The sequence below is a fragment of the Carassius carassius genome, chromosome 9, assembly GCF_963082965.1.
Source record: "Carassius carassius chromosome 9, fCarCar2.1, whole genome shotgun sequence".
Lineage (NCBI taxonomy): Eukaryota > Metazoa > Chordata > Actinopteri > Cypriniformes > Cyprinidae > Carassius > Carassius carassius.
This window is the reverse complement of record NC_081763.1, coordinates 33,744,548-33,888,726: the sequence shown is the minus strand read 5'-3', so window position 1 is coordinate 33,888,726 and position 144,179 is coordinate 33,744,548. Positions and strand designations below refer to the sequence as shown.

Below are 144,179 nucleotides of genomic sequence, written 5' to 3'. Positions count from 1 at the left end.
GGGGAGGACCGCCCGGTGCTGTACATTAATCAAAAGCTCTCAAAAAGGGAGACTAAGTACAGCACCATAGAGAAGGAGTGTTTGGCCATCAGGTGGGCGGTTCTCACCCTTCGTTCCCGTCCTATCTCCTGGGACGGGAGTTCACCCTCTGCTCGGACCACGCGCCCCTCCAGTGGCTCCACCGCATGAAGGATACCAACGCATGAATCACCCGTTGGTATCTAGCTTTACAGCCGTTTAAGTTCAAGGTGATTCACAGGCTGGGGGCGCAGATGGCTGTGGCCGACTTCCTCTCCAGGAATGGGGGGGGGGGGGCTGCAGGCCGGATGGCTCCCCGGCCTGAGTCGGGCGGTGGGGGTATGTGGCGGGGGAGGCGTGGTTTAGCGAAGTCTGTAACGGGAGAGCGAGTGAAGAGACGAGCGGTGGTAAGTGGTTCAGGTGAGAAACAAGTAACAGCTGGATGTCGTTGCAGTGATTGGTGTGGGGAACCATTTAAGGAGCGCGACAGCTGGCGAAGGAGGAGAGAGACGGGGACTCGTGCTGGACCGAGAAGGCTACAAAGGGATACTGTAGATTGAAGACTGCGAAGTGCGCGCACCTGCCGTGATTGTTTCTTTTGTTTGATTTTTACTTTCTAAATAAAGCATCTCACGAGCCCCGTACGCCGACCCTAGTCTCCTTCCTTTACCTCAATCTGTCAATTCATTACACTTGCTCTCATCTGAAAGAGGACTTTGGACCACTGGGCAACAGTCCAGTTCTTCTTCTCCTTAACCCAGGTAAGACACCTCTGCCATTGCCTGTGGTTCAGGAGTGGTTTAACAAGAGGAATACGACAACTGTAGCCAAATTCCTTGACACGTCTGTGTGTGGTGGCTCTTGATGTCTTGATCCCAGCCTCAGTCCATTCCTTGTTAAGTTCACTAGAATTCTTGAATCGATTTTGCTTGACAATCCTCATAAGGCTGCGGTTCTCTCGGTTGGTTGTGCATTTTTTTCTTCCACACTTCTTTCTTTCACTAAACACTAAACCAAGGCCAGTCATGTTTCACTTCCGGTGCTTGATCGTGCCTCGTCTGTGTTTCCTCTGGGCCAACGGCCAGGGTTTTCTGGCCAGACGAAAACCTTGCGCCAAAGCGGGTCAGCTGGGGCTAGAGGAGTGGTTATGAAAAAAGGCAGAGTATCTCTGCGTCTGGAGAGCATCAGCGCCGCGGATCATTTCATTAAAAACTTTTTAAAATAAGTTGAGCTCAAATCTCACTTTTACTCAGCAGCGAGTGTTTGAAATAACATGATTCAATGTGGATTATAATCAACAAACACGGCAGAAATATTTATAAGCAATGCAAAAGACTATGCACGCTATCCATTAACGTTACCATATTAAACATGGTAAATGTGACCACTTGAAGAGATCAGACTTCAGCTTCTTATTCTCTATCACAATCATGTATTTATTTAGTAAAATATTTGAATGAATGAATGATGCATTTATATAGCACTTTATTGTGTATTATTGTACATTCAAAGCACTTTACAATCATGTGGGGGGTCTCTCCTTAACCATGACTAGTGTGCAGCATCACCTTGGATGATGTAACAGCAGCCACAGGACAACGGCGCCAGTGTACTCACCACACACCAGCTACAGGTGGAGAGGAGAGAGAGATAGAGCCAATCAAGTGGTTGGGGATTATTAGGAGGCCATGATTGACAAAGGGCAAAGGGACAATTTGACCAGGACACTGGGGTTACACCCCTACTCTTTACGAGAAGTACCATTGGATTTTTAATGACCACAGAGAGTCAGGACCTCAGTTTAATGTCTCATCCGAAGGACAGTGCTTGTTGACAGTATAGTTACCATAGCTAGTGTAAACATGCCAAATTCGACCGCTTGAAGAAATCAGACATCAGCTTCTTATTCTTTATCTCAATTTAGTAACACATTTGATCTGTCATTTGTCTCGAACGTTTAGTGCCACGTAGCCTGTCTTAATTATGATAATGGTTTTTGTTCAGGAGGTTTTATAAAAATATAGAAATTATAATTCTTTCTAAATGTGATGTATATGCTACTGTTACTTAAAATAAACAGAAACAGACTCAACTGAATAGCAGACTATGTTCATACTGCTTTATTTCTGTGTGACTAATTTTCAATCCTGATAAATGTATTCATTATGATCAGTGTGTCACTTACTATAGTAAAACAACGATGCTTTTGGATTTAAATATTTAACAAAGCATGCAAACAAACAGACGTTTTTATGTTCGTTTGGCTAATTCCAGTGACTTATTAGTTTTCTGATAACTTCTGATAATGCTTTGTTGGTGAAATAATGGGGTGGCGTGATGTTGATCATGAGAGGCGTGTAAAGGGCGGGTTTTAGTGAAGCGCAGCGAAACCTCCTTGCCCGACGGTGGAAACGCAGCGCAATTTTGGCCTCGGTGCTACAGGTCCAAGGCCATTAGCCACATCCGGCCCATTTGAAACACTGCCTCGCTCTGACTCGACAGTGGAAATGTGACTAATGAATGTTTGTGGCTTACCCTCCTTGTGAAGGGTGTCAATGATTGTCTTCTGGACAACTGTCAGATCAGCAGTCTTTCCACATGATAGCCTAGTGAACCAAACTGAGAGACCATTTTGAAGGCTCAGGAAACCTTTGCAGGTGTTTTAAGTTGTTTAGCTGATTTACATGTCACCATATTCTAATTTGTTGAGATTGTGAATTGGTGGGTTTTTGTTAAATGTGAGCCAAAATCATCACAATTAAAAGAACCAAAGATTTAAACTACTTCAGTCTGTGTGCATTTAATTTATTGAATACACAAGTTTCACAATTTGAGTTGAATTACTGCAATAAATGAACTTTTCCACGACATTCTAGTTTATTGAGATGCACCTGTAGATGTGAAAACATTGGAAAAAATAATATTGCAGTATTTTAATTTTTTTATGTAATACTGAAGTATGCAAGCAATATGAAAATGCCAATATGAAATGGTTCAAAACAGTATCAGAATAACAAAATGAAATCTTTTTCGATTTTTTGACCTTTCTCATTTTGTCAGCAAGGCAATTCTTATCAAACAGCTTAAGGTAAGTAAATACAAAAAAAATTAACGGAAGCATTAATGTTATTGGCACTCATCTTTATGCTTGAAATCAGTCACATAATGATACAGTCTGGTTTATTTTTCAGTTTTTCAACTTGTTTTTGTAGCTCTTTTATTTCTTCTCCTGTCTGATTTTTCAGGTGCATATATAGTTTTTCCAGTAATTCCTGGTGTCTCTGACGTTCTTCCAGCATCTCTGTGAGCTCCTGAACCTGCTGATTATATCTCTGTCTGAAATCATGCAGTTCTTCTGTTTGTTTTCTGGCTTCATCTTCATGTTTCTTCTTCATCTGTTTTATTTCCTCTTCATGTTTCTGTTTCATTTTATCTCTCTTTATTTTCTCTTACTTTTCTCTCTCTTTCTCTTCTCTTTACCTCTTCTTGTTGTTCTTGTTTCAGATCTTCAATCATTTTTTCCATCTCTTTCTCTCTTCTTCTTGTCTCTCATCATCTTCTTGTTTTCTTCTCTCCCATCCCTCTTTTCTCTCTCGTTCCAATTGTTCATAATGTCTTTCCATTTCAGTTTTCTTTCATTCATATTCTCTCTCTTTTTCTTCTCTTTCTCTTCTCTGTTTCTGTCTCTCATCCTCTATCTTCTGTCGTTCTTCTTCTCTCTCTCTTTCAAATTTCTTTCTCATTTTCTCCATTTCATCTTGTTTTTCTCTCAGTTGTTCCTCATGTTTCACTTTTCTCTTTCTTTCCTCTTCAGCCTGTTCTGTCATCTGTCGTTTCTTTTCATCCTCCCATTCTCTCTGTTGTCGTTTAATTTCTTCTTGAGTCTCTTTTCTGTCATTTTCAGCCTCTTTTATTTTTCTCACCCATTCTTGTCTCTCTTTCTCTTCTTGTTCTTTTTTCCTTTTTTCCTCTAAATCTCTCTTTTTCATTTATTTTTCTTCTTTCATCTTTAACTCTGTTATAACACGTTCTTGTTCTTTTTTCATTTTTCCTTGATCTTGTCTGTATCTCTCTTCTCTCTTTCTATCTTCTTCTTCTCTTTGTTTTTGCTGTTTTTCATACTGTGATCTCTGATTTTCAATCTCTCTCTTCATTTCTTCAATTTTTTTTATATATTCAGCTCTTCGCTGTTTTTCTTCTTCTGATCGTTTCAGGTTTTCCTTCTCTCTTTTCTTCTTTTCTGTTTTTTCTTTCTCTTCAAACTCTTTTCTAAGTTGTTTCTCTTTTTCTCTGAATTTATTCTCCATCTTCATTTTCTCCTCATCTGCTCTCTGTTTCTCTTCCTCGAGTCTCTTCATCGTGTCTCTCATGTCCAGCTCATATTTGGCTTCTATTTTTTCTCTTTGAGTCTGAACTTCTCTTTCTCTTTCTTTCAGTATTTCCTCCATTCTCTTTTTAATGGACATCTCTGCCTCCTCAAACATGCTGTTAGTGAAGTATCGACCCTGATTACTGTTCTTCACCTCTTCTATCATGTTTAACAGTCGGGTCACTTGAGTTCTGTCTTGTTTTTCTCTGTTATTGAAAGCTAAGAATCTGTTTCCACAATCTCGTATCAGTTTCTTGACCTCAGCATGGTTTCCTCTCTCCACATAATCTTGTATGGACTCATCATTAAGTTCATCTCCTCTAGTGAACAGAACGATGCTGAACTGAGCAGCTTTTGGACCGAAGATCTTCATTATCAGATCCACAGTGTCTGCTTCTTCCTTGGTGAATCTTGCCACACTCAACACAATGACAAACACATGAGGTCCAGGAGACGAGAGTGAAACACATTTCACTATTTCATCCACCGCTAGTTCATTTGACAGTGATGTGTCAAAGAGTCCTAGAGTATCAACCACAGCTACTGATCGACCATCAACTTCACCAACTCCCTTCTTACAGTCAGTCGTCACTGAATCCATGCTTGCTTTACTCTCAAACTCATTTCATCCTAGAATAGTGTTTCCTGTTGCACTCTTTCCATTTCCTGTTCTCCCAATCAGCACAATCCTCAAACTCTCCTGATCATCTGAACATTCAGCACCTGAAACCAATGCATGTACATGTGTTAATAACATGTGGTTAAAGGCACAAGCTTCACATTCAAGTGTTAAACTTCTTAAAGGGAGAGTAACTCAAAAATAAAAATGTGCTGTTAATTTAGTCACCCTCAAGCCATCCAAAATCTAGGTGACTTTATTTCTCTTTAGCACTCTTTATTCACTCTTTAGGTGAAACTATTGTCCTTAGTGATTTATCAACTGCATCTTGAGTGTTTTATTGTTCATTAAAAATGTACTTACCTGTGCTTATCCTGGATACTGGAACAATTTTTTAAAAGATTATGTTTGCATGTGCAATCCCATTCGAGAGACTTTTTACATATTTCTGACATGTGATCCAGATAAATTATTTCGCTGTTCTCATTGCATGATACCTGAACATGAACACACCACATCACAAAAGCCCTCATTCTCACATTGTGGTTGTGCCCCTGTTCCCTGCATCTCTCTCAGTTCTAGGTCTGAGTATTCTGGTTTGAACAAGAACGGCTGTGCATAAAATTCCATGTAATTTCTTTCACATCAAAATGATGTGATGTGATGTAGATTACTTAAAAATTGTTATCCATTACTGATTTCAGATTACATGTTGGGAATTGTAGTTAGTAACGTAATCTAGGTTGCTAACTTTACAATGTATTCTGACTGTTTTTTTATTAGACTATATTTTATCTAACTTGTGTTAAACTTGTCATTAAACATACCATATTGATATAAAAAATATTTTCTTTATTTTTACATCAACATCATAAAATGCATTACACATTGCATTACACTGGGGTTACCCAAACTGGGCTTAATGTAAGAACTGCAGTGGGTTTGTGAGTTGATAAAACCCTGGTAATTTAATAAATCATAAAAATGTTAAATAAATAATTCAAACATTTGAACAATGTCCCGTTACACTACTGTGAGGAGATGAAGGAGCACAGAGATGTTGGAGAATTCACAAATACAGTCTTGAATCCTTCCAACATGGGGTACACAGGGCAAACAAGACGTTCACATTCAATACCAGAACAATTTGATTATCTGCATGTCAACGTGACCACTTTTTGTTCAGATTTCATGAATCAACAGCTACTGAATGATATGATACATCACCAGTGTTTAGTGACATTTATGTGCATACATGGTCTAATTGCTTGAAAGATGTTTACAAATTTATTTACATGACCCTTACATGGCCTTTATTTGTTATGTACACAGTTAAAACTAAATGGCTGCAGACGCATTTTTAGAAAGGAAAAAGGAAAATTTAAAAGACAAAAAAACAAAAAAAAACATTGCAACATTTCATCGAAAGGTGTAGCAGAAGCACTGTTTCATTTAATCTCCAGAGTGGGAATCCCTAAAGAGATTCTCAGTGAACAAGGCAAGGCATTCATGTTGCGTACGTTATGCAAGCTGTAAGAATTGTTGGGCATTAAGTCGATTCGCACCAGCGTCTTTCACTCACAAACAGACAGACTGGTGGAACAATTTAATCGCACATTACAAACCAAGATTCGGAAGTTCATTCATGAGGACGCAAAAAAAATGGGATAAGTGTCTGGAACCCCTCTTATTCACTGTGCGGGAGGTCCCACAAGCCTCCACTGGGTTTCCCCCCTTGTAGCTTCTCTATGGACGGCAGCCCTGTAGGGTGCTGGATGTCCTGCTAGAAACTTGGGAGGATGGACCTACAGAAAGTCGAAATGAAATACAATATGGGCTGGACATGAGAACAAAACTCCACACCTTGGGGTGGCTGTAGATGGAGAATTTGTTACAGGCCCAGGATAGGCAAAGCCAGCTATATAACATGGGAGCCAGACTACGTTAATTTGCACAGGGAGAGAAAGTTCTTGTATTGCTTCCTACGTCTACCTCTAAATTACTTTATGTCATGGAACGGTCTGCTACGCCCTCCTCTGGCAGCATCAGATCCCTATCTCCTGAATATTAAGACTGCATTTCCCAGTGTCCCTCTCCGCAATCATCCCCGTCTAACCCTGCTTAATTATCTTGATTACCTTTAGTATTATCATCTGCACCTTGTCTTCTCCCCTTTATCTGGACTGCTCTCCCCTTTGTTATTTTGTGAAGTTTTGATTTACCCCTGGTCTGTATTGCTCTTTTCAGTATTATCTCTGGACTCTGAAACCTGATTGATTATCCTTTGATACTATGCCGGTGCCTGACTTCGTGTGCCAAATTGCCCCTCTGTTTGTACTTATCTGAGTTCTCTACGAACGTCTGCCTGAGTTCCCTTTTGATGCCAGCCTGAGTTTATGTCTGCTGTTCTCTGTTTAATTACCTGCATTAATAAACTGCTGCAGATGGATCTAACTGACCCAGCCGTTTCATCACAGAAGACTTCACCAACTCAAGATCTAGAAGTTTCATCACCTCCTCAATGAGGTTTCGTCCCAGGCTGAGGTGCTCGCTTCACATCAGCGGCAGCTGGTTAAACTAACTTCGCTCACAGAGGAACTTGTCAGGTCTGTTCAGGCACTAACCCCGCAGATTGCAGCTGCTAGTCAGGCACCAGCCCCCATTGTATCTGTTCCTGTGCTGCCAGTCGTGAGTACGATCTCAAATTGTTCGGTTCACCCTCTACTTGCAAGGGATTTTTGTTGCAGTGCGAGCTCTATCTCAGCCAGCAGGCTCCAGAACATCACACCAATGAGGGTCGCATCTATCTCATCTGCACCCTGCTTACGGGAAAAGCGCTGGAGTGGGCAACGACACTGTGGTCAGGAGGTCAGCTCACGTCTATTACTTATGATGCTTTTGTCACCCTATTCAGGGAAGTGTTTGAGCACCCACCTGGAGTAAAGGATCCAGGGGAACTGTTGCTCGCCCTGCGTCAAGGGAATTCCACTGCAGCGGATTACACTCCAGTCAGGACCAGCCTGAGTTTCAACCCGGTATGCACCTCAGAGCCCGAGCCCATGCAGATCGGATACACCCATCTCTCCGAGGCGGAACGCGAGAGGAGAAGGCGCAATCATTTATGCATGTACTGCGGTCAGGCTGGTCATTACATAACCCGCAAATTTCCTGGTCAGAGAGGAGGATTATCCAGTGGTCTTCGTCTTGTCTGGATAAATGCATGCCCGATGTCCAGGGTCCTGAATTGAGTGCCAGCTCCTCCGTGGACATTAATCTACAGGAGATCCCCGCTGTTTACCATGATCTTGCCCAAGCATTCAGCGAGCGCGAAGCTTCACACTTACCTCCACATCGTGCTGTCGACTGTGCTATTGAGCTCCTGCCGGGAACCATGCCGCCGCGTGGTCGAGTATACCCCCTATTTCAGCCAGAGACAGAGGCCATGAATTCGTACATTGAAAAACAGCTTGCTAAAGGCTTTATTACCCCTTCAACATCTCCTGCTTCTGCCGGTTTCTTTTTTGTTAAAAAGAAGGATCAGGGGTCTCCGACCGTGCATAGACTATCGGGGTCTCAATGAGATCACCGTCAAATACCGCTATCCGCTGCCTCTCCTCCCAGCTTCCCTTGAAATGCTCCGCACGGCCCGATATTTCACCAAGCTCGACCTACGAAATGCATACAACCTTATTCATATTCGGGAGGGTGATGAGTGGAAGACGGCGTTTTCTACAACCTCCGGCCATTATCAATATTGGGTCATGCCGTTCGGCCTTTCCAACAGTCCTTCAGTTTTTCAAGTGTTTGTCAACAAGATCTTCAGAGACCTGCTCAATCGGAGTTTTATTGTATACATTGATGACATCCTGATTTATTAAGACAACCTTGAAATGCACATTCAGGATGTGCAAGCTGTTCTCAAGCGCCTCATCGAACACCAGTTGTATGCGAAGATACAGAAATGAGAGTTTCATCAGACTCGGATCTCGTTCCTGGGTTACATCATCAGTGCAGACGGAGTGGTGATGTATGACAACAAGGTACAAGCGGTGGTCAACTGGCCTCAACCCACGTCAGTGAAAGAACTACAGCACTTCTTGGGCTTTGCCAATTTTTACCGCCGATTTATTCAAAATCTCAGCATGATTGTGGCTCCTCTCACTTCTCTACTCCAAGGAGGAGGAAGACGTTTCCTCTGGTCTTCGGAATGCACTGCAGCGTTTGAAAGTTTAAAGAGGAGATTCACCACAGCACCCATTCTCCATCACCCAGATCCTGAGAGAGAGTTTATTGTGGAAGTGGATGCTTCTAACACAGGCGTGGGTGCCATCCTGTCACAACGTCATGGTAATCCAGCTAAAATGTATCCCTGCACTTTTTATTCTCGTAAGCTCAATGCAGCAGAGCGCAACTACGATGTGGGCGATCAAGAGCTTATGGCGATGAAGGCCGCCTTTGAAGAGTGGAGACATTGGCTGGAGGGTGCATGTCATCCTTTCACTGTGCTTACGGACCACAGAAATCTGGAACATCTCAAATCCGCTAAATGTCTGAATGCTCACCAGGCTCGCTGGTCCCTCTTCTTCTCCAGATTTAATTTCAAAATCACTTTCAGACCAGGTTCTAAGAACGGCAAGGCAGATGCTCTCTCATGCCAGTTCGACAGTAATGATGAGTGTTCTGAACCAGTCCCCATTCTGCCCGCCTCTCTCATTGTCGCACCAGTGCAGTGGGATATCATCACGGAGGTTTCTACAGCTCAGCAAAGACATCCAGCACCTCCCAAGCTCCGCGACCGTGTCCTCCAATGGGTTCATTGCACTCCTAGTGTGGAGCATCCAGGTATCACAACCACCACTCAGCTAGTCTCCAATCGCTTTTGGTGGACTTCCCTTCGAGCTGACATGATCAAGTTTGTTCATCAGTGTTCCACTTGTAACATGGTCAAGTCTTCTCACCTGAAACCAGCTGGCTTCTTACAGCCTCTGTCGGAACCACAATGCCCTTGGTCCCATATCGCCGTGGATTTTGTCACAGACCTTCCTCAGTCCCAGGGTTTCACCACCATCCTCATCCGCAGTCACCTCCAGGAGAGAGGAGGTCCAAGAGGGGAACGCGCCGGTGCCGAATCCTCCTATTGAGGTTGACAGCGAGGAGGCCTACCGGGTGTGAGCGGTACAGGACTCCAGACGTCGTGGCGGGGCTCTACATTACCTCATTGACTGGGAGGGGTAAAGTCCTGAGGAACGCTCCTGGGTCAGGTCTCGGGACATCCCGGAACCCTCTCTACTTACCAGCTTCCATTGTGACCATCCTGACCGACATGCTCCCAGACCCAGAGGAAGACCCCATCGACGTTCTGGTCCTCGCTTCCGGAGCCGCTCGCAGGGGAGGGGCTATGTCATGGAACGGTCTGCTATGCCCTCCTCTGGCGGCATCAGATCACTCTCTCCTGAATATTAGGACTGCATTTCCCAATGTCCCTCTCCGCAATCATCCCCGTCTAACCCTGCTTAATTATCTTGATTACATTTAGTATTATCACCTGCACCTTGTCTTCTCCCCTTTATCTGGACTGCTCTCCCCTTTGTTATTTTGTGAAGTTTTGATTTACCCCTGGTCTGTATTGCTCTTTTCAGTATTATCTCTAGACTCTGAAACCTGATTGATTATCCTTTGCTACTATGCCAGTGCCTGACTTCGTGTGCCAAATTGCCCCTCTGTTTGTACTTGTCTGAGTTCTCTACGAACATCTGCCTGTATTAATTAACTGTATTAATAATCTACCTGTATTAATAAACTGCTGCAGATGGATCTAACTGACTCAGCCATTTCATCACACTTATTTTACTTATTGCAAGGACCCTTTGAGGTCAAACGGCGAACTGGAGATCTTAATTATGAGGTAATTTGTACAGACAGGGGCGGAGCACATCAGATCTACTAACTCAATCTCCTCAAAAAATGGAGCGAGGCAGAATCAGTGATGCTAGCGACGGCAGTGAGTGAGGAGGAGGATCTCGCACCAGTGGCGAATATCAAACATCAATCTCTGGCTCTGGCCCCTGGAGGAGATCACCTCTCGCCTTCGCAGCTCACTGAAGTAGCTAGAGCTACAGGCCATTTTTGCGGATGTGTTTGCACCCCTGCCTGGCCGAACCGACCTCATATAGCACCATATCGAGACTGAGACAGGTGTGGTGGTTCGCAGCCAGCCATATTGGTTGTCTGAACACACAAAAAGTTGTTCAGATGGAATTAGAATCAATCCTAGAGATGGCAGTAATAGAGCCATCCCATAGCAATTAGGCAAGCCCGATAGTTTTAGTACCTAAAACAGATGGTTCCATGCAATTCTGTGTGAATTATTGTAAGGTGAATGCTGCGTTAAAATTCGACGCATATCCAATGCCGCGGGTTGATGGCTTGATTGGCTGGGTACAGCTCGATTTTATTAGATATAGGATTTGACAAAAGTATATTGGCATATCCCCTTATTTCCATCATCCAATGAAAAAACAACCTTCACAATGCCGTTTGGATTACACCAGTTTGTCATGTCTCCATTTGGGTTGTTTGCGGCACCGGCCATGTTTCAGCATCTCATGGACAAAATCTTACGGTTTAGTGGGGTTTGCAGCAAGAGGGAGCGGTTGGAGATGAGCAGTGAGTAAGTAGGTCAAGTGCAGAATGACATTCATCTGCTTCTAATTACAGTGATTGGCATGGGGATATCGTAAAAAAGCCATGGTGATACTGAAGTGGCAGAGATAGAGCAAATGAGGACTCGTGGCCTGACTCAATGCTGTCTTGGACAAGTATACAGCCAACGTTCTCTGAGTTTATGTTATTTGATGCATATGATCTCAACTTATGTTTATTGTTTTGTCTTATATATGGCTTCTATACCAGAGCACGTACACACACGTCATGTGCCGGATGTTGGACATTGCGTTGTATAAGAGGTAAAAAATTATATAAATAATTTTCAGGTTCTTGCACATGCCAATTGTTTTGTGTCTTTACACATCAATGCCACAGGGTTAAATTTGGTTTTGTTTGCGTATGTTTTATGACTCTCAAAAGCCTTGATTCACATTCCTTTTAATTATAGGACTGACAGACTGCAACGGTTTGAGTTAAAAAAAAAAATCATTGTTTGTGTTTTACAGAAGAAACAAAGTCACTTACATCTTGGATGCCCTGAGGGTAAGCAGATAAACATCAAATTTTCATTTTTGGGTGAACTATCCCTTTTAATTATGAACCAGATAAATATTGTTCTAAATTAACAACAGACTTAGAGAACACACATCATTGTGAGAGAACTATTTCTACATTCTGATGATGAAGCATAAGCTTAAAAAATCCTCACCTTCTGACTGAATCTTCTGCTTTAACTCTTTGATCTCATCCTCCATTTTCTTCAGTTTCTCTTCATATTTCTCCTCTGTTTCATGTCTGGCTCTGTTCTCTTGAACTTTCAAATACATCTGAAGTGAATATGGTTCAGTCTTCATGTTCTCAATATAATCCAGTAGTTCTGGGATCTGTCTTGAGCTTTCATGCTCTTTTAAACCCATCACTCTGTACCGACCTCCACAAAGACTGATTAACCTCTGAGATTCTGGGGTGTTTTTTACAAACTCTGTATCTGGTCTTTTAACAGTGCCTTCACTGATAAACATTACCATGAAATGCTCTCTGGAATAAAAGTTATTCTGGATCTCCTCTATTTCTGCTTTGACTTCATCAGTCAGTGGACCAACAGGAACAATGAGGAGAAAAACATGAACTCCAGGATCACAGAGAGACAGGCAGTGCAGAGTCTGACGCATCACTTCCTCCTCTGAGAGACGACTGAGAGCTGGAAGCTCCACCAGACTGATCTGACGACCATGAATCCTCTCCTTTTTCTTCACACACTCTTCACTGCTCTCTCTCTGAGGTGAAGATTTTATAGTTTTTCCACGTAAAAGTTTGGACACATATACTTTAAATGTTGGATCACTTCCACACAGAACCAGGTTCAGCTTCTGTTTTCCAGAGAAATTAGCTGGCACTGAAAAACATATTAAAAACATTAGACTTTCCGTAAACAACAACCACATTTTAGATTATGAAAATTTTTAGCTTCCAATAGTTTCGTCAACTTACAGTTGGAGCGAATCCACTCTTTTATATCAACTGTTTAAAGAGAAAGAAAAACAAAACTAAATGTTTGAAAATGTAAAAAATAGCCATGCTGTGTTCTGTCATTACAAATTAAAATCTGCAGTCATCTTTCATATAAACTTTTTTGTTGTTGTTACTTTTATTTGGTAATATTTATTTTATTTTGTTATTTCGTCGAAAGCATTAAAGCTGTTCTCTCTTCTCCATGCGTTCTTTCAGTTTACATTATACACATGCACACTTTATTCAATGAGAATGATTAACAGTACAGGTTTTGTGAAAATCTGTCTGCTGGAAACTTTCCAGGACAAAGGACACAAGTTTAATAACAGTAACAAAATAAGTGCTTCTGATAGTCAAATTGATATGAAAGCTCTTGCCATGTTTTGTTTGGAAGCTTTTTTTTTTTTTTAATTAAAACGTAGTTTTGTTTAGTTATTCTATTTGATTATCATAATAAGAAAATAAATTCTGAAATCGTACTTAGACTTCCTTCACTTCTCTTGCTCTTTTCGAGTTTTCCATAATCTTTGTTATAAGAATGCTCTTTGTTTTTTTCCTCTGATCTGACTGAACCTTGAGATCTTCGCTCTTCATCCACTGATGTTCCTTCAGCATCATGAAATATTTCACATGTGAGGTATTCTTCCATGTTCTCCTGAAGTATCTTATCAATCCTATTGAATATGTCAGATTGCCATTCTGGGTTTTATTTTTCAAACTCCAAATGTCTTTCTCCACACTCCTTTATTAACTGATGAATGTAGAAGTCATCTCTCTCTTCATCAGTGGTGAGAACGATGGCACGTTTAATCGCTTCTCCACTGAATCTGTCCAGCATATATTTCACTCTTGTCAGGTCCTCCTCGGTGAAGTCTTTATGCTGCAGTATGTTTATGAACACATGAGGTCCTGGATTAGACAGAAACACACACTCTCTCACTGTCTGTGTGATCTGATGATCTGAGATGTCAGGATTCAGCAGATTAAGCGTGTCAATGACTGTGATGTGTCTGTTCTTCACTGTTTCACTGGTTTTCAGCACATTGTGCTTCTCTATAGGAGCATCACTCTCATGCACATCTATTCCCAGGATTGAGTTTCTGACTCTGCTGTTTTCTGATAGATTCTTCCCCAGAAGAACAATCCTCAGATCACACACTGGAACACACAAGAACACATGCATATTTACAAACACTGAAAATATGTAATATTCTGTTTTTAATTAAGGAATGATAAAAGGCTTGGCTGTCATTCATATAGGCTAATTGAATTAATTCACAACAGAAAGAAGAACAATTCTAAATATATATATATATATATATATATATATATATATATTTATATTTATATATATACTGTATATTAAAAGTCTATGGTTTTAATATAGCTATAAATTAATTAACTTACTGTTAGGGCGATCTCCTAAACTTTTACTTCTACGCCAAAGCCTCTCTGAAAATAACATCACCCATATAATATCAGATGTGATAAAAATGACATTAGAATAATGGTCTGTCATATTAAGTAACTAGGAAATAATGCAGGACAAATGAAGATCACTATATTAGCATTTCACTAATATGGAAACATGATTAAGCAATCCGTAATTAATTGCAAATTTAGAACAGTGACAGTTCATTAGTAATGAATAGAATTAGATAAATTAGGAACTATGACCAATTATAAAGATTTAATAATTAATGATGCCTCTTTAGAGAAAACTCAAGTTTATATTTAATATTAACCAAATACCTATTGCTTATAATTGGTCATAGTTCAGAGTCCTTAATGAAACTACTCTCAGTGAGCAATGACTGATTATCTAATAAAGAACTTAAAAAATGCTAAATTCATAATCCTAAAATCAATAATATTTACTGATTAGTTTGTTTACAAGTTAAAAATAGTTTTTGGTAGTAAGTAATGTGATAATGTAGTGCTACTCACTGTCCTGCATTACTTTCTGTATAGTTTGTTACCATTATTTAACACCTTTAAGCTTGGGCATTAACAGTCAGTAACCTTTGGTAGATAGAATATATACTTGGAAATCAAATATATGAATATTAACATATTCATTATCTTTTTTTTTTATTTCTTTGTGTACAAATTACCAAACTAAACCTTTTAAATCAGACACATTATAATAATCTGACTGGTATATGAACTTAAGAAGACTTACTGCGGTCTTCTTCATGCAGAGATGAGATCTGCTGTGTCTCTTCAACTACACCATGACTGATTATTTCATCCACTTTTTGAAGTATTTGAGAGTGTTGTGTAATTTGTGTAAGTTGAAGGCATCCTCCTCCACATTCTGTAGATATTTCTTGAATATATTCATTTTCAAATGTATGTTCAGTGCTGCGTGTCTCATCATCAGTAGTCAGAATCATTGTGCAATTCATCGCCTGCTCACCAAAGCAGTTCAACACTGAAGGTAATATGTCTCTATTCTTCTGACTAAAATCATTGAGCTGCAGCACCAGTATGATCACATGAGGCTCTGGAGGACACAACCTGGACACGTATTGTGTTAGTGTTTGTAGTCTGAGTTCTGGATTGAGCAGATGAGTTGTGTTGATGACTGTGATGTTTCTCCTCTCCACTCTCTCCGTGAATGTCTCCACATCAGGTTGTGGTGTTTTCTTTCCAAACACATTTTTATTGAAGATTAAGTTTCCCACTCTAATAATAATAATAATAATAATAAACTTTATTTTATAAAGCGCCTTTAAAGGCAACTTCTCAAAGCGCTGTACAGAAACAAGTAATACAAAGCTCAAACAATAAAAGTAACATCAACAATCAAATGCTAATTTAAAAAAATAAGTCTTAAGTCTACCTTTAAAAATGTCGTAGCCCTGTGCTTGCCTAAGATCAGGAGGCAGAGAATTCCAAAGGACAGGAGCATATGAAGAAAAAGCCCTGTCACCCATAGATCGTAAGCGTGTTTGAGGAACAACCAGCAAGTTGGATTGTGAAGAACGCAGACTCCGAGTTGGGGCATAGGAAGTTAACAACTCAGATAAATAATAAGGGGCCAAGCTATGCAATGCTTTATATGTCAGCATCATAATTTTAAAATCTACTCTGAATCGGACTGGGAGCCAGTGTAAGGACTCCAAAACTGGAGTGATGTGATTGCATACCCTGGACCCAGTCAATATCCTGGCGGCCGAGTTTTGTACATATTGTAGCTTGTTAAGTGTGGATTTAGAGACTCCGGCTAGAAGGGCGTTACAGTAATCTATCCTAAAGATGACAAAGGAATTCATCAGCTTTTCAGATACTGAGAAATTTAGCATAGGACGTAATCTAGCTATATTTCTGAGGTGAAAAAATGATGATTTAACTGTACTCTGAACAAAAGAATCAAATGAAAGCCTAGTATCAAAAATAACTCCAAGATTCCTCACTTTAGCTTGAGTAGCCAAGACAGAGCCATCCATAGTCAAAGATTAGGAACCAGCTTTTGAAATTTGATGACGGGAACCAATAAGCATAACTTCAGTTTTACCACTATTCAGACACAAAAAATTTGTACTCATCCATTCCTTTATCTCAGAAACACAGCCGGACAGAAAATCAACATCAAGATGTTCACCAGACTTTGAGTGTATATAAATCTGCGTATCATCAGCATAAAAGTGATAATGGAGGCCAAGCGATCACAGCAACTGTCCAAGTGGTGCCAGATAAATATTAAAAAGCAGAGGGCCCAAGACTGAGCCCTGAGGAACCCCAGTGAAAACAGAGCTAATCTCAGACCTGAAACCGCCCATGGAAACGAACTGAGAACGGTCAGTAAAATATGATTTAAACCACTTCAAAGCTATCCCCGACACACCAAAATCTTGTTCAAGGCGGGCGAGTAATAGACTATGATCAACCGTATCAAAAGCTGCTCTTAAATCAAGAAGGATGAGAATGGAAATTACACCAGAGTCAGAAGCCATCAACAAAACTTACTCTGTTGTTTTCTGACTCGTTTTTCCCCACCAGGACAATCCTCAGATCACTCACTGAAACACAATACATACTGTACATACACCATGTCATCAAAAGGAGTTTTACCATTTTCATTACATAATACCGACTCAAACAAACAACCGGTTTTGAGAATAAAAATCTTTGAATTAACATGCAAACATTAAGTCTGGTTTAATAATTTATGGTTTCGAACATGTATCTTAATTTATATTAATAATATGTTTTTGTCAATCATAATTTGTTTTGTTGTACTTACTGTTGGGACGATCACTTGGGCTTTGGTCTCTCTTGCTTTCTATAAATGAAAACAAACAAATAACTAAATAAAATAACGCTAATTAATAGCTACATTATTATCTTACTGACTAGAACACATTAATAAGCCAAAGGACAATGCACACATTACAAAGACATTTTTTATCTGTAACTCAGTGTTCAAGTTTCTATCTACTTGAACTCAAATAAAGGTGCAATATTTACTAAATGAATACTTTTAAGACATCAATGCAAATATTACAGATTTTACTGTTTTGCATTCGTGAATAATTTAAGCAGTAATACTTTAAGACCTCTGCATCAAAATGTTAATTAAAATCAGATTCCCTCTGTATATCTTGACTGTAACTGAAACACTGCTAGATCAAGTACGACTATGGAAACAGCCAAGGAATTTTTTTTTTTTGTCTGAACAATGAAACTTCATGTGGTCAGAATGATTGATGATATCTGCCCAACCCTGTGTTAAAAAAAAATAAAGAAAGAAAGAAAAAAAACTTCTCATGTTCTGTAGTCTCTTAGTCTCAGAGAGCAAGGAGCTAGACAGTTTGTCAAGTCAATCTAATGTGTATATATAACTTTATACAAATGCAAACTGCTTTAGAGTTACAATAAATATGAGCAACACAGAAAGCTGTTTTATATTCAGTATTTTCAATTCAACAAAGCAGCTCAACACGACTGTAAGTGAATTAAGTGCTTAAATCATTTCAAGAAAAAGACAAACTACTTAAGATAGTTTAATGCACCAAAAGTAATTTGTAAGGGATCATTAAACATGTTATATGTACAACTGAGTTCACTAGAATAGATGCACCTTGCAGAATCTGTAAAATGATCATTTAAAAACACAATAAGAGAAATTGCATTTTGGTTTGACTGCATACTTCTGGTTAAGAAAAAGTTTCACATATTTCAAGTTCCAGCAGGCCACGTTTCTCTTGAGCCCACTCAGTTTGTCATCAGAATGACAAGTCCTTGTGTCATAGTTTACAGATAAGACAGTCAAATCACTTAGTCATGTTGTCAATATAACAGCATACTCTGGAGGGATGTTCTGATGTAAACTACTGCATTGAACAGTATGCCATATGCTTATGTATGCCATATCAACTTCAAATGTACTAGTATATAATACATATACTAGTAATACATTTATGTAAGTGAGTATAGCAAAATTAAGCGAACTGTGACATATTATACCCAAATAATCTTCATACAGTGAACTAGTGAAATTGATAAAAATCTATCTATCTATCTATCTATCTATCTATCTATCTATCTATCTATCTATAATTGATACCAAAAATTATTAAATTATTCAGCACCTTTTAAAGTGCCATGTATGTTTTTTTTCTGAATTGCTAATGCAACCTTTTCACACCACAGTCTGAACAAAATGAAGCATTGCTTGGTAATTGGTCAACAAAGTATTGATCGTTGTGTAAATATTGTCATATGAACAGTTCTGTAGTTTTGGATGATTGTAATCCATTTCTATCAAAGTTATGACATTATAAAGATTTGTCCTGACACAGTTTAACTCTGAGTTCTTGTCATATTTTACAACCATTTTACAAGTGATAGCAAATAAACTGTAATAATGTGAGAAATTTTGAAGGTGTCTGAATAAATTTGGGTTTGATTGTATATTTTATTGTTTCACTGAAGACTATACAGTGCTATTTTACAAATTATATTTTACGAATTATTTGGTTTCTCTACCTGAACATCTACAAACTTGAAAAAACGTAAACATTGTGTAAATAGCAAAAATAAATAAAAATGTATTTTTATTTATTAACATAAACAATTTCAAACAGGGCCCATTGGTACAACCTTCACCGGGGCCCCGCTGACCCCAGCTACGGCCCTGTGTACAAGTATAGGCTAGTTTTGAGAATTTCATTTCTGATTTGAGATGCACCAAAGTGACTGAGAAAAACTGTAAATAATAAATGTGCTAAAGAAATATAATCTATGAACTAAAGTTTTATGTAAAATGATTTATAGATATATATTATTTTCACACATGAGCAGACCTACTTACATAATTAACATAAAGCATTTAACGAACACCTACAAGCGCGCACTTTAGCAGAATTCAATTCAAATAGTCAACCATTATTTAAGTAAATTTGAGCATAAGAATTGACAAATTTGTTAAGAGAGAAAAACGAAATGTGGAAAATGCCAGCGAAGGAACATACAAACTGGAAAAGTGGTAATAACAGCAGTGAAGGTGAGAGAGCTGGACTTTCGGTTTGCCCCGAGACTCACTTGAGGAAGTTCAGGCAAAAGGAAATACCTCATCCTTAATTACAGGAATGTGAAAAAAACATCACCAACATATGTACATAAAACACATCCATTTGTTATAATTTGAAACTCACGCAGATGTTGCGCCATTTCTGCCTTTAAGTTTCAAAATCCAACGAGAAATCTGATTGAGGGGAAAAACAGCGAGGAGAAAAATACACTGAAATACATGCGCTTATCAGAAGAGACTACAACATAAAGATTCAAAGCTCAAATATTCGAGTGTGATTAATTATGCTATTGTCATTAAAAGCTCAACCCAGTTATGGCGTTATTTTACTGACAAATCTCGAGAGCGCATTATTGTAGCGCGAAAGCACATTAATACAATGCACGAGCGCGAATTTCTCCGCTCGCGCGCGGATTTCCTTTGCTCCAGCACAAAACCGGACGCGCGCGCTCAGATACACTCAGAAACATATCTCTCCTCTCACTCACACTGTGTCCTGTGCGCTCTCATCTCTCTGGGCTCATGCGCTATATATAGAGAGAGAGAAGTGCCATTATATGTAAAGTCAAATATTAAGTGGATTTTCACTTAAGACTGAAGAAAAACACTGGATTTTTTTAAGTTCCCAATAAATCTCCAAACAGGAATGATATTAGAACATTTATTTTTGTATCTTGCATCTATTTTTGCATTTGATGTTGATTTGAGGAGTTGTTACTTATTATTGCCATCATACCAACTGAGAATTTATTGAATTTATCAGTTGAGCTGTGTCTATCTGACATGTTATGACATTCAATTCGTTTCAAGTTTATTTGTATAGCGCTTTTTACAATACAAATCATTGCAAAGCAACTTTACAGAAAATTACGTTTCTACAATATTTAGTAGTAGCTTATGAGGGGTGACTGTCAGTTTGTGCGCATATGTCAAGATTTTTCAGAAAAGATTAATACAAGACATGGTCAGCCAGACGATTATTAACAGCAATTATTATATGATGCAGTCACACTTGTAGCAATATTTGTTAGCTCTTTTTGTTGATTCAGGGTTAGCATCATCTGAGGTCGTCTGAGGGTCAGCATCATCTCTTCTCATGTGTTCTGGATCCAGACTGGAGCTTGTGTAAATCCTAGTTACCAAAACATAGAAACAAATAGAGACATCTTTAGCATAGCTGCTGTTCCAACAAAGTAAAATTAATTAGTTTAACCCAAGCTAAAGAATAAGAATAATGCGCATTTGGTAAGATATAACTGCAGTCACAAATTATGAGATGCATTATTAGAATGATATAACACTGATGTTTTATTTAAAGTTTTTAGGGCCATCGACTATAATATCTTGTTTTTTAGATAAATTGCTCAGAGACAAACCCTTTGGACAGAGGTTATGTACTAATCATCCAAGCACCCAATTCCTGGCCATTTCTATTTCATTAATATTTAAACTGGAAAGAAATTAAAGATCCATCTTTGATTGTCAAAAGAGTTCCAGGTTCAGTTATATTCCACGTAGTATTTTCATCGGTCAGTTGTGGAGGTCTGATTGGTTAAAGCTTTATTTATAGCCTAGTTCCTTCTTAAACATTTTTACAAAGTGGCCTATTTTACAGAGAGATGCATATGTGCATTTGGAGAAAAGATCAAAATACAAACACAAAAGAGATATAGTAAAACAAAGTAGCTACTATAACCAGTTTATGTTAAAACAAAAATACAACATAAAAAAAATCAAGGAAATGCCCTGCACAAATATGTTTTGAGGCTACTTTTTAAAAGTGGATAATGATAACCTTTGACAATGTTTATTTCAGTTGCGAAAATAATTGATATTTAGGCTGCTTGAGCATAGGGAGATTTGAAAGCGCACGGGACACAGTTTCAGTGAGAGGAGAGATATGTGCGCGCACTCTCTCCGTGCGAAAGCAGCGTGTATCTGAGCGCGCGCGACCGGTTTTGTGCTGGAGCAAAGGAAATCCGAGCGCGAACGCTCGTGCATTGTATTAATGTGTTTTCGCGCTACAATAATGCGCTCTCGAGACTTGTCAGTAAACCAACGCCAAACACAAACGTCAGCACACAGCAGCAGGCGTCTGGAGAATTTATTTCTTAAAGAAAGTCTGTTTTAAGACAGCAGTAAAAAAATAAACATTTTCATCCTTGTAAAATAATATTTTGATAAGTATTAAATATGTTGGTTTAAGATCTTGCCGGAAATGTGCGCCGTTACAGGCTACACGCAACGCCTCTCAGTTTCCCAAACGAGCCTGTATGAACTAAATCCACCACAGGAGGGTGCAGGTCAAAATATTCATATTCTCTAACTTCATACAGTGCTATAGGACAGGCAAAATGTATACTATTAATATTCACACAGAAACATCTGTACTTTTATAGAAATGAAAACCGTGGAGAAGACTGGAACAAGTTTCTAACAGTTCTGTTTATTTCCTGTCCAAACCACAATATTTCATACAAATAATTCATAGTTTTACATTTTATTTTGAGCCTCGAGCTTGTACAATGTACAATGCTAAAATCCTGTATTATAATTTTTACCATATTAACATAACTTATTCCATTTGGATGCATTGACTTAGTTAAATGCAATTTGAAAGGTCATGTTTAAATTGTTGTTTATCTACACAGATGGACTCATATTTGCAAAATTAGTTCACATTAAAGATTATATCTGTCCCTATTTGTGTTTGCTTTTTTTAACATATAGCCTAATGATAGAAGTAACTTATAATGCATTATGGGTTACACACTGTCACACCACCATCAGCTGTGTTACCTGCTGCTAAAGAGACAAACTGAACTGAGACTCAGCACAAAACAGCACTGTTATGTTGGACATTTTTCTGAAAAAAAACAAAACAAAACACACATTCCAAACCGTTTTCAGTTTAGTCTGAAGAATACACAGGCACAATCTTTTAGAAAGACTGAATAAAATGTGTAGAGAAAAAAAAAAAGAAAATGATGAACAACTAATATAGCCAATCCTGACAAACGTTGTTAGACTCTGACCCAAAAAATACTAACAGATTTATTGTGTAAGTGAAAGGCTTCAAATGCTACTATGGTTCTCTGCGTTTGAAGTTCTGCTGGATTCCTCGAAGTCTTCTCCAACAATCCTGTTGAACTCAAGAGTGATTTATGATCCATGTGTCAAACGCTGATGAAAAGCTGGTCTCTCTGCTCTTTAGTCTGGAAGACAAGGCATGCATGGTTTCCAAAATGAACGTCAAATTTTGATTTATCTGACCACAGAACAGTTTTCCACTTTACCTTCTCTATTTTTAATGAGCTTTGGCTCAGACAAGACAACAGCATTTCTGGATCATGTCCACATATAACTTCTTCTGTGTTTGACAGCGCTTTAACCTGCATTCGTGGACCTTGTTCATAGACAGTGATTTCTGAGCCCATTTAGTGATCTCCATTACAGAAGCATTGCTGTTTCTAATGCAGTGCTGCCCGAGGGCCTGAAGATCTGATTTTCACCCTTGTCCCTTGTGCAGAGATTCTCTGAATCTTTTGATGATATTATGTACTGCAAATGATGAGATATTCAAAGTCTTCACAATTTTATTTTGAGTAACATTATTGTTGCACAATTTGTGGATGCAGTTTTTCACAAATTGGTGAACCTTAGCCCTTAGCCCAAAAAGTGACATGACATTCAGCCAAGTATGGTGACCCATACTCAGAATTTGTGCTCTGCGTTTAACCCATCCGAAATGCACACACACACAGAGCAGTGAACACACACACACACACTGTGAACACACACCCGGAGCAGTGGGCAGCCATTTATGCTGCGGCGCCCGGGGAGCAGTTGGGGGTTCAATGCCTTGCTCAAGGGCACCTAAGTCGTGGTATTGAAGGTGGAGAGAGAACTGTACATGCACTCCCCCCACCCACAATTCCTGCCAGCCCGGGACTCGAACTCACAACCTTTCGATTGGGAGTCCGACTCTCTAACCATTAGGCCACGACTTCCCGCAAATGTTATTGACCTGTTGCCAATTAACCTAATAAGTTGTTAAATGTTCCTCCGGCTGTTTCTTTTTTAGAAACACTAACTCTTCCAGTTTTTCTTGCCCCGTCCCTGCTTTGAGATGTGTTGCAGCCATCAAATTCAAAATTGCCTTTTTCCCCTTAAAATGGTACAGTTCCTCAGTCTAAACATTTGGTATGTTTTCTATGTTCTATTGTGAATAAACTTAGGGTTTATGAGATTTGCAAATCACTGTATTCTGTTTTTATTTACAGTTTGTTTGGAATTGGGCTTGTACCTGAACTCATCCTTCAGTTAGCTGTTGAGTTTGACATTTAGAGTGTGTGCTGGTAATCCAACACACGAGGTCTTCAAAAGAACCAATAAAACTTCCAGCGGCTGCTCCGATAAACCCTCCGAACTGACTCCAGTCACGAGCTCGTTTTGCACTGCGTGGTAGTTGTTTTTCAGCTTCTTTTAAAGCTTCAGCTACTTCTCTTTCCAGTTTTATCAGATATTCACACTCTGCTTGTTCTCGTGCTTCACGTTGAATCTTCTCCTTAAGTTTTTGTTTTTCTTTCTCGTGCTTTTCTTCCAAGTATTTTATGAAGTTCTGTTGTTGTTCTCCCAAAGCCTTTTCTTTTCTTTTATTTTCTTCTTCAAATAGTTTCTGGTTCTCCTCCAGTTTTCTCTGCAGCTCTTTCTGTAGATTTTTGTCTGTTTCTTTCTTGATCTCTTCTTCTCTCTTTTTGAATTCTTCCTCACTTTTTCTTAATTCTTTCTGCATTTCTTGTCTTTCTTTTTGATTTTCTTTCTTCATTTCTTCTATTTCTGCTTCATACTTGGCTCTCAGCTCTTCTTCTTTTCTCTTGATCTCTTCTTCTCGCTCTTTCAAGATTCTCTTTTGGTCTTCTCTGATGTTCTTCTCCACCTGCTGGAACATCTCATTGGTGTAGAAACTCCCTCCATTTGCTGCCACCATACAGTCAATCTTATCCAGCAGCTCAGAAACCTGCGCCTGATCTTTAGTGTCTTTGTTATTGAACACATGGTATCTGTGACCACACTGTTTGATGAGGTACTGTAAGCTATCATCACCTTCAATAAAATCTTCAATCCTTGTTTCTCTAAGATCATCTCCTCTGGTGAAGAGCACCATGGTGTACATTCTGGATTTGTCTCCAAACATCTCCTGGATCATCTTGACTGCATCTTTCTCCTCTTGAGTGAATCGTCCCAGTTGAATCACCAGCAGAAACACATGTGGTCCAGGAGCTGCCATTGAGACGCACTTCACAATCTCTTTCCTGGTCTCAACATTATCGACTCCAGTATCAAACAGGCCTGGAGTGTCGATCACAGTTATCCGTCTTCTGATGAATTCTGAGGATTCTTTCTCACACTCTCTGGTCACGGAGCGTGAAGTCAGTTTCGATATAAAAGCTTCTCTTCTCAGTATCGTGTTTCCCGTTGCACTTTTCCCAACACCAGTCTTTCCCAGAAGTACAATCCTCACAGCAACATAATTGTGTAATAGACCTGGAAACAGAAAGAGAAGAACAATTACTGATGTGAAACACAAAAGAAAAATCAAATCACATTTACTATAGCAACCATGTTTCGATTTTTCCATTTGTTTGTTACACTTGTCAATTCTAGGACAGAAGAGAGAGGATCTGAACACAACAAATGAGTTTTGTTGAAGGAATTAACAGGAACCAGAGAGACATAAACCACCAACAAGGAAAAACCAAACATAACAGCCAGTAAACAGGGCAAACAAAAAGGTTTAAATACACTTTAATGGGGGGGTGGACCAACACCAGCAGATTACCTGCCAATGCATTTGTTTTCATCAGTGTTCACAGTGTGTGTGTGTTCAATGCTGTGTTTGCACTTTGGATGGGTTAAATGCAGAGCACGAATTCTGAGTATGGGTCACCATACTTGGCTGTATGTCACGTCACTCACTCACTCGCTCAGATGACATTGCACCCCAAATCATCACAGACTGTGGAAACTTAACACTGGACTTCAAGCAACTTGGGATATGAGCTTCTCCACCCTTTCTGCAGACTCTAGGACCTTGGTTTCAAAATGAAATACAAAACTTGCTCTCATCTGAAAAGAGGACTTTGGACGATGGCAACGGTCCAGTTATTCTTCTCCTTAGCCCAGGTGTCGGGGTTCAGCAAAAGTACAAACAAATTCTTGGATCAATTTTGATTGACAATCCTCATAAGGCTGCGGTTCTCTCGGTTGGTTGTTCATCTTTTTCTTCCAAACTTTTTCTTTCCACTCAACTTTCTGTTGACATGCTTGGATACAGCACTCTGTGAACAGCAAGGTTCTTTGGCAATGAATGGTTGTGGCTTACCCTCCTTGTGAAGGGTGTCAATGATTGTCTTCTGGACAACTGTCAGACCAGCAGTCTTCCCCGTGATTGTGTAGCCTAGTGAACCAAACTAAGAGACCATTTTGAAGGCTCAGGAAACCTTTTCAGGTATTTTGAGTTGATTAGCTGATTGGCATGTCACCATATTCTAATTTGTTGAGGTAGTCAATTGGTGGGTTTTTGTTATATCAGAGCCAAAATCATCACAATTAAAAGAACCAAAGACTTAAATTCAGTGCACACAGACTGAAGTAGTTTATTTAATACACGAGTTTCACAATTTGAGTTGAATTACTGCAATAAAACTCCTGTGCGTTCAGTCTCTCACATCATGCCATCACCACTTCAAAGCAGGTCGCTCAGTATGGTGAGTTTGTGCCTCAGACTTTGGGTCTAATGGCAGCAGCATCCCCTGTAATCCATCTGGGCTTACTTTACATGCGCCCATTTCAAAAGAGGTGAAAAAAGAGGAGAAAAGCCGAAGGATTTCACCCTGTTGTTTCCCAAATTGAACGATTTCGGTGACACAGAGGTGTATTATGACAATAGACTTTGGATGTCAACAAAATTCCCTCGGACTGGAGTTCGATTGGGGGATTTGTTTTTGCTGTGAGACTGTCATGACAGACGCATTGTTGACGGGTTGGGGAGCTGTTTGTCAATGATGCCCAGCTCACAAAGTCGGGATGGAGACAACGCGGCTGGCATATAAACAGATTGAAGTTGCTGGTGGTTTTTCTAGCTCTCCAATATTTTTTTAAATGGCTGATCGCCCATCATGTGTTAATCAGGCAAGACAAGATACAGGCCTCTTGTGCAGGCTAGCAAAGAATATTCTTCTTTGGTCTCAGAACAGATTTCTGTTTTTATTCCTAGTGGTTCATGTCCCCGGGCACTTGTACGTCGGCGTGATTTGTTCTCGAGACAGAGCCTGGAGGAAGGGGAATGGAGGTTGCAACCCCAAACGGTGAGCCGTACATAGCAGGTGTTTGAAGAAGAAGTGGACTTATTTGCGTCAAGCACAACTAGGCAATGCCCACTATGGTTCTCCCTATGCCCTCCATCGCCCCTGGGCTTGGACGTGCTAGCACACGATTGGCCCAGGACCAGCTTATATGCTTTTCCTCAAATTCTACTAATTCCAGTGGTGCTATCCAGAATACGGCTGGACAAAATCGAGCAGCTGCTGTTGGTGGCTCCGTTGTGGCCCACTCAGCCGTGGTTTGCGGAACTGGTCAATCTGCTAATGGGCTCTCCGTGGAGATTTCCCTCAGACAGGACTTACTGTCGCTAGCACGGGGAATGATTTCGCACCCAAGGCCAGACCAATGGAAGCTAGTGGGCGTGGCCTCTGAGCGGGGTGACTTAATATGTCCCGGTCTCTCAGTTGGAACTACCGAAACTATAATCAATTCTAGAGCAGCTTCTACGAGATGCTTATATGTCTTCAAATGAAAACTGTTTACTGCCTGGTGTGAAATTCGTAACATGGATCCAGTTTACTGCCCTGTGGCTTCAGTACTGGAGTTTCTTCAAGACCGTTTTTCAGATGGAGTAACACCAGCCACTCTTAAAGTGTACGTGGCAGCCATTTCAGCTAACCACGTATATATAGATGGTACTTCAGTGGGCCGTCATCCACTGATCTCTCGCTTTACGCAGAGGCCTTTCCACACTGCACAAGTTCCATTGTGGGATTTATCTATTGTATTGCAGGGTTTATCAGGACATCCGTTTGAGCCCTTGGAAACTGTAAAAAAAATCCTACTCTAAGACATTTCTTCTTTTGGCTTTATCCTCCCTCAAGACAGTTGGGGATTTACAGGCTCTTTCGGTTTCACCCTCATGCATGGACTTTCGCTTCCAGCAAGTAGTCTTGGAGGCTTTCTCCCCTGCAGAGGTGAGTCTGACCAGCTGTTCACCTGTTTTGAACATGAAAATAGAGGCCGTGGTGTCACAAAGCAATGCATGTCCCATTGGCTGGTGGAAGCTATATCTTCAGCCTATGAGACGCGCGGGCTTGCTTCGCCCTTGGGAATTAGAGCTCATTCCACGAGAGCAGTGGTTTCATCGCAAGCTTTTCTCAGTGGATCCTCAATAGATGATATTTGTGATGCGGCAGGATGGTCCTCACGAAAGCATTTTTGTAAAGTTTATAGTCTTGAAGTGAGGACGGCTCACGGCTCACGGCTCCATGGTTCTCTCCGCTTGAGCAGGAGTGATGGTATAGGGTTCACGTACGGTTACGTCACCGCAGCATTGAAGTGACCTATGAAAGGGAACATCTCGGTTACGTATGTAACCACAGTTCCCTGAATAGGGAACGAGATGCTGTGGTCCCGGCCATTCTGTTCCATAATAGTGTTTCATCAGTTCATGAAATCAGAGTGAAATAGCACGCAGCACCCAGGTATACTATGCGTATGCATGCGTAAGGCGGTGCCAAGCTCTGTTTGGCCAATGAAATTGGCGGGATGGTACAGGGCTTCAGACATTCATCATACCAAAGGTGTTCCGTTTTCAGGGAACTGTGGTCACATATGTAACCAAGATGTTTTCTGTTATTCTTCTAGTTATATTCACAGAAAACAGTTACTTGCATATTACAAAATTAGGTAGATGTATATAACATTTTAATTCAAAGGATCTTCATAAATTGAATAAAAACAAAGCAATGCACATTATGTATTCATCATTCTGTGAAAGTATATGTTTTTTTTTTGTTTTGTTTTTTTTTAGAATTTTTCAAAGTGATGTGAATTAAAACAAATTTCCCAGGAAGACCTGATAACATAATGTCAAACTCATACCTGCTGTTGATTGAGGTTTCATCATAGATCTTCTCAGTTCCTCTATTTCAGCTCTGTGTTTGTTTCTCTCCAGTTCTACTCGAGCCTGAAGGTACATGAAGGTTGTGTAACAGCTTCCTCCATTCTCTTGTACCATGTTCTTCACATCCTGCAGTAGATCTGGAATCCGTGAGCTGTTCTCCAAAACAAACTGACGACCTTTAAATGACTGAAGACACATCTGAGTAGATGAAATATTAAGTAGACTACTTTTGCTACTAAAAAGTTTGCGAAACATGTTCTTCTCTTGGATTATAAGAACCATGAGGTGGTTTTTTATCCTCGAGCTGAATATCCTCTGGATCTCTTCCATTTCTGCTTTGTCTTCATCAGTCAGTGGAGCATCAGGAACAATGAGGAGGAAAACATGAACTCCAGGATCACAGAGAGACACACAGCTGAGAGTCTGACGCATCACTTCCTCCTCTGAGAGAGGAGTCAGAGCTGGAAGCTGCACCAGATTCATCAGATGAGCATGAAGCTCCACATGTTTCCTCACACACTCTTTCTCTTTCAGGTGCAAGGGGGAAAGAAACTGCTTTTTTCCTCTTATGAGATTTGATACGGAGGCCTTCAGTCTTCCATCACTTCCACACAACACAACACACAGCTTCTGTTTCCTGCTCACATTTACACTTCCTTTAACAAAAACACCAAAAAAAAGGTTACTGCAACATTTTCAGATATGTTATATTAATGCTACAGCAGTTAAAAAACTTACTTGGTTCATAAACTTACTCTTTGATTGATCACGCTCACGTCTCTGATCTGGAGTACTAACTGTAATAAATGAGTGAAACATTAATAAAACAAATCTCAGTCTCAAACCTACGTATGATGCTGCCTACAGTTGCTATATTTAACCTTAATTCACTGTGCATGTATTTATGAAACATTGCATACGATTCAGTATGCAATGATGCATCCTAATTGAAACCATTGTCCATTACAGCATCTCATATGAGCGTCTTTGATCACATTTAAATTACTGAGAAAGATATATTTATATGAACTGCTTCTCTATTAAACAATCTGACCCTGATAAAGAAACCTGGTGTTTCTGAATCCACTGGAGAGTTTTGAGTAGCTCTGATCTATCATGCACAAATAAATCAATCAAATGGCTATACATAAAATGACTTGTCCTGAATTATACAGCTATATACTGTAGTCTAAGCATAAATCTCAATACTACTAACAATATTATGACAGAATCACTGTTTTTGGCAACCCACCCAAAACAGTTGAATGTTATATAAGTTTCTAGTATTCAGCAACATGGTGCTGAATATGTAATTACAAAAGTAGGAATACTTACAAAATGATAATTTTGGTATATTATGAAGATAACCTTCGGCTTCCTTTTTCTGTATATGAGTGTCTTGGATTTTTCCATTATCGTCTTCATCTGAATCTTCCTCTTCGGTTTGGAGTGAAACAAAAGATCTGCTGTGATCTTCATCGACTGATGATCCTTCTGCATCATGATACAGATACTCTTCACTGTTCTCTCCGAGGATCTTCTCTAATCGCTGCAGTATTATAGAGCTCCATTCCTCGTTTTTATGATCTAGCTGCAGATGTCCTCCTCCACATTCAGCAGTTAATCTTTGAATGAATTCATTAGCTTTCGTCTCTTCATCAGTCGTGATCACGATAGAGCGTTTAATAGCCTCTTCACTGAATCTGTCCAGCATATATTTCACTCTTGTCAGGTCCTCTTCGGTGAAGTCTTTATGCTGCAGTATGATTATGAACCCATGAGGTTCTGGATCAGACAGAAACACACACTCTCTCACTGTCTGTGTGATCTGATGATCTGAGATGTTCGTCTGGAGCAGCTGAGGACTGTTGATGATCATCAGGTGTCTGTCCTTCAGTCTTCCTCCGACTCTCTCTACAGCATCTGGAGCAGCTTCACTGTCAAACGCTGCTCGACCTAAGATGAAGTTTCCTACTCGACTGTTTTCTGACATGCTCGATCCCAGAAGAACAATCCTCAGATCACTCACTGAAACACACAAAACATGCGAGAGAAGGAATCCACAAATAGGCCTATCCTACTGGTGGACTATGTTTATATATATGGGTGATTCTTAGACTATGGGCACTTTTATATTAAAAATAGTGCTGTCAACGTTAATGCGTTAATGCATGCGATTAATTTTTGTTTGGTTTAACGTGTAAAAATATTTAACGCAATTAACGCAGCATCGGTATTTTCTGCCATCCGTTGGCTAGCTTTACATTATATGATCACTTTCTTATTCATTTAAATGCTTTTAAACATTTCAAGTGTGGCAAGACAAAAGAGAATGCACTGTCTGTGAATGCCCTTATGTGACACATACACACACACACACACACAAACACACATACACACGTACACACACACACACACACACACACAATGCATAGACAGGGCGCCAGAATCCAGTTCTCTTAAGCGCTTGAACTAACAATAAAAATCCCAAAGTGCCAGCTTTGTCGATTATCCTCATAAGAGCAATCTTAAATTATTTATATAAAGTCTAAAATGAACAAAAAGAGTTGTGAGAGATTGAGGCGAGATCCATAGACAGTATATAAACAGTGAGATCCGCGTGGCTTTCTGCTCTTAAAGGGACAGCAGCCAATAAAGCTTCCTGTCAAAATGACTCGCTGCTCTTGACTAAATAACTTTTGTAGCTTTAATAAGGATTAACTATTTAATTTATAGTTTATGCAGTGCAGACTGCATATAACTTTGATAACTTTATTAAATTTCTGTATATTTCCTAACTGTTAAGACAGGAAGGGCAGGAGTAAACATGACATGTATTATGGGTTTATGTTAGCATTGTTTTAAGTTTACTTAAATTAAAAACTGTTATATTTTTGAAGCCTAATAATAAATGTAAAAAAAAATAAAAAATCAGTAGCTGTATTAATATCAGTAATACTGGCCTTCATTCATAAAAAGATGCCATTTAAACAATTATTTAAAATATACTGTCTTTATGTTGTTTCTACATTAATTTGATTAACTGTGAAATTATTACATTAAAAAATATTAAAAACGTACAAAAACATTTCTTTTTTTATTGCGATTAATCACAGAAAAAATGTGTGATTAATCTAGTTAAAGTTTTTAATCGATTGACAGCACTAGTTAAAAATACATATAATTTCAGACAAATTCCTCTTTCTTTGTCAAACTAACAATAAAACCACCTTATAAACTTTTTACCTCCTTATAGGAGTCAAAATCACTGTTTTCTCCTTGTACACACCCAGACTTTTAAACTTCAATAATGAAAATACAGTTTAAAAATATGACTTATCTGGTAAATATTAATGTACCTGAATTAAGCACTAAAATAATCTAAATAAATAACAGTATTTAATTTGAGACCACTATTAATATTACTTTTTATACAGAATATGGCTGTCACATAAAATTGGTGTCATTTCTGCCACAACACTGTAATGTCCCTTTAAAAAGTTTGTGTGAAAGATTGTTTAGATGGTTTCTATAGAAATGTTCAGTGACATCACTGCATATGTTGGAAATGGAGGGAATTTAAATCTTAATTAACAACAAACGAAAAAATATCTATGTAAACATTGCTTGATCAGTTAATATATTTATTGTACATCATTTTTAAACATGCTGTACCTTCAAGGGTGTTTTTTTAAAGCTAAGCATTTTTAAGTTAAATAAGACTATTTTGCATACATGAAATGCTAAGTATAAATTCAAAGCTATTCAGTGAAGCTATCTTCCATTTTTTCACAAAATAAACTATAGATATGTCATTTCCACCACACAGCTCTCTGTGCTGGAAATGACATTTATGATTACAAAGTGCAACTGATATGGATTGCAATAGTAGATATATAATTATAATTTTAATATATAGTACTTTTTTATATTTATATATGATATTTTTATTTCTAAATTATATACAATTTATATTAATTGATTTCATTTTTATCTATTTTCAAGATGCCACCTAAAACAACAAAATAAAAGCTGACCCCATGAAATATGAAGAGAGACTTAAAAGAGACGGAGAGAAATTAAAGAAAAAGTATTAGTTAAAGCGATTGCAGATCTGGCAAATGCTCTCGCTCTCAACACACACACACACACACACAGACACACACACAGACACACACACACACACACACACAGACACACACACACACACAGACACACACACACACACACACACACACAGACACACACACACACACACACACACACACACACACACACACACACACACACACACACACAGAAACACACACACACACGTGCAAACATACAGACACTCACACATTCAAGGTGATCAAAATGTTCCACATCTCTGTTTATATGATTCAGTTTCAGGTGTTCTTTACAGTTACTCTTTACAGAAGATAATTGTTCATTTAAGAGACCAATGAGAACATTTCAGTATCAAACTCTCACAATTATATAGCCTCATAATTATCTCACAATGATGACATTTTGATGCATCATTTATTACTTATATTTTTGCCTTGCCATTAGTTGTGTGAGTTATTTACAACATGCACTGTAACGTTTCATCTGTGAGACAATCTGTTTCTCTACATTCATGTTAATTCATTGTCATTTCCACAACACCTTGTCATTTCCATCACACAAAGTTCTCATCACACATTAAAAATGTATCCACAATTTATGAGATCATGCTCTACTTAATATAAAAATTCAAGTTATTTATTTTCTAGGCTAAAAGTGCCCCCAGTTGAAGAAACGCCAATATATATTTGTGTGCGTGTGTGTGTGTATGCTTTTAATTAATAATTAATCTCCACAAATATAAATATATAAAGACTTACTGTTAGGAGGAAGCGCAAAGCTGGATCTGCTGCGAGCAAGATCATGTGCAGCAATCACTGAAACAAAAGTCTGACGTTACAATCTCCACAATAACACACTGAAAATAACTTTGAACGATTTCTACAAGCAGCAATACTGTCATGAGCGCGAGTTTGTACAAGTGATCACAATAGAATTAAAGTTTTCAGTGTTGTGCCACTATGACAACAACATAAAAACAGCATGCCTAAAAATAGAATTAGTCAATGTTGTTGTTATTCCATACACGGATTTCTGTCGCTGTAGGAAGAGTTTGTTTAGAATCTGACCAAATTAAACTAACACAGCTCGACGGAAAAACAAGGTTTAGTTGATTAAGAGAGATCATCTATTCTCAGTAAGGGTTAATTCTGTTGGTTAACTGAAGCAGCATGTTAGTGCAGGTCTCTGGTTAGTTAAATCCAGATCTTACACGCGCTGAGTGCCATTATATCAGCAACTCCGTTAGTTTCTGAAGCGAGAGTCAGTCACGTGACGATCAAAGGCTCTCACCGACGCCCTCCTGCGGAGAGAGACTTCATCACGCGCACCGCTTCATGTTCTCTGAATAAACACAGAGCATCAGTTAAAAGACAACTAACGATTCGGATTTGGGTTCTCTCTTAAGAAATCAAGGTATTTCATTTGAAATGATTCACCAATGGTCATCACTCCATTAATCATGAGTTATATTCAGAGGTTTAAAAAGTAAGCTTCTCAAAAAAGTTACTTAAGTGAAAGTACAGATACTCAGTGGGATAATCAATTAAAAGTAATATAAAAAATATTATATATATATAATAAAAGCCTACAGCTTTTCTTCCGAAATTAAATCAAGTAAAAGTAATAGTCATTTTTAGTTGTACTTGTAATAAAGTACAAATCCCCCCAAATAATCCTCAAGTAAAGTAATAAAGTAAAATGACTCAAGTATTTTACACCTCTGATTATATTAAATCATTTAACATGAATATATACAGTGAAAACCGAGCAGAGTGAATTATATTTAAATACTATATCATTTTGTTTTCTTTTGCATTCAAATTCACCTAGAATCAATGTTTGTCCACAAGTTTTATGATTTTACAGGTAAAGATAAAAGTGCCAAGGTGAATCTTGTCTGTGATATAACTTTAATCGTAGGAAAGTCTCTTCATTATGTTGAGAATTTCTTAGATATGACTGATCATCATAGAAACCTAAAATAAAATACACTCAAACTAAAGAGGATTTCTCAGTTATCCGAGGAAGCTTCAGACAGCTGCTTTCAAACATCTGTGAGGTTTAATCTGTCATCTCCCTCATCTTTACATGATGTATATTCAGACCAACTAAGAACAAAAAAATGAAACATTCAAGAAAAATCTGCAGCCATTCACAGACGTTTAAGGCATTTCAGTCATTAACTGGTTCCTCATGTACGTTATTATGCAGCAGTTTATAATCTAGATACTTCATGTAAATAAATCTTCACATGACCCTGAAATACACATGTAGAAAGTATGTGTGTGTGTGTGTGTATATGGTTCGACATCATGATTCATAATCATCCTTCTGTCTGTCTCGCTGTCTGCTGAAGCTAATAAACCCTCATTAGTGAGTGATCTGAGATGCCCTACACAGGCAGCAGCTTCACGTGACAGACATGCAGTGCTCCAGTTTGAATTAAACCAGGGATTCTCAAACTGCACTTTTAAATAAATAAATATATTTAATTCGGAAGATTATTTTACTCCAATGTTTACTCTTTCATTAGATTTGAAATGTGCAGAAAAGCAGCAAACATCATTCTGTTTGCCTTTAAAGTTTAGTGAGTTTGACTCAAACACTGGTTCAGTGCTCAGTTGAGCATCACATCGTTAATGAAGCTAGACTGGGGTGCGTTTGCCAAAACCATAGTCACTAACTAAGTTAGCAACTTTGTTGGTTGCAATGCAATTTCCCATTGCCAACCAACTAAGTTCCTAACAGGTTAGCAACTATGGTTTTGGGAAATGCACACCTGAGAGGGTCAAGAGGATACGGTGTATAAATATACATTTATTTACTGGTTATTGGGTTGAACTTGGTTGCAATATTAAAAAAAAAAAAAAAAAAAAAAGGTTCTGCAATACCAAGCTTCTACATGTTATTCTTGTACTTTTACGCTGGGAGCCTGATAGCATCAAAATTTATCTGATCTATTATTGATACTGATTAGAATATGTTCAATTTATTAATTAAAACTTCTATCTTATGAAGTGTGGTTCTCAGTTTTGTTCCCATTCATTTAAGCAAACATTATTTCTGAATTTTCTCTGAACGTCTAGTTTTTGACATGTTTTAAAATCATTTCTCTCTGTTGTGAAGTTATGGGAACATTCCATTTTACTGTGCAAACATTCTGGGAACGTTACTTTTGAATGTTCTCTGAACATTCCAAAACATTAAAAAAAAAAAAAAAAATCCATAAACAACTTTAAATGTTTTTGTGCTAACAGATGTTTGAACAAACATTCTAGTAACATTACTGGAAGAACGTTTCTGTTCATTTCTGTGATTGTAGGCACCGTGATCTCACTAGGGTTTGAGAGCGCATCAGGACTCGTCGTCGGAGCTGAGCAGCAGTGTTTTCTCGTTGCTGCAGCTGTTGGAGCGGCTCTTCACACCGTCTCTGCTGGGTGTACTGCTGATAGTCTGATTTAGTCTCAAACTAGAGAGCATTTAAAAATGAAATGCTTTAAAAAATGCATTAAAAATGTACGTGTTACTTGAAATATATGCAATCTAAAATAAATAAAAAATGATATAAGAATTTTTTTTAAAGCTGGTAGGCAGGTTGAGCAGCAGAGCCGTCCAGGTGAAGATCCCAGAGATGGTCTAAGCTGCGGGGGTCAGGAAGATGGGCATCTCCGGGGCGAACACCGCGGTCTCCCACGACCTGTTGTGACCCTCAGGGCCCCGGCGACATGCCAAACAGAGTCATTCCCTGACCGTCCTGATAGTAGGGACTTTAAGCAACAGCTGCGAATGGAACGGCTACAGCGACCGGAAGTTTGCTGTCACACCGCCGTAGCCAAGAACGTAAAAATAGGGACTTTAAGCAACAGCCTCTGGTGGAACGGCAACGCCATTCTGGCGTTGTATTGCGCATGCCCGAATTTAACTGCTACTTTGTGACGTTCTACTTTAACGGTCTACTACGGGAGAACAGCTGATTTGACGGAGTCGCTACAACGTGAGAGATTAGGTAAATAAATGTTATGTTTTATGGCATATGACACTGTAATTTGCATCAGTTTATGATTGTACCACTAGTGTTTTATATAATATGTGTTAAAATGTTTTAAACTTAAGCTAATTTTAACTATTTTTTCCGTTTGTATAAAGATATGTCTGTTGTTAGCAACAACACCTCAGGCAGCATTGAGATTAGAGATGATGTGAAGCGGACAATGTAAGTATTGCATTTATCCTTCTCAAAATCCATGTTAAATGTATTACTATGCTATTAAAATATTTTTAATTGGGTAAAGTAGATTAACAGATAAGAAATAGATTAATGGATTGGTTATTTTATTAGTTATCTATCAAGACTATTAATTATACTTACTTTTCAAAAATTAGCTATATTTACTTCATGTTTCTTGTTGATTAGAGTCCCTATGGAGTGGAAAGAGCAACATGATGTGCTTCTCTGTAGAGAAATCCTGCTCACAGAACCATACAGGTACAAAAAGGGCAGTGTTGACAAGGGCAAGGCCTGGTCAAGTATAGCAGACACACTGAATTGCTCTCAAGAACCCAAATTCAGAGTTATACAGAGGTCAGTGAGGGAGAGATTCAACTTGATTCAGACGAAATACAAGGCCAGAAACAATAAAGACGAGAAGAGCAGTGGAACATCTGCAGAAATAACAGAACTTGATGAACTAATTGAAGAAATAACGGAGAAAGAAAGAGCAGCTGAGGAAAACAAAGGGAGTGATGAGAGTATGAGGAAGTTAGAGACGGACAGGGCCAAAGCAGAAGAGGCAAGGAAGAAGGCCATGGAGAGGGTTAGCGAGAACAACAGGAGGATTAGTGAAGAGGGAGAGGACTGGACAAACAACAAACGTAGGAGAAGGAGTGGGAATGACACCATTGAGTTTTTGAGGGAGAGAAGCCAGACTGAGAGGCTTCTAAGAAAAAAGGAATTGGAATTGAAAAAAATACAGGTTGAAGAGCAAGCAAAAGCAGCACAACAAACACAAAAGCAGATGAGGGACATGATGCAACTAATGCAACAACAGCAACAGCAAATGCAGGCAATGCAGACTATGCTACTTCAGCAACAGCAACAGCAAGGGCAAGCATTACTTAGCCTCATTGAAAATATGTCAAAGAAATGATTATTCTTTTGCAATTTAAAAACATTTATTTATTTGTGATTTCATTCATAAAACATTTCAATGTATAAATCCTTCTATTAATAATAAAATATAAAATATGTTAACATAAAATAGCATATTTTTAATAACATGTTGTTAGTAGCCTATACTTTATTACTTTACTTTATGTATATTGTGTATTTGTGTAAACTATGTATACTATATTTTTGTTAATAATAAAATTAAAAATGTGTTATTATAAAATGTCTTATTCTTTTTAAATACAATTCTGGTTTTATATTGTGTGTTTGTATACTATGTTATATTTATTTATCTTTATTTTTAAATGTATTTATATATAGGCCTACATAGCAGTGTAGTTTTGCATGTATGTGTTACCTCATGAAAAATAGTCACGAATGTGTGGAGGATCAAAGTTAAAAAACTGTGATGTCTGATTACCGTACAGACAAGTTAGTGCATTTCTTAACAAAGCAGATACAACATACAATTTTCCAACACTACTCAAACCAATTTTTAAATTCTTTTTGAAGTCCATGAACTTGAAGTAGTTTGCTATGTCCCCAAACAACCACTCCACAGACACTCTGAGTTCACTCATTCGTTTGTTGTATTCCATCATTCGAGGGGTGAGATGAACATGTCGAAATGGGGCTTGCAGATGCACACGCAGTGGGTATGCTGGGTCCCCATACACACACATTGGATGGCCATCTACAGAGATGGCATGACGTTGCAGCAATGCCAACAGCCCAGATTCTGCCAGCATTCCAGAGTCATGCTTCTTTCCCTCTGTTAAAATATATTTTTAAATTAAAAAATGTTTTTTTTAATTTTATAAATTTTAAAGGGAATGACAATGTTTCCATAGATGGTAAATTATTCAGACATACCTACAGGGCCGTACAGATGGGTAATCAAACCATTAGGGATGGCTACAGCCTGGTATTTTAGACTGTGGATGCGTTTGTGTCCATTATATAGGATCCTCTGTGTTACACCTGGTCTGGCAATGGGTCGTACAGTGCCATCAATAAACCCAAAGCAATTATCCAGAGGGGCTCCCATTTGGAGGATGCAGTCAGGATAGTTTCTCAATGCTACAGGGTTCAGTTTACATTCCACTGCGTTATCCTGTGATGATGTGCAGAATATATATAGTCCAGCACGGAGTTTGTGGCCATGAACAGGACTGGGACTTGTCGGTGACCAAACCTTTGCATCATGTCACTGTACCGGCAAGGGTATGCCAGCCTCTTAAGGAGCATACACAGCGCCTCGACTCCTCCCACAACACATCTCTGATCACAAACGATCTTATTGGGAATCCCGAGAACATCTACCAGAATTGGTAGGTCACATTTTCTGACACGAAATTCATTTAAGCATTCGTCTTCCTCCATGTAATCAAGGTTAAAAGGCAAGTATTGCTTACATGGTAATTCTAGGTTTTTAGACTTATTTACATCATACAATATTAAAAACTCCTCTTCTGACAAAAGATTGTCATTTAATGCCAAAAGCAATCCTTCTCTTGCTTTTTTAAATGACATTTTTTTGTATCTCAATAAATGAATTAATGCCGCCTTGCGCTGTCCTGTTTACCGTTGCTTAGAGACAAGCTCCTCCTCCACAGCAGAGCCATCCCGGACGTGAGCCAATCAGAACGCTGCAAACACACCACTGGGAGGAGCCAACACTAGTCATAACAAACCACTTAAACAGAGGTTTTCATTAGTGGAAAATGTTTATGTATGGTGTTCCTAAAACACCTTCCTAAAGCCTTGTGATACAAAACAAAAACTAATGATTTCGTGAAATCTACAGATTTTGTACATGACACTGTTGATGTATACAAAATGACGTGCACTAAAGACCAATGTCAAAACAAAACAGCAGCGTCTAAATGTTGGACTAAACTATTATCATTACACACTTACAAAAATATAAACTAATACATTTACTGTAGTATTATTACAAGTATTATTTCACAGAAATCTCCAGTTCTGATACACAGTCGATTAGAGAAATTTGCCAAATTGACTCTTTATCGGCGGATAATGACGCGAACGCTCCAGTGTCGCGTCGCGTGCGGACGCGCTGATGCTGATGTTTCTCCAGCTGATCTTGGCTTCAAACAGATCTCCTCAACATACACCACAGAAAAAAATCAGTGGATGCCACTCATCTGCAGAAGTGCAGCTCTCCGGACGCGTTTCTTTCTGCGACACGAGCGAGCGTCCACTCGTGGTGACGTCATCAAGCCCGCAGAACGCGATGCTTCTTTAAAGCGTTTATTAATACGTCTTTAAATACCGCAATCTGATCCGCGGTTCCAGCAAATATGGGTAGGGTACCAGTCTGGACTGTTCGATTAAACGATTGAAATAAATAATATTAATAGTTAATATAGCAAGCTGTGTGATTCTAGTATCTTGAACTGTTCATTTGTGAAAATATTATTACTTTTACACTTTCAACTTCTGAGAAGAGATCGCTCTAAATCGTAAAGTAGATCGAAACGACGAGTAGGCTAATGTGAAAAGCGCTATACGAATTAATCTGAATTGAAATTACGTTTGTAGACAAATGGAAATTGTGCTACTGTATGAATGTCTTCCAAAATACAATTAAACATAACATATACTTTTTTAGAGTGCCTAAACTTTACAAAATAGTGAAATAAAAGCATTTTTTTTTTAACATATTCACACGTCACAACATAAACTGAAAACGAAACTACAACTACAGGTTTTACCTCAAAATAAAGGACTGAATTCATCTTAGAAACATTTCACGTGTTTATTTATTGCGTACATTTACTCACTCAAAAAACACTATTAGCAAACTTCTGGCTCATGTTTAGCGTCTCCAAACTATCCTGTTTAATCTGGAATTAAAAGATTATAAAAAATGACATTCTGTCAAGATGCTTTGAAACAATGTGCAATGTGAAATATACAAAATTTAATGCAAGTTCTGGAATCCAAACAAAGAAACTCAAACATAAATATACACAAGTAGCATAAAGATTCCCACACTCAAGTTTGTTTAGCACTTTACCATTACATATATATAACTCATATTAGCTATATATGACTCTTGAACTAATGTGCATCGACTAGTATAGTGTAATTGTTTGATGTATTGATATTTACTATAAGACTTAAGAAATAAAGATTAAAGATCATCTGTAATTACAAAGCAAAACATTCACAATTAAAAGACGACTTTGATTAAATGTACACAACTGAACGAAAACCTGCTAACTTACCTTTCACACTGACAGGTTAGCAGCTGAGCGGAGATAATAATCCATATTAATAATACAAATTTATACTGTATATGGAAAAATAAATCCATTTCAATGTGCATTCAGTAGTATCTAATGATTAATGCTACTGGAAATAAAATTACATTAAAAATGAAAGACCATCAAATCAAAACAACTACCTAATCAAATAAAATCTACCCGTGAAACCGCTGATTAATTTTCCTATTAATGATCAGTGAGTCAAAGAAAAGCAGTTCACTTTTACCTTTAAACACAGATTGTGTGTCTCAGCTGTGAAACTGTCTGTGACAAAATGAGTCCAGAAACCACAAAAACAGCCAAAAATCTGATCCTTCAGTCTTTAGAACAGCTGCATGTCACTTTTATTTAAATAAACTCACTTACTTTTTCTCTCTTTGTAAAATCTCAAAAATCAGAACCCTAAAAAGGAGTTAAAGTCTCAATTGAAAACAAAAACAACAGTACAGACACATAAAAACACACATCTTCCAGCTGTTTGTAAACTCTGGACAGGTGGATAAGTTTGGCAGAGACGCCGTCACGCGCTCATCTCTTAAAAATGCTTGTAGATTCATTATTGCGGTTCAGCCGATACAAAAGGCTACATGAGTACGCTTAAAAAACACAAAAGAAACGGCAATCGCAGAAACCCGATAATGCCAATGTTCATAAAACACAACCAGCAGTGTATAGTGCACAATCAACAATGTACAGCTGCACACAAACTCACAAACACAGACCAAAAACAGTAAAGTGCACACAAACACACAGTATAGACGTCCGTCCGATCACGTGAAAGTCTTTGAAGATAACTTGTATAGCCTTAGCAAACAAATAAAAACAATGTACGAATCATATAAATGTGACAGCGAGCCTGACGAACAGATCAAGAAGGGAACAGTGGAAGGTCTGAATGAGAGATCAGATGCGTTTAAGACACACAAGTCCACAGGAACGCTGCGCTGGACAAGGAACGGAGCGACAGAAACATCGGCTGCGTGAACCTCCCAAAACACAGGGAAGCATTTTCACTCCTGAATCCCACAGAAATAATGAAGAGCACATTTTATGGATAGTTGAAACTCTCTGCATTGTCACTATTTTATTATTTTACTCAATTCTCATTACGATCATGCAGAAAACGGCATTATTTTAAAATGTAAAGCGTTTATTTATTTCAATTTAAAGCTAATTGCATTATACAGTATTTAACTGTAATATAGTAAATTTTACCGTTACGGCAATGAGTATTAGAAAGCGTCGCGCATTACGATACTGAGAATGAGGGAGTACATGTGCTCTGTCATCGTTAAAATCAATCACAATGAAGAAAAAAAAATTAACTTGTTCAAAAAAATAGGCTTTTGATTTTGACTTGATTCTGGGGCGAAATGAGTCCTAGGTGTGTTTTTTTGGTGAGTTTCACGCACCTGGCAGCTTCGAATGCTGTTGCTCTCTAATTAAATCAATAAATCTGCTGTCGAAGAGTCAAACAGTGCCAGCATAGCATCAAACTGAAATCAGTCATTCAAGTTGAGCAGTGTGTGTGTGTTTGTGTGTGTGTGAGACAGAAAGAAGGCCTTTAGAAACAGTCCCTGCATTCGAATATATGATAGCTTAACTCTGGCAATGATGAGAATGTCTGTAAGCAAATCCCTATGGCGCTCACACTGCACCTGTGTGTGTTTAATATCTCACTGGATAGATAGAAAAGCATGTCGACTCGTCCAGTGTTTGTGTGGAAATGTAGCTCTCTGAATGCGAGTGTTTGTTCGAAGTGTGTGTGTCTTAAAGTTGCAGTGTGTCACCAGAAACAATTGCAAAAATAATGAAAACATACAGAGGCCACACATTACGCTTTTTGGTGACTTATTTTTCATTCAATAAATAAAAATATACCTCAAGAACTTGTTTAATTTTACATTTAGACGATTTTTTGCACTGTGATATTTTTAAGACAATTCCACTAGTATTTATTCATCACAGTTTTGTTGTACAAACTTTATATATAAATAAAAACTTACCATATATCCATTAACGCCAGTAATTTGAATTAACTGGGAACTGTCATTAAAAATAATATCACAATTACAATTTCTTAATGGGCCTAAAATAAACTTATGCACAGTATAAATTGTTTTTCCTTGGATGTTTGGGGTTAAAAAAAAATGAAATGTTTTAATGAGATTCACCACTTGTCTTGTGAAAACTAGACTGAAATATTATGATAATGCACGGGCTTCCACATGTTTGGAAACAATCATTGCGTTTGCAGCTTGACACACTTTAAACTCCACGTACCAGTATCTCAATAACTGACTGCTGTCAATCACAAACTGTCTGTCCCGCCTCCAAGCAGGTTGCCTGGCAACAACCCGGCCGTGCCGTCCTCTAACTGAGGACCGCCCCATAGGCTGCTGCCGTGGTAACCGAGAGCCACGCCCCCCCAGACCCCTTTCCCCGCCCCCTCCCCTGCGCTGTTGCTCCATTGGCTGAGGAGGGCAAGTCCCGGGGCTTCCACTGCGGAGCCGGCCATCACGTCCAGCCCCTGCCAGCCCACCGCCGCGTCTCCGTCCGCCCTGATGCCCACGGGACGCTCACCCTCTCGCAGGGCAGGCTCAGAGCCGGGCGAGCCCTCGGGTGACCCTGTGGCCTGGGAATGTGTGAAGTAACTGATGACGTCTTCCTCACTCATGAACTCGGCCAGGATGGTGGTGTTTCCCAGAACACACCTAAACATGAAAACACTTCAGATCACTAGAAAACTTACTAGAAAGTCCTAGCATTCATGTTTGACATTAATTCAGTTTATCAACATGTTAACACTTTCGGGGTGTTGGTGTGACCTGCATTGTGACATACTGAACTCAATCAGGCATGTTTTCCATCCACCAGCCATTTAATGGCAGTAAATATATTTCTAAGTTATTGATTTTGACATTGGAACAGTATCAGTAAATTGAGCACCTCTAAATACGATGACGGATTAATCTGTACATCTACGCAAATAAAATATCTGACACTGAAATAGATCTAAATTATGAATGTGAATAAAAAGAAAATATCATTGCATTAATTTTATAAAATGATGTAATTATATTGTCATTTTGCACGTTTCGTAGGTGTTGAGGACTAGTGAATCTCAGCCATCATTCAGTATAAGTAAAATACTTAAGTACTGTTTAAATCAAATACTTTACTCAAGTAACACTGGAATTGATGACCTGTAACTGAGTCATTTTTGTTTTAAGGTATCTGTATTTTTACTCAATTATGGTTTTCAGTAACTCTATACATCTCTGCCTGACAGAGGATTATAAACATGTAATTGACCATATCTATAATTCATTATTAATTTAAGTGTGTGTGTGTGTGTGTGACTCACATATGCAGGGCGCTCTGGGCTTTGGCGGCTTCATGAGGGCTGCAGTAGCGAATCAGAGCGCTGCCCTGCGTCAGGCCGAGGTGAAAGGTCAGAAGAGGGCCGTGTTGTAGACAGATCGTCTTTAAGGTCGAGCCATCGATCTGCACACAAACCACAGGAAAACACAAAAATGAAATGATTTGCTATACTAAATATCCCGATAAATACAGAAAACCACTTAAAACGACATTTAAGTTACAGCAAATGCTTCAGATTAGTGGTTGGCCGACATATCGGCCGATATTCGGCATTTTTCAAATATCGGCCGATACGTTTTTCTGCTTGGCAGATGTGTTCAAAGCGGGACTTTTATTTTGACGGCGCTGAGAGTGTGACAGCACCTGAGCGCACACAGCTCACACTCTCTCTCTTGTTTACTGTCGTTAACAGCTCTGTCTAATACAGACAGAAGTCTGTCTAATAATCAGATAGAACTGTTAAGCAAAGAAATTAATGTAAACAAAATATTATAATGATTGCTTTTATATTATTAGTAACTTTTATTTGAAAAATATGATTCCCAATGCACACAAAATTCCCAGAATACTGAGTACCCTGTTGGTTACAGTGTTTACTTCCTTTTTAATTATATTTTTATTAAATATTTTTTTATTTGTGAAAAATACTTTCATCTAAAGTAAAAGTGTTTATTTTACACATTTATTTTTTAATCCAGTCAAATGATTTCAAATTTGTTAAATAATACATTAAAAAATATATCTATTAATAATAATAATTATAATATGTATTATAATGAGAAAGTAAAAATGATTTTTTTCCTGTGAGGGTTAGGGTTAGGTGTAGGGCCATAGAATATACAGTTTCTACAGTATATAAACCATTACGCCTATGGGTGTCCCCACTTTTCACAAAAATAAACGTGTATGTGTGTGTGTGTGTGTGTGTGTGTGTGTACACACCTGTGGCGTGAGGTTTCGCAGTAACAGCCATGATTTTCCCGCTGAAGCTCCTCCATCGCTCCACTCTGAAGAGCACGGGACATGAACAGGTTGATCTTCACATACACCTGTGTTAATGAGACGTGTTAATGTGTGCCTGCAGTACCTGATTTAAAGGGCGGCTCTGGGCCGCTGGCTCCGCCCCCCCAGGCCCTGGGCATCCAAGGCCCCTCCCCCGCCCACAGCTGCTTCTGACTGAGACCCGGAGGGGGGCGGGACATGTGAGCAGTGTTGCGGTTGGTCCGCCATGACTTGCCGTGTCCGATGGGCTCCGGCGGCCAGCTGGACTTCTGCTCGGAGTATTTAGCTGGAAACAGCACGAGGAGATGCAAAATGCTACGAACATGCTGAATACAACTTTACTGAAAATGCACAAAGGTTTTTTAGCCAGCGTTACCTGTGCCGTGAGCAGCGAGGGGTGTTTCTGAGGCACTGTACGGCCAGGCACCATGTGAAGGCATACAGGTGTTCAGAGAGTTTGACCCTGATCACAGACACACACACACACGGTTACATTCTCAAGCATGCAACGCAGATCACATTTCTAAAGCCTCAAAAATGAAAAATCTTTGCTCAATAAAACTGAAAGCAGTCTACTGCATGTCTTCTGCTGTCTGATTGATAGATTACACTTTTTTTCTCTTTCACTAATTTTAAGTCCTTGTTTTTTGTGTGAAATGAGGGAACAGATCAGTATTTTGTGCACATGATTTAAATTGTTTCTTGCACTCTCCCTGTCTCAGTACCTGTGCTGTCTTGCAGCAGATGATGCTCGGCATCACCGAGCACGGAGGATCCCATTATTCCCGCAGGGCTCATGTAGGGGTCAGGCTCGGGCTCAGGGCTCTGGACGCCCTTCCACGGGACGCCCGGCTGAAACTCTAAGAGTGAGATGACATATTACAGCAATGAAAGCATGAGAAAGTCAAACACTTGCATCCTGTGAGGCTCATGATGTTGGGTGACTTAAATATAATATCTGACGTAAAATACTGAGCTGGGCTGAATGTGATGGAAAAGTAAAATGACTCTAACAGGCTGCAGCTTTTAATCAAATGACTTAATCACTTATTTGACCAGTCAAATGATTCACTGAATCGGACAGAGCAGTTCTTGAACTTAAAACAAAACAAAGAACCATTAATAAAAATGTGCTACAACTCCAATATGACTGTTCAGACTGATAAAAAAAAAACTAAATTTAAGGCTCTTCAAAAATGTGCTTGACATAGGGTTTTGAAAGCATCAGATTTATATGGGTTGCTGTTCAGATTTATAAAAAAAATATACTGACGTTTAAAGGTTTGGGATGAGTAAGAAGAAGAAATATATACTTATCAACAGAGGAGGCATTAGATTGATGCATAAAATCACAGTAAAGACATTTGCAATGTTCCAAATGTTTCAAATAAATGCTTTTGTACTTTCAAATAATCCTTGGGAAGAAAAAAAAAAAAACCTTGAGCAGCACAACTGTTTTTATCACTGAAAAATCAGAAATGTTTCTTGAGCAATAAATCATCATATTAGAATGACGCATCACAGAAATAAATAACAGTTTACTAATTATTCACACAGAAAACAGCTATTTAAAATGATTATTACATTTCACAATATTACTGACTCAAACTATTTTTTAACAGTAGTGTAGCAATGTCTAAGAATCAGATCTGGGCTTTCCGAGTGTACAAAGTCAAGACAGATCGAGTAATTTCAATTCAAAACAAGGAAATCACTAATACAAAGATGTGGTCTGAATGTTACCTGGAGGCCAGGTGGGGTTGACAGGAGATGTGTCGACTTTCCCTCCAGCGCTTCGGTGCCAGCTGCCGCCCAAAACATCGTACTGAGATCCACCGGCCTGCTGGACCGGCCCTGAACACACAGACACAGAGCTGAACCCCCATCCAATCACTAACACAAACTCCTATTCTCGGGTGGGAATTCACATATTTTAAATAATAACAACAACAACAACATTAATTTCTCAAACATCCATCTATTCCTTTAAATACATTTTTGAATAACACCAAAATGTATAAGCAGCACATTCCAATAAAATCTGCTCAACAGTGTAAGACTCCTTCATTCATTCACTCGTGTGTTTGAGGAGGTGAGGTCCTCACCTGTGAAAACAGCAGGAGCTTTGCTGTGCAGCTCAGATCCTCCCATGGCAGCATGCACCGGCCCATCAGGCTGTTTGTGGGCATTCATGCCCAGCTGGTGGAGATGTGCGTCTGGGTGTTTGGGGACGTGTCCTCCCATGGGGGGCGGAGAGAGTCTGGGCCCACCAACACCCTGCTGCTGCTGCAGAATTGCCATGATCCGCGCCAACTACAAAGAAAACACACGTTAATGAAACAGACTTGGTCCATACAAAAGTTCTTTCAAAGCATGAGTATTTGCATTCCAGTTAAAATAGCTACAAATCCTAAAACACTCATTTATTTTTAGAAGCAACACTGAATAAGATATTAAGACTTATTATAGATTTCATCTTGATTGTAGGGTTATAGACTTATTTATGCATAAAAAGTGTAAATCTGCAAGTTTGCCAAGTAGAGAAAATACCTGAAAACAGGGTCCAAGTTAATTCCAAAAATAAGACTGATTACTTATTGGCTAACTGCTAGTAGGTCAAACTCATACTTAAGACACTGTCTTAACATAGAGGCTAGGTTTATGCAACTGGCCCCAGGTCTTAATATCTTATGCATCTTGCTTCAAGAATTTTTAAATACTTTAGCAAGGAAAAATAAAAATAACTAAAATGTATTAACATGTTTTAACTTCAGATTATTGAAAATTCACTATTGCAGATATTTCAGTCAAGACATCAGTTAGTTACAATAATTTCATAGGAAAGGTTTTTTTTTTTTATTAACCATTTAATGAACCCATAAACAAAATCTTTCAGTCAGCATATGCATTTTATGTTTTGTATCGTATTTGATATATCAGGCTTTTATGGCTCATATAGTCTGATACAGTGAGAATATGCAGAAAAAAACAGCTCAGATTTATTCAGAGACTCAAACTGGGCAAAAATATGAAATTTTGTGCAGATGCCGATATTTGCTGATACACAATCCTGACTGAGGGGTTATGAAAAACAAAAATGTTCCTCAAAAAGATGTTGATCATATTAGATACTCACATTTGAATATGACTTATAAATAGACAATTAATTTAAATTAATTTGCTTCAGTCCAGTAAATGCTCATTTGAATATTATTCAGTAGGGGGCGCTGTGCTGTTATGTGGGTGCTGTACCTGCTGTGGGTCATGCTGTTGTCTCACAGGAGGAGGAAACTTCCTCTGATTCAGAAACTGTTGCTGCTGCTGTTGTTGTTGCAATATGAGCTGACAGGCCTGAGATTGATAATGTACATAAAATAGTTAAACAACACTTTTTTTAAACACCTTACATCATAGGACTAAATGTGATACATACCAGTTGAAACTGTTGCATGTGTGGATGAATGCCACTGAGCATGGCCAGGTGTTGGGGGGAAAGCTGTGGAGGGAACATGCCTCCACTAGGGGGCGCCATTGGCTTTAACATTGGCCCAGGAACCTGCAGAACAACGGAGAAACCATGGTATGACTGTGAGCTATTAAACATCCATTTATCAGTGTTAAAACCAAGATCACAAACTGACCTGAGGCGGCAGGAACTGATGAGGCACTTGTGCTCGTATCCCAGGGGAAGGGTTTAAGGGGTGCACACCAGCCTGATGAATCCCTCTCAATGGAGGAATCCCACCGCCACCAAACATACTATGACCTCCAACCTTCAAAACAACAGCAAAGAAGTGCAACAGCTAAAGCTTGGGGCTTTAGAGGATATTTAGTTGGACTTCCACACTCATGACTTTGAACAGGTCGGCATGAAACAAAAGTACGTCACCATATAGTAGTCCATTGTAGCTTCTGAGTAAAACTGCTCATCGAATCATACCACAAAAAAAAGCACTTGACATTGAGTAGCATCAGATAAATCTTATCACATAACCTCAGGTTGCTCCAGCGTCTCTCAGGACTGGAATAAGACTGGAATAATTTGCTTTTCGTTCTTAAGAGTGTTTCTGCATTTAAATGCCATGGGATATTTTTTATTATATATGACTCTCTTCGTCCTTTAGTGAAGATGGGATTGGATGTGTCTCAGTACCTTGTCCAGGTAAGGTCCGGTCTCCCCACATGGCGTCTCTTTGGATGTCTGTGAACGGAAAGCTCCCCCAGTCCTGCCGCCTCTCCGTATCTCACCATCATTCATTCCTCTTCTGTCGTGCCTACTATCGTGACCCATACTGGAGTCTTCATCCTGTCAAACACATACAGCATATTTCTATAGCAGCAGCACACAGGAGCAGATCAGCAAAGTGGTAACGACAAACTTACCATTACGCTCATGTTTGAGAACTGCCGAGTCACAGGAGATGCCCATGAGTCCCCACTGTTGCCTTTAAGAGGGCTCTGTGGGACAAACCAAAGGGTTACTTGGAAGTCGATAGTTATCCCTAAGTCAAAAAACCTTGGTTAGGTCAAACAGATCTCCCAACATACCTTAGCATTGAGTCTCCTTGCCCCCTGACCTTGTCCCCAGCCCCCGGAGTTGTATGTGGACATGTTGCTTTGAGATCCTCGACTGCCCCAAACACCAGAGCCACCATCCTCTTCCTCCAAACTGGAGTGTCGGGACACATTCGAGCCCTCATCACCCCATCCCTCTTGTATAGACTTTGAACCTTAATAGTAAATATGAAGAACAGCTCAAATTACACACTTGAAAAGTTCCAAAATTAATAGGAAAAACAATCACAAATATGGCTGCCATGAATACCTAATTGTGAAAAGACTTAATTACCCAGCATTACATTTAGATTTACTCTCATTATCAGGATCAATTGTTACCATTTAGAACATTTTTGTAGTGCTTAACATTTCCGTTCATCCACTCTGCAAACATCTTTGTGACTGGTTGTAATAGCAAATCACCAAACCAAAATAATATTAGGGACCAAATATGCAATTATGCCCAGCAATTTTGGACCAGTTGGGATGTGTAATCTATTTACAGAACACAACATTCAGTTACCTCCAACAAAAAAAACTATTTGAATGTACATTCTATTATTTAAAATTAATAAACCACAATTATAATGTCAACGGAAATAATCAACAATTAGGATTTTTGTCATAGTCATGCAGCCATTTGAGAAATCCCATTTTACAGTTGTGCTCAGGGTTGCCAGATCTAAAACAAAACCAAGCCAATGGGCAATAAAAGGTATATCAATGACTTTCACAAAACTAGCCATATAATCGCTGTATAATAGTAGTTGTGAAGACAGTATGTCTCATTAAGTACAGTTTCATCATTTGTAGAATATAAATTGGGTAGAATATTTCAATACAATCATAATTTGTGCAAAGTGTCCAACGTTTAACCCACAAGGAAAAATTCTGGCAATAGTTTAAAATAGGCCCAATTCCTTGCGAAACCTACAGACTTGGCAACCCCTGAGCATATACACTTAAGACAGGCTCTTACCACATTTATTAGAATGGGAATGCACATTTCCCCATCCTCCTCCTTTCCCTGGTTCACTGGATTCCCCCCAACCATCAAACGACTTCCCCCATGGAGCTGTACTGCTGTCCATGGACGAATCGGAGGGATCACTGCTGCGTGCCCAAGTCGTAGGAGCTATAAGATGAATGTGTTGATGAATGGGATGTTTCCCTTTCAAAATGATTTAACTGTTTCAAAATGCATTGCCGCCTTCTTACCAGAAGTCTTAGATGGAGCTCCCGCCTGTCTTCCAGACGACTGCTGTTGGTCCTGTGAGCTGTTCTTATCCCACCGACTGACGGCTCTGCTGTAGCGTGACGGATCTCCCCATGCAGATGTGCCATCATCGATTTCCATCTTCCGGTTGATGGACTGCGGCGAGGGTTCATCCCACCCACTTGGCTCTGCAACTAAAGGCATCTGAGGGATGGGCCCACAGGTCCACCCAGACCCTTTCCTTTGGTCGTCTGTCTCTCCTGGACGACCCTGATCCTGCAATGCCTTTGGATATTCCGGCATTTGCTGCTGGGTTTGTGATTGCTGCTGCGGTTGTTGATTTTGGGTTTTAAGTGCTGCTTGTTTGTTTGGTATCTGTGATGGAAGCTTCTCACCCCATCCCTGGTCCTGTTTGACACTGCTGCCTCCCAAGCCACCACTCCGCTGTCCCGACCCTTCAGGTTTGCCCCATAACCCTTCATCCTGATTCTTGTGGGGACTGCCCCTCTCCTCATTCCAGCCTCCACCTTCAGGTAATCGAGTCCAACCACTTCCACCACCCTTGTTCCACCCCGTCCCATCCTTCCTGCTAGTATCTTCAACCTCCTGGCCTTCTCCCCAACCGCTCCCATTGCGGCCTTTCCCAACACTTGTTTCTGCATGCCCAGTCCACCCTTGAGCTCTTCCCACCTGGCCAACCTCCTGCTTCTGCATTTTGGAACTGGAAAAGTCAACTGCTTCCTGCCAGCCTTCCTTACTACGGGAGGTGTGCTCTTCTACATCCCAGCCAACATTCCCACTGTCACCCTCAAAGTCCCAGGCGACATTCTGCTTGATCTGAGTCTTGCCCCATCCTGTGTTGCACAGTACTTTAGGATCCAGGTTAGTGTGATTGATCATGGTCTGTAATGCTTCCTCTGGAGGGATGGCCTGACATTTGGAGGGGCTTTGGACAGGATTTTGGGCATCCTCATTGCTTTCTCTGACAGTTAATTCTCTCTTAGAACCATTCCAATCATCATCTGCTTTCTGATTGTCATCTTTTGATGCCATACTGTCCACAGACATTGAAGAGTTCTGAAATGTATCTGTGCTTACCTCAGCGATCTCTCTCACATCCTCTTTTGATGCTCCAGCCGCGGAGTCTGAGGACCATCCTGTAGCTGCCTGTTTGTTTGAACCTACCAAATCCCTGTCCAACACTTCTTGTGAGATACCAGTGCCATCACCTGATCTTCCACTTACTGCATCACTGCTCTTCCCAATAGTGTCTTCCCCTGTATCCAACACTTCCTCATTGAAGGCTCCATCATCTCCACCACCAATTGGTCCAGCTTGAAGCTCCATCCAATCTCCTGTAATGTGTTCTTCGTTTTTGCAGAGTGTCTGGTACAGTGCACTGGCTGGACTCGAGGGTGTGGGAGAAGATTCCTCAGAAGCAGTGTGGAATAAGAGTTTTCGACTGGAGGATGCTTCATCGGGGTTGTAATTTTGATTTAGACCTTGGGTGCCTTCTTGGTCTCCAGAAAGCAGCTGCACATTTGAAATGAAGTCTTGATTGACGCCTTTAATGGATTCTTTATTCTCAAAGTGTGAAGACGCACGTCCTATCACACTGGCATCTGCATATTCAGAGAGTTGAGAAGAACTGCCCTTTCCCAGGCCATCAGACTCATCCATCCACGAACTGGGAGAATTTGGAGTATGATCACTATTCCATGAGCTTTCTGGCCTTGGCCATTTCTCAACATCAGAATTATCTTTGTCCATTCCCTGAGCGGAGAGTTGACGTCCTGAGCCCAGCCCCCATGTGTAATTTGCATAAGTGGAAGTGGCAGAGGCATCAGATGATGAGTGCTGAGAAACTGAATCTACTATAGGATCTGTAAGAGAAAAATACACCACATCAGAAAAGAACAAAAGCCACAAAAAAAATCCCAACAACCACATGATTTATTTTCTGGAAATTATACTTTTAATACAGTAAAGAAAAATCACAAAATTCACAAAATCACCTGGCCCTTGAAGATTTATTAAGTATTATAAAAGAACCTCACAGCTCTGTTGAATTCATTTTATTAAGTCCATAATTTGCCCCACCTGAATCATCAGCTTGCTCCTGCAGAGGATGTTGGGGCATGGTGTCCCCTCTGTTTCCGCCCCCCAGCAGCATGCAAGACAGTGGTGGCTGGCCCCTCTTCAGTAGCACTTTTGGTTCCTGTTGGTTGCGGAAGCGCGGGGGAACCTCACGGGGCATGTAGCGCTGGTACACCGTGGAGGGGGGCTGTCCGTTGGCCACAGGGGTCCACTTTGCATTGTTCCCTCCCTCAGGGGGGTCCGACGAACCCCCGACAACACGACACGGGGAGTCTTTTTTGTCAGGACCGGGTCGTAATGAAGCAGAAGTAAGAGTGATGAAGGATGCAGGAGATGGAAATGAGCCCAATTCTGAAAGAAGCAGAGCGGGGGAAAAAAGCCTTGCAATGGATAACATTTCTTAAAATAAGTTTTATAAAAAAGCAGAACATTTCTGAAATCTGAACTAAACTCTAACTAAACAACACAGGAAGTGATGTGATGCATCCTGAGAACCAAAAATATTCAAGCAAACAGAATTTTTTTTTTTTGAAGAGACGAAACCATAGAGCAAACTGTTCATTAAGCATGTCAGCAGGGTCAACACACTTCAACATGATATATCATAGAGAACTGGATTTCTCATGATAAAAGTTAAGCTTTTATCAGTGTCACAAGTATACTTAAAGACATGAAGCTTGTTTTCCAAGATGATGCATGGCAAGCTTTGAATTAGGGCTGCACAATATATTGTCACACTGCACAGGCTGCGACTTAATGCAGTAGATGCATGCTTTAGATCAAGAATGAAACTGTGTTTCAGATCAGAGAATGGCTTGGTTTGTTTACTGTGAATATAGCTGTTCTGAGATGACTTGACAGTAAAGTGAAAAGTGAAAAAGTGCACACCATCCAAGTGCACACACACAGTAACAGTGGGCAGCCAATGCAGCAGCGCCCGGGAGCAGTTGGGTGTTGGGTGCCTTGCTCAAGGGTCTCTCGTCGTGGCATTGAGGGTGGAAGAGAGTACTTCTTATTAACTCCCCACACCATCAATTCCTGCCGGACCTGTGACTTGAACCTGCAAACTTTGGGTTACAAGTCCAACTCTCTATCCATTATAATCTTGTCGGTTAATGGTTATCGGTTAACGATTATTCAGTTGGCGGTTAGGAAAAATTACCGAAATGAACATCCCTAACAAGAATTAGTCTACTGTATATTTCATTTACATAGTGAAGAATGAAAAGTATAAGCAGATGCAACAAAATCACCCCCCTAAGGGGTTAAGTGTGTGGTTAAATGTGGTTTTTTGGTCATGTGACACAGATCAGATCTGTTCTATGACAGTGTTAAAAAAAAAAACGTAAAAAAAAAATGAGAATGCTCCAGGTAGTAATAAGACATCCAAAAATAACACTTTTTTTTTTTTTTTTACATTTTCTAAGAGGATTACCATTTCTCCGCTCGCTTCTTGTGCTGTCATCTGAAGTGCGTGCATAACGGACCCCAAACAATATATACAGAATTACAGTATTTCAGTATTCACACAAACATCTATTGTCTTAAGTGAACACTTGGGGAACTGTTGGGGGAAAACATCTGATGTGTAACATATTAGATCTGTGTATTACAGCATAGAGGTTCTGTATCATGTATCATGTTAATCTAACAATAAAAGAAAAGGGGGAATAACTCGATGCACTGAACTGCTTCTGTAGTTTTAATAATCAATTTATTTGTAATGAACACACTTAAGTTATTTTTACATTTGATATTATATATATATATATATATATATATATATATTTAATACATGAATGCTTTAGTTTAGATATAAAATTATAAAAGTAATGCATTTCTTTCTAGGCTATCTGTTTTACAGTTTTTTGTATTGGTTCTTATTTATAATAGCAAAGATTAAATAAAAAGAAAATAGTTGTATTGTGATTATTAATATAGTAATTAATAATAAGAAATGCGGAGGACTTCACACTATAGACTAATCAGATGGGAAAAATTCAGAGCACTAATTCGGAGTATGGGTCACCATGTTTGGCCACATCACGTCACTTTCACTGAGTCGGTCGGCATTTTGCAGCCCTTTAACGATTTCAATATATTCCATATTCTGCCCAAAAAGACCATAAACATTGCAGATAACATCTGAAATGATAATTCATTTACACATATCTTAAAAATGAATCCCATGTGATTGATGCACTTCAAATCAGGTGATTTTATGCCAGTTTTTTGGCTGTCAGTCAGTGATGCCCTCTGCTGGTAGGGGATAGCAACTGAGCCATCCAGTCATTATAGAGATCAGTGGATTTAAATCAAACCAAGCAGAAAAGCAATTTACTAACCTTCTGCGCTGTCTTCAGAGTCCTGTAATAAAAACAAACTGCTCGTCAGATGTTTGCATGCACATACACAGCTAATGGGTGTTTTGTTGAGTATGTACAAGGTTAAACCCAGCACATGCATTGCCCACCTCCTGATGACTGCTGTCTCCTGTCTTATGGTGATTGTCTTCCATGAACTGCTGAACCTTCCTGTTCCTGTGACATGACACGAACCACATTTATCAAGGCTCGAAATTGTGACCATTTGTGTGAGTGCGACTGGTTTCCTTTTCTCCAAAAACGTTCAGAGTATGTGCCTTCTGAGTGTTGATACAGTGACCTGTCTCAGGCTACACATCCATTTAAACTTCATCTTTCCATTTTTAACTTTAATGCAGATTTTAGATTGGTTAATATTAGCTGTCAATCACCCAGTCACCGCTTTCCGCTGTCAGGGAGCTAACAACTGCGGGGAATGTGAAGGGCTGAAGAAGAGAGAAAACAAAAAAGAAACACTTTCTTTTGTGAACCGGCTACAGTTTCAAATAATGGTGCTGGTGTTAGTGATAATGTGGTGAATGTTGATCCAGCAGCCGAATTGAACAGTTTAATGGCCAACCGATATATCGCCATTATTTGGCATTTTTCACATATAGTGAAAACATTTTTGACGACACTGAGAAAGGCAGTATTTGCATTTATAAGAAAAAAAAAAAAATATATATATATATAATAGAGCCCGACCGATATATCGGCCGGCCGATATAAGCTAATTGCATTTAAATCGGCATCGGCATTTATAACGGCCGATGAAACATGAGAAACAGAGTCTCATGCTTCACTCATGTTATGAGTGTTGCATAGTGTGCCCACCAGAGGGAGCTCTGCAGCTCCAGAGTTAACAACAGCGCCAGAAGTCCACTACAGAAGAAAGCGATCAACTGTTTTGACGGTGAGTCTGTCGTTTGTCATGTGAAATGATTGTAGATTTAGTTCATACCCTGTATATAAAAACTGTGTGGTAGTTCTAGCTAACGGTCCTATCATTATTACTTCTAAATATTCTGTAACATCACTTACAGCCGCTAATGCATTGTTATATTAGATTAGCCACAAAGCTAATACCATGTTTATCAGTGGAAGAGCGCGAACGTTAATAGGAGGTCAAACTATAACGTTAGCGTTTAACTTATTCTTATTCTATTGCGGTGTGTTTCCCACATAATGACCGCGTAATTGGGCCTTTCACACAGGACGCGGTATGCACGGCGCTTGCCGCTGGGCTCAGCGTTGCCCTTCAGATACAACGCGATTTGCGCTGCGCTATGGCATAGGCGGAGTTTTAAAAACGTTTAGCGGGAGCTCTTTCATAGTCTGTTCCTCCTCCTTTCGGTCAGCAGCAAACATGTATCTGTCCCGTTGTAAGAAGCGAGCGATAGCGCTAGTCCTGCTGATGAGAATTAAGAGAGAAGCAAGGAAGAAGAGGCTACCCTCAGGTCCAGAGAACAATTTGGTGAATTCAGGCTGGTTACGTTACTCTAACGCTAATAGCTTCCTTTTTAGCAGGCCCCTTAAATGCTTGCTATTAACTTGTTTGAAGGTGGTTCTTCTCAAAATTGACAGCGGTGTGTTCATGACACTAACGTTAACCATTCAACTTCGAATTGATTCCGTAATCTTCCGGTAATAGTAGGCAAGACGATGTTTTGATTCAGACTGCACAAAGAGAAGAGGAGAAGATATACGGGTCTGTTGTGAATGTGTCTGTGAGAGCAAATATAGTGTAGTTACAGTAACTACAGTAGGTGCGTCAGAAATGATTAAACCAGAGGGGACATGTAAATAAATGTGAGCTGAACAAGCGCTTTTTTTTTTTTTACATATTGTTTCAAAGCAGCTTTACAGACATAACAGGAAAATGTTGAAATAATATTGTTAAATATAAGTAGGTAATACCTATTGCTTGACAAATAAAAAAAATATATATATTTCTCATTTTTGCCTATGTAGGAGATCCCAGTTTATTATTATTATAATTCTAATGATGACCTGAGTAATGATACATGGTGATATTATTAATACACATGCTTATTCTTTCTCTGTCTCTCTTTCTGCCTACAGATGGCTGAAAAAGGTGAATGCTGTAGCAGCAAAGTGTGGGACTACTTCTGCAAATACTTTAACTTTAGTATTATAATTTATTTACAGTACACACACAGACTGTTAAAACCAGCTTCAACTGGAAGAAAGTAAAAGTGTTAAATGTTTAAAACCAGACTGTTTTTTGATCATTAAAAAATATATACTTTTGATGTGCAATTGTTTAGTCATTGAGACTGTAATCTAAGGCTTTTTTTTAACATAGTCCATTCTGGAAAATGGTTTATACAGCCCACATACATAGAACAGGCAGATATTTTGCTATTGAATGTTGTGTAAGTGCAGTTTATAGGAAATGGGTCTAATATCCAGATTATTTTTTTAAATCAAAATATCGGCTTATAAATCGGCTCTTTTCGAGTTAATATCGGCATCGGCCCCCAAAAATCCATATCGGTCGGGCTCTAATATATAAACTGCTCAAAAAAATAAAAGGAACACTTAAACAACACAATGTAACCCGCAGTTATAGGAAAAGATACATTTGAGTCACTGTTGGGAACTGACCACCACACAGAATATGAAGAAAAGAAGTCATCTGTCCTCTGTAGCCGTCAAGATATCAGCACAGCAACACTCAGATCTATTATAGTTATGGATAAAATCCCAGAAAATAGATATATCTTTTAACAATATCGCACACCCCTAGCTCCCAGCCGTTTTGAGCTTAATTATAGGTTCCCTGTGTTCTTTTCATTTTCTCTCTCCAGATTAGTTTTTTCTTGCGGTAGTCAGCGGAAAGCAGCGACTGAATGATTGACAGCTCACATTAAATGTAAGGATAAAATCGGTTTGTGGTTGCGATGCTCCTAGATTTTTGGTGATTGCTTTGGTGACTTTCTGAAGTTGGGAGCAACAGTGCTAACAAATAAAGAAGTTCATTTCGAACCCTGCATTATATCTCTGTGGTTAACTGCCCTGTTTTATTGAAATACCTATGCATCATGTATGCATGCCATGGAAATCTTTGCACCAAGCCAGATAATGAAGCAGTAAAGATTTTATTCTACTATTTTTGTGTTAATACTTGCAAACTTTCTTACACAAACCCAAACGCACAACAACGCTATGATGGCAAATGGTAAAAATATAGAAATACATACATCATCTCACTGAATGTTGATTTTACATCGATGTTATTTCTCCAGTGTACGTCAAAGACCATTGTACTGTATGAAATGAACGGTCTATTTTGCCATAAAGCTGATTTATTCATCTTTCTGCTTCAACTTATCAAGCTAACATGCTAATTATGGCGCATTCACGCACAAACGTTCAAACGCACAGAAAAATATGCTTCGATATCAATTAAAGCAACTAGAGAAGGGCTACAAGGATAACTTCAGGTCACGAAATGTATGCGAGTCTTCTATACGTTTAATTATACTGCTGTTTTCGATGGTAAACAGATGAAGAGATCAAAACTAAATGCAGAACTGAAAATACGTTCGCGGCATAACAAAGACAGCCTTCAGACACGGCTCGAAGAGATCGTTTAAGTTGTATACGTTTGTATGTTGCTGCTAGCGCGACATATGGTGTGTATGTTTGCAAATGTTTGGGTTTGTTTTGCTCACCTCAGTAAGTCCGGCCAGCAGCTGCGCACTGACGCCGCGCCGATCAACATCCGGGTATCAGGTCACAGAAACACGCGCGCACGCGCACGCACGCGCACAGACCGGTGTCAACGAAAAAAAGTGCAATTGGTTTTTAAAATTCTTAATGTTTATTAAATGTATATATAGGCTACATGGCGTTACTTATCTGAAAAAGTAACAGATATTTGTACATTAAAAAGTAATGTGTTGCTTTAGTTACTTGAAAAAAGTTGTCTACTTCCCAACACTTGTATGGAGGCGATCTTGGACACGGACCAGGTTTAATGTAGATTTTCAGTTTGATTTCAGACTTTGACTATAGCCTACTGCTTTTTTTTTTTTTTTTTTATAAATAATTATTATTAGATATATGATTCATATAATTAAATTGCGCAGCATGAAGCTTAATATTTGACTGTTGAAGAATTCCAGGTGCAGTTCACTCTCAACCATCGACCAGAAGTCTATTCTGACTATATGATAACTTTTTGACAGCATTTCATCTAAGAGCGAAAACAAATTCTGGCACAGTTTGCGCGCGCACACATAATATTGATAAAACGGCACTGAATGAGCTCGCGTCCAGTTTTGAGCAAGATGTGCCTCTCGGGATTGGCGTAGAAACTATTCTTCTTCTTCTTTGTTATGGCTGTTATAAATAACTTGTAGAATCTGGTATTTGGCGTGAGATTTTAATGTGCGGAGTGTGAGTGTGAGCTTGATTAATTACCGGAGCTCTATCTCCGCCCTAAAGACGCTTCAATTGCCTGAAATCAGCCTGTTCCAATTATTATTATTAGGCTAAGAGCGTTTAGATAAAGCCAGTAACAGTGCAGCCAACTGAACGGCAGTTGAGTTTAACAGAAGTGGTTTTCTGTTTAGTATTTCTGTTTAGATTTGGATGATCGCTGTTCATGGCAGAGATGGTTGTTGGGAAAGGACTCGTTTTAGCCCTACTTTTCTTTGCCGTTGATGCACGGAGACCGAGAACAGAGCCGCCGTCTGAGGTTGTAGAACAGAAATCGGGGCCGTAAGTAGACTATGAAACTGTTTTGAAATGAACAGAGTAGGGGTGTAACGATTCACTCGTTTTTCACTCGATTCAGTTGTATTTATTGCATGGACGGAGCAGAAATGTAAGTGTCTAAATCATAGTACGCACAGATCCATTGAATGATAAATGTTTTTAAACAATGCGGATGAACCGAATATACGAAGGAAACTTTTAAAATTAACCACAGTATTAACAACGACCTTGAAATAAGAGCACGAGATTTATCTGATAATATGCATGAAAGTAGCCTAGCGTTTGTTTCATTAGCAAACAGACATCTGGCACGTTTTCTCTCAGAATCATTCGCGGATGGAGAGGAAAAGTTAAATAGAGATGAAGACGTTTTCACACTGAAAGAGAAGCGATCTCGCTCTCATAGACGTCCAGGCTATATCTGCAGCTAAACTGAATAAAAGCAGAATGAACTGATGAAACCCACAAACAATTTATGAATGATGCAGTGCTAATTGTCATTTATTACAGTACAGAAACTAAAGGATATTTTCTACCTTATTCTGCGCAGAAAATTTAAATAATTGCTAATTAAATGTAGCCTAGTATATAAAACGATCACAAAATTGCCATTAGGAAAAAACTATTGATTACAAATGATTGATTATTGTCCAGCAGTGTATTTGACTTATTACAGCTAATTAAAAGTAATTAAAAAAGAAGAGAATTCCTTGTAAAAAAAAAAAAAATAATAATAATAATAATTATTATTATATAGGCTACATACATAAAATGATTGTATTTGACATTTCTGTCACTTCTGAAATTATGTCTACGCCCCTGGCGTGACAAAATGTTAGCTTATACATACTCATTAAGCTCTTTTTTTAAAAACTTGGCTTACATACATTTTTACGTATGCCATGTCGCATCATTAAACTATCATTTAACAATGGACAAAAGGTTGTTTTGGTTGTTATGGTTGTCTAACCATAAATGCTACTGTAATTTGCCCCCTGACTAAGCATTTAAAGAATTTAGGAGAAGCATTTAAATCCCGTGAATGCACTTAAAGAATGCAGAATCGAATCGTTATAATCGAATCAAATTTAATTGTAAATCGAATCGAATTGAATCGTTCTAAATTTGCAAAAATCGGTCTTGAATCGTAATCGAATCGAATCGCTGCCTTGCCAAAGATTCACAGCCCTAGAACAGAGGCATCCATACGTCTAATATTGAGCTGCTATGCTGTTTGAGTTCCGGAGACATCGATGTGTCAAAATACATGGGAAAATGCTTCCTAATATACACGGACAGATGGATGGATTTAACTTGCATTGCCTGGGGGGAAAAAAAATTGTTTAGAAACAAGTGATTTGAAGAAAAGCCAAGTATAACCTTGATTAAATATGCAGGGTTCTATTCCCCCCCCCCTACTTGTACAATAATTTACAATGCAATTACAAATTTAATGTTTTAAATATTTAAAAACCGCAATATAGAAATAAGTGACTGAAAATAAAGTGACGCTTTTTAAATGAGAAACCAAAATGAACCGCAGGTGGCAGCAAGCCACTCTAGTCATTTGAGGCGTTTTTCTTTTTTTGATGTACTATTAAAAATGACTTTTTAATTCAGGAAAGTAATGGTTTTATGAATGGATCAGTGAGTCATCGACTCTCCTGATTTGTTCATAAAGGCAAATTCAGTAAGGAAACATCGGTGTTGCTATAAAGACGCTCAACATGGGTTTTGTGTGGAGCCATCTGCTTTATAGAAATGGAGCAAAGACAGACAATATTGTCTCTATTTTTAAATCCCTTTATTTATTGTTCATCGAACTGCTGCCTTGACACAAAGTCTGCCACAGGCCGTGCTGGCCAAATGGTTCATATGATCGCTCTATAGGTGCATGTCGTAGGAAGATCCAACATTATGATTAAATATCTTCGTTGCTTCACATTGACAATGCTCTAGCAAATAACCTAATTTCAGAAACCTTATTTAAAAAAGACAATCTGTATTAGTTATACAGTAGTTGCAGACACCTAAAGCAGCTGCTGCAACTTTTTGTAAATCTCTGGTTGGCCAGTTACATTTCAGTCAGAAATGCGAGTCTCGGTGGTCAGGTTTTTGTTCGGAGTGATTGGGTGAATGACAATCTAGGTGGAGACTGTTGAATGTGCATGGAGCAAGTCTGTGGTACTAATAAATTATTTTAATTTGCATAAAGCCCACACCTAGCTCTGCCACTGGCTCTAAATATATAAAACAAACTGCTTCGTCAGAGTGGGAACATTTTATCCCACGTGTGGGTGCATATGTTACCTATTGGGCAAAATGCCTCATTGGTACCAGTTTAAATTGAAGAATGAAATGTCCAGAGTTTTCAGAAATATTCTAGAAAACCTTTAACTATGACAGCCACTTCCTGTGACCGTTCAATCATGTTCTGACCTGATTTTGAACCTGAAATGTTTTCACAGGTTATACATGGTGATGTTTCCTGGAGTGATTGAGTCTGGTTCTGAAGCCAAATTGTGTGCAAGTCTTCTGAAACCTCAAGAGAAACTCACAATGACCATTTCTCTGCTTGATGAGAAAAACGTGGTAACTCGACTTGTGCAGCAGAACTCTCGGATAGCATTTCACCGATGCTTTAGTTTCCAGGTCTGTCATCAGGAGACGCTGACTTCTCATCTGGTTTGTTGTACATTTTTAAATGGGGATTTCTCTACAGGCTCCTAAAGTAGATGGAGAATCTGTGCAGAAGTTTCAGGTGGAAGTTAATGGAGGGGGCTTCAAAGTGAAGGAAGAGAGCAAAGTTATGTTCAAACGTTACCAGCCTTTGACTTTCATTCAAACAGACAAACCCATCTACAATCCAGGACAGACGGGTGAGCTACAAATGGCCCTTGAATGCATATCAGCTGTAAAAAGCCCATTACACTAAAAGTTCTGATGGCTTCAAGTGTGTTACATGAAGAATGGGAGCATTTATTGTGGTCTCATTTTGCAGTTAACTTCAGAGTTGTCACCATGGATACCAAATATGTGCCTCTTGATCAAATGGTAAGGCCTGAGCTTTCATATTGAGTGACCTGAACAAGCGCAAGTTTAATGCATTTTTTTTTTTTCTCTATTGATGGCGCTACATAAGCTTTTTTTTGAATGTCTAATTACTATTTTTGTATCCTACAGTATAGTTTGGTGGTCGTGGAGGTGAGAACAAGTCTTTGAATATTGCAACTTTGTTTTCTTAAACGGCTTGGTTTGCAGGTTTTTTTTTTTGTGCTGTTAACCGTTTTATAGGACAACTCTAATAACCGGATCGGACAGTGGACAAATGTTACCTCAAGGTGGATATTGGCGCTTTCTCACCAGTTAAACCCAGAAGCTCAGGTTGGGATGTACACACTGAGAGCTTTTATTGGTGAGAGAATGACCTCACAGGTTTTTGAGGTGAAAAAATATGGTAAGTCATTGTGTACACTATGCAACTCTTCAAGAATAGATCTGAGGTCTTGATTTAAAGTGTCTTGTTTCTGGTTTAGTTTTGCCCAAGTTTGATGTGACCATAAATGCACCACCGCTGTACAGCATTGCAGATGTGGGACTGACCGTTGAGGCTTGTGCCAAGTGAGCGACTTCTGTTCTTGTCTTGTTACTTGTCGGTTTTTGATCTTGTTTCTTGTGCTGTTTCCAGATACACGTATGGGCAGCCTGTACCTGGTCAAGCGTTGGTGGAAGTGTGTCGTGATCCATATGTTGTGTCTAAGTTGACCCGTCAGTGCCTGAATAAAACCACTAAGGTGTGTGACTTTTGCCTTGCAGCAGAGGACTATTCTTGTGCTTTTTGCTTGACTTGAATGTGACCATCTTGGCTCCTCTACCAGATGAACGACACTGGCTGTGCCTCCCTTACCATCAGTACATCAGAGTTTTTCAACCCAAGATCTGAGAATTTGCAAGATTTATTTTCTGTTATTGTGAATGTCACTGAGGAGGGAACAGGTGAGAACACTTGCCACTGGTTAAAATAAGTCTGAGGAAGTTGACTTGTTTGTTTGGTGCATTATTGTTAATCTGATTGTTAATTCCTCAGATGTAGTGATCTCAAAAGCCACAACTTTGGCCATTACATTTGAAGTCGGCAAGGTCAAATTTTTGGACCTCCCAGATTACTATGAACCTGGAGAAGTGATTAGTGGAAGGGCAAGTAAAAGATCATCCCTCATTGCAGAAGGCTTCACATTGGTTCCCTTTCTGAAATTCAGTCTTTCCCAACAGATCTCAGTGTGTCACTTCAATGGGACTCCAATCACGAACAAAGCAGTGTATCTGCTGGATGGTAACAGCTGGCCGAAGAAACTGCTGCTGAATCTGACCACAAACCGGAAAGGAGTGGCCAAGTTCTCCTTAAACACTGCTAAGCTTGCTAAAGACGCTCTGAATCTGGTGGTAAGGTTTTTTTTTTTTTTTTGTGATTTAATGTACAAATCAATCAAGACTCTTGCGTGAACCTAAATGTATTTTGTTCTCCAGGCAAGTGCAACGCCAGCCATTGTTTATAGTTTCAAGTCGGCGTACTTCGCTACAGATACAAGGACTGTTCAGCTTCTCCAACTTGGTTCTTCTAGCAACCCAACGATTAGTGAACTGAGTATAGTAAAGCTTGAGCAACCACTCAAGTGTGATGGCGTGGTTCCCATAACCGTGAAGTATGCTTTTGTTGGAGAATCTGGTGGCTACAGTGTTGACATCATCTATATGGTGCGTGGACAAGTTTTATAGGGTTTTTCAATTCGGTGGTCTGTCCATCACTTATGTACTGGTTTCTTCTATCAGGTCTTATCCAGAGGAGTTATTGTTCTCCATGGATTTAAGAAGATCACCTCAAGGGCTTCTGATACTGTCACAAGTGGCACAGTGTCGTTCCAGCTGTCTGTCAGTGTTGATATGGCTCCAGTAGTGCAGATTCTGGCCTTCTGTGTTCTGCCCAGTGAGAATGTGGTTGCTACAAGTGCACCGTTTGACACCGAAATGTGTTTCCAGAACCAGGTATGATGAGTACTAGCATCTTTCACTTCATGGAAGCAGTGATGTATCCTAAGTGTATTAGCTTGTTCTTGTTCCAGGTGTCTCTGCAGTTTTCTCCAGCTACTGCCGTTCCTGGTGAAGAAAACACTTTGACTGTTTCTGCTCAAGCAGGATCCCTGTGTGGCCTCAGTGCTGTTGATCAGAGTGTCCGGATCATGGAGCCAGGAAGACGTCTGAGTCCTAAAATGGTATCCATGTGTATTTATTTATTTTTTTTGGGGGGGGCGCATTTTTAAATGTAAGAATTTGATGTATGCTGAGTGCATCTGTTAAGACAAACCTACGATACTATATGTGATTTGTCATCTATAGCAGTTTTAGTAAACGATGAGTTTAATTTGACAATGCACTGTATTAAACATAGTTTCATGGTCCCAGGTGTTTGACTTGCTCCCGATCCAGTCAGTTTACCCGTACAGTGTGGAGGACGAACCAGAGTGTATAAGGTTTCAACCCCGTATACGTTTTCGACCCAGTCAATCTATTGTAATCTATAGTCAAGCCTACACAACCTTCAAGGTAGAAGACAACTATTAACCATGTAGTCACTGAATACTACACTCGCGCATATGTCTTTCATGTTTTGACTTGTTACTTTGACAGAGCGTGGGGATAAAGATCACAACCAACATTGCTGCATTAGCCCTTCGGTGCCAAGACTATCAATACGGCTTCCCAGAAGGTAGATCTATACAGCTAGGCTGTTCTTTCCTTAAGTCATTTCTTGACTTATGGGAGGTTATTCCTTTATCTTTGTGGATTTAGTAAATTTTTATGTAATGAATTCAAAAAGGTGGGTGGTTTAAGTCCGTCATAGCTACAGAACTAAAGGGCACACCGAAAACAAGAACTTATGCTTAATTGCTCTTTTTTTTTTTTTTAGACATTAGAAGGTTTGATGGAGTGGCTCTGGCTCGGGCTCAGGTTCCGGTTCCGGCTGCTATCCCTCTGGAAGCAGAAACTGCTGGAGTCCAGCACTCTTTTGAAGTGAGCGTCAGGACTTACTTTCCAGAAACCTGGATCTGGCAGCTTGCTCAAGTGGAGTTAGTGAATATTATTCCATCTAAAGCCACTTACCAACAGTTCTTATTACTACTGTTCCCCTTATTTCTCTCTTCTGCTGTCCTTCAGTGAAACTGGATCCACACGAGTTCCCCTCAAGGTTCCTGACACCATCACCACATGGGAGGCCGAGGCGTTCTGTGTGTCCTCCAAAGGTTTTGGCTTGGCTCCTCCTGTTCAGCTGACGGCCTTCCAGCCCTTCTTCCTGGAGCTCTCCCTGCCTTACTCCATCATCCGTGGAGAGTCTTTTGAGCTGAAGGCCACGGTCTTCAACTACCTGTCCAAGTGCATCATGGTCTGGGTTTTATTTATATAATGGATCTGTATAGAAAGTGTTGTGTTTTCATTCCATATGGTGTTTATTTTTTTTTTCCCAGGTTAAAGTGACTCCAGCTTCTTCCTTGGCCTTTACTCTTAAACCACTTAATGAGCCATACTCATCCTGTCTCTGTGCCAATGGGAGAAAGACCTTTAAATGGGTGTTCACTGCTTCTGTACTCGGTCAGTATTGGACTCTGTCTCCCTGAGTTTTTGTATGAGGTGTTGCTCACTTCCTGTCTGCTATTGCAGGACCTGTTAATGTGACTGTCAGTGCTTCAGCTGAACCATCCCAGACTCTATGTGGCAGTGAGGTTGTAACTGTGCCAACAAGGGGACGCATTGATGTAGTCACTCAAAGTCTACTTGTTCTGGTAAGTGTTTACAAGGTTTCTGGAGTTTGATCATGGAGCTCATGTTGCTTTACTAGTGTTATTTTATTGCTGTTTTATAGCCTGAAGGAGTTGAAAGGACAAACTCCCAGAGTTGGTTACTCTGTCCTAAGGGTGGGTTTTGCACTTTATTTCCAAATGCATACTTTGTACAGCAAACATTAGCCTGACACTCAAAGCTATTCCATTGTGTCCGGTCTGCAGGCAACATTCTTTCTGAAGATGTGCTTCTGACATTTCCAGCAGATGTGGTTCAGGGATCAGCCAGATGTTCGGTTTCAGTCCTTGGTAAAGCATTTTAATTGCGCAGAAACTGACATGTGACGTTTGGCAGAATTTTCTGATGTAGGTTTTCTCTCTTGAAGGGGACATAATGGGTCGTGCCCTGAAGAATCTGGACCAGTTATTACGGCTGCCGTATGGCTGTGGAGAACAGAATATGATTGTTCTTGCTCCTAATATTTATATTCTGCTTTACCTGGAAACCACAGGGCAACTCACAGAAGCCATTCGACAGACCGCCACGGGCTACCTTCACAGTGGTATAGATGAGCAGATCCACCTTTAAAGTGTTGTAGACTTAATTACAAGGAGGTTTATTCCTGCTCATCCCATTGACTTGTGTCAGACTATCATCCTTACTGACCAATTTCCATGTGGTTTGACTTGAGCAGGATACCAAGGACAACTGAACTATAGGCACAGTGATGGTTCATACAGCACATTTGGTAACGATGAATCGAACACATGGTACGTTGTGCTGTTCTAGTCTTGTGTATAATGTGGCACCAGTGGCTTGTAAGTTCTGTTTGTCACAACTTCTCCATGGCCAGGCTGACCACCTTTGTCCTGAGGTCTTTTGGTCTGGCGAGGCAGTTTATCTTCATTGATCCACATGTACTGCAGAGTGCAAAGGATTGGTTGATCAGCAAGCAGGGTTCCGATGGCTGCTTCATACAACAGGGAACTCTGTACCACAATGAAATGAAGGTGTGTGTGTGTTACACGTTTCTTAAAATACTGTAACCAATAGATGTGAGGTCTGAGACTTAACTCTGTATACTGGTGTATTGTAGGGTGGGGTTGGTGACCGCGTGACTATGACCGCCTACATTTTAGCATCACTGCTTGAACTAGGTGTCCCCATCACGGTAAAAACATCTCCCGTAGTTGTATGAGCTAATTGCAGATTTTTTTTTTTGAGGGGGGGTGTTGTATGATGCATTTTTATTTTCCCCCCTCTCTTCAGGATCCGGTCATCACCAATGCTCGGTCTTGCTTGAGGCCTGTCATTGGGAACCTGGGAAACACTTACACGACGGCTCTGCTTGCCTACACCTTCAGTCTGGCTGGAGAGACCAGCACTCGAGCACAACTTTTAACTGCCTTGAACAACGTTGCTATTTCTGAAGGTGAGGTTCACTAGTCTCTTGATGTTCAGGTTCTTTGGCATCAACTTTATGTCCTCTTTTGTCCTAAGGAAACAAGCTCCACTGGTCTCAGACGTCATCTGGTGACACTCTGGCGGTGGAGATCAGCTCGTATGTGCTGCTAGCGGTTCTCTCTGTACAGCCTCTCAAGACCACTGATCTGGGGTATGCTAACCGCATTGTCAACTGGCTTGTGGCCCAGCAGAACCCTTATGGAGGCTTTTCCTCCACCCAGGTAACTCTGGCCACCAAACATGAGCACAAATGATGTCTGAGTGGAGTGTTTAATCTGTTTTATTTTTAGGACACGGTGGTGGCTCTTCATGCTCTGTCTCTGTACGCCGCTGAAGTGTTCAGCCTGGAGGGCTCCAGCACTGTTACTGTAGAGCCGTCTGTGGCAGGAGAGGTTTATAACTTTGATGTGAATCAGGACAACAGGCTGCTGTATCAGGAGAAGCCACTAAAGAAAATTCCTGGCAGATATAGTGTTGAAGTGAAGGGCTCCAGTTGCGTGTCTGTGCAGGTCTGAATCTTCACTTTGGCTTCAGATTCTGTTCTGCCCATCCTAATCCACTTCCTCTCCGTTCATACTGTAGGTTGCATGTTTCTACAACATCCCGACTCCTGTTCTAGTTGCCAAAACTCTGAGTGTTGAAGTTAAGGTGACTGGAGACTGCCAAGGAGCCAATATCATGGTGAACTTAACTGTGAAGTAAGAACCGCTTTGAATTTGTGTCCTAAAACCAGTTCTAGTTTGTATCTTAAACTTGGAAGCTGTTTTATTGCTACCATTTGACTTAACCCCATTTATTCTACACCTTCATTCAGATACAATGGCCCAAAAGCTAGCACTAACATGGTTATTGTGGACATTAAGCTCCTGTCAGGATTTACTGCTGATACAACACTTGTTCGTATGCATTTTAAGACTATTTGGCAATTTCTAAGATTAAAGCTGCTACAGTTGTATTATCAAAGTGTGTGTGTGTGTAACCCCCGCCCCCAACTAACAGCTAGGACCTCTGCCCGAATTGTTTGACCCGATAATTGAGCGGGTTGATTCTGGCGAAGACCATGTCCTAGTGTATCTGAAAGAGGTGAGACCGGGTATATTCTCTAGCTGCTATATTTTTATGTTCTGTGTGTGTACTTCTGTTCCTCTGTTCTGTCTTGTAGATTCCCAAAGGTGTCCCTGTGGCTTACAGTCTGCTGCTGAAACAGATTCTTGTAGTGAAAAATCTCAAGCCAGCTGTCATCAGTGTTTATGACTACTACGAGCCAAGTATGCTTTCATCCTGATAATGCTTTGCTCTGGCTGAGTTCTTGGTTGAACAAAAACCAGCACTTTTTTTTCTGTTCCCTTTTTCAGGTGATTCTTTTGAGACTACCTACATGTCTCCTTGTCCTTGACTTGTTTCCGTGCTGGTTACGGAATCCATGACTTAAATAAAACTGCTTCTATTCCATCAGTCCTTGTTACCTCTTGTTCCTTATCCATGACAAATGTTAAGCAGGAAATTCCAAACCCTTGATGGGAGTCTCTATTTGTTGACTACTTGACTTACTCAAGGTGCCTGGGATCTCATTTATAAAACTCTGTAGATTTCATCCTAAAAGTGTACATAGGCACAAGAGCTAGATTTTGCGTATGCACAAGTATTCAGATTTTTAAATTGAAGTGTACACCAGAACCTGCCAAAAATCCCTTTTATAAATCCCAGTTACCGGAGGATTGTGCATATGTTCACCATCCCGAAATCCCCATATATGGAGCTTACAATGCCTAGTTTTACTATGCAAGTGAGGTTATGCACATTTCTATGCATATTCCCATCCACATGACACCATATTTAACACCATTTAAAGGTTTAAGACACTAAGGATATAGAACATCTGGACTATAAATGCTATTTGTGCCTTGCACAACTTTTATTGCTAAAAATCATCCTTTTTTTTGGCATAAATGTATACAAATAAAATCCCTAAAGTTTTTAAATAGTTCTGAGATATTTTAGAATATAGTTTGTCTCATTCCTTTCCACTGGCGGAATAGTATTTAAAATGTTTCAAACAATTGAATTTTAATTTATGCAGTTTTGCTAAGGTGAATATCCTATTTTTAGCCTATATTTATTGCATTGTAAATAGAATTGTCTTCCTCTGAGTCACTGACAAAGTAGCCCATTTTATAAAGAAAACATACAAATTCCAATTTTCTTAAAATTGTATCTTTCAAATATGGTGGCTTTTTTAATGTTGTAGAGATGACTTCACATGACAAACACCTCTGTGCAGCTGCGGTTGTACAGTAAGCTATTATCATTCAAACTGCACAATGGACCATTCGACAACTGAATCCAGCAGTGCCCCCCTCCCCAAAATCAAAGTGCACATTATTCTTAAAATATTTTTGCATAGCGTGAGATCTGCCGTTTAGTTTAAAGCTGAATTATTGTGCATCTATAGCACTCCTCGCTGTCATTTAAAACCGCACGCAACAGGAAAAGTGATCAAGTGCACCCTGTAAATGTCTAAATTCAAATAATTGTTTAATTTGTGTATCTCCATTAGTTCAAGTGGAATATTTTATGTAAATATGTATATTGAAATTAAAACCTTTAAAAATCATTCCTTCATTACTTTTCATGCGTACACATGGTCTAGAGCGGGGATAGGCAACTCCGGTCCTGGAGGGCCACTATCCTGCAGAGTTTAGCTCCAATCCTAATGAAACGCACCTGAACAAGGCAATCAGTGTTTTCGGGATTACTAGATAGATACAGGCAGGTGAGTTTTTATGAGGGCTGAAGCTAAACTCTGCAGGATAGTGACCCTCCAGGACCGGAGTTGCCTATCCCTGGTCTAGAATGTCTGTAAGATGCATGTTTACGACAAGTTTATTTTTTATAAATCCCGATGTGTACAAAATTGCATGCAGAATTTCTATGCCTATTTTGTGCCTATGCAATGTTTATGAATGATAGCCCTGTTTTTAATCTTTATTTATTTTTGAAAGCAGGACTCCAAACTTGAATCTAAATGCTCTATTGCCATTTGTAGTAGTGATTCACAGGTTTACAGAAATCCCCACACAGACTAAAGTAGTTTAAGTCTTTTGGTTCTTTGATATGTGATTTAGTCTAACAAATTAGACCAAGATGGCGGTGCGAACACATCTCGAGGCTCAGCCTCTCACACAGACTCCTCACCCCCTTCATCACTACATCGGACTAATTTATTTATTTACTACATGCAAAAAAAAACAGTAAACTTGTAATTACTTGCACTATTGTCTGTTCATCCAGGAACACTGTGTAATCCATTTGCACACTGAAATAGTTTCTATGCACTTTAGTGTCCATTGCAATAGTGTAAATTATGTTCATAGTTCTGCTTATAGTGTACATACACTCACACAATCCATCTGTAGAGTATGTTCATAGTACACCTATTTGTATATCATGCTAATAGTATTTAAAATCTGTAAATTGTCCATAATACTTATCTGTATAGTTATTGTACATATTGTAGACCTTGTATATTCTGTACTTACTGCTTATTGCACTATTAGTTAGATGCTAACAGCATTTTGTTGCCTTGTACCTTACATGTGCAGTGACAATAAAGTTGAATCTAATCTAATATAAACCTACAAAACCCACCAATTCACAATCTCAACAAATTAGAATACTTCATAAGACCAATAAAAAAAATTACAAATATTTTTTTTGTGAATTGTTGGCCTTCTGGAAAGAATGTTAATTTACTGTACATCTTGGTAGGGTCTCCTTTTGCTTTAATCTTTGCCTCAATTCAGCGTGGCATGGAGGTGATCAGTTTGTGGCACTGCTGAGGTGGTCTGGAAGCCCAGGTTTCTTTGACAGTGGCCTTCAGCTCATCTGCATCGTTTGGTCTCTTGTTTCTCATCTTCCTCTTGATAATAGCTCATAGATTCTCTCTGGGGTTCAGGTCTGGTGAGTTTGCTGGCCAGTCAAGCACACCAACACCATGGTAAGTTAACCAACTTTTGGTGCTTTTGACAGTGTGGGCAGGTGCCAAATCCTGCTGGAAAATGAAATCAGCATCTTCTAAAAGCTGGTCAGAAGGAGGAAGCAAGAAGTACTCAAAAATTTCTTGGTAAACAGGTGCAGTGACTTTGGCTTTCAAAAAACACAATGGACCAACACCAGCAGATGACATTGCACCCCAAATCATCACAGACTGTGGAAACTTAACACTGGACTTCAAGCAACTTGGGCTATGAGCTTCTCCACCCTTCCTCCAGACTCTAGGACCTTGGTTTCCAAATGTAAAACTTGCTCTCATCTGAAAAGGGGGAGCAACAGTTCAAGGGTTTCATTTATAAAACTCTCAGTAAATTTCAACCTAAAAGTGTGCATAGGCATAAAAGCTAGAACCTGTGCAAAAATCAGTTTATAAATCCCAGTCAGGGAATAATTGTACCTACGAGTATCTCCACCTCGTCTCCTCCCCAAAATAACCATATATGGAGCTTACAATGCTAGGTTTACTATGCATAACCTCATCTGCATCATTTCCATGCATAGTCCCATCCACATGACACCATGTTTAATACAGAGACATTAAGGAAATATGAGATGGGTGCTAAAATGCCATTTGTGATACATTAATTTTTATTACTAAAAATGATCCAGTATACTTATGTTTTATAATAAATAAATATATGAAAATATCCATAAAAACTAAATGGTTTAAAGTTGTTCTCAGATATATTTTAGAATAGAGTTGATCTCATTCTTTTACACTGCATGGCCAGATAGTATTTCAATTGTTTTAAACTATTCAAATGTATGCAGTTTTGCTAATGAACATCTTTTAGCTATTTTTAGTAGAAAATGTGAAAATTCATCTGCATTGTTAATCCTTTTGATCTTTTGTTTAAAAAAAAACACAAAAATGTATCCTTTCATTCGATAATAAGAATTTTAAATGGGGGAAATATCATTATGAAATACATTTTTTTATTCAAATACTCATTAGGCACAATTAACAGCACCCTTTTATTCAATACTTTTTGAAACCTCCATTTGCCAGTTTAACAGGTCTACATTTTCTCCTATAATGCCTGATGAGGTTAGAGAACACCTGACAAGAGATCAGAGACCATTCCTTCATCCAGAATCACCCAAAACCCTAACGATTCCCAGCCCCATATTGGTGCTTCTCCTCTTCAATTCACTCCTCTCATTTTCTGTAGGGTTCAGGTCAGGGAACTGGAAGGGCTATAGCAGAAGCTTGGTTTTGTGCCCAGTGACTCATTTCTGTGTTGTTTTGAGGTTTGTGTTTGGATTATTGTATGGTTGGAAGATCCAAACATGGCCCATTATAAGATTTCAGTCACTTACTGATTTTTTTTATCTGTTGATAGAATCCATGATGCTATGTATCTAAACAAGATGTCCAGGACCTCCAGCAAAAATATAGGCCCACAACATCAAAAATATATTTCATTGTACACGTGGGGTACTTTTTATCTATGTGTGCAGCAAACACTCAAGATGGGATTGATCTAAAAAGCTCATTTATTTTAATTTTTTTTCATCTGACCATAGAAGCCAGTCCCATTTGAAGTTCCAGTCATATCTGATAACTGAATATGCTTTGGTTTGGTTTTGAAAGAGTTAGGAGAATTTTTCTTGTAACCCTCCCAAACAACATGTGGTTTTCTGAACCCGAGACTCAACTTTTTTTCTGCAGTTCTCCAGCTGTGATCCTTGGAGAGTCTTTAGCCACTCAAACTCTCCTCCTCACCACACATTAGGACGATATAGACACACGTCCCCCCGTTTTTTTTTTCTCATTTTGATGGATGATTAAGGGAATTTGGGCTTTGTTTTCACTCCTCTTTATATTTCTGTGAAATGGGAAGCCATGGCTGGATAAATATGTTATATGTTATATGTTGTGGAGATGCCTTCACACGACATCAACACCTCCGTGCAGCTGTGGTTGTACGATAAGCTATTATCATTGGTCCTATACTGGACCATGGACCATTCGACCTCTGAATCCAGCAGTGTCTGCCATAATATAGAAGTAAGTGCACATTATTGATCATTGTTCTTGTTTAAACAAATTAAACGAGAATTAACAAATAACATTAAACGTTAAACAAATTAACGTAGCCGAAATAATCGTGAGTTACTAAATAGTCTCGAATGCACTATATAGCCACCATATATTAGCTTCTAATGCTGTAAAATGAATGGGTTAGCATATTTGTTTAACTGAAACTGTTGCACAACTGGCAAGCTTGGGTTGACTATGGTATGATTATTAATCCTAGCCAGCACAACAAACTGTAGCACATTCATTGTTAAAGCTTGTTTATTGCTCTTTTTTCAGGAGGGGCTTAACAACCCTTATGAAAAAGAAGTTTATTCAATTGTGCTATTAGTATACTTCGTTTAAACTAAAAAATAGGAAAGTGTGCTTTTAGTTTACTTTTATGTACTTCTCAGAAAAATGACATTTCAGTATGCTTGAACTTATACTTACAAAAAGTCTAAATATGTTTTCGAGCCTTACTCCTAGAATCACTGTTTTCATTATTATACGGTAGAGGGCGCTAGTACACATCTTCTGCACAGAATTAAAAAAAAAAAAATACAAGTGAAGAAGAAAGAAAGAAACAACAGATACTAACACATGTAACACGATCATCTGACATGAAACCGCATCAAAACTGTAACGTTATGGAATAAAATGTTGACCGATGAAGAGGTAGTAATTAAGTCAAGCTTTGGGGTGTTGATTGACTCCATCTATGTTTTGATTATCATTGTCTTTTTTCAGCTTTTTGTTCAAAATGTTATTTCTTTTATTTCCTTTTTTTATGAAACTTACTAACATTAAAGTGTTTAGAATGCATGAATCTAGAATAAAATGTTTTTTGTTTTCAAGGAGATACCCTGTTCTTTCTTTGGATGTTTTGTATGTTCAGATATTCATACAACAAAATATATACACATTTAAACCTAAATAGGAACATAGTAGTATACTTAAAGTATGATGTCAAGTTCACTTAAAGAAAACTTATGAGCATACTTGCAGTATAAAACTACTAAACTAGTAGCTTACTGAGACTATACTTCAACGTGTACAAAGTATTTAATAAGTATACTATCAGTATAATCTGAATGAAAATGCTATGTAAGCATTTTGCATATCTCTATGCAAAAGATAAAAACAGTCGTGGATCATCCAGGAAATGACACACAGTATTAAAGGGGTACTCAGTCTCCACCCCATAATGAAAATTTTGTCATTAAGCACTTACCCCAAAATCGTTCCAAGACCATAAAAGCTTCAATCGTCTTCTAAACACATTTTAAGATATGTTGGATGAAAACCGGGAGGCTTGTTACTGCCACCAACTAAGTAAAAGTGTTAAGGTACAGAAAAGTATGTAAGACTTCATCAGAATAGTCCATCTGCCATCAGTGATTTAACAGTAACATTATGAAGCAACGAGAATACTTTTTGTATGCAAAGAAAACAAAAATAATTACTTTATTCAACGATTTGTTTCCTGTCTCTCCCCGCATCACCATCACAGGGAAGTCGTGGCCTAAGAGTCGGACTCGTAAACCAAAGTTTGTGAGCCTCGAGTTCGAGTCTCGTACCAGCAGGGATTGTGGGAAGGGGGGTGTGAATGTACAGCACTCTCTTCCACCTTCCCTGGGTGCTGCAACAAAAAATGGTTGCCCACTGCTCAGAGAGTGTGTGTGTTCACTGCTGTGTGTGTGCACTTTGGATGGGATAAATGCAGTGGACTAATTCCAAGTATGGGTCACCATATTTGGCCACGTCACTTTCATAGTGCCATTTTGGAGCATATCCGCTGGACACAAACAGCATACACTCTTCTGTGTCAGCCACACTGCACAAGTGATAACGTAACGACGCCTGTGCCACTCATCGGTCTCAGATCCTACGGAGGAGCTCCAGGAGCAGTGTATTCACTGCTGTGTGTGTGTGCACTTCGGATGGGTTAAATGCAGAGCACAAATTCTGAGTATGGGTCACCATACTTGGCCGAATGTCACTTCACTTCACTTCACTTCACTTCACTTCACTTCACTTCACTCCACTTCAGAAGGGTAAAAAGAGGAGTGATGACAGTGCAAAATGAGAGAGGAGCAGACCTGGACTTTATTTTGTTTGGGTTCTGTTTGTGCGCAGCGGTCGTGCTATTTTAAGCTGTGTGTTTACTTTATTATTGAAGTTTTGTTTAATACAGAACTATCCTACAGTTTTTGTTACATACAGAACTACCAAATTTAGCTTTAAGTTGATTGCATCATATAATAAAAGCTGTTAATAGCGTTCAACTATTTTAACATTAGACATTTATTAGAAAAAATAACTTCTAATTTAAGTGAACTTAAAACAATCTTAACATAAACCCATTATAATTTAATAATTACCTGTTCAGCAATATACAGAAATTGAAACTGAAGTTGTCAAACACTAAATTTTAAAATAAATATAGATGAATCAAAGCTATAAAAGTTATTTTTTTCCTCTTTTTCCTTTGATTAATAGACATCACAGCAGCTGGTTAGGTTATTGTGGCTATTCTTTAAGTGCTGACGCTGCTAATGCAGATCTGTCAAGCACCATCATTTCTCTCACCTTGTTTTTTTTTTACCTTTTCTGACCCACTTCATGTCTTAAAGTCTCTATTAATGAGATGTCGAGTTAAATTGTGTGTGTTAGACGAGTAAGGACAGTTTTGAAAACCACTTCAAGTCAAGTCAAGTCACCTTTATTTATATAGCGCTTTAAACAAAACATTGTGTCAAAGCAACTGGACAACATTCATTAGGAAAACATTGTCAATAATGCAAAAAGAGACATGTTCTTAAATGTGACTCATATAAAATATATTACATGCATGCAATTTTAAGGCTGCTTTAATCACCTTTTTGGTAACTTCATGACTTTACTGACCACGACATTGCATGCACGTTGATCTAAAAGGATACAAGCTACAGCACCTGCCAGCAACACATCCTGGGGTCCATGGAAAGAGATCAGCTGTACGGAATCAGCATCCAATAGGAAGTCACGTGCTTGTCTTCAATGCGTCTCTTTTGCCATCTTAGTTAGTTGCTATCACCAAACTACAATTGTCATAGACACTGCTGAATTCTCTTTGTTCCTCTTTGCTCAGTTCAGTCCATTCAAATGCTCAAAGAGCGTGCAGCCAGCGCTCCTAACTCCCCCAAATTATCTACCTAAACCCCACACTTAGGCGCTATCTAGCCATCTTCATTGCCGGACAAACTGTAATGGTCTCGAGCAACCCCAAGCAATCCCCTTTTTTTCTGAGTGCAAAGGGCAGTAACATTCGCTCTCCTATGACTCTCTCTTCCTGTCAGATGGAGGAGCTGCAGCTGGAGACTCTTTCTGTGATGTTCAGTCACAAGATGAGCTGCTGACCGTCATACACAGCACCATCCATGCTTTGGCTGGAGCATGAACACCTCCAGAAGAGACTCCTGACGTGTTCCACACTTACTGTTGTTTAGGACAGGTTATGGGACGGATGTTTAATGAACACACTGGTCATATAGTGGTAACATCTCAAATACTCCATAATGTGAATCCTTTTTATTTGAATTGTAGAAGTGGAACCTCTGGATTGTTCTGATAGAACTTTTGAAATCTGGCGACTCCGGTAAGAGAGTAAAGGGCTCAGAGAGTCACATCCAAGAAAGCTTTAATGAGTTGGGTTTATACAGGCCACGTTGGTCAGCATGAAGGTATACATGTGTGTGTGTGTATGTGGTCTGAAATTGTGGAAAATTTTGGAAATTAGAATATTAAATAAAGAATATTACAGTCTTTCTATTAACTTACTTCAGATGCAAAATACTTCCATTCGGAACAGAAACAGATAAACAATCATCAATGCTCTTAAATTTACTGACAAATTCACAACCATGATAGCGCAGCATATCAAAACAATCTCAAAGTAGCTAACAAATCAAGATTTATACATTAAAATAACAACAACACATTACCGCATGTGTCTGTGATTCTGGCATGTTAGCTTCCCAACATAGATTAACAAATAACCCAATATTGTGCAAATATATGCGTACAAGATTAGTGTATCATAAACACAATAACATCAACATTATTAACATTCATGTTTCCGCTAGAGAATGCAAAATAAACTTACTTTTCTGCATGAATGCACACAACTTTCCAGTTTGGTTGCTCCATGGGACCCAGCACTGAGCACTGTATATGCTCAGTGTCTTAAAGGGAAGGTGTATAGGTATCAGTAAGAGGAAGCATATGCATCCTCTAGTGGTAAAATATGAAATTGAAACTAAAGGAAAAGACTTTCTTACATGAATAATAATAATAATAAAAAACTTATATCTAAATATTTTGTCCTGATACTGGAGACTGGGTTTCCTGAAGATTTATGTTCATGTATCATTTCTTTTTTTTTTCTTTTTTTTATATGCATTTTGTTGAAGTTGATGAGTTACAGTATTAAACTTTAGATACTGTATCGGTCAAATTATCTGTATTTATTATGATATCCAACCAAAAGAACTGCATGCCTACATATAGTGTTTGGGATTGAAAGCTGTATTTAATATCAGGTGTTACAATAGAATATATTTTTGATATTGATCCAATGTGTCTCGTGAGATCTGACTGGTCTTGCAAGAATGTGACAATATCCTAGCCCAGACCTTTCAAATATATTTCCATTACACTGGCCCTTTCACCAGTGGTGGTATGTAAGATATTATTATATGTATCTGTAAATATAAAGCCACAAAAGTGAATTTAAATATGAATCCTGCATGAATCCTCCAGGTGTCTTCAATATTGAACCTTTTCACAATATTCACATTTTCTGAGATACTGAATTTGGGACTTTCCTTAAGGGGCTTTCACACTGGCAGTTTAGTGTGCAACGGGGCACGGTTCGGTTCGCATGAAAAATCGCTAATGTGAACGCTGTCATTGGACCCTGGTGCCCACTGAGGTAGCGAACCCAAGAATACCTGGAGAAGGTGGTCTGAGTTCGGTTGCTCCCAAACTGTGGCGCGGTTCACATGAATGTGCAAGCAACACGGACTCGGGTGCGCACCTGTTCAGGAAGTAAAGTACCCACGCAAACACACCTGGGTTTGATACAACTATTGATTGTGAAAGCAGACCAACACTGCGGGCGGCGCCGGGAACAATCACGCTCGGGCTCGGACCGCAGCAAACGAGCAAAGTGTAAAAGCCCTCTTAATTATCAATAATAAAGATCAAAATTAAAAGAAATAAACATTTGAAATATATCTGTCTGTGTGTAATGAATGAATATAATATACAAGTTTCACTTTTTGAATGGAATTAGTGAAATAAATCAACTTTTTGATGATAATTCTAATTATATGACCAGCACCTTTACTTAGCCTACTACTACTTCTACTACTACAAAAATGAAACAAACATTATTTTTAAAGCATTAATCACACGACATTTCTTCCAGTTTTTATCTTAATAGTAAATCCCCTTGGTTTGACAAAAAAAAAAATTAAGTTTCAATTATTAAAAGATAAAGGATAGATTAAATTAATATTAAAGTAGAAATCCGTTCACTAAATAACAAAATTGACTGTTTCACTTCCACTTTAAGGGGATATTTGTGTTGTCATAATTTAGGATTTAAAAAAAGTCAAAAAATCTCATCTCGTTCTCGTGAACCCAGTCTCGTGTCTTGTCTCGTCACACCCCTAGTATTTGATGATTTGTAAATTGTATTTTAAAAGTACACTATCAATACAATGTTTTCCAATGGTTGTAAAAGGCATTTGATGCATGATACATATGTATGTTTGATGCATGTTTGGCCAGTTCTTGTACTGAAATACAGTTTTGACCAGCAGGCGTCAACAGCATGACAGTGAATCATTTTACAAATTAACTGGTTCAATCAGTTAATCAGGCAATCAGCTAATAAATGAATTCCTCCAATTAAGTGTGTTTAAATATCGCTGCCAACAGTGCAGCTGATTGAGAGTAACTGTGGAGCTTGTTAAAGGTTTGCAGTGTTTCTGAAATCAAGTCAAGTCTTGGCTGATTGCTCTTCATGGCTGTGAAGGAGTTATGTGTTTGGAAGGGGCTCGTTTTAGTCCTTTTTCTCTTTGCTGTTGGTGGACAGAGATCAGGACTGTGAGTAAATGGTATCTCTTATACATTTACATGCATGTGTACTGATCTGACTTCTGAGTGTGTTTGTTTCCACAGATCCTTCTTGGTGATGTTTTCTGCAGTGATGGAATCTGGCTCTAATGCCAAATTGTGTGCAAGTCTTCTAAAACCCAATGAGAGCCTTTCAATGAACATCTTTCTGGTTGATGACCAGAACCAGACCACACCACTTGCGCAGCGGAGATCTTCAACCGTGTTTCACAGTTGTTTTAGTTTCCAGGTCTGTCTCAGTGAGGCACATGCAGTGTTTTTTCTTTCCTGTATTAAAGTGTTTCTCTACAGGCTCCCCAAGTAGATGGAGAATTGGTGCAGAAAGTGAGGGTGGTACTTCAAGGAAGGTTCTTCAAAATGACTGAAGAGAGGAAAGCCATGTTCAGAAGTTACCTGCCTCTGACCTTCATCCAAACAGACAAACCCATCTACAACCCAGGACAAATGGGTGAGCTACACCCTTGTATTAATATTAGAATTGATCAGAACTTGTAGTGTAACCGACTTCGTACACCTTCAAGTGCATTATGTAATCCAAGTGAGCTGTTTCTCTTCTGCAGTGAACTTCAGGGTTCTGACCATGGATGCTAAATTTGTTCCTCTTGATCAAATGGTAAAGCCTGAGCTGCTTTTGGTCTTCCGGGTTTTTTTTTTTTAATATAAGTTGCCTAATGTTGTTTGTCTTTACAGTACAGTCTAGTGGAGGTGAGAACTTGTTCTGGACCAAGTCTTTGGATAGATACAACACTGGTTTACCTCTACATGTTCTTTGGGGGTTTACTGTTCTTTCTTGGGCTTGCATCATATTCAAAGCTTTTCCCTCCAAATAGGACCATAAGAACCGGATTGGTCAGTGGACAAATGTTTCCTCGACTGGGTGGATATTGCAGCTTTCTCACCAGTTAAACCCTGAGGCTCAGGTTGGGATGTATGCTCTGAGGGCTTTTATTGGTGACCGTACGATCTCTCAGGATTTTGAGGTGAAAAAGTATGGTAAGTTACCACACATGATGTGCAATGGGTAGTCTTGATGACTGACTGGGGTCCTAATTTAAAGCCCTGGTTTCTGGTTTAGTTTTACCCAAGTTTGACGTCACCTTGACCACACCACAGATGTACAGTGTGGGAGATGTGGGACTGAAAGTTGAGGCTTGTGCCAAGTAAGTGTGAGCTCTTATATTCTTGACTTTTTGGTTGGTGAACTTGTTCCTTAACCCTTTACTCCCAGATACACGTATGGGCAACCTGTACCTGGTCAAGCATTGGTGGAAGTGTCGTGAGCCGTTCCAGTTTTCTGTGGTACCTGGTGTGTCTTGTGTGTGTCTTAACAAAACCGCTATGGTAGGAGACCACTGTACAGAGCAGGGTTTTTTTTTTTTTTTTTTCTCCTGCATGTCTACACCTGAATCTTGCCACCTTGTTCTGCTACCAGATGAACAACACCGGTTGTGCTTCCCTTACTATCAGTACGTCAGAGTTTTTCACCACCAAATTCGAAGAGAACCTGCAAAATTCCTTCCTTGTTAAAGTGAATGTCACTGAAGAGGGAACAGGTGAGCACCTGGCTGTTTTGTGTGTGTGTATATATATATGTGTATATATATATATATATATATATATATATATATATATATATATACTTTTTTTTTTTTTTTTTTTTTTTTTTTTTTTTTTTGGTGGGGGGGGGGGGTGGTTTAGATCTAGTCTCCGTATGGCAGCAGTGGAAGAATGTGAACTAACCACTTAATTCACACACCTCAACCCTAACCTTTTGGGTGCTAATGCCATTAAGACCGGATGGGCAGAATCACACTGCTAGAAGTGCTATCTGACAGACTCCACTTCAGTTCTCCTATACCGCACATGATCCGCCTGGGTGGATAAACTGAACATGTCAATATTGCATGCCTACCGTCTTAAAGGGACTGCGTTCCTATCTATCCCCGTCATCATAACAACGTATGTTAAATTAAGTACTCCTACTTGATCTGAAAAAGGAGTATAATTTGTAATGCTTCTGTATTTGTCTTATTCTGCTTTTCAGATATAAAGTTGCTGCATTTTCACTACGGTCAAAGGGATAGTACACCAAAAAAGCAAAACGGTCATTCGAGTTTTTGCATATTCAGTCCTTGATTCAAATTTATGCGCTAAATTGATTTGACCTGAAGAGAATGACTTGAGACCGAAAATGTTGGTGACTATAGCTTGACTAATGCAGTGACTTAATCCCATTAGTCATACAAGTCTTATTGGGTTGACAGACTTAATCTTAGCCTTTCTGGATGAAAATGCTTGGTCTCAAATCCCTGTCAACTAACACTGACTTGAACATTCTTATTTGGTGCCTTTTTGTTCTCCCAGATGTAGTGATGTCAAAATCCACAACCGTCTTAATTACGTTTGAAGTTGGCAAGGTCTCGTTTTTGGACCTCCCAGGTTTCTTTAACTATGGATCAATCCTTAATGGGAAGGTGAATAACGCTTCATCTCTTCGACCGTCCTCATTGGTTCCCTTTCCTAACCGCTCTATCCCAACAGATCTCTGCATCTTATTTCAATGGGACTCCAATAGCAAGGAAGGCAGTCTATCTCCTGGATGTTAGCCAATGGCCCAACAAACTGCTGCTGAATCGGACTACGAACCTGAACGGAGTGGCTTCTTTCTCCCTCAACACTGCTGATTTCCCTAAAGCTGGTCTGAATCTGATGGTACGAAAGGGTTTTTTTTTATAAACTGACTTCTGCAAGAAACTAATTCTATTAACCCGTTCCTCCAGGCAAGTGCAACATCACAGGATTTTTATGATTCTAAATCGCCCTACTTCAGTACGGAAACGAGGAATGTGCCGCTTTTCCAAACTGCTACTGACAACCCAACGTTTAGTGAACTGACTATAGACAAGCTTGAGCAGCCACTGAAATGTGGTGCCAATTATCCAGTGAAAATCAAATATTCTTTTGTTGGAGAGACTGGTGACTACAGTGCCGACATCGTCTATATGGTGAGTGGATGCTGGTTTTGATGACCGCACTTGTTAGTTCTCTTTTTGGCACCTCTTATGCCCCAGTCTGTCTCTTGTCAGGTCTTGTCCAAAGGAGTGATCATCCTGCATGGATTTCAGACCGTTCAAGTGAGGGCCCTGAATGCACCAAGTGGCACAGTGTCGTTCCAGCTGTCTGTCGGTGTCGATATGGCTCCAGTAGTGCAGATTCTGGCCTTCTGTGTTCTGCCCAGTGGGAATGTGGTTGCTGCTAGTGCAGCTTTTGACACTGAAATGTGTTTCCAAAACCAGGTGTGTGGACATCTAGCACCTCTACTTTGTGGGGTGTGGCAGCATGTCCTTCAGCTTGAGCTTGTTCTTGTTCCAGGTGTCTCTGCAGTTTTCTCCCCCTACAGCTGTTCCTATTGAGGGAAATGTTTTGACTGTTTCTGCTCAAGCAGGATCCCTGTGTGGCCTCAGTGCTGTTGATCAGAGTGTTCGGATCATGGAGCCGGGAAGACGTTTGAATGCTGAAGTGGTATCTATGTGCAGTTCATTAGTCATACTTTTTGACATCCAGGTTTTGCAGTTGGATCAATTAGACCAGCGGTTCCCAAACCTGTCCTGGAGTACCCCCAACACTGCACATTTTCTTTGTCTCCCTAATCAAACCCATCTGATTCAACTCACCAGCTCATTAACCCATGTGATAATGAGCTGATGAGTAGAATCAGATGCGTTTTATTAGGGAGACAAAGAAAATGTGCAGTGTTGGGGGTACTCCAGGACCGTTTCGGGAACCACTGAATTAGACCAACCAAAGCAATTGCAGCAAGGTAATATTTGCTATGTCAAACTGTATCTACAGTCCAAGGCTTTATTTTCTCCCATGCGATTTTTGGTTTAACTTGGCAATGGCTGTTAATCCAGATGAGTTCCCACCCCCCCAAGTGACTTTGCTGCTTTGCCTGGTATTTCACCAATGTGCCATGGGTTTCATCCTGCAGGTGTTTTACTCTCTTATCCATAGACCTGACTCTAGTCTTTTTAAAAACTAGACCAACACTGTGGTTTTCTACAATACTTGTATCTTAAACTGCTCAGTGAGGTGTGTTTGACCTGACACTTCTCTCCCCTTCCATGTTTTTAGGTGTTCAACCTGCTCCCAGTACGATCTCAATCCTATTATCCGTTTCCTGTTGAGGATGAACAGGAGTGCCTGAATGTTAGACCCCGTTGAGCTGTTCCTACAGACCAAGCTTTCCAGGTTGGAAATTGTTTGCAGTCATTAAGTGGCTGAATACTGTTTGATTCTTCAAATGCATCTTTATGCTTGTCTTTGACAGAGTGTGGGGATGAAGCTTGCAACAAATCTTCCGGTCAAAGAACCTAACTGCCTGACCTACAGAGGCCTGAATTACTATCGCAACTTTGGTTGTAAGTCTCTTAGGGTGTTCTTTTTAACTATAGGATAGCCTGGTGCATGGCCCTTATTTATCTAATGTATATTGAATTTAACAAGACCCAGTTGGTTGTTGCAGTCCTGGCTATTTTTTTTTTTTTTCAGTTCCTCGTCCTGTAGCCTTTCAAATGGCTTCTGCATTAAAGGACATCGGAGGTGAGGGTGCTGGAGGTTCTTTTGATGTGACGGTCAGGACTTATTTTCCGGAAACCTGGATCTGGCAGCTTTCTCAAGTGGGGTCAGTGAAGAACCTTGTTTCCACAAAATGACTCCCCATCACCAGGGCCTGTCCACCCACACAGCTTTTTCTGTGGTTTGGCCACTTGTTCACACACATGCAATATCTGGTTCCAAATGGAGCCTTAAACTACTGCAAAGGTGAACATTTTCAGATTGTCCAGTTTCACTGGTTGGACAGCACTGGCCAGAGGAAATAAGTGCACTTAAACCAGCAGTTACAGACTTGCCCCATGTAAACTGGCTTTAGGGTCAGGCTGTATGCCACCTGCTAGTTTGGTATTCTTGACTGTGCGTCAGTCTTTGCATTTTCATGTGGATTAAATTTTAAATGGAGGATAAATCATAGTTCATGTGGACTAGGCGTAAAGCAGGTGTCAAACTGTTAAGTTCCAAACATTGCCCCAATGCATGCCATGTTGGCTTCAAATTAGCCTGTAGGACTTGTTCTGCTGAATTGTTCAGGGTGTTTTGGTTGAATCTGAACTCTGCTGGGCTGTGGCCCTCCAGGAATGAGTCTGCCAGTGATCTAAAGGGCTCCATTTACCCCTCCTGGTCCATGTTCGTTTCTATATAGTGTGTGTGCTTTTCAGAAACACTGGATCCACAAGAGTTAATCTGAAAGTTCCTGACACCATAACCACATGGGAGACCGAGGCGTTCTGTGTGTCCTCCAAAGGTTTTGGCTTGGCTCCTCCTGTTCAGCTGACGGTCTTCCAGCCCTTCTTCCTGGAGCTCTCCCTGCCTTACTCCATCATCCGTGGAGAGTCTTTTGAGCTGAAGGCCACGGTCTTCAACTATCTGTCCAAGTGCATCATGGTCCGTATTCACTAATGTTGTGTGGGTTTTTTTTTTTTTTTTTTTTTTTTTGGTGTGTGCAGGCTTCGTATCGCCTTGCTTTGAACTTTCATGTTAAGCTGTAGCCTGTTGTAACTGTCACAATTGGCCATTTAAAACTGGGCCACCTTGCACGAGTATTGCAGAGTCAAAATTAAGCAGTATCATGTGCCAGAATTTCAGTACATGATTGTCACTGTTATGGACCGACCACCATACTACATATGGAAACTTCAGTAGACTGTCCCTGTCAGGCCTAAGCCAGCAAAATTAACTGTGCAAGAACTCCATCTTAGAAACTATGTCAATCTCACCCCTAAATGGATCTGTAGAGACCTCTTTACTGTGCACTAATAATATGGTTTATTGGCAGGTTAAAGTGACTCCAGCTGCTTCCTCTGACTTCAGTCTTCGACCTTTTAATGATCCGTATTCATCCTGTCTCTGTGCCAGTGGGAGAAAGACATTTAAATGGATTCTCTCCGCATCGGTCCTTGGTCAGTTTTTCATGGTTTGTCTTCTAAATGGAGTATGAATTGGTTGCTCACTTCCCGTCTGCATTATAGGATCTGTAAATGTGACTGTCAGTGCTCAGGCTGATCAGTCCCAGGTTCGATGTGGCACTGAAGTTGTGACCGTGCCAACAAGAGGACGCGTTGACATTGTTACTGAAAGTCTACTTGTTCTGGTAAGCATTAACCATTCTGGAGTTTGATCATGGAGCTTATGCAGTTTTACTGATTTGGTGCACTTCTGCTCTCTTTATAGCCTGAAGGAGTTGAAAGGATCTTCACCCAGAGTTGGTTACTTTGTCCAAAGGGTTTGTTTGCACTCAGTGACTTTCTAAATGCATTCTTACTCTACCAGCAAACTGTAGGGCTCTCTGCTGATCTGTTCGGTTTTGTCCACAGGGAGTGTCCTTTCAGAAGACCTATCTCTGACATTTCCAACAAATGTGATTCCGGGATCTGCCAAATGCTCAGTTTCAGTCCTTGGTAAACTTCCCCCTTACTGAATTGGACCCTTTCAGCAAAATAACTGGATTCAGGCGGCACTTAGTTTTCTTCCTTTCTTAGGGGACCTAATGGGTCGTGCGCTAAATAATCTTGATGGCTTGCTACAGATGCCCTCTGGCTGTGGAGAACAAAATATGATAATTCTTGCTCCCAATATCTACATCCTGCAGTACCTGGAAGGCACTGCGCAGCTCACCCCAACCATCCGACAGACTGCCACTGGTTACCTTCAGAGCGGTACAGATGACTGAATCCTACAAGTCCTACTCCTCGGAGTTCATTTGGTGTAATGTGAATCCTGACCAAGGTTTTTTTTTTTTTGACTTGAACAGGATACCAAGGACAGCTAAACTACAGGCACGGTGATGGTTCATACAGCACATTTGGCTATGATGCTTCCAATACATGGTGCGTTTCAGTCTTTTCCTTTTATGCATCGTTGAATTGGGTTGTAATGCAACTTTTCATGGCCAGGTTGACCACCTTCGTCATGAGGACTTTTGGCCTAGCAAGGCGTTTCATCTTCATTGATCCCAGTGTCCTCCAGAGCGCACAGGATTGGTTGATCAGCAAGCAGGGTTCAGATGGCTGTTTCATGCAAGAGGGAACTCTGTACCACATTGATATGAAGGTGCATAATGTTTCTTTAAATGTGTTGTAACTGATCTTAAGTCTACGTCTGACCTAAAGCATCATGCTGCTCCGTTTTTAGGGTGGTGTAGGTGATAATGTGACCATGACAGGCTACGTTGTTGCATCACTCCTTGAAATGGGCGTCCTTGTCACGGTAAAACATGCCTGCTAGTTGTTTATACAAGCTCCTTGCCCTTTGATTTGTGTAGTCCAGTAATTCCTGGAGACCCCTCAACATTGCATGTTTTCCATGTCTTAAATGGCCTCCAGAGACTTTTGTTTGGAACCACTGGTGTAGTGACCCTTTCTGCTTTGCTTTCAGGATCCGGTCATCACCAATGCTCTGTCTTGCTTGAGGCCTGTCGCTGGGAACCTGGGAAACACTTACACGACGGCTCTGCTTGCCTACACCTTCAGTCTGGCTGGAGAGACCAGCACTCGAGCACGGCTTTTAACTGCCTTGAAGAACATTGCCATTTCTGAAGGTGAGGTTCACTAGTCTCTTGATGTTCAGGTTCTTTGGCATCAACTTTATGTCCTCTCTTGTCCTAAGGAAACAAGCTCCACTGGTCTCAGACGTCATCTGGTGACACTCTGGCGGTGGAGATCAGCTCGTATGTGCTGCTAGCGGTTCTCTCTGTACAGCCTCTCACGACCACTGATCTGAGCTATGCTAACCGCATTGTCAACTGGCTTGTGGCCCAGCAGAACCCTTATGGAGGCTTTTCCTCCACCCAGGTAACTCTGGCCACCAAACATGAGCACAAATGATATCGGAGGCTTTTTTTTTTTTTTTTTTTTTTTAAATCTGGTGTTTATTTTTAGGACACTGTGGTGGCTCTTCATGCTCTGTCTCTGTTCGCCGCTAAAGTGTTCAGCCTGGAGGGCTCCAGCACTGTTACTTTACAGTCCTCTGTGGCAGGAGAGGTGTATAACTTTGACGTGAATCCGGACAACAGGCTGCTGTATCAGGAGAAGCAGCTGAAGAACATTCCTGGCAGATATAGTGTTCGAGCGACAGGCTCCACCTGTGTGTCTGTGCAGGTCGTAAACTTCACATGCTTAACTTCTATGCTTGTCCCTGTTCGGTCATAGTGTACGTGTATTTATTAGTGTGGGTGGGTTTTTTATTATCCCCAGGTTACATGTTTCTACAACGTCCCAACACCCATTCGAGTTTCCAGTACACTTGGTGTTGAAGTGAAGGTGGCAAGAGACTGCAAAGTGCCTGGATCTGATCTCCTGCTGAACATCACTGTGACGTAAGAACCACTTTTCAATTCTCTGACCATTTCACAAAGCCAGTCCAAATGTAGTTCTGATCCACTTTAGCCCCTAATAAAGTATATGGTTGGAATAGCTGCACAAATTCAACTTCTACCAACTCTGAGCAGCCTTGAGCTGTCTTTTGTAGATGCGCCAAATTGCAGTGCTTGACTTTTATAAAATTCTTCACTCCTTCAGATACAATGGTGCAAAACCAACTACAAACATGGTTATTGTGGACATTAAACTCCTGTCAGGTTTCACAGCAGATACGTCACTGGTTCGTATGTTAGAAGATGACTTGTAAAGTCCCAAGATGTTTGAAGCTGCTACAGTTATTAATGGACTTTCCTTCTCAGCTTGGATCCCCACCAGATTCATTTGCTCCGCTAGTGCAGCGGGTTGATGCTGGAGATGACCATGTGCTGGTGTATCTGAAAGGGGTGAGATGTGCACAGGGTAGGTTCTCTATCTTCCCCTTCATGTGTGCTTATGTGCTTCTCCATCCCTCCTGTCTCACAGGTTCCTAAGGGTGTCCCCATGACCTACAGGCTACAACTGAAACAGGGTCTTGCTGTGCAGAATCTCAAGCCAGCAGTCGTTGAGGTGTATGACTACTATAAGCCAAGTATGTGTTCAATGGTTCGTGCTTTTTGGCTGAATTCCTGGTTGAACATGCGTGTCAAGCTGACTTGCTGTTTTCACTTTCAGGTGACTCATTTGAGACCACATACATGCCTCCCTGTTTGTGATTTTTGTGCTTAATTTCTGGCTATAGGATTTATGAAATAAAACTCCTTTTTAATCAGTCCTTGTCACGTTCTTTCATACAAAGCTGACCAATTTGCATAAACCAGTGTTTACAGTTGGTAACCTTTAAAAAGCAAACTGGCAAATGTGGAAGCTTTTTTTGGTTTTGTGGCCCTGGATACTTTCTCTAGCGACCCGTTAAATACAACATCTCAGACCAGCTTCCATGATCCGACTAATGCAGTGGTCCCCTGCATGGTTTTTGAAGTCTGTTAACACCTGATTCAGAGGTAACCTTGTTAGATGTGAGCTACTTGCATGGACTGTTTGGTCCATATGATCCCTATGGTGTTCAATTCTCACTACTCCCTCAGCAAGGGAAGTCATATGAAGTTTACTTCACTTGGGGAACACTTCATCGATTTGCTTTAGGGTCTCTTCACAGACTAAACTTGGTGAGGTGAAATGATATACCACTGTGATGGTTGTCTCACACAGTAATGCCACTTTGAATGGGACCTGCTTGCTTCAAACAGCAGAATATCATATGGGTACTTAGACTTGAATAGAACATTTCATGTGATTAAGATGCATGTGAAATGTGCAGATTGGGGGTGCGATTGACTGTAATTGGGAACTGTTGGTCTAAGGTTTTCTTTGTAACTTCATTTAAAAATCCCATGGCACATGTAAAGAGTAGGGGTGTATCCCTGGAGTCCTGGCCAAATTCCCTCCACTGACTCTTGTCAATCATGGCTACCCAATAATCCCCATTCATTGAATTGGCTCTCTCCCTCCACTCCACCTGTGGTTGCGACCACATCATCCAGGTGGATGCTGCACACTGGTGGTGGTTGTGGAGTGACTCACCCCCCCCCCCCCCAAAAAAAAATGATTGTAATAAAGCGCTATAAAAAAAAAAGCCTCATCCATTTAATTGTAATGACTTGTGACTATATGCCTTTGATACAAAACATTCTAATAAAGGACATCACTAATTTCTAATTAACACATTTTCCTTTATAAAGATTCTAATTCTACGGCCAAATCAAACTATTATGCAGATATAATCAACACAGGGGAAGGTAACTCCAGAACCTTGTTCTCCATGGTCCACAACATTCTACGAGCAACAGACTCTACTATGTCTCATCTATATTCATCTGCTTATTGTAATTCTTTAATGTCATTTTTTTTTAATTCCAAAGTACAAAAGATTCATCAGCAACTGAATACTAATACCTCTCACAGTCTGTCTTTTTCAGCTTCCTTGACAACACCTTCTTGCCCATTTTCAAGTTTTACACTTCCTTCTGCTGCTGAAGTATTAGGCATTATTAGAGAATCGAAACCAACCACTTGTGCACTTGATCCTGTTCCTACCATCTTAGTAAATGCCTGTTTACCCTCTCTTTTAGAATTACTAATATTATACATTCCTCTGGTCACCTCTGGTATTATTCCTTCATCTTTAAAATCAGCTGCAATCACTCCTATACTCAAGCAATCTGGTGCAGACCCCAACAATTTCAATAACTTTCGACCAATTTCTAATTTACCCTTTCCTTCCAAAATTCTAGAAAAAACAATCACACATCAGGTTAATGCACACATGTCTGACAATAAACTTTATGAACCATTTCAATCTGGTTTTCGTTCCTGTCATAGTACAGAAACAGCTCTGTTGAAAATCATTAATGATCTATTAATGGCAGCTGATTCTGGATTACTCGCTATACTTATTCTCCTTGATCTAAGTGCAGCTTTTGACACCATTTCTCATAACATCCTCATTGACAGATTAGTCTCTATTGGTTTCACTGATACACCCTTGGAGTGGTTTAAATCATCTTTTTCTGGCCGCACTCAGTTTATCCAGCTTAAACATTTCAAATCCAAATTATCCCCTGTCACTTCTGGTGTTCCCCAGGGCTCTGTCCTGGGGCCCCTTCTGTTTATCATCTATTTGCTACCACTTGGTCATATCTTTCGCAAATACAACATTAGTTTTCATTGCTATGCGGATGCACCCAGCTCTACATGTCCACTAAACCTACCACATCTCTCCCGCCCAGTTCCCTTTCTGATTGCCTAATAGAAATCAAATCCTGGTTCTCTTGCAATTTTCTGAAACTAAACAGTGACAAAACTGAGGTTCTCCTCATTGGCACTAAAACTACATTGACTAAATCTGACAGTTTTTCTCTTATTATTGACAATTCCACAGTTTCTCCTTCCCCTCAGGTAAAGAGTCTGGGTGTGATCCTAGATAGCACACTTTCTTTTCAAGCACACATTAATAACGTCACTCGATCTGCATACTTTCACTTACGTAACATCAATCGCCTCAGACCGTCTCTTTCACTCACTAGTACAGCAATTCTCGTTCATACACTGGTTACATCCCGTATTGATTATTGCTATTCCCTTCTTGTTGGTCTTCCTTTCAAAACTTTACATAAACTTCAACTGGTTCAGAACTCTGCTGCCCGAATTATCACCCGAACTCCTTTCATTAACCATATTACTCCTGTACTTCAGCAGCTGCACTGGCTCCCGGTTAAATACCGCATTGATTTTAAGATTTTACTTCTGGCCTTTAAGGCTATCCATAATCTTGCACCTTTGTACCTCACCGACCTACTTCACATTAACACACCGACCCGGACTCTTAGGTCCTCTTCTTCTATAGATCTTACTCTACCTTCTGCCCGTTTGACCACCATGGGGTTTAGAGCCTTCAGTCGCTCAGCCCCTCGTCTCTGGAACTCTCTTCCACCAGATATCCGTAATATTGACTCAATTTCTATTTTTAAATCCCGCCTGAAAACTCATCTCTTTAAGCTGGCATATCACACATGATCAATCCGTTCTTAATTTTGTTTTTAGTTAAGTACCCTGATTTTATGCTCTGTAATTATTGTTTTTTACAATTTCATTGATTTATAAATGTATTGTACTAGTATGTTTTGTGAGGTGACCTTGAGTGTCCAGAAAGGCGCCATAAATAACATGTATTATAATTATTGCTAAGTTTCATATTGTGTGTAGTTTAATGAAAATGAAATATTGTTTCTATGGCTTCCAGATTTCTGGGTGAATGGCCGGTCATGCTGTTTTTTTTTAAATGAATAAAAACCAAATCTCAAGTGAAGTAGTGACAAGTAACTGACCAGCAATTTGCAATATTTGTGTTTTTTTTTTTTACTGTGTGTTGTTAACTATAATTGACTTTCATAGAACCGTGAATGCTGGAGATTGATGTCACTGACATTGTATGATTGGCTGAGGTCCCTCACAAGATCCAAGTTATGCTTTTATTTACCCAATGGTAAATAATACAGGCCCTCTCATCTCCCAATAAGACTTTGGCTGCATCAAAACCACATTTTCAGCCGGTAGGTACCTATTTTCAAGTACTTATTTAAAGTTCAATTTCAGAATAAAATTGTCATTACTCACCTTCCAGTTGCTCCAAACCCGCAGGAGGAACTTTCTTCTGTTGAACACAAAAAATATATATATTTTGAAAAATGTTGGTATTTGAACAGTTGATGGGCACCACTCCTACAGGTTTGGAACAGAAGTGGAATGTGAGTAAATGACAGAATTTTAATTCTAAATGTGAACCACTCCTTTAACAAGCACTAAAAGTGTATCATAATACAGCCTGAATGTGTTGAGTATAAACGATGTCATAAGCTGTGCTGCATTTTTTGTTATATCTGTGAAATGATTTGTATTTATTATGATGTCAGACCTGGAGAACTGCATGGCTGCACTCACACAGTCAGAGTTTAAGCTGTCAGCTGGATTTACTATCAGGAGTGTTACTGTAGCGAAGAACTACAGGATACTGTTAGGGCTAGCTTGAATCGCAGTGAACCAGGTGTGCTTTTCAGAATACCACAGAGAGAAGTATCAGTTTTAACAAGTTTATTATCACAGATGTGACATGATCAACTCATGCACATCAGTCCATACAAGAAACTTGAGGGCTGCAGTGGACACAGGGTGATAGTGACATGGATGGACTCTGGGACCACTGCAGATGAGCATACACTGGTTGCTGAAAATGATGGGAGGTGTGAGACAATTAAAGGGTAAACTTAAAGGGATAGTTCACCCGAAAGTTAATTATGTCATTAATGACTCAACCTCATGTTCCAAACCAGTGATACCTCCGTTCATCTTTGGAACACAGTTTAAGCTATTAACTTTTTTAATGTGGCTGACACTCCCTCTGAGTTCAAACAAACCAATATCCCAGAGTAATTCATTTACTCAAACAGTACACTGACTCAACTGCTGTGAAGAGAGAACTGAAGATGAACACCGAGCCGAGCCAGATTTGGAACGACATGAGGGTGAGTCATTAATGGTATAATTTTCCTTTTTGGGTGAACTATCCCTTTAAGCACAGTCTTTAAAGAAGCTTGTGTTCTTGAGAGGGCTGGGTGCTTATCAGTTGAAGCATAAAATGTAGGATTGTGGTGGAGGCTGTGGTTCCACCAAGAAATAAAAGCAGTATGTATAATGAAACCACCATTACAAGTATTATTATTCATATACAACTATAGGCTGCTCCCCTCTTACAGTAATATGATGTATAAACACTTTGTATAACAGTGCGTTTCATAATAAATGTCCCCGTTCTGGCTATCGCACCAGTGCTCTGACACTCTCGCTGTCACTATTGATAAATCATGTGATCAATGTCTAAGCTTTTTAGATCAGTGGGACAAACACAAAGGGTGCCGATGCAGGCCCGTGCCAGTGTCCTGACATTTTATCCTACCTGTAAGATTATCCTACCAGGGTTTACTGCGAATGTGCACATCAATACTGTGTCCTTTTTCTCATGCTAAACAACAATATCTGCATTACTGTAAGGGTAGGTTTAGGCTTAGGATTGGTGTAGAATTTAATAAAACAATCTAATAGGTAGAAAAATATATATTGTTGGTTTCCTGTAGCCTAATTGTATCCCTTCTAGCTTCAACCACGAATATAACATTATTACTGTTGTAAAGGAAAAAGGTCAATTTAGCTCAAATGGAATCATTTAAGATTTTAAAGGGAATTTGAACAGAATCACCGTTTCATGGCTGATCACTGCGATTCACTGAACGAGCCGTTTAACATCAAATCTGCGCTGGATATTAGTATCCAAAGTATAGTGAAAACACTATCAATTAGCACAGTAACAAGATCGGCAGTTTAAGACATTAACTTGTAAGCACAAAACAGAAGATATCTTACGAAAAATAACCATGGTTTTATTATAGTAAAACTGTAGTAAACCATGTTTTTTTTGGCGTGTTGACTACCATTTGTATAACCACAGATTTACTACAAATACCATGGTTAAACCATGGTTAATATAGCAAAACCATGGTTAATTTGTGGTTACCATGGTTTAACTATAGTAACCATGTTTTTTTGGTTTTATTTGTAGTAAAACCATGGTTAATTTTCGTAAGGGATACTCCTCTTTTCAATATGAATAAGGCTTTATTAGATAAATCTAAGACATATAAACTAATCTAACACATAAACGCACGCACTCACACATTCACACAAGTTGCAGGAAGATCGAAAGTTAGGGAAAGATGAGTTTAAGAGAATGGAAATATGGAATCCCAAGTTTACAGCAATATGTTAAATTGCATAGACATGAACAGCCATCAATCACTTAATCAACCCTCGCATTGAGTTCCTCAATGAGGTTGAAATTATATTAGATACACCAGCACAAATGTCTGAAGGTACATTGCCTGTGTAAAGTTGTCGCTGATTGGCTGGAAGTTCAGTAATCGCTGAAGTGACGTCTTGGGAAGGCCCGTGGTTGGGCGTTGGCTGAAGATGCAGAGTTGTGTGGGATGGTTGAAGTCGAACGCGCAGACGAGGTCAGACGGCGTTGCAAAACTTAATTCAGAAAACGAAAATCTAAAACGGAAAAGAAAAGAAATAAAGTTTGACGAGTCTATGTGGTGTTCCTTCTCATCGTGGCTAAGTAGCAGCAGGCTTGCAGGCTAAAGCACGCTGGGACCGCGCTCAAAGAACAGTGATGACAAACAGCATGGCTAAAAGCTAAAGCTAAGAAGCAAAGCTAAAAGCAGGCATGACTAATAGCAGAAGCATAGCTAGAGACTAAAAGCTGGCATGACTAGTAGCGAAGCAAAGCTAACAACTAAAAGCAGACATGACTAATATCAGAAGCAAAGCTAACAACTAAAAGCAGACGTGACTAATAGCCAAAGCAAGGCTAGAACTAAAAGCTGGCATGACTAGTAGCAGAAGCAAAGCTAGAGACTAAAAGCAGACATGACTAATATCAGAAGCAAAGCTAACAACTAAAAGCAGACGTGACTAATAGCCAAAGCAAGGCTAGAACTAAAAGCTGGCATGACTAGTAGCAGAAGCAAAGCTAACAACTAAAAGCTGGCATGACTAGTAGCAGAAGCAAAGCTAGAGACTAAAAGCAAGATTTTATGGTGTCCTGGGTATTTAAACTGGCCTGTTGGCCACACCTCAAAAGTTGTCTTGACCAATCAGATATAGTCTTGGCTCGGGGGTATCATAAATCATGTTTATCTTGCAAGCATGTGGTCCGAATATTCCCGCTCTTGCAGGGTCTAATTTTGGACATGATTCCTATGACACAAAAATGATACAGTTGACAAATTTTTGATTGTCTGGACTAATTCAAGCAAGCAGATTCGATTAAATAGATACTAGACATGACTATGTATCCTTAAGCCATCCCATAGTTATCACAAGACATACACAATAAGTGATTATAAAATGATAGTCAAATGTGTGGGTTACATATAAATTAATATGGAGTGAAGCGATGGACTGATTCATTTATAAGTCTTTTTGAGTTCATTCTGGTCCATATATATGTACAAAAGACAGTTTATTTGCCATTCTCTTGACAAAGACTTCTGTGGAGACCAGAGGTTCAAAGCCCCTTCCCCTTAGGAATTTCAGTCTGGTTCTGTTAGGGGGGGGGGGTCAAAAGATCTTGTGGAGTACTCTCATGGGTTTACACATGATGTCCGGCGTTGCTTATCAATTACGAACAACACATTTGACAAATCTCTTCTCCGAATTGAAATCTTCAATAATTGTTCTAGTGGTGTTAATGTTGAAAGCTGTTCTGTGAAAGCTTTGGTTGGTTGGTTATCTTGCTTGAGACTTGTGGCACAGAATGTTTTATGACTTCCTGAGGAATTCGGCTCATGTTTCAAACACAGCCCTAATCGACTCTTTAATTTGTCTGGTTCGAGTCATTTCTGCTACACTGTATTTGCATTACTGTAAGGGTAGGTTTAGGGTTGTGTTAGGCGTAGATGTTAATAAACCATAATTTTACAGGTAGCATTTTTCGTTGTCGAATTGTACTACCCCCTGTTTTAATGGGAGGTAGCAAAATCTGTAGCACAAATCGACAGGAACACTGTGCAAAACAAGGAACACACAAACACAACACTGACATTGAAATATTATGAAGAAATAAGATAGCATTCCTTTATCTGTAGTGACCTAAAGATAAATAAAAAAATTGGTTGTTTAGGGTGTTTTTGAAACCTTGGCAATGTGTTGTTTTAAATCTAAACTAGACGGAGCGATGAACAGACAAAATTAATTCAAGGCTGGAGGTTAATTATTGAAATTAACAGGCTCAATGAATTAATTTATCCAATTAAAGGGTAAGTGGGAGATCTTGGAAAATGTTAAAGGGTTAGATCACCCAATAATCAAACTTATGTGATGACTCTCATGTCGTTCCAAAACCGTTTATTATGTTAATGTATTATCACAGACATGTCTGTTATCTTAACTCAAGTTGTATGTCACTACACACAACTGATGTTCATACGCATCTATTTAATTCATCATCATCATCATCATCTCTCATTTTGCATTCACATCTCAACTATGAATTTTTGGATATTTACTTATATATTTTTAATGAAGATTTCTCTAGCAAGAATTCAATTACATTTGTTGTTCTCCTGGCAAGTGCAACTCCAGTGAGTTCCAGGTGTCTGCAGTTTTCTCCAGCTACTGCCGTTCCTGTTTAGTAGAACACTTTGGCTGTGTGGTCTCGGTGCTTTAGATCAGAGCGTCCGGATCATGGAGCCAGCGCTCATGTGTGCAATTGGTTCAGTTTTCCCGTTGGACTTATTTCAGGTTTAACTTTAGGATTTGAGTTATGATGTTGCTGTTACATGAAAATGTTTGACCTTTGTGACCATAACAGACCACAATAGTAGTGCATTTAGTTTAACAATTTTAGAGACATGTTACATCCCAACACTGTTGTTTCATAGTTTCAGGTGTTCAACATGCTCCCGCACAACACCAAATCACCGCAAAAGCATTCCAAAAGCATAAAGCATAGTCGTTTACTTTCCGATCACTCCCGCTGCACACCGACCTGTCCATGCAGTGCCAATGCAGCATGAACAAGCCGCAACACACAATGAGCAATGGTGGGCGTTGCATTGCTATTGATGTTAATGGCTTTGTAAATCTACATCAGCATACACAAATTTAACGTGTTAGTGTTGCTATTTCAAAAATAGCAGTCATTTCAAAAATGGTTTAAAGCTGGAGCATTGTGTCTCGAAAGACATAGAACATGAACTAGGCTCTTGGTCTGAACCAGTACTCAAACTGCCTTGGTGGAAAAGGGGTATGTGAGGTGTTACTCGATATGAGACTGCACGATAATGGTTATACCTGGTAACCACAATTGTTGTCATTTTGATATTTATATTTGCATTTCATCTGAACTCATGTAAGTACAAATCAACAGAATGACAATTGACATGTATGGTTTATTTTACCATCTAGTTTCCTGGTAATATTAAGCCAAATTATATAAATCATAAATTAACACACTATATTATTAAAACCAGCTTTTCTCAAAAGCAAAAAAAACAAAAAAAACAATACAATTCCAAATAATAACTCCAACAATTCCAAATTATTACTTTCTTTTCTATTAAAACAACAAAAACTTTGTATTGTTACAAAGGTTGTGTCTATTCAACAACATTAAAGAGAAAAGCTCAGATTGAGGGGGATTTGATTGCTTGGTGCCTAGCAACCACAACCATGAAAGCTTGTGGAGGCTGTTTTTTTTATTAACTGAGAGGCAAACATAATCAATTAAAATGAAATTTAGCATGTATCCTTACTCACTTCCTGTCTGTACTACTGGATCTGTAAATGTGATGATCCAAGTGTCAACAAGAGGATGCACTGATATAGTCACTCGAAGTCTACTTGTCCTGGTCTGTGTGTTTACCAGATTTCTGCATAATGGTCTGCAGGAAACTTTGTTGACATTTCATACAAATGTGATCCAGGGATCAGCCAGATTCTCCATTTCAGTCCTTGGTTAAGTGATGCATTTAAGGGGAAAGAAACACTGTGACATTTATCAGAATAACTTGGGCTTTTATTGTGGTTTTGTTTTTTGTTTTTGGCTCGACCTCTTCTATTTCTTGCTCTCATAGGGGACATAATGGGCCATGTGCTGAAGTATCTTAATGGATTTTTATGGATGCCATATGGCTGAGGAGAACACAAAATTTCCAATACTTATATGCTGCAGTATTTATAAATCATGGCACAGTTCACCGCAGCCATCTAGCAGACCTCCATTGGTTACCTTCAAAGAGGTGTGAATGACAATCTTTTTTTATTACTTGGGAGACTAAATCCCAAGGACATTATTTTCTTCTCTTCTCACTGGAGCATGTCAGGCCATCCACTTATGTAGTCTTTGACCTAAATAAGATATCAAGGACAGCTGAACTGCAAGCATAGTGATGGTTCATACAGCACATTTAGTAACGATGAATTGAACACGTGATGAGTTTCATGCTGTTTTTCTAGTCTTGTGTATCATCCATTGTGGCATGTTTGTATGTTCACTTTGTCAATAAACTTCCTCCATGGCCAGGTTGACTGGTTTTGATATTTTTATATTTTGGCCTAGCAAGGAGTTTCATCTTCATTTATCCAAATGTCCTTCAGAGTGCAAAGGATTGGTTGATTGGCAGGCAGGGTTTAGAGAGCTTTTTCATGCAGCAGGGGACAGCAGTACCACTATGCAATGAAGGTGGTTACGTTCAATTCAAGTTTATTTTTATAGCGCTTTTTACAATACAAATCGTTACAAAGCAACTTTATAGAAAATTACATTTCTACAATCTTTAGTAGTAGCTTATAAGTGGTGACTGTCAGTTTATGTGCATATGACAGGGTTTTTCAGAAAAAATAATACAAGACGTAGTCAGCCAGACGATGAACATTATTAACAGCAATTATTATATGATGCAGTCACACTTGTAGCAATATTTGTTAGCTCTGTTTGTTGATTCAGGGTTAGCATCATCTGAGGTCGTCTGAGGGTCAGCATCATCTCTTCTCAGGTGTTCTGGATCCAGACTGGAGCTTGTGTAAATCCTAGTTACCAAAACATAGAAACAAATAGAGACATCTTTAGCATAGCTGCTGTTCCAACAAAGTAAAATGAATTAGTTCAACCCAAGCTAAAGAATAAGAATGTGCATTTATCAGATACAACTGCAGTCACAATTTAAGAGATACATTATTCAAATGCTTGGTGAACGAGATGCGTTTTTAATCTAGATTTAAACAGAGAGAGTGTTTCTGAACCTGAACATTATCAGAAAGGCTATTCCAGAGTTTGGGAGCCAAATGTGAGAAAGCTTCTACCTCCTTTAGTAAGCTTTGCTATCCTAGGAACTACCAAAAGTCCAGCGTTTTGTGACCTTAGGGAGCGTGATGGGTTGTAACGTGGTATAAGGTTAGTTACTGTAGGTACGCAGGAGCTAAACCATTTAGGGCCTTATAGGTAAGTAATGATAATTTGTAACTGATACAGAACTTAATAGGTAGCCAGTGCAGAGACTGAACAATTGGGGTAATATGATCATATTTTCTTGACCTGGTAAGGACTCTAGCTGCTGCATTTTAGACTACCTGTAGCTTGTTTATTGAAGATGCAGGACAACCACCTAGAAGTGCATTACAATAGTCCAGTCTAGAGGTCATGAATGCATGGACTAGCTTTTCTGCATCAGAAACAGATAACATGTTTTGTAGCTTGGCAAGGTTTCTTCAAATGTGCCATAACCAATGGTTTTAAGGGCTGAGATGTTATTCTAAATCAATATACTGGTGTATTTTGGGTTTGAGTTGGTGATAATGTGACCATGAGTGTCAACATCACTGCTTGAACTCGATGTCCCTGTCACAGTAAAAACATCTCTAGTAGAGTTACTTACTTTGTCTTGCTTGAGGCCTGTCATTGGGAACCTGGGAAACACTTACACAATGGCTCTGCTCACCTACACCTTCAGTCTGGCTGGAGAGACCAGCACTCGAGCACGGCTTTTAAATGCCTTGAACAACTGCTAACCGCATTGTCAACTGGCTCGTGGCCCAGCAGAATCCCTATGGAGGCTGGTTTGCTCTACCCAGGTGACTCTGACTACCAAACGTGAAAATAAACCATGGCAAATATTATAACAGTGAAATTCCTAGTAATTCCACTAATTCCAAAATTGCACTAGTCTATTTCTCTATCAAAGGGGTTATATGATGTTGAAGAAAATAACATTATTTTGTGTTTTTGGTGTAATGAAATGTTTATGCAGTTTAAGGTTAAAAAAACTAATTATTTTCCACATACTGTACAATATTGTTGCTCCCCTATGCCCCAACTTTCTGAAACAAGTTCTTAAAATCGAGGTTTGCTCTGATTGCACAGCTATCCTGTGTGTTGTGATTGGCTGAATATCTCAAGTGTGTGACGGAAATGTTACGCCCCTTGGCATACTATGATGCTTTGTCCCGGCCACAGCGACAGTACAAAAACATTAAAAGCCATTATAAATGAGGCATTTGTTGCATCCAGTGGGGACATAATTACTGATTATAATGACTTATACTTTCTTTTTACGTGTTAGGTTGCATTGTGCCACATAAACATAAAGCTATGTCTGCATTTGTCATCAGAGAAATGACAAACAACAAGTGCTACTCTACACTGCTCAAAACTCAAGTTTGAAACATCAGTGGCAAATTCTTTAAATATTTAAAAGTACTTACAGTCTATGAGTCAGAACAGTCGGTATGTGGTCTAATCTGTAGTGTGCCTGTAGCTTTCTCTATTTCAGTTTTATCACGTGATAGAATGTCTGAGGCCATCTTAAGCCGAAGGGCAAACTCATCTTATCTGCGGCCTATTATGCATAAAACTAAAATTGATGTAAAGACACAAAGCACAGCCATCAAGTTAGCATCTTTAAACATTCGCTCACTAAAAAATAAATCATTTCTAATCAATGACTTTATAACCACAAACAATCTGGATTTTATGTTTCTAAACGGAACATGGCTTGAAGACAGCTGCAATGCAACAGTCCTTAATGAAGCAGCCGCTCCTAACTTCACTTACATGAGTGTTTGCAGGACTGTTAGGAGAGGTGGGGGTGTAGCTGCTCTATTTAAAGATGTCTATCAATGCAAGCAACTGTCATTTGGTCAGTACTTGTCTTTTGAATATCTAGGGATTGTGCTGAAAGGTGCTCCACGCATTCTGTTTATTATTATTTACAGGCCTCCAAAATACTCTCCAGCCTTTGTTGAAGAGGTCACAGAAGAGAATCATAAACACGGGACATGATGGTAAACTGTCCATTGTGCCAATGGATGGTATGCACATGGTTTGCCTTGATGTTGAGAGTGGCGTGGGAGCTGTACTTCAGTCATGGGAAAGATGTAAATTTCAGGACACATCATCAGTAATGTACCTTTGAATCAGGGGGTGTTTCGGCCTTTCAACACTAGACACCCTCATCAAAGATGGCCAGCTACAGGGTGATCAAACCTGAGCTTGTGTCACATTCCCAATCATGAAAATTGCCTGGTTGTTTACATGGCACAGCCTACGGGACTATGCAAGGCAGGAGGCGTCCTCTTCCCTGAGTCAAGCCTAGAGCTGACCGCATACCTTGTTCACCCTCCTCATGGAGGGTTGTGCCTTGGGTTCTCAAGTGGGTTATAGGGTGGGGGGATTAGTGAGTGGGTCGATAAGTGAGTGGGTCAAGTTGATGCTCTATGAGCCCAACAAGGATCCTTTCTCTTAATCCATATCCACTGGCTGCTTCTTTCGGCCCACTTCAGAGACGGATCTAATTGTCTGTCGCAGAGCCTGTCCATGGATGCCAAGGTCTTTCAGCAGTCTGATGGTAGATGAAGCCACAAAACCTCTGCAACCCACTTCAACCGAATAGACTTTCGCTTTCCATCCCCTTTGTTGAGCGTCTGCTGCTAGTGCTGTATAGCGCAGTTTCTTGGGTTCATAGGCCTCATCCGTTGAATTCTCCCATGGGACTGTGAGCTCAGTGATGTAAACAGACTTCAATGAAGGGGACCAGAGAACCAAGTCTGGCCTAAGGGTGGTGACTGCAATCTCAGCTGGAAAGATTAGTTGCTGCCCAATATCGACAAGCATCTTCCAGTCCCGGGCCATGGCTAGCTGTTCAGCCTCTAATTTAATAGGGGGATGTTTGGGCTTCTTCTGTCCCTCTCGGATGAAGGTTTGGGCCGTGATGGAGTTGATTGCTCTCAGGGGCAAGGAGTTTGTAGTATTCCTCTGGCTCTCAAGAGCTGCTGCCAGACTCTTGAGGACCTGGTTGTGTCTCCAGGTGTAACGACCTTGTGTGAGGCTGGTTTTACAACCAGCCAAGATGTGCTTAAGAGTCGCTGGAGTTGGGCAGAGGGCACAGGTTGGGTCCTCTCCATACCACTGGTGGAGGTTTTTTGGAGATGGGAGCACATCATAGGTGGCTCTTATGATGAAGCTGATGTTACCTGCCTCCATTTCCCAGAGCTCCCTCCAGCTAAGCTTTCTCCTCTCCAGGCCTTCCCACCTCATCCATTGTCCCTGCTTGGCAAGAGAGACAGCCTTTGCACTTCTTTCCGCCTCCTCCTGACGGCGCACCTCCTCGACCACCATTTTCCTCCTCTCTGATGTTGAGGCCTTACGCCAAGTTGGCTTACTTGCGGTAAGGCCAAGGCCTCCTCTCCCCAACTGGACGTGCCCTACAATGTCGCTGTGCCTCAGGGCTGACATAGCTTGCTGGACCGCCTCGGATGGTTTCCATTTCCGTCCAGTTAACAGAGGTGGAACGGCATTGCTGATGGTCTGGTCCCTGGAATCCTTCAAAGTCATCTGGAGTCTCACTTTAGAGCACTTGTACTCCTCGGTGAGGCTCGTTATAGGCAGTTCAAGGACCCCTTTGCCGTAGAGGCTGATGTTAGTCAGACAGCGTGGGACGCCGAGCCATTTCTTCACGTATGAAGTCACGGTTCGCTCCATCTTTTCCACAGTTGTTATTGGGAGCTCTTAGATAGTGAGTGGCCATATTACCCGAGGGAGAAGTCCAAATTGCAGACACCAGAGTTTGAGCTTCCCTGGCAGTAGGGTACTGTTGATGGTTTCCAGACTGTTGGTAATGTCCTGCCTTACTTGCTGAACTTGGTCTTTGTCCCCAAGGCTAGCGTTGTACCATCTACCCAGGCTTTTGACAGGTTGCTCAGACACTGTTGGTATTGGGTCATCACCAATGCAGAACTTCACATCTTTAAGCTGTCCCTTAACTATTGAGATGCTTCGTGACTTGTTCGGTTTTATTTTCATCCGAGCCCACTTGATGTTCTCCTGCAGTTTTCCAAGTAGCCGCCTGGTACATGCTGTAGTAGTGGTCAAGGTGGTCATGTCATCCATGTATGCTCGGATAGGTGGAACGCGGATCCCGTTCTTAGTTCGCTCACCCCCCACCACCCATCTTGAGGCCCTGATGATGACCTCCATGGCCATTGTGAAGGCCAGAGGGGATATTGTACAGCCTGCCATGATGCCTACTTCTACGCGCTGCCATGATGTTGTAAAGTCGGTTGTTGTAAAGCACAGTTGCAGGTCTTCGAAGTAGGCTTTTACTAGACTAGTGACAGATGATGGAACGTGGAAGAAGTTGAAGGATTCCCAGAGTAGGTTATGGGGAACTGAACCAAAGGCATTGGCCAGGTCAAGGAAGATGACATGGATGTCTCTCTTGTCTTTCTCCGCCGCTTGGATCTGGTGCCAGATCATGCTGTTATGCTCCAAGCAACCAGAGAACCCAGGAATGCCGGCCTTCTGTACGGATGTGTCAATGTACTTGTTCTTCTCCAGGTAGGTGGACAACCGCCGTGCTATCACACTGAAAAAGATTTTTCCCTCAACGTTTTCCCTCAACAGGCAGATTGGCCGAAATTGACTGATGTCTGCCGCATCCTTCTCCTTGGGAATTAGCACCCCTCCAGCCCTTCGCCACACCTTAGGTATTATTCCCTTCTGCCACACTATCCTCATGAGCCTCCAAAGATAGTGTAGAACTTCAGATGCGTTCTTGTAGAGCTTATATGGTACTCCATTCGGCCCAGGGGCTGATGCTGATCTTGCACGCCGTACTGTACTCTCTACTTCCTTCCATTTTGGAGGGCCAGTCTCCAGATTGAATTCGGGAGGTTGAATAGGTGGGATGTCATGTGGGATAACCATTTGTTCGTGCCTTTTTGGGTCATAGTTGACCTTTTCTAGATGTTCTTCCAGTTCCTGCTTTGGAATTTTCAGGATTCCTTTTTTTTCCTTAGCGAAGAGATCTTTAACGAACTTGAATGGATTTTTATAGAACCTTGTTCTTGTGTGTTCCTCCTCCTTGCGAAGTTTCCTTAGGTTCTCTGCTCTTCGCAAGGTTGCCAACCGACACTTAATGTCCCCCTGGAGTAGCATGAGACCCTCTCTCTCTGCATCAGAGGCCTTCTTCCACTGCTTTCTCAGCTGCCTTCTCTCTCTGACCAGAATATCGATCTCTTGCTGCCTCCTGGATCTGGCTGGTACTGGTATTGCTTTGTCACTTCTCCTTGTGTTTACTCCAAAGCGCTCTTCTCCGTAGTGGTAGATTATGTCACCCATCCTTTCCAGCTTTTTTTCCGCTGTGCCCACTTGTTGCTCCAGGATTTTTGTCAGGTCGTTGTTGACTATTTCCCACTCTCTCTTTTCAACAGCTTTGGGCCACTTCACACTCGGTCTGTGCCCTTTGATCTTCTCCTCCTTGGGAGGTCTCTGTGGTTGAGTGGGTTCCTCCACCGGCATTTCTGTGCTTGTATTATCCTCCTCAGTAACAATGGTGCTGATGCTCTGCGAACTTTGTTTTTTTTCCCGTCGCTGTGCTTCAATCGACTGATTTGACTGGTTGCTTCGTAGGAAGTACTGGTCAATGCGAGGCCCTTGTTTCTACTCTCTCAAGCACCCTCTCTTTCCTTGGTGTGTCCTCAACCGCCTGTATGATGTTATTTTCGCCCAGCCATAGGTGCACACTTGAAGAGAGTGTCCAGCTGCTGCTGTGGTTGTCTCATGTGCCGTGTTCTTGCTCGTAATCATGTCCGTTCCTAGGTCTGTAACCATGCTGTCAGTCATTGAGCCATCTTGCGCCCCCGCTCTCGCAGGCTCTGGGGGTATGTTCCTTTGTTCACTTGAAATGTATTCAATGATTTTCTCAGAGTTTGACTGTTTTGCTATTGCAGGGGATTTTAATATTCACATAGATAATTCAGAAAACAAAACTACAAAAGAAATGATAACGGTTCTAAACACTTTTGACTTGACTCAGCATGTGCATGGACCCACACACAAAGGTGGACACACTCTAGACTTAATCATCAGTAGGGGTATTAAACCTCTCATCAAAAAACCACAACTTGACCCCAAAGAACTAGTTAATTATAGACCAATCTCGAATCTCCCTTTTCTGTCCAAAATACTAGAAAAGGTGGTATCCACACAATTATATTCCTTCTTAGAGAAAAATGGTATATGTGATTATTTCCAGTCAGGATTTAGACCGTATCATAGTACTGAGACTGCTCTCCTTAGAGTTACAAATGATCTGCTCTTATCATCTGATCGTGGGTGTATCTCTCTATTAGTTTTATTGGATCTTAGTGCTGCGTTTGACACAATTGACCACAACATTCTTTTGCATAGACTTGAACACTTTGTTGGCATCAGTGGAAGTGCATTGGCATGGTTTAAATCATACTTATATGACCGCCCTCAGTTCGTAGCAGTGAATGAAGATGTATCCTATCGATCACAAGTGCAGTATGGAGTACCTCAAGGCTCAATACTAGGGCCGCTACTCTTCACGCTTTATATGTTACCCTTGGGAGATATCATCAGGAAACATGGTGTTAGCTTTCACTGTAATGCTGATGATACTCAGCTCTATTTTTCTTTGCAGCCCGGTGAAACACACCAATTTGAAAAACTAATGGATTGCATAGTCGATATAAAAAACTGGATGACGAGTAATTTCTTACTGCTAAATTCTGAAAAACAGAGGTGTTAATTATAGGACCTAAAAACTCTGCTTATAATAACCTAGAACACTGTCTAAGACTTGATGGTTGCTCTGTCAATTCTTCGTCATCAGTTAGGAACCTAGGTGTGCTATTTGATCGCAATCTTTCCTTAGAAAGCCACGTTTCTAGCATTTGTAAAACTGCATTTTTCCATCTCAAAAATATATCTAAATTACGGCCTATGCTCTCAATGTCAAATGCAGAAATGTTAATCCATGCATTTATGACCTCAAGGTTAGATTATTGTAATGCTTTATTGGGTGGTTGTTCTGCACGCTTAGTAAACAAACTACAGCTAGTCCAAAATGCAGCAGCAAGAATTCTTACTAGAACCAGGAAGTATGACCATATTAGCCCGGTCCTGTCAACACTGCACTGGCTCCCTATCAAGCATCGCATAGATTTTAAAATATTGCTTATTACTTATAAAGCCCTGAATGGTTTAGCACCTCAGTATTTGAATGAGCTCCTTTACATTATAATCCTCTACGTCCGCTACGTTCTCAAAACTCAGGCAATTTGATAATACCTAGAATTTTAAAATCAACTGCAGGTGGCAGATCCTTTTCCTATTTGGCGCCCAAACTCTGAAATAACCTACCTAACTTTGTTCGGGAGGCAGACACACTCTTGCAGTTTAAATCTAGATTAAAGACCCATCTCTTTAACCTGGCATACACATAACATACTAATATGCTTTTATTATCCAAATCCAAATCCAAATTTTTAGGCTGCATTAATTAGGTAAACCGGAACCGGAAACACTTCCCATAACACCCTATGTACTTGCTACATCATTAGAAGAATGGCATCTACGCTAATATATGTCTGTTTCTCTCTTGTTCCGAGGTCACCGTGGCCACCAGATCCAGTATGTATCCAGATCAGAGGGTCACTGCAGTCACCCGGATCCAGTACGTATCCAGACCAGATGCTGGATCAGCACCTAGAAAGGACCTCTACATCCCTGAAAGACAGTGGAGACCAGGACAACTAGAGCCCCAGATACAGATCCCCTGTAAAGACCTTGTCTCAGAGGAGCACCAGGACAAGACCACAGGAAACAGATGATTCTTCTGCACAATCTGACTTTGCTGCAGCCTGGAATTGAACTACTGGTTTCGTCTGGTCAGAGGAGAACTGGCCCCCCAACTGGTTTCTCCCAAGGTTTTTTTCTCCATTCTGTCACCGATGGAGTTTCGGTTCCTTGCCGCTGTCGCCTCTGGCTTGCTTAGTTGGGGACACTTCATCTACAGTGATATCGTTGACTTGATTGCAAACAAATGCACAGACACTATTTAACTGAACAGAGATGACATAACTGAATCCAATGATGAACTGCCTTTAACTATCATTTTTGCATTATTGACACTTTCCTAATGAATGTTGTTCAGTTGCTTTGACGCAATGCATTTTGTTTAAAGCGCTATATAAATAAAGGTGACTTTGACTTTGACTTTAGGGGTCTAAACATTTCATCCATATTTATTAAGAACATATTTTCTTTGATATTTTGATGTCTGCTACAACTGAATCTAGATCGGTCTCTGTCAGAAGGAGATGCATTAACGAGAACACAAGTGTACTATTTATGGAGGCTATATCTTTAACACCAAGAATTTCTGCAGACTCTGTTGATATTCTCCTTGATTCATTCAACTCAAAGTTAAGAATGTTATTGATGATATTGCTCCAATAATAATCAGTAAGAAAACAAACAGACAGAAATCAGTTTGGAGAAGATCAACAGCAGTTCAGACTATGAAAAGACAATGCAGAAAAGCAGAGCGGATGTGGCGGAAGACAAAACTTGAAATTCACTATAGCATCTATAAAGACAGACTTCATGCTTTTAATGTGAAACTAGCCACAGCTAGACAGAATTTCTTCTCAAACCTTATAAACTGTAACTTAAATAACACTCATACTCTTTTTGCCACTGTTGAGAGACTGACAAACCCCCCAAGTCAGATTCCCATTGAAATGCTATCAGACAGCAAGTGCAATGAGTTTGCATCCTTCTTTTCTTTTCTGATCAATATCAGGAAGGCGATTAGCACATCCTCAAGAGGTCAGACAGATTAGGCCACAATATCAAAAAGATACTATGTTGATTTTTGAAGCAATTGATAGTAAAATTCTGGAAGACATAGGGCAGCACCTAAAATCGTCAACCTGCTATCTTGACACACTTCCCCCTTTTTTTAAAAAAATGTGGTTAACTGCTTAGAAGCAGATCTTTTAGAAGTGGTGAATGCCTCACTTCTTTCTGGGACATTTCCAAACTCCTTAAAAAATGCAGTTGTTAAGCCCCTCCTGAAAAAGAGCAATCTTGAAAACACCATTTTGAGCAATTTTAGACCAATATCTAATTTTCCTTTTATAGGTAAAATTATAGAAAAGGTCATTTTTAATCAGCTGAACAAATACTTAAACTCAAATGGATACCTGGACAATTTTCAATCTGGTTTTCGACCGCATCACAGCACAGAGGCAGCACTCATTAAGATAATAAATGATATTCGCTTAAATTGTGACTCTGGCAAAATATCGGTGCTGGTATTGCTAGATCTCAGTGCTGCGTTTGACACTGTCGATCATAACATGCTACTAGAGAGACTGGAAAACTGGGTCGGGCTTTCTGGGATGGTACTCAAATGGTTCAGGTCATACTTAGAAGGGAGAGGCTATTATGTGAGTCTAGGAGAGCATAAGTCTAAGTGGACGTCCATGAAATGCGGAGTCCCACAAGGGTCAATTCTTGCACCACTCTTGTTTAGCCTGTATATGCTCCCACTAAGTCAAATAATGAGAAAGAACCAAATTGCCTATCACAGCTATGCTGATGATACCCAGATTTACCTAGCCTTATCTCCAAATGACTACAGCCCAATTGACTCCCTATGCCAATGCATTGATGAAATTATTAGTTGGATGTGCCAGAACTTTCTTCAGTTAAACAAGGAAAAAACTGAAGTCATTGCATTTGGAAACAAAGATGAAGTGTTCAAGGTGAATGCATGCCTTAACTCTAGGGGTCAAACAACTAAAAATCAAGTCAGGAATCTTGGTGTGATTCTGGAGACAGACCTTAGTTTCAGTAGCCATGTCAAAGCAGTAACTAAATTAGCATACTATCATTTAAAAAACATTGCAAGTGTACAAAATTCCCTGCCTCACGCATGCGCGAGTCGAGCTTGTCCAGACTTGTCTGTTTTTCAAAGTTTTCAGTTCGACAGCATCCAGCATAGTAGTTTGATACGGAGTTTCCCTGGCTTTATTCCTTTAAAGTCTGTTTTTCCTTTGTGTGGTATTGCTGTGCGTTAATAACTCCGTAAGTAATAATATTTATTATCATAGTAGATGTGTTTCAGAGTGTGTATAGCGTAATTTAGTTTATTTTACCTCAGGAAAATAATTGCATCGATATAAATACCATAGCTGTAATCCTCATGTATGAGACAAATTATTTGTTTATTTGTAATCAAAGATGCTTATTTATTTGTATAAGAGCATTGCTTGTCATGTGTGTCAATTTGTAAATATTTATTTAGTCTCTAACCAGCATTTTAATAATTATTACAATGAGCACACGGGAGAGCTAGAACAGCGCGCGCACACACAGTGTAATTTGACACCACTTGTAAGCAGCAGCAGTCCCGGTCTGTTAATAAAGCTGCATTTAGTGTTCATATGTGAAAATAAGCTCTTGTTTATTTTGTTTACTATTGCCTAAGGCAATTAGTTCTATATAGAGTTCCTATAGCATACAGTATATTGTTTTATCTTTGCATCTGTCATTTATCATTTCATATTATAACATGTATATTTATCATCTTCATTTGTTCTCTGACAGAAACCACATTTTGTGCATATTCACACGAATAAACATTGAGACTTGACATGTTCACTCTGGAGTAGCTGCAGTTCTTTCTAACCGGAGAAATAGGCCAGCTGAGTTCCAACCACCCAACTGCACACAGAATATCCTACAAATTGGCCCTTCGAGCCGGATCGGGACATCAGCTGCGCTATGGCTACATCCAGAGATTACTATGAGGGAGAGCAAGTACCAGATCCTCGTCCAAGTCGTACCCGGCGGGTACCCACCTACTTGGAGGATTATGTGCTTGATTATCCACCTCTGAGGCATGCTCATCCATCACCAGCAGATGGCACTCAAGGAATACCTAATGTAAGCCAGGACCCTTATAAGGGCTATATTTCTCCCCCTCTCTTGGACAGAGACTTTGAAGGTGAAAACCTGCACCACTTGGAGGCACGGTGGAGAGAATTAAGCAGTGAGATGAGAGACCTTCAGATCAGAATGGACAGTGCTAGACAAGCATCCTTCGCGTCTAGATCTCCTGTTTATGCACATTATAAGAGCATTCCTCAGACTGAATTCAGTAACATGGGATTACAACCTTCCATGACTGTAGCATCATCCCCACACTATGAGGAAACACTCTATCATGAGCCCCCTATGCAGCAGCGCCCACAATCAAGCATGCAGCCAAGTAATATAGCTCGTGTAGCTTCTCTGCCAGGGCCAAAACCTCAAAAACTGCTTTCTGAACTCCGACGGGCAGACTCATGGCCCCCTACAGCTGCTCAGCCTGCCCATCCTCAGATACAGCATCAGCCAAGCCTGGTACAGCCTTCTCATGTGCAGCCACCACATCAGCCAGTTGCTGCACAATCTGTTCCAGCCTCACTGCCGCCACAGTACCAGCAGACAGTGCCAGCTCCAGTTCAGCATGTGCCAATTCAACTAACAATGCATCTGCATCACCCTTTTCAACCACCACCTCCTCCTCCTCGGCCTGGACCACAATCACAAAATTATTATCCTACAAACACTGTGACGCCTGGACTGATGGAGATGGCCATTGCTTCTTCCTACGGCATACCCAAACCAAGGCTGGCAGTATTTTCCTCAGGGAAAGAAAGTGATTTCCTGATGCTCAAGAAAGGGTTGGACAGCGTCCTTGGCCCACACAGACATTTAACAGAGGACTATAAGTATCAAGTGCTTCTGGATCACCTACATCTGCCTGCTGCTTACCAGGTAGCTAAGAGGTATGTCAACAGCCCATATCCTTACACCAGTGCCATGCAGGCTCTTGAACAGAGATACGGTCATCCAAGACAGTTAATTCAGAGCGAGCTTAGAGCAATCCTTAATGCTCCATCTATTTGACCAGGTGATGCACAGGGATTTGAGGACTTTGCAGCAGCTGTTAACACACTTGTGGGCATGTTGAACACTATGGAAGGGCCATCTAGATACGAGCTGCAGTGTGGTTCCCACGTTGACACTTTACTGACCAAACTTCCTATCAGTTACAGAGACTCCTTCATAGAATACTGTCTCAACCAGCACATTATCGTGAGTGGCAGTTCTAGAACTTATACATTGTCAGAATTTTCTGAGTGGCTGGAAAGGAAGTCCCAGGCCATTCAGATATCTCGGCGGGTAACAGGGCCAGTGCAACCAGTACCCTTTCGGCGAGAACAGAAATTCCTTCCTCACTCTAAAGCCAAGTCAGCCACAATTCTCACAGGCAGTGAACAACCTCAAGCCATCAATTTGCCCTCTAGCTCATCCACAGGATCTAAAATGGCAGCTACAGCTAAAAAGCAGGATCGCTTTAAGCCCTTTTGTCCCTTCTGCAACAACCATGAACTTTACCTGAATGCTTGTGCAGCTTTTTGCAGGTTGAACCACACTCAAAGAGGAAGCTGGGTAAAGGACCACAATAAATGCTGGAGGTGTGGACGAGGTCACAAACCAGACAGCTGTACTCTTAAGAGAGCGTGTTCTACATGTGGGGGACTCCACCTGCCCGTTCTACATGAAGTTGCAGTTGCTGTGGAGAATCAGAGCATACTAACGGTGAGCACAACCAATTCTCAAGTTTACTTGGATCAAACCAGTCACTCAGGCAGAGTCATGCTGAAAGTAGTCCCAGTGAGACTTCGCAGCGGCAAAAGGTTTCTGGACACGCATGCAGTGTTGGACGACGGGTCTGAAAAAACAATCATACTACCTGCAGCAGCCAAACATCTGCATTTAGAAGGACCTGAGGAAGTGCTGGCTCTTCGAACAATAAGACACGACCTTGTTCACCTGAGAGGTACCACCGTCTCCTTTGAGGTATCAGCTCTGTCACACCTTAATGTAAAACACCAGATTCATAAGGCTTTCACAGCTGCAGATCTTAATCTTGCTGAGCAGTCTTGTCCAGTAGACAGGCTGAAGAGGAGATATGGACACCTCAGGGACATTCCTTTACAAAGCTTCACCAAAGTACAGCCTCTGCTGCTCATAGGATCAGATTATCCACAGCTGATTACACCAAACTGCCCAATTCGTATGGGTCCGCTTGGTAGCCCAATAGCAGTACACACGCTGCTTGGCTGGACAGTTCAAGGACCAACAACCTTTTTCCAGCAACCCTCAAACAGAAGCTCATGCCTTCACACCACATTCCTTTCACCTACACAAGAGTTACGTCAACATGTTGAGCGATTGTGGCAGCTTGACATACTGCCATCAAGAAACGAAAAAGAAGTAGTCCGTTCCAAACGAGATAAAGCTGCACTTGCCATATTGGAACAGAAAACAGTACAGGTTACAGTTGATGGTGTGAATCGCTACTCCACTGCTGCGGAGTGGATACACCTAAATTTCAGGCATCACCAAATGCTGTCATGGCTCTTTTAAGAGCCACAGAACGCCGCTTGATTAAGGACACTAACCTGGCAAATGTGTATAACAAGGAGATACACAAACTTGAAGAGGCTGGCTATGCAGTCCGAATAAACAGGGCAGAAGCAGCCAATTCCACTGAGTCATGGTTTGTTCCTCACCACATTGTGCACCACAATGGCAAAGTCTGTGTGGTGTTTAATTGCTCTTTCAGCCATCTGCAGACAAACCTAAATGACAATCTACTGCCTGGTCCCACCCTTGGTCCACCACTGCTGGGAGTCCTGCTTAGATTCAGACAGTATGCTGTTGCCATAAGTGGAGACATACGAGCCATGTTTCACCAGATCTGACTGCTACCTGAAGATCAGCCACTGCTCCGCTTTCTTTGGAGGGACATGGAAAGAGAGCGCACCCCTGACATCTATGAATGGAGAGTATTACCATTTGGGACCACATGTAGTCCATGCTGCACCACATATGCTCTCCAGAGGCATGTCAGAGACAACACTGAGGGCAATGAAGAGGTAGTTGAGTCTATCCAGCAGTCTTTTTTTTATGTGGACAACTGCTTACAGTCACTTCAGTGTCAGCATCAGGCTAAGAAAATCATTGACAAAATGAGAACATTGTTGACTACTGGTGGTTTTGACATAAGGCAGTGGGCTAGCAATGTTCCAGATGTGATTGCTCACCTACCCTCTGAAGCGAAATCAGAGGGCTGTGAACTGTGGTTGTCAGCAAATAAAACTGATCCGCAAGAGTCAGCACTTGGATTGATGTGGCACTGTTCACAAGACACTTTCAGTTACAAACACAGACCTGTCTCTACAAATGGTGAAGCCTCAATGAGAACTGTTTATCGCATCCTGGCAAGCCAGTATGATCCACTCGGATACATCATCCCCTTTACTACAAGGGCCAAAATTCTGGTTCAAACATTATGGAAGAGGGTTGAACCTCTACCAACTGACCTCCTTTCAGAATGGCAGGCATGGGAAGAAGAGCTTCCAAACCTACAAAGAATAACAATAACAAACTTGGAGAAAATTGTTCATGCCTTTATCACCAGCAGGGTGGACTATTGTAATGGGCTCTTCACTGGCCTTCCCAAAAAGACCATTAGACAGCTGCAGCTCATCCAGAACGCTGCTGCCAGGATTCTGACTAGAACCAGAAAATCTGAGCATATCACACCAGTCCTCAGGTCCTTACACTGGCTTCCAGTTACATTTAGGATTGATTTTAAAGTACTTTTACTCGTATATAAGTCACTAAATGAAAATTTATTAAATTTTTAATCATTTTAAAAATGTAAAAATTGCTTGTTTTATTCTTGTTATTTTTCTTCATTATTATTTTACTTTCTTTTATGTAAAGCACTTTAAATTACCATTGTGTACGAAATGTGCTATATAAATAAACTTGCCTTGCCTTGCCTTGCCTAATCTCTTAGGATCAGGAAATTGTCCTCTACAAAATGTACTGCACACATTTGAATATTTGGGTTGAACTGTTCTGGAACAGTGTTGTAAAAACAGCTTAACCACTGATTTCTAGTCATGTCCTCTTTTGGATGGCCAAACAAAGTATTTTTGCTTTCGCAATGAAACACTCCAAAGAGAAAGGACTACTTTACATCTGGCCTCCTTCCCAGTGTACCGCCAAAGCTGCAATATTTGCATTAATCATTGTTTTTTTTGGCTAAAGGTTGCATGCATATGTATGCGTAGATGCCTCATTAGTGAATCTATGGGCTAATACACGCAAGCCATCCACAATATTGGAAAGGTCAACTTGAGGTCATTCGCCATAAGGAATATTCAACTGGCATTGTCACCTGTGAAAGGTTTCTCTTTTTTAATCAAGAATTTAAATCCCTGCAGTTTTTACAATAATCTGTTCACAGAACTGTGGCATCTTCAAATATTTTAGTAAATTACAAAGTTGACTGTTGTAAGATGGCAGGCGTGTCTCTATGCTTGGAGCGGTTGAATGAGGCATTTACTGAATCAGACTATAGAAAATTGATTGGACCAAATTTATTTTGCACACTTGATTTAATGTTTCAGAATTAGTCAAATTAATGAAGCACATGTTGTCCACGGTCAAGAGAGTGTGAGTGTGTTTCACCACTGCAGTGAGAAATTGCCACCTAAGCTGTTCACGGACTGAAACAAACACCCGATCCATCGGACACATCTTCAAAAAGAAGAACCAGCCACTGATCAGATACATTGGTCTTAAAAAAACAACAACCCACACACCTTTAATTTCATCCATGACACTTAACTTTCAGTATTGGACTGAATGAACCAATCACAGCTGCAGTGCTACTTTATGGTAAAGTATTCTGATTTCATTATGGCATGAAACTGCATTTGGTACGTAGTTAAACTGGATTATGCAAAAAGACAAAATTTGTACAAGCTTTAAAAAAAAAAAATAATAATAATAACCCCCACACATACTGCAAGTGAACTGCAAGTGGCAGTGAAAGAGGCAAACAATGACTAGTTAAGAGTTTATTCATGCATCCTATAGCCAGAAATGAAGCACGATCATGGACAGGGAGGCATATAACAGGGAATTCAACAAGCACGAGTTAGCAAAAACACATACTTGGCTGATAGTAGTCATACACCTCAATTACTGCTGGCTTGAGATCCTGCACTGCAAGACCCTGTTTCAGTTGTAGACTGTAGGTCATGGGGACATCCTTAGGAACCTGCAAGACAGAAGGGACGGAGAAGCACATAAGCACACATGAAGGGGCAGGTAGAGAACCTACCCTGCGCACATCTCACCCCTTTCAGATACACCAGCACATGGTCATCTCCAGCATCAACCCGCTGCACTAGTGGAGCAAATGAATCTGGTGGAGATCTAAGCTGAGAGGAAAAATGGTTTAATATCGGAAGCAGCTTTAAGCATCTTGGGACTTTACATACAAGTCATCTTAAAACATACGAACCAGTGACGTATCTGCGGTGAAACCTGACAGGAGTTTAATATTCACAATAACCATGTTCGTAGTTGGTTTTGCACCATTGTACCTAAATGAAGAGGTTTCAAAATTAAAATAAGTAATTGGGTGCATCTACCAAGATGGCTTAATGCTGCTCAGGGGGTGGCATTTTTACCATGAACAATGTGCTGCCACTTTCACTTATTTTGCTGTGCTGCATACTCCTGGAATGCACAGATAGACCGCAACCATGTACAGTGAGAACGTTTTATTCCATTAACATGTGTTTGTACTCAAACCCAAAACACTACATAGCAGACAGAATGCTCGCGTTGATTTCAGCGTCTGCCGTCTCACTAAATCAGGGCAGAAACACACGAAAAAAGTTTTTAAAACTGCTCTGAGAGTCCAACTGAAAAGTATGAAGATGAAAAGTATGAGCATGCACAGCACTCAATACTTAGTTGGGGTTCCTTTTGCCTAGATTACTGCAGCAATGCGGCGTGGCATGGAGTCGATCAGTCTGTGGCACTGCTCAGGTGTTATGAGAGCCCAGGTTGCTCTGATAGTAGCCTTCAGCTCTTCTGCATTCTTGGGTCTGACATATCACATCTTCCTCTTCACAAGGTCAGGCGAGTTTGCTGGCCAATTAAGAACAGGGATACCATGGTCCTTAAACCAGGTACTGGTAGCTTTGGCACTGTGTGCGGTTGCCAAGTCCTTTTGGAAAATGAAATCTGCATCTCCATAAAGTTGGTCAGCAGCAGGAAGCATGAAGTGCTCTAAAACTTCCTGGTATACGGCTGCGTTGACCTTAGACCTCAGAAAACACAGTGGACCAACACCAGCAGATGACATGGCACCCCAAACCATCACTGACTGTGGAAACTTTACACTGGACCTCAAGCAATGTGGATTGTGTGCCTCTCCTCTCTTCCTCCAGACTCTGGGACCCTGATTTCCAAACGAAATGGTAAATTTACTTTCATCAGAGAACATAACTTTTGACCACTCAGCAGCAGTCCAGTCCTTTTTGTCTTTAGACTCTTCTGATGCTGTCTGTTGTTCAAGAGTGGATTGACACAAGGAATGTGACAGCTGAAATGTCTTGCATACGTGTGTAGTGGTTCTTGAAGCTGCAGTCCACTCTTTTGAATCTCCACCACATTTTAATGGGTTTTGTTTCACAATCCTCTCCAGGGTCAATGGTCGTCTTTGAACAACTGTCAAGTCAGCAGTCTTCCCCATGATGGTGTAGCCTACAGATCTAGACTGAGAGACCATTTAAAGGCTTTGCAGGTGTTTTGAGTTAATTAGCTGATTAGAGTGTGGCTCCAGGTGTCTTCAATATTGAACCTTTTCACAATATTCACATTTTCTGAGATACTGAATTTGGGACTTTCCTTAAGGGGCTTTCACACTGGCAGTTTAGTGTGCAACGGGGCACGGTTCGGTTCGCATGAAAAATCGCTAATGTGAACGCTGTCATTGGACCCTGGTGCCCACTGAGGTAGCGAACCCAAGAATACCTGGAGAAGGTGGTCTGAGTTCGGTTGCTCCCAAACTGTGGCGCGGTTCACATGAATGTGCAAGCAACACGGACTCGGGTGCGCACCTGTTCAGGAAGTAAAGTACCCACGCAAACACACCTGGGTTTGATACAACTATTGATTGTGAAAGCAGACCAACACTGCGGGCGGCGCCGGGAACAATCACGCTCGGGCTCGGACCGCAGCAAACGAGCCAAGTGTAAAAGCCCTCTTAATTATCAATAATAAAGATCAAAATTAAAAGAAATAAACATTTGAAATATATCTGTCTGTGTGTAATGAATGAATATAATATACAAGTTTCACTTTTTGAATGGAATTAGTGAAATAAATCAACTTTTTGATGATATTCTAATCATATGACCAGCACCTTTACTTAGCCTACTACTACTTCTACTACTACAAAAATGAAACAAACATTATTTTTAAAGCATTAATCACACAACATTTCTTCCAGTTTTTATCTTAATAGTAAATCCCCTTGGTTTGACAAAAAAAAAAATAAGTTAGCTTAATTTTCAATTATTAAAAGATAAAGGATAAATTAAATTAATATTAAAGTAGAAATCAGTTCACTAAATAACAAAATTGACTGTTTCACCTCCACTTTAAGGGGATATTTGTGTTGTTTATTATACTTTTTGTGAAACTACTTGTCTTTCAGTTGATATTGTAGCCTGCAGCATTTACATGTTGTTTATTACTGCATAAAATTTATTAAATTAGATACAAGATGATTTCAAAATCCCCTAATTTATTTATTTATTTTTATTTATCTCATCTCGTTCTCGTGAACCCAGTCTCGTGTCTTGTCTCGTCACACCCCTAGTATTTGATGATTTGTAAATTGTATTTTAAAAGTACACTATCAATACAATGTTTTCCAATGGTTGTAAAAGGCATTTGATGCATGATACATATGTATGTTTGATGCATGTTTGGCCAGTTCTTGTACTGAAATACAGTTTTGACCAGCAGGCGTCAACAGCATGACAGTGAATCATTTTACAAATTAACTGGTTCAATCAGTTAATCAGGCAATCAGCTAATAAATGAATTCCTCCAATTAAGTGTGTTTAAATATCGCTGCCAACAGTGCAGCTGATTGAGAGTAACTGTGGAGCTTGTTAAAGGTTTGCAGTGTTTCTGAAATCAAGTCAAGTCTTGGCTGATTGCTCTTCATGGCTGTGAAGGAGTTATGTGTTTGGAAGGGGCTCGTTTTAGTCCTTTTTCTCTTTGCTGTTGGTGGACAGAGATCAGGACCGTGAGTAAATGGGGTTTGAAATGAAAAATAAAGTGTCTTTGTTTTAATGTGACCTTCTCAGTTTAAGTGTCTATGGAACCTATCTCTTATACATTTATATGCATGTGTACTGATCTGACTTATGACTTCTGAGTGTGTTTGTTTCCACAGATCCTTCTTGGTGATGTTTTCTGCAGTGATGGAATCTGGCTCTAATGCCAAATTGTGTGCAAGTCTTCTAAAACCCAATGAGAGCCTTTCAATGAACATCTTTCTGGTTGATGACCACAACCAGACCACACCACTTGCGCAGCAGAGATCTTCAACCGTGTTTCACAGTTGTTTTAGTTTCCAGGTCTGTCTCAGTGAGGCACATGCAGTGTTTTTTTCCTTCCTGTATTAAAGTGTTTCTCTACAGGCTCCCCAAGTAGATGGAGAATTAGTGCAGAAAGTGAGGGTGGTACTTCAAGGAAGGTTCTTCAAAATGACTGAAGAGAGGAAAGTCATGTTCAGAAGTTACCTGCCTCTGACCTTCATCCAAACAGACAAACCCATCTACAACCCAGGACAAATGGGTGAGCTACACCCTTGTATTAATATTAGAATTGATCAGAACTTGTAGTGTAACCGACTTCGTACACCTTCAAGTGCATTATGTAATCCAAGTGAGCTGTTTCTCTTCTGCAGTGAACTTCAGGGTTCTGACCATGGATGCTAAATTTGTTCCTCTTGATCAAATGGTAAAGCCTGAGCTGCTTCTGGTCTTCCGGGTTTTTTTTTTTTTTTTTTAAGTTGCCTAATGTTATGTTTGTCTTTACAGTACAGTCTAGTGGTGGTGGAGGTGAGAACTTGTTCTGGACCAAGTCTTTGGATAGATACAACACTGGTTTACCTCTACATGTTCTTTGGGGATTTACTGTTCTTTCTTGGGCTTGCATCATATTCAAAGCTTTTTCCCTCCAAATAGGACCATAATAAGAACCGGATTGGTCAGTGGACAAATGTTTCCTCGACTGGGTGGATATTGCAGCTTTCTCACCAGTTAAACCCTGAGGCTCAGGTTGGGATGTATGCTCTGAGGGCTTTTATTGGTGACCGTACAATCTCTCAGGATTTTGAGGTGAAAAAGTATGGTAAGTTACCACACATGATGTGCAATGGGTAGTCTTGATGACTGACTGGGGTCCTAATTTAAAGCCTTGGTTTCTGGTTTAGTTTTACCCAAGTTTGACGTCACCTTGACCACACCACAGATGTACAGTGTGGGAGATGTGGGACTGAAAGTTGAGGCTTGTGCCAAGTAAGTGTGAGCTCTTATATTCTTGACTTTTTGGTTGGTGAACTTGTTCCTTAACCCTTTACTCCCAGATACACGTATGGGCAACCTGTACCTGGTCAAGCATTGGTGGAAGTGTGTCGTGAGCCGTTCCAGTTTTCTGTGGTACCTGGTGTGTCTCGTGTGTGTCTTAACAAAACCGCTATGGTAGGAGACCACTGTACAGAGCAGGGTTTTTTTTTTTTTTTTTTCTCCTGCATGTCTACACCTGAATCTTGCCACCTTGTTCTGCTACCAGATGAACAACACCGGTTGTGCTTCCCTTACTATCAGTACGTCAGAGTTTTTCACCACCAAATTCGAAGAGAACCTGCAAAATTCCTTCCTTGTTAAAGTGAATGTCACTGAAGAGGGAACAGGTGAGCACCTGGCTGTTTTGTGTGTATATATATATATATATATATATATATATATATATATATATATTCTTTTTTTTTTTTTTTGGTGGGGGGGAGGGTGGTTTAGATCTAGTCTCCATATGGCAGCAGTGGAAGAATGTGAACTAACCACTTAATTCACACACCTCAACCCTAACCTTTTGGGTGCTAATGCCATTAAGACCGGATGGGCAGAATCACACTGCTAGAAGTGCTATCTGACACACTCCACTTTAGTTATCCTATACCGCACATGATCCGCCCTCCAAGACACTGCAGTCCAAATGTCTTTCATTTAATGGTTTATAGAATTAAATGACCGTGATTGGGTGGATAAACTGAACATGTCAATATTGCATGCCTACCGTCTTAAAGGGACTGCGTTCTTATCTATCCCCGTCATCATAACAACGTATGTTAAATTAAGTACTCCTACTTGATCTGAAAAAGGAGTCTAATTTGTAATGCTTCTGTATTTGTCTTTATTCTGCTTTTCAGATATAAAGTTGCTGCATTTTCACTACGGTCAAAGGGATAGTACACCCAAAAAGGAAAACTCATTTGAGTTTTTGCAAATTCAGTCCTTGATTCAAATTTATGCGCTAAATTGATTTGGCCTGAAGAGAATGACTTGAGACAGAAAATGTTGGTGACTAGAAGTTGACTAATGCAGTGACTTAATCCCATTAGTCATACAAGTCTTATCGGGTTGACAGACTTAATCTTAGCCTTTCTGGATGAAAATGCTTGGTCCCAAATCCCTGTCAACTAACACTGACTTGAACATTCTTATTTGGTGCCTTTTTGTTCTCCCAGATGTAGTGATGTCAAAATCCACAACCGTCTTAATTACGTTTGAAGTTGGCAAGGTCTCGTTTTTGGACCTCCCAGGTTTCTTTAACTATGGATCAATCCTTAATGGGAAGGTGAATAACGCTTCATCTCTTCGACCGTCCTCATTGGTTCCCTTTCCTAACCGCTCTATCCCAACAGATCTCTGCATCTTATTTCAATGGGACTCCAATAGCAAGGAAGGCAGTCTATCTCCTGGATGTTAGTCAATGGCCCTACAAACTGCTGCTGAATCGGACTACGAACCTGAACGGAGTGGCTTCTTTCTCCCTCAACACTGCTGATTTCCCTAAAGCTGGTCTGAATCTGATGGTACGAAAGGGTTTTTTTTTTTTTTTATAAACTGACTTCTGCAAGAAACTAATTCTATTAACCCGTTCCTTCAGGCAAGTGCAACATCACAGGATTTTTATGATTCTAAATCGCCCTACTTCAGTACGGAAACGAGGAATGTGCCGCTTTTCCAAACTGCTACTGACAACCCAACGTTTAGTGAACTGACTATCGACAAGCTTGAGCAGCCACTGAAATGTGGTGCCAATTATCCAGTGAAAATCAAATATTCTTTTGTTGGAGAGACTGGTGACTACAGTGCCGACATCGTCTATATGGTGAGTGGATGCTGGTTTTGATGACCGCACTTGTTAGTTCTCTTTTTGGCACCTCTTATGCCCCAGTCTGTCTCTTGTCAGGTCTTGTCCAAAGGAGTGATCATCCTGCATGGATTTCAGACCGTTCAAGTGAGGGCCCTGAATGCACCAAGTGGCACAGTGTCGTTCCAGCTGTCTGTCAGTGTCGATATGGCTCCAGTAGTGCAGATTCTGGCCTTCTGTGTTCTGCCGAGTGAGAATGTGGTTGCTGCTAGTGCAGCTTTTGACACTGAAATGTGTTTCCAAAACCAGGTGTGTGGACATCTAGCACCTCTACTTTGTGGGGTGTGGCAGCATGTCCTTCAGCTTGAGCTTGTTCTTGTTCCAGGTGTCTCTGCAGTTTTCTCCCCCTACAGCTGTTCCTAGTGAGGGAAATGTTTTGACTGTTTCTGCTCAAGCAGGATCCCTGTGTGGCCTCAGTGCTGTTGATCAGAGTGTTCGGATCATGGAGCCGGGAAGACGTTTGAATGCTGAAGCGGTATCCATGCGCAGTTCATTAGTCATACTTTTTGACATCCAGGTTTTGCAGTTGGATCAATTAGACCAGCTGTTCCCAAACCTGTCCTGGAGTACCCCCAACACTGCACATTTTCTTTGTCTCCCTAATCAAACCCATCTGATTCAACTCACCAGCTCATTAACCCATGTGATAATGAGCGGAGTAGAATCAGGTGTGTTTGACTAAGAAAATGTGCAATGTTGGGGGTACTCCAGGACTGGTTTCGGGAACCACAGAATTAGACCAACCAAAGCAATTGCTGCAAGGTAATATTTGCCATGTCAAACTACCGTATCTACAGTACAAGGCTTTATTAGATACTTGTATCTTAAACTGCTCAGTGAGGTGTGTTTGACCTGACACTTCTCTCCCCTTCCATGTTTTTAGGTGTTCAACCTGCTCCCAGTACGATCTCAATCCTATTATCCATTTCCTGTTGAGGATGAACAGGAGTGCCTGAATGTTAGACCCCGTCGAGATGTTCTTACAGACCAAGCTTACGAAGCTTTCCAGGTTGGAAATTGTTTGCAGTCCTTAAGTAGCTGAATACTGATTGATTTCTTCAAATGCATCTTTATGCTTGTCTTTGACAGAGTGTGGGGATGAAGCTTGCAACAAATCTTCCGGTCAAAGAACCTAACTGCCTGACCTACAGAGGCCTGAATTACTATCGCAACTTTGGTTGTAAGTCTCTTAGGGTGTTCTTTTTAACTATAGGATAGCCTGGTGCATGGCCCTTATTTATCTAATGTATATTGAATTTAACAAGACCCAGTTGGTTGTTGCAGTCCTGGCTATTTTATTTTTTTATTTTTTTTCAGTTCCTCGTCCTGTAGCCTTTCAAATGGCTTCTGCATTAAAGGACATCGGAGGTGAGGGTGCTGGAGGTTCTTTTGATGTGACGGTCAGGACTTATTTTCCGGAAACCTGGATCTGGCAGCTTTCTCAAGTGGGGTCAGTGAAGAACCTTGTTTCCACAAAATGACTCCCCATCACCAGGGCCTGTCCACCCACACAGCTTTTTCTGTGGTTTGGCCACTTGTTCACACACATGCAATATCTGGTTCCAAATGGAGCCTTAAACTACTGCAAAGGTGAACATTTTCAGATTGTCCAGTTTCACTGGTTGGACAGCACTGGCCAGAGGAAATAAGTGCACTGTAAGTGCAGTTACAGACTTGCCCCATGTAAACTGGCTTTAGGGTCAGGCTGTATGCCACCTGCTAGTTTGGTATTCTTGACTGTGCGTCAGTCTTTGCATTTTCATGTGGATTAAATTTTAAATGGAGGATAAATCGTAGTTCATGTGGACTAGGCGTAAAGCAGGTGTCAAACTGTTAAGTTCCAAACATTGCCCCAATGCATGCCATGTTGGCTTCAAATTAGCCTGTAGGACTTGTTCTGCTGAATTGTTCAGGGTGTTTTGGTTGAATCTGAACTCTGCTGGGCTGTGGCCCTCCAGGAATGAGTCTGCCAGTGATCTAAAGGGCTCCATTTACCCCTCCTGGTCCATGTTCGTTTCTATATAGTGTGTGTGTGCTTTTCAGAAACACTGGATCCACAAGAGTTAATCTGAAAGTTCCTGACACCATAACCACATGGGAGACCGAGGCGTTCTGTGTGTCCTCCAAAGGTTTTGGCTTGGCTCCTCCTGTTCAGCTGACGGTCTTCCAGCCCTTCTTCCTGGAGCTCTCCCTGCCTTACTCCATCATCCGTGGAGAGTCTTTTGAGCTGAAGGCCACGGTCTTCAACTATCTGTCCAAGTGCATCATGGTCCGTATTCACTAATGTTGTGTGGGTTTTTTTTTTTTTTTTTTTTTGGTGTGTGCAGGCTTCGTATCGCCTTGCTTTGAACTTTCATGTTAAGCTGTAGCCTGTTGTAACTGTCACAATTGGCCATTTAAAACTGGGCCACCTTGCACGAGTATTGCAGAGTCAAAATTAAGCAGTATCATGTGCCAGAATTTCAGTACATGATTGTCACTGTTATGGACCGACCACCATACTACATATGGAAACTTCAGTAGACTGTCCCTGTCAGGCCTAAGCCAGCAAAATTAACTGTGCAAGAACTCCATCTTAGAAACTATGTCAATCTCACCCCTAAATGGATCTGTAGAGACCTCTTTACTGTGCACTAATAATATGGTTTATTGGCAGGTTAAAGTGACTCCAGCTGCTTCCTCTGACTTCAGTCTTCGACCTTTTAATGATCCGTATTCATCCTGTCTCTGTGCCAGTGGGAGAAAGACATTTAAATGGATTCTCTCCGCATCGGTCCTTGGTCAGTTTTTCATGGTTTGTCTTCTAAATGGAGTATGAATTGGTTGCTCACTTCCCGTCTGCATTATAGGATCTGTAAATGTGACTGTCAGTGCTCAGGCTGATCAGTCCCAGGTTCGATGTGGCACTGAAGTTGTGACCGTGCCAACAAGAGGACGCGTTGACATTGTTACTGAAAGTCTACTTGTTCTGGTAAGCATTAACCATTCTGGAGTTTGATCATGGAGCTTATGCAGTTTTACTGATTTGGTGCACTTCTGCTCTCTTTATAGCCTGAAGGAGTTGAAAGGATCTTCACCCAGAGTTGGTTACTTTGTCCAAAGGGTTTGTTTGCACCCAGTGACTTTCTAAATGCATTCTTACTCTACCAGCAAACTGTAGGGCTCTCTGCTGATCTGTTCGGTTTTGTCCACAGGGAGTGTCCTTTCAGAAGACCTATCTCTGACATTTCCAACAAATGTGATTCCGGGATCTGCCAAATGCTCAGTTTCAGTCCTTGGTAAACTTCCCCCTTACTGAATTGGACCCTTTCAGCAAAATAACTGGATTCAGGCGGCACTTAGTTTTCTTCCTTTCTTAGGGGACCTAATGGGTCGTGCGCTAAATAATCTTGATGGCTTGCTACAGATGCCCTCTGGCTGTGGAGAACAAAATATGATAATTCTTGCTCCCAATATCTACATCCTGCAGTACCTGGAAGGCACTGCGCAGCTCACCCCAACCATCCGACAGACTGCCACTGGTTACCTTCAGAGCGGTACAGATGACTGAATCCTACAAGTCCTACTCCTCGGAGTTCATTTGGTGTAATGTGAATCCTGACCAAGGTTTTTTTTTTTTTGACTTGAACAGGATACCAAGGACAGCTAAACTACAGGCACGGTGATGGTTCATACAGCACATTTGGCTATGATGCTTCCAATACATGGTGCGTTTCAGTCTTTTCCTTTTATGCATCGTTGAATTGGGTTGTAATGCAACTTTTCATGGCCAGGTTGACCACCTTCGTCATGAGGACTTTTGGCCTAGCAAGGCGTTTCATCTTCATTGATCCCAGTGTCCTCCAGAGCGCACAGGATTGGTTGATCAGCAAGCAGGGTTCAGATGGCTGTTTCATGCAAGAGGGAACTCTGTACCACATTGATATGAAGGTGCATAATGTTTCTTTAAATGTGTTGTAACTGATCTTAAGTCTACGTCTGACCTAAAGCATCATGCTGCTCCGTTTTTAGGGTGGTGTAGGTGATAATGTGACCATGACAGGCTACGTTGTTGCATCACTCCTTGAAATGGGCGTCCTTGTCACGGTAAAACATGCCTGCTAGTTGTTTATACAAGCTCCTTGCCCTTTGATTTGTGTAGTCCAGTAATTCATGGAGACCCCTCAACATTGCATGTTTTCCATGTCTTAAATGGCCTCCAGAGACTTTTGTTTGGAACCACTGGTGTAGTGACCCTTTCTGCTTTGCTTTCAGGATCCGGTCATCACCAATGCTCTGTCTTGCTTGAGGCCTGTCGCTGGGAACCTAGGAAACACTTACACGACGGCTCTGCTTGCCTACACCTTCAGTCTGGCTGGAGAGACCAGCACTCGAGCACGGCTTTTAACTGCCTTGAAGAACATTGCCATTTCTGAAGGTGAGGTTCACTAGTCTCTTGATGTTCAGGTTCTTTGGCATCAACTTTATGTCCTCTCTTGTCCTAAGGAAACAAGCTCCACTGGTCTCAGACGTCATCTGGTGACACTCTGGCGGTGGAGATCAGCTCGTATGTGCTGCTAGCGGTTCTCTCTGTACAGCCTCTCACGACCACTGATCTGAGCTATGCTAACCGCATTGTCAACTGGCTTGTGGCCCAGCAGAACCCTTATGGAGGCTTTTCCTCCACCCAGGTAACTCTGGCCACCAAACATGAGCACAAATGATATCGGAGGCTTTTTTTTTTTTTTTTTTTTTTTTTAAATCTGGTGTTTATTTTTAGGACACTGTGGTGGCTCTTCATGCTCTGTCTCTGTTCGCCGCTAAAGTGTTCAGCCTGGAGGGCTCCAGCACTGTTACTTTACAGTCCTCTGTGGCAGGAGAGGTGTATAACTTTGACGTGAATCGGGACAACAGGCTGCTGTATCAGGAGAAGCAGCTGAAGAACATTCCTGGCAGATATAGTGTTCGAGCGACAGGCTCCACCTGTGTGTCTGTGCAGGTCGTAAACTTCACATGCTTAACTTCTATGCTTGTCCCTGTTCGGTCATAGTGTACGTGTATTTATTAGTGTGGGTGGGTTTTTTATTATCCCCAGGTTACATGTTTCTACAACGTCCCAACACCCATTCGAGTTTCCAGTACACTTGGTGTTGAAGTGAAGGTGGCAAGAGACTGCAAAGTGCCTGGATCTGATCTCCTGCTGAACATCACTGTGACGTAAGAACCACTTTTCAATTCTCTGACCATTTCACAAAGCCAGTCCAAATGTAGTTCTGATCCACTTTAGCCCCTAATAAAGTATATGGTTGGAATAGCTGCACAAATTCAACTTCTACCAACTCTGAGCAGCCTTGAGCTGTCTTTTGTAGATGCGCCAAATTGCAGTGCTTGACTTTTATAAAATTCTTCACTCCTTCAGATACAATGGTGCAAAACCAACTACAAACATGGTTATTGTGGACATTAAACTCCTGTCAGGTTTCACAGCAGATACGTCACTGGTTCGTATGTTAGAAGATGACTTGTAAAGTCCCAAGATGTTTGAAGCTGCTACAGTTATTAATGGACTTTCCTTCTCAGCTTGGATCCCCACCAGATTCATTTGCTCCGCTAGTGCAGCGGGTTGATGCTGGAGATGACCATGTGCTGGTGTATCTGAAAGGGGTGAGATGTGCACAGGGTAGGTTCTCTATCTTCCCCTTCATGTGTGCTTATGTGCTTCTCCATCCCTCCTGTCTCACAGGTTCCTAAGGGTGTCCCCATGACCTACAGGCTACAACTGAAACAGGGTCTTGCTGTGCAGAATCTCAAGCCAGCAGTCGTTGAGGTGTATGACTACTATAAGCCAAGTATGTGTTCAATGGTTCGTGCTTTTTGGCTGAATTCCTGGTTGAACATGCGTGTCAAGCTGACTTGCTGTTTTCACTTTCAGGTGACTCATTTGAGACCACATACATGCCTCCCTGTTTGTGATTTTTGTGCTTAATTTCTGGCTATAGGATTTATGAAATAAAACTCCTTTTTAATCAGTCCTTGTCACGTTCTTTCATACAAAGCTGACCAATTTGCATAAACCAGTGTTTACAGTTGGTAACCTTTAAAAAGCAAACTGGCAAATGTGGAAGCTTTTTTTGGTTTTGTGGCCCTGGATACTTTCTCTAGCGACCCGTTAAATACAACATCTCAGACCAGCTTCCATGATCCGACTAATGCAGTGGTCCCCTGCATGGTTTTTGAAGTCTGTTAACACCTGATTCAGAGGTAACCTTGTTAGATGTGAGCTACTTGCATGGACTGTTTGGTCCATATGATCCCTATGGTGTTCAATTCTCACTACTCCCTCAGCAAGGGAAGTCATATGAAGTTTACTTCACTTGGGGAACACTTCATCGATTTGCTTTAGGGTCTCTTCACAGACTAAACTTGGTGAGGTGAAATGATATACCACTGTGATGGTTGTCTCACACAGTAATGCCACTTTGAATGGGACCTGCTTGCTTCAAACAGCAGAATATCATATGGGTACTTAGACTTGAATAGAACATTTCATGTGATTAAGATGCATGTGAAATGTGCAGATTGGGGGTGCGATTGACTGTAATTGGGAACTGTTGGTCTAAGGTTTTCTTTGTAACTTCATTTAAAAATCCCATGGCACATGTAAAGAGTAGGGGTGTATCCCTGGAGTCCTGGCCAAATTCCCTCCACTGACTCTTGTCAATCATGGCTACCCAATAATCCCCATTCATTGAATTGGCTCTCTCCCTCCACTCCACCTGCGACCACATCATCCAGGTGGATGCTGCACACTGGTGGTGGTTGAGGAGTGACTCACCCCCCCCCCCCCCCAAAAAAAAATGATTGTAATAAAGCGCTATAAAAAAAAAAGCCTCATCCATTTAATTGTAATGACTTGTGACTATATGCCTTTGATACAAAACATTCTAATAAAGGACATCACTAATTTCTAATTAACACATTTTCCTTTATAAAGATTCTAATTCTACGGCCAAATCAAACTATTATGCAGATATAATCAACACAGGGGAAGGTAACTCCAGAACCTTGTTCTCCATGGTCCACAACATTCTACGAGCACCAGACTCTACTATGTCTCATCTATATTCATCTGCTTATTGTAATTCTTTAATGTCATTTTTTTTAATTCCAAAGTACAAAAGATTCATCAGCAACTGAATACTAATACCTCTCACAGTCTGTCTTTTTCAGCTTCCTTGACAACACCTTCTTGCCCATTTTCAAGTTTTACACTTCCTTCTGCTGCTGAAGTATTAGGCATTATTAGAGAATTGAAACCAACCACTTGTGCACTTGATCCTGTTCCTACCATCTTAGTAAATGCCTGTTTACCCTCTCTTTTAGAATTACTAATATTATACATTCCTCTGGTCACCTCTGGTATTATTCCTTCATCTTTAAAATCAGCTGCAATCACTCCTATACTCAAGCAATCTGGTGCAGACCCCAACAATTTCAATAACTTTCGACCAATTTCTAATTTACCCTTTCTTTCCAAAATTCTAGAAAAAACAATCACACATCAGGTTAATGCACACGTCTGACAATAAACTTTATGAACCATTTCAATCTGGTTTTCGTTCCTGTCATAGTACAGAAACAGCTCTGTTGAAAATCATTAATGATCTATTAATGGCAGCTGATTCTGGATTACTCGCTATACTTATTCTCCTTGATCTAAGTGCAGCTTTTGACACCATTTCTCATAACATCCTCATTGACAGATTAGTCTCTATTGGTTTCACTGATACACCCTTGGAGTGGTTTAAATCATCTTTTTCTGGCCGCACTCAGTTTATCCAGCTTAAACATTTCAAATCCAAATTATCCCCTGTCACTTCTGGTGTTCCCCAGGGCTCTGTCCTGGGGCCCCTTCTGTTTATCATCTATTTGCTACCACTTGGTCATATCTTTCACTTACGTAACATCAATCGCCTCAGACCGACTCTTTCACTCACTAGTACAGCAATTCTCGTTCATACACTGGTTACATCCCGTATTGATTATTGCTATTCCCTTCTTGTTGGTCTTCCTTTCAAAACTTTACATAAACTTTAACTGGTTCAGAACTCTGCTGCCCGAATTATCACCCGAACTCCTTTCATTAACCATATTACTCCTGTACTTCAGCAGCTGCACTGGCTCCCGGTTAAATACCGCATTGATTTTAAGATTTTACTTCTGGCCTTTAAGGCTATCCATAATCTTGCACCTTTGTACCTCACCGACCTACTTCACATTAACACACCGACCCGGACTCTTAGGTCCTCTTCTTCTATAGATCTTACTCTACCTTCTGCCCGTTTGACCACCATGGGGTTTAGAGCCTTCAGTCGCTCAGCCCCTCGTCTCTGGAACTCTCTTCCACCAGATATCCGTAATATTGACTCAATTTCTATTTTTAAATCCCGCCTGAAAACTCATCTCTTTAAGCTGGCATATCACACATGATCAATCCGTTCTTAATTTTGTTTTTAGTTAAGTACCCTGATTTTATGCTCTGTAATTATTGTTTTTTACAATTTCATTGATTTATAAATGTATTGTACTAGTATGTTTTGTGAGGTGACCTTGAGTGTCCAGAAAGGCGCCATAAATAACATGTATTATAATTATTACTAAGTTTCATATTGTGTGTAGTTTAATGAAAATGAAATATTGTTTCTATGGCTTCCAGATTTCTGGGTGAATGGCCGGTCATGCTGTTTTTTTTTTTAAATGAATAAAAACCAAATCTCAAGTGAAGTAGTGACAAGTAACTGACCAGCAATTTGCAATATTTGTGTTTTTTTTTTTTACTGTGTGTTGTTAACTATAATTGACTTTCATAGAACCGTGAATGCTGGAGATTGATGTCACTGACATTGTATGATTGGCTGAGGTCCCTCACAAGATCCAAGTTATGCTTTTATTTACCCAATGGTAAATAATACAGGCCCTCTCATCTCCCAATAAGACTTTGGCTGCATCAAAACCACATTTTCAGCCGGTAGGTACCTATTTTCAAGTACTTATTTAAAGTTCAATTTCAGAATAAAATTGTCATTACTCACCTTCCAGTTGCTCCAAACCCGCAGGAGGAACTTTCTTCTGTTGAACACAAAAAATATATATATTTTGAAAAATGTTGGTATTTGAACAGTTGATGGGCACCACTCCTACAGGTTTGGAACAGAAGTGGAATGTGAGTAAATGACATAATTTTAATTCTAAATGTAAACCACTCCTTTAACAAGCACTAAAAGTGTATCATAATACAGCCTGAATGTGTTGAGTATAAACGATGTCATAAGCTGTGCTGCATTTTTTGTTATATCTGTGAAATGATTTGTATTTATTATGATGTCAGACCTGGAGAACTGCATGGCTGCACTCACACAGTCAGAGTTTAAGCTGTCAGCTGGATTTACTATCAGGAGTGTTACTGTAGCGAAGAACTACAGGATACTGTTAGGGCTAGCTTGAATCGCAGTGAACCAGGTGTGCTTTTCAGAATACCACAGAGAGAAGTATCAGTTTTAACAAGTTTATTATCACAGATGTGACATGATCAACTCATGCACATCAGTCCATACAAGAAACTTGAGGGCTGCAGTGGACACAGGGTGATAGTGACATGGATGGACTCTGGGACCACTGCAGATGAGCATACACTGGTTGCTGAAAATGATGGGAGGTGTGAGACAATTAAAGGGTAAACTTAAAGGGATAGTTCACCCGAAAGTTATTTATGTCATTAATGACTCAACCTCATGTTCCAAACCAGTGAGACATCCGTTCATCTTTGGAACACAGTTTAAGCTATTAACTTTTTTAATGTGGCTGACACTCCCTATGAGTTCAAACAAACCAATATCCCAGAGTAATTAATTTACTCAAACAGTACACTGACTCAACTGCTGTGAAGAGAGAACTGAAGATGAACACCGAGCCGAGCCAGATTTGGAACGACATGAGGGTGAGTCATTAATGGCATAATTTTCCTTTTTGGGTGAACCATCCCTTTAAGCACAGTCTTCAACTGATAAGCACCCAGCCCTCTCAAGAACACAAGATTCTTTAAAGACTGTGCTTAAAGGGATGGTTCACCCAAAAAGGAAAATTATGCCATTAATGACTCACCCTCATGTCGTTCCAAAACCGTTTATTATGTTAATGTATTATCACAGACATGTCTGTTATCTTAACTCAAGTTGTATGTCACTACACACAACTGATGTTCATACGCATTTATTTAATTCATCATCATCATCATCATCATCGCTCATTTCGCATTCACATCTCAACTATGAATTTTTGGATATTTACTTATATATTTTAAATGAAGATTTCTCTAGCAAGAATTCAATTACATTTGTTGTTCTCCTGGCAAGTGCAACTCCAGTGAGTTCCAGGTGTCTGCAGTTTTCTCCAGCTACTGCCGTTCCTGTTTAGTAGAACACTTTGGCTGTGTGGTCTCGGTGCTTTAGATCAGAGCGTCCGGATCATGGAGCCAGCGCTTATATGTGTGCAATTGGTTCAGTTTTCCCGTTGGACTTATTTCAGGTTTAACTTTAGGATTTGAGTTATGATGTTGCTGTTACATGAAACTTTTTGACTTTTGTGACCATAACAGACCACAACAGTAGTGCATTTAGTTTAACAAATTTTAGAGACATGTTACATTCCAACACTGTTGTTTCATATTTTCAGGTGTTCAACATGCTCCCGCACGACACCAAATCACCGCAAAAGCAATCCAAAAGCATAAAGCATAGTCGTTTACTTTCCGATCACTCCCGCTGCACACCGACCTGTCCATGCAGTGCCAATGCAGCATGAACAAGCCGCAACGCACAATGAGCAATGGTGGGCGTTGCATTGCTATTGATGTTAATGGCTTTGTAAATCTACATCAGCATACACAAATTTAACGTGTTAGTTTTGCTATTTCAAAAATAGCAGTCATTTCAAAAATGGTTTAAAGCTGGAGCATTGTGTCTCGAAAGACATAGGACATGAACTAGGCTCTTGGTCTGAACCAGTACTCAAACTGCCTTGGTGCAAAAGGGGTATGTGAGGTGTTACTCGATATAGGACTGCACGATAATGGTTATACCTGGTAACCACAATTGTTGTCATTTTGATATTTATATTTACATTTCATCTGAACTCATGTAAGTACAAATCAACAGAATGACAATTGACATGTATGGTTTATTTGACCATCTAGTTTCCTGGTAATATTAAGCCAAATTATATAAATCATAAATGAACACACTATATTATTAAAACCAGCTTTTCTCAAAAACAAAAAAAAACAATACAATTCCAAATAATAACTCCAACAATTCCAAATTATTACTTTCTTTTCTATTAAAACAACAAAAACTTTGTATTGTTACAAAGGTTGTGTCTATTCAACAACATTAAAGAGAAAAGCTCAGATTGAGGGGGATTTGATTGCTTGGTGCCTAGCAACCACAACCATGAAAGCTTGTGGAGGCTGTTTTTTTTTATTAACTGAGAGGCAAACATAATCAATTAAAATGCAATTCAGCATGTATCCTTACTCACTTCCTGTCTGTACTACTGGATCTGTAAATGTGATGATCCAAGTGTCAACAAGAGGATGCACTGATATAGTCACTCGAAGTCTACTTGTCCTGGTCTGTGTGTTTACCAGATTTCTGCATAATGGTCTGCAGGAAACTTTGTTGACATTTCATACAAATGTGATCCAGGGATCAGCCAGATTCTCCATTTCAGTCCTTGGTTAAGTGATGCATTTAAGGGGAAAGAAACACTGTGACATTTATCAGAATAACTTGGGCTTTTATTGTGGTTTTGTTTTTTGTTTTTGGCTCGACCTCTTCTATTTCTTGCTCTCATAGGGGACATAATGGGCCATGTGCTGAAGTATCTTAATGGATTTTTATGGATGCCATATGGCTGAGGAGAACACAAAATTTCCAATACTTATATGCTGCAGTATTTATAAGTCATGGCACAGTTCACCGCAGCCATCTAGCAGACCTCCATTGGTTACCTTCAAAGAGGTGTGGATGACAATCTTTTTTCATTACTTGGGAGACTAAATCCCAAGGACATTAATTTCTTCTCTTCTCACTGGAGCATGTCAGGCTATCCACTTATGTAGTCTTTGACCTAAATAAGATATCAAGGACAGCTGAACTGCAAGCATAGTGATGGTTCATACAGCACATTTAGTTACGATGAATTGAACACGTGATGAGTTTCATGCTGTTTTTCTAGTCTTGTGTATCATCCATTGTGGCATGTTTGTATGTTCACTTTGTCAATAAATTTCCTCCATGGCCAGGTTGACTGGTTTTGATATTTTTATATTTTGGCCTAGCAAGGAGTTTCATCTTCATTTATCCAAATGTCCTTCAGAGTGCAAAGGATTGGTTGATCGGCAGGCAGGGTTCAGATAGTTTTTTTTATGCAGCAGGGGACAGCAGTACCACTATGCAATGAAGGTGGTTACGTTCAATTCAAGTTTATTTTTATAGCGCTTTTTACAATACAAATCGTTACAAAGCAACTTTATAGAAAATTACATTTCTACAATATTTAGTTGTAGCTTATAAGTGGTGACTGTCCGTTTATGTTCATATGACAGGGTTTTTCAGAAAAAATAATACAAGACGTAGTCAGCCAGACGATGAACATTATTAACAGCAATTATTATATGATGCAGTCACACTTGTAGCAATATTTGTTAGCTCTTTTTGTTGATTCAGGGTTAGCATCATCTGAGGTCCTCTGAGGGTCAGCATCATCTCTTCTCATGTGTTCTGGATCCAGACTGGAGCTTGTGTAAATCCTAGTTACCAAAACATAGAAACAAATAGAGACATCTTTAGCATAGCTGCTGTTCCAACAAAGTAAAATGAATTAGTTTAACCCAAGCTAAAGAATAAGAATGTGCATTTATCAGATACAACTGCAGTCACAATTTAAGAGATACATTATTCAAATGCTTGGTGAACGAGATGCGTTTTTAATCTAGATTTAAACAGAGAGAGTGTTTCTGAACCTGAACATTATCAGAAAGGCTATTCCAGAGTTTGGGAGCCAAATGTGAGAAAGCTTCTACCTCCTTTAGTGGACTTTGCTATCCTAGGAACTACCAAAAGTCCAGCGTTTTGTGACCTTAGGGAGCGTGATGGGTTGTAACGTGGTATAAGGTTAGTTACTGTAGGTACGCTGGAGCTAAACCATTTAGGGCCTTATAGGTAAGTAATGATAATTTGTAACTGATACAGAACTTAATAGGTAGCCAGTGCAGAGACTTAAAAATTGGGGTAATATGATCATATTTTCTTGACCTGGTAAGGACTCTAGCTGCTGCATTTTGGACTACCTGTAGCTTGTTTATTGAAGATGCAGGACAACCACCTAGAAGTGCATTACAATAGTCCAGTCTAGAGGTCATGAATGCATGGACTAGCTTTTCTGCATCAGAAACAGATAACATGTTTTGTAGCTTGGCAATGTTTCTTCAAATGTGCCATAACCAATGGTTTAAAGGGCTGAGCTGTTATTCTAAATCAATATACTGGTGTATTTTGGGTTTGAGTTGGTGATAATGTGACTATGAGCGTCAACATCACTGCTTGAACTCGATGTCCCTGTCATAGTAAAAACATCTCTAGTAGAGTTACTTACTTTGTCTTGCTTGAGGCCTGTCATTGGGAATCTGGGAAACACTTACACAACGGCTCTGCTCACCTACACCTTCAGTCTGGCTGGAGAGACCAGCACTCGAGCACGGCTTTTAAATGCCTTGAACAACTGCTAACCGCATTGTCAACTGGCTCGTGGCCCAGCAGAATCCCTATGGAGGCTGGTTTTCTCTACCCAGGTGACTCTGACTACCAAACGTGAAAATAAACCATGGCAAATATTATAACAGTGAAATTCCTAGTAATTCCACTAATTCCAAAATTGCACTAGTCTATTTCTCTATCAAAGGGGTTATATGATGTTGCAGAAAATAACATTATTTTGTGTTTTTGGTGTAATGAAATGTTTATGCAGTTTAAGGTTAAAAAACTAATTATTTTCCACATACTGTACAATATTGTTGCTCCCCTATGCCCCACCTTTCTGAAACAAGTTCTTAAAAGCGAGGTTTGCTCTGATTGCCCAGCTATCCTGTGTGTTGTGATTGGCTGAATATCTCAAGTGTGTGATGGAAATGTTACGCCCCTTGGCATACTATGATGCTTTGTCCTGGCCACAGCGACAGTACAAAAACATTAAAAGCCATTATAAATGAGGCATTTGTTGCATCCAGTGGGGACATAATTACTGATTATAATGACTTATACTTTCTTTTTACGTGTTAGGTTGCATCGTGCCATCCATCCATCCATCTTCTTCCGCTTATCCGGGGCCGGGTCGCGGGGGCAGCAGTCTAAGCAGAGAACCCCAGACTTCCCTCTCCCTAGACGCTTCCTCCAGCTCTTCTGGGGGGACACCGAGGCGTTCCCAGGCCAGCCGGGAGACATAGTCTCTCCAGCGTGTCCTAGGTCTTCCCCGTGGTCTCCTCCCAGTGGGACGCGCCCGGAACACCTTCCCGGGAAGGCGTCCAGGAGGCATCCGGAACAGATGCCTGAGCCACCTCAGCTGACCCCTCTCGATGTGGAGGAGCAGCGGCTCTACTCTGAGCCCCTCCTAGGTGACTGAGCTTCTCACCCTATCTCTAAGGGATCGCCCAGCCACCCTGCGGAGAAAGCTCATTTCGGCCGCCTGTATCCGGGATCTTGTCCTTTCGGTCATGACCCAAAGCTCATGACCATAGGTGAGAGTAGGAACGTAGATTGACCGGTAAATCGAGGGCTTCGCCTTGCGGCTCAGCTCTTTCTTCACCACGACAGACCGGTACATCGACCGCATTACTGCAGAAGCTGCACCGATCCGTCTGTCAATCTCCCGTTCCATCCTCTCCTCACTCGTGAACAAGACCCCAAGATACTTAAACACCTCCACTTGAGGCAGGAATTCTCCACCAACCTGAAGAGGGCAAGCCACCCTTTTCCGACTGAGGACCATGGCCTCGGATTTGGAGGTGCTGATTCTCATCCCAGCTGCTTCACACTCTGCTGCAAACCGTCCCAGTGCATGCTGAAGGTCCTGGTTTGATGAGGCACTTGATGCATCGTGCCACATAAACATAAAGCTATGTCTGCATTTGTCATCAGAGAAATGACAAACAACAAGTGCTACTCTACACTGCTCAAAACTCACGTTTGAAACATCAGTGGCAAATTCTTTAAATATTTAAAAGTACTTACAGTCTATGAGTCAGAACAGTCGGTATGTGGTCTAATCTGTAGTGTGCCTGTAGCTTTCTCTATTTCAGTTTTATCACGTGATAGAATGTCTGAGGCCATCTCAAGCCGAAGGACAAACTCATCTAATCTGCGGCCTATTAAGCATCAAACTAAAATTGATGTAAAGACACAAAGCACAGCAATCAAATTAGCATCTTTAAACATTCGCTCACTAAAAAATAAATCATTTCTAATCAATGACTTTATAACCACAAACAATCTGGATTTTATGTTTCTAACTTCACTTACATGAGTGTTTGCAGGACTGTTAGGAGAGGTGGGGGTGTAGCTGCTCTATTTAAAGGGGTCTATCAATGCAAGCAAGTGTCATGTGGTCAGTACTTGTCTTTTGAATATCTAGGGAATGTGCTGAAAGGTGCTCCACGCATTCTGCTATTGCAGGGGATTTTAATATTCACATAGATAATTCAGAAAACAAAACTACAAAAGAAATGATAATGGTTCTAAACACTTGACTTGACTCAGCATGTGCATGGACCCACACACAAAGGTGGACACACTCTAGACTTAATCATCAGTAAGGGTCTAAACATTTCATCCATTGTTATTAAGAACATATTTTCTTTGATATTTTGATGTCTGCTACAACTGAATCTAGATCGGTCTCTGTCAGAAGGAGATGCATTAACGAGAACAAAAGTGTACTATTTATGGAGGCTATATCTTTAACACCAAGAATTTCTGCAGACTCTGTTGATATTCTCCTTGATTCATTCAACTCAAAGTTAAGAATGTTATTGATGATATTGCTCCAATAATAATCAGTAAGAAAACAAACAGACAGAAATCAGTTTGGAGAAGATCAACAGCAGTTCAGACTATGAAAAGACAATGCAGAAAAGCAGAGCGGATGTGGCGGAAGACAAAACTTGAAATTCACTATAGCATCTATAAAGACAGCCTTCATGCTTTTAATGTGAAACTAGCCACAGCTAGACAGAATTTCTTCTCAAACCTTATAAACAGTAACTTAAATAACACTCGTACTCTTTTTGCCACCGTTGAGAGACTGACAAACCCCCCCAAGTCAGATTCCCAGTGAAATGCTATCAGACAGCAAATGCAATGAGTTTGCATCCTTCTTTTCTGAGAAGATCATCAATATCAGGAAGGTGATTAGCACATCCTCAAGAGGTCAGACAGATTAGGCCACAATATCAAAAAGATACTATGTTGATTTTTGAAGCAATTGATAGCAAAATTCTGGAAGACATAGAGCAGCACCTAAAATCGTCAACCTGCTATCTTGACACACTTCCCACTTCTTTTTTCAAAAATGTGGTTAACTGCTTAGAAGCAGATCTTTTAGAAGTGGTGAACGCCTCACTTCTTTCTGGGACATTTCCAAACTCCTTAAAAAATGCAGTTGAAAAAATTCTAGACCAATATCTAATCTTCCTTTTATAGGTAAAATTATAGAAAAGGTCGTTTTTAATCAGCTGAACAAATACTTAAACTCAAATGGATACCTGGACAATTTTCAATCTGGTTTTCGACCGCATCACAGCACAGAGGCAGCACTCATTAAGATAATAAATGATATTCGCTTAAATTGTGACTCTGGCAAAATATCGGTGCTGGTATTGCTAGATCTCAGTGCTGCGTTTGACAATGTCGATCATAACATGCTACTAGAGAGACTGGAAAACTGGGTCGGGCTTTCTGGGATGGTACTCAAATGGTTCAGGTCATACTTAGAAGGGAGAGGCTATTATGTGAGTCTAGGAGAGCATAAGTCTAAGTGGACGTCCATGACATGCGGAGTCCCACAAGGGTCAATTCTTGCACCACTCTTGTTTAGCCTGTATATGCTCCCACTAAGTCAAATAATGAGAAAGAACCAAATTGCCTATCACAGCTATGCTGATGATACCCAGATTTACCTAGCCTTATCTCCAAATGACTACAGCCCAATTGACTCCCTATGCCAATGCATTGATGAAATTATTAGTTGGATGTGCCAGAACTTTCTTCAGTTAAACAAGGAAAGAACTGAAGTCATTGCATTTGCAAACAAAGATGAAGTGTTCAAGGTGAATGCATACCTTAGCTCTAGGGGTCAAACAACTAAAAATCATGTCAGGAATCTTGGTGTGATTCTGGAGACAGACCTTAGTTTCAGTAGTCATGTCAAAGCAGTAACTAAATCAGCATACTATCATTTAAAAAACATTGCAAGAATTAGATCTTTTGTTTCCAGCCAAGACTTGGAGAAAATTGTTCATGCCTTTATCACCAGCAGGGTGGACTATTGTAATGGGCTCCTCACCGGCCTTCCCAAAAAGACCATTAGACAGCTGCAGCTCATCCAGAACGCTGTTGCCAGGATTCTGACTAGAACCAGAAAATCTGAGCATATCACACCAGTCCTCAGGTCCTTACACTGGCTTCCAGTTACATTTAGGATTGATTTTAAAGTACTTTTACTAGTATTTAAGTCACTAAATGATCTAGGCCCGAAATATATTTCAGATATGCTCACTGAATATAAGCCTAACAGAGCACTCAGATCATTAAGATCGAGTCAGTTAGAAATACCAAGGGTTCACACAAAACAAGGGGAGTCCTCCTTTAGTTACTATGCCGCCCGCAGTTGGAATCAGCTTCCAGAAGAGATCAGATGTGCTAAAACACTAGTCACATTTAAATCTAGACTTAAAACTCATCTGTTTAGCTGTGCTTTTATTGAATGAGCACTGTGCAATGTCCGAACTGATTACAATATATATTTTCACTGTTTTTTTTTTTTTGTATTTTATTTTATGTAAAATCATTTTCTAACTGTTTTAAATTCATTTTAATTAATTAAATTTTTAATCATTTTAATCAAATTGCTTGTTTTATTCTTGTTATTGTTTTTCTTCATTATTATTTTACTTTCTTTTATGTAAAGCACTTTGAATTACCATTGTGTACGAAATGTGCTATATAAATAAACTTGCCTTGCCTTGCCTTGCCTAATCTCTTAGGATCAGGAAATTGTCCTCTACAAAATGTACTGCACACATTTGAATATTTGGGTTGAACTGTTCTGGAACAGTGTTGTAAAAACAGCTTAACCACTGATTTCTAGTCATGTCCTCTTTTGGATGGCCAAACAAAGTATTTTTGTTTTCGCAATGAAACACTCCAAAGAGAAAGGACTACTTTACATCTGGCCTCCTTCCCAGTGTACCGCCAAAGCTGCAATATTTGCATTAATCATTGTTTTTTTTGGCTAAAGGTTGCATGCATATGTATGCGTAGATGCCTCATTAGTGAATCTATGGGCTAATACACGCAAGCCATCCACAATATTGGAAAGGTCAACTTGAGGTCATTCGCCATAAGGAATATTCAACTGGCATTGTCACCTGTGAAAGGTTTCTCTTTTTTAATCAAGAATTTAAATCCCTGCAGTTTTTACAATAATCTGTTCACAGAACTGTGGCATCTTCAAATATTTTAGTAAATTACAAAGTTGACTGTTGTAAGATGGCAGGCGTGTCTCTATGCTTGGAGCGGTTGAATGAGGCATTTACTGAATCAGACTATAGAAAATTGATTGGACCAAATTTATTTTGCACACTTGATTTAATGTTTCAGAATTAGTCAAATTAATGAAGCACATGTTGTCCACGGTCAAGAGAGTGTGAGTGTGTTTCACCACTGCAGTGAGAAATTGCCACCTAAGCTGTTCACGGACTGAAACAAACACCCGATCCATCGGACACATCTTCAAAAAGAAGAACCAGCCACTGATCAGATACATTGGTCTTAAAAAAACAACAACCCACACACCTTTAATTTCATCCATGACACTTAACTTTCAGTATTGGACTGAATGAACCAATCACAGCTGCAGTGCTACTTTATGGTAAAGTATTCTGATTTCATTATGGCATGAAACTGCATTTGCTACGTAGTTAAACTGGATTATGCAAAAAGACAAAATTTGTACAAGCTTTAAAAAAAAAATAATAATAATAATAACCCCCACACATACTGCAAGTGAACTGCAAGTGGCAGTGAAAGAGGCAAACAATGACTAGTTAAGAGTTTATTCATGCATCCTATAGCCAGAAATGAAGCACGATCATGGACAGGGAGGCATATAACAGGGAATTCAACAAGCACGAGTTAGCAAAAACACATACTTGGCTGATAGTAGTCATACACCTCAATTACTGCTGGCTTGAGATCCTGCACTGCAAGACCCTGTTTCAGTTGTAGACTGTAGGTCATGGGGACATCCTTAGGAACCTGCAAGACAGAAGGGACGGAGAAGCACATAAGCACACATGAAGGGGCAGGTAGAGAACCTACCCTGCGCACATCTCACCCCTTTCAGATACACCAGCACATGGTCATCTCCAGCATCAACCCGCTGCACTAGTGGAGCAAATGAATCTGGTGGAGATCTAAGCTGAGAGGAAAAATGGTTTAATATCGGAAGCAGCTTTAAGCATCTTGGGACTTTACATACAAGTCATCTTAAAACATACGAACCAGTGACGTATCTGCGGTGAAACCTGACAGGAGTTTAATATTCACAATAACCATGTTCGTAGTTGGTTTTGCACCATTGTACCTAAATGAAGAGGTTTCAAAATTAAAATAAGTAATTGGGTGCATCTACCAAGATGGCTTAATGCTGCTCAGGGGGTGGCATTTTTACCATGAACAATGTGCTGCCACTTTCACTTATTTTGCTGTGCTGCATACTCCTGGAATGCACAGATAGACCGCAACCATGTACAGTGAGAACGTTTTATTCCATTAACATGTGTTTGTACTCAAACCCAAAACACTACATAGCAGACAGAATGCTCGCGTTGATTTCAGCGTCTGCCGTCTCACTAAATCAGGGCAGAAACACACGAAAAAAGTTTTCAAAACTGCTCTGAGAGTCCAACTGAAAAGTATGAGCATGCACAGCACTCAATACTTAGTTGGGGCTCCTTTT

The 144,179-nt window shown here is 40.2% G+C and overlaps 6 protein-coding genes, 2 long non-coding RNA genes and 2 pseudogenes across 8 annotated transcripts; 3 read left to right on the top strand and 7 right to left on the bottom strand.

Moving 5' to 3' along the window:
- Window positions 1-3,638: 3,638 nt before the first annotated feature.
- On the bottom strand, window positions 3,639-15,141 carry LOC132149774 (GTPase IMAP family member 8-like; annotated as a pseudogene).
- Window positions 15,142-17,154: 2,013 nt separating this feature from the next.
- LOC132149680 (uncharacterized) lies at window positions 17,155-20,069 on the bottom strand. Its single transcript, XR_009435049.1, has 3 exons — window positions 19,847-20,069; window positions 17,434-17,472; window positions 17,155-17,209 (listed from the first exon to the last, which is right to left on the bottom strand). It is a non-coding gene; the product is annotated as an uncharacterized LOC132149680 (long non-coding RNA).
- A 2,690-nt stretch (window positions 20,070-22,759) lies between these two features.
- Window positions 22,760-23,382, bottom strand: LOC132148695 (uncharacterized). Its single transcript, XR_009434960.1, has 2 exons — window positions 23,014-23,382; window positions 22,760-22,930 (listed from the first exon to the last, which is right to left on the bottom strand). It is a non-coding gene; the product is annotated as an uncharacterized LOC132148695 (long non-coding RNA).
- A 626-nt stretch (window positions 23,383-24,008) lies between these two features.
- LOC132149773 (GTPase IMAP family member 8-like) lies at window positions 24,009-34,291 on the bottom strand. Its single transcript, XM_059559174.1, has 5 exons — window positions 33,826-34,291; window positions 30,293-30,985; window positions 29,713-29,754; window positions 28,936-29,613; window positions 24,009-25,269 (listed from the first exon to the last, which is right to left on the bottom strand). Coding segments are annotated over exons 1-5 (2,649 nt in total). The 5' UTR covers window positions 33,827-34,291; the 3' UTR covers window positions 24,009-24,034.
- A 9,114-nt stretch (window positions 34,292-43,405) lies between these two features.
- Window positions 43,406-56,361, bottom strand: LOC132149679 (trinucleotide repeat-containing gene 6B protein-like). The gene is made up of 19 exons (XM_059559081.1): window positions 56,257-56,361; window positions 56,129-56,150; window positions 53,787-54,134; window positions 51,689-53,569; window positions 51,450-51,605; window positions 50,462-50,643; window positions 50,297-50,371; window positions 50,067-50,219; window positions 49,555-49,686; window positions 49,347-49,469; window positions 49,166-49,264; window positions 48,019-48,226; window positions 47,657-47,767; window positions 46,639-46,773; window positions 46,290-46,376; window positions 45,999-46,199; window positions 45,854-45,918; window positions 44,895-45,034; window positions 43,406-44,241 (listed from the first exon to the last, which is right to left on the bottom strand). Exons 1-19 carry the CDS (start codon window positions 56,344-56,346, stop codon window positions 43,839-43,841), a joined length of 4,611 nt encoding a protein of 1,536 aa, XP_059415064.1. The 5' UTR covers window positions 56,347-56,361; the 3' UTR covers window positions 43,406-43,838.
- A 4,333-nt stretch (window positions 56,362-60,694) lies between these two features.
- Window positions 60,695-70,617, top strand: LOC132149685 (alpha-2-macroglobulin-like). The gene is made up of 33 exons (XM_059559086.1): window positions 60,695-60,895; window positions 63,361-63,544; window positions 63,615-63,771; window positions 63,894-63,946; window positions 64,076-64,096; window positions 64,187-64,349; window positions 64,429-64,513; window positions 64,581-64,686; window positions 64,771-64,888; window positions 64,980-65,335; window positions 65,420-65,647; window positions 65,723-65,935; window positions 66,013-66,162; window positions 66,353-66,493; window positions 66,578-66,656; window positions 66,858-67,017; window positions 67,106-67,331; window positions 67,414-67,537; window positions 67,607-67,728; window positions 67,809-67,860; window positions 67,951-68,034; window positions 68,112-68,288; window positions 68,421-68,496; window positions 68,580-68,736; window positions 68,823-68,897; window positions 68,996-69,158; window positions 69,227-69,411; window positions 69,481-69,699; window positions 69,773-69,888; window positions 70,005-70,086; window positions 70,190-70,273; window positions 70,353-70,458; window positions 70,546-70,617. The coding sequence occupies exons 1-33, from the start codon at window positions 60,780-60,782 to the stop codon at window positions 70,584-70,586; spliced, it is 4,419 nt and encodes a 1,472-aa protein (XP_059415069.1). The 5' UTR covers window positions 60,695-60,779; the 3' UTR covers window positions 70,587-70,617.
- Window positions 70,618-81,290: 10,673 nt separating this feature from the next.
- Window positions 81,291-90,687, top strand: LOC132149694 (alpha-2-macroglobulin-like; annotated as a pseudogene).
- A 26,790-nt stretch (window positions 90,688-117,477) lies between these two features.
- LOC132149772 (pregnancy zone protein-like) lies at window positions 117,478-117,959 on the bottom strand. Its single transcript, XM_059559173.1, has 3 exons — window positions 117,847-117,959; window positions 117,680-117,763; window positions 117,478-117,600 (listed from the first exon to the last, which is right to left on the bottom strand). Exons 1-3 carry the CDS (start codon window positions 117,898-117,900, stop codon window positions 117,478-117,480), a joined length of 261 nt encoding a protein of 86 aa, XP_059415156.1. The 5' UTR covers window positions 117,901-117,959.
- A 2,554-nt stretch (window positions 117,960-120,513) lies between these two features.
- Window positions 120,514-129,854, top strand: LOC132149678 (alpha-2-macroglobulin-like). Its single transcript, XM_059559080.1, has 34 exons — window positions 120,514-120,654; window positions 120,805-120,988; window positions 121,052-121,208; window positions 121,321-121,373; window positions 121,454-121,474; window positions 121,601-121,766; window positions 121,849-121,933; window positions 122,002-122,116; window positions 122,208-122,328; window positions 123,163-123,272; window positions 123,340-123,510; window positions 123,585-123,809; window positions 123,891-124,100; window positions 124,177-124,326; window positions 124,735-124,860; window positions 124,941-125,031; window positions 125,169-125,301; window positions 125,895-126,120; window positions 126,508-126,631; window positions 126,701-126,822; window positions 126,903-126,954; window positions 127,046-127,129; window positions 127,211-127,387; window positions 127,483-127,558; window positions 127,625-127,781; window positions 127,863-127,937; window positions 128,106-128,268; window positions 128,337-128,521; window positions 128,611-128,829; window positions 128,926-129,047; window positions 129,250-129,331; window positions 129,411-129,494; window positions 129,574-129,679; window positions 129,763-129,854. Exons 1-34 carry the CDS (start codon window positions 120,572-120,574, stop codon window positions 129,801-129,803), a joined length of 4,296 nt encoding a protein of 1,431 aa, XP_059415063.1. The 5' UTR covers window positions 120,514-120,571; the 3' UTR covers window positions 129,804-129,854.
- A 13,499-nt stretch (window positions 129,855-143,353) lies between these two features.
- On the bottom strand, window positions 143,354-143,835 carry LOC132149771 (pregnancy zone protein-like). The gene is made up of 3 exons (XM_059559172.1): window positions 143,723-143,835; window positions 143,556-143,639; window positions 143,354-143,476 (listed from the first exon to the last, which is right to left on the bottom strand). The coding sequence occupies exons 1-3, from the start codon at window positions 143,774-143,776 to the stop codon at window positions 143,354-143,356; spliced, it is 261 nt and encodes an 86-aa protein (XP_059415155.1). The 5' UTR covers window positions 143,777-143,835.
- Between the last annotated feature and the right edge of the window lie 344 nt (window positions 143,836-144,179).

Bases quoted from the DNA above. Each gene is read 5' to 3' on its own strand.
- LOC132149773 (XM_059559174.1), bottom strand. The intron at 29,755-30,292 runs GTAAGTATTCCT...CATTTATTACAG, and splicing joins TATACCAAAATTATCATTTT to TTAGTACTCCAGATCAGAGA. The intron at 29,614-29,712 runs GTAAGTTTATGA...TTTTTGTTAAAG, and splicing joins TGAGCGTGATCAATCAAAGA to GAAGTGTAAATGTGAGCAGG.
- LOC132149679 (XM_059559081.1), bottom strand. From the start codon at position 56,346: ATGTGGTTCGTGTCATGTCACAGGAACAGGAAGGTTCAGCAGTTCATG. The intron at 46,200-46,289 runs GTAACGCTGGCT...TGCTGTTTCCAG, and splicing joins CCTCGCTGCTCACGGCACAG to CTAAATACTCCGAGCAGAAG. The intron at 45,919-45,998 runs GTACTGCAGGCA...CGTGCTCTTCAG, and splicing joins AGAGCCGCCCTTTAAATCAG to AGTGGAGCGATGGAGGAGCT.
- LOC132149685 (XM_059559086.1), top strand. From the start codon at position 60,780: ATGGCAGAGATGGTTGTTGGGAAAGGACTCGTTTTAGCCCTACTTTTC. The intron at 64,350-64,428 runs GTAAGTCATTGT...TTTCTGGTTTAG, and splicing joins TTTTGAGGTGAAAAAATATG to TTTTGCCCAAGTTTGATGTG. The intron at 68,737-68,822 runs GTGTGTGTGTGT...GGTGTATTGTAG, and splicing joins TGTACCACAATGAAATGAAG to GGTGGGGTTGGTGACCGCGT.
- LOC132149772 (XM_059559173.1), bottom strand. From the start codon at position 117,900: ATGGTTATTGTGAATATTAAACTCCTGTCAGGTTTCACCGCAGATACG. The intron at 117,764-117,846 runs GTTCGTATGTTT...TTTTCCTCTCAG, and splicing joins TCACCGCAGATACGTCACTG to CTTAGATCTCCACCAGATTC. The intron at 117,601-117,679 runs GTGAGATGTGCG...TCTGTCTTGCAG, and splicing joins TGCTGGTGTATCTGAAAGGG to GTTCCTAAGGATGTCCCCAT.
- LOC132149678 (XM_059559080.1), top strand. From the start codon at position 120,572: ATGGCTGTGAAGGAGTTATGTGTTTGGAAGGGGCTCGTTTTAGTCCTT. The intron at 121,475-121,600 runs GTGAGAACTTGT...CCCTCCAAATAG, and splicing joins ACAGTCTAGTGGTGGTGGAG to GACCATAATAAGAACCGGAT. The intron at 127,559-127,624 runs GTGCGTTTCAGT...TTTCATGGCCAG, and splicing joins TATGATGCTTCCAATACATG to GTTGACCACCTTCGTCATGA.
- LOC132149771 (XM_059559172.1), bottom strand. From the start codon at position 143,776: ATGGTTATTGTGAATATTAAACTCCTGTCAGGTTTCACCGCAGATACG. The intron at 143,640-143,722 runs GTTCGTATGTTT...TTTTCCTCTCAG, and splicing joins TCACCGCAGATACGTCACTG to CTTAGATCTCCACCAGATTC. The intron at 143,477-143,555 runs GTGAGATGTGCG...TCTGTCTTGCAG, and splicing joins TGCTGGTGTATCTGAAAGGG to GTTCCTAAGGATGTCCCCAT.